At 40.3% G+C, this 124,670-nt stretch overlaps 3 protein-coding genes across 8 annotated transcripts; 1 reads left to right on the top strand and 2 right to left on the bottom strand.

Moving 5' to 3' along the window:
• Positions 1–7,538: 7,538 nt before the first annotated feature.
• Positions 7,539–19,386, bottom strand: tpm1 (tropomyosin 1 (alpha)). 6 transcript variants are annotated; one of them, XM_053319662.1, is made up of 10 exons: positions 19,151–19,386; positions 18,688–18,813; positions 18,391–18,516; positions 14,664–14,797; positions 14,273–14,390; positions 13,872–13,942; positions 13,032–13,107; positions 12,778–12,840; positions 12,596–12,665; positions 7,539–8,376 (listed from the first exon to the last, which is right to left on the bottom strand). In XM_053319662.1, exons 1-10 carry the CDS (start codon positions 19,262–19,264, stop codon positions 8,294–8,296), a joined length of 981 nt encoding a protein of 326 aa, XP_053175637.1. In that variant the 5' UTR covers positions 19,265–19,386; the 3' UTR covers positions 7,539–8,293. The 6 variants fall into 6 exon arrangements, with proteins under 6 accessions (XP_053175637.1, XP_053175639.1, XP_053175638.1 ...); XM_053319659.1 differs by lacking the exons at positions 7,539–8,376; positions 18,688–18,813 and adding exons at positions 9,593–10,424; positions 11,301–11,379 and having other exon boundaries at positions 19,151–19,380; XM_053319661.1 differs by lacking the exon at positions 7,539–8,376 and adding an exon at positions 11,297–11,379 and having other exon boundaries at positions 19,151–19,382.
• Positions 19,387–32,833: 13,447 nt separating this feature from the next.
• Positions 32,834–81,190, bottom strand: tln2b (talin 2b). The gene is made up of 56 exons (XM_053318552.1): positions 81,055–81,190; positions 80,869–80,966; positions 80,544–80,673; positions 79,701–79,856; positions 79,095–79,237; positions 74,444–74,571; positions 74,066–74,129; positions 73,749–73,853; positions 70,865–71,020; positions 69,979–70,080; positions 69,805–69,881; positions 68,485–68,668; positions 67,882–67,995; positions 67,410–67,518; positions 66,658–66,866; positions 66,332–66,430; positions 65,518–65,685; positions 64,913–65,207; positions 63,199–63,365; positions 62,228–62,356; positions 60,855–60,968; positions 60,551–60,664; positions 60,311–60,445; positions 59,943–60,071; positions 59,706–59,808; positions 58,613–58,821; positions 58,080–58,199; positions 57,716–57,913; positions 57,061–57,200; positions 56,427–56,520; positions 55,897–55,986; positions 55,654–55,776; positions 54,924–55,067; positions 54,566–54,727; positions 54,271–54,411; positions 53,395–53,576; positions 52,258–52,390; positions 52,043–52,144; positions 51,750–51,920; positions 50,249–50,395; positions 47,663–47,764; positions 47,416–47,535; positions 46,593–46,739; positions 45,537–45,703; positions 44,944–45,127; positions 44,518–44,643; positions 41,390–41,506; positions 40,616–40,801; positions 39,995–40,102; positions 38,293–38,398; positions 36,898–37,022; positions 34,606–34,731; positions 34,437–34,499; positions 34,146–34,328; positions 33,937–34,062; positions 32,834–33,284 (listed from the first exon to the last, which is right to left on the bottom strand). Exons 1-56 carry the CDS (start codon positions 81,188–81,190, stop codon positions 33,156–33,158), a joined length of 7,635 nt encoding a protein of 2,544 aa, XP_053174527.1. The 3' UTR covers positions 32,834–33,155.
• Positions 81,191–118,958: 37,768 nt separating this feature from the next.
• Positions 118,959–120,682, top strand: c2cd4a (C2 calcium dependent domain containing 4A). Its single transcript, XM_053319381.1, has 2 exons — positions 118,959–119,093; positions 119,215–120,682. Exon 2 carries the CDS (start codon positions 119,234–119,236, stop codon positions 120,584–120,586), a length of 1,353 nt encoding a protein of 450 aa, XP_053175356.1. The 5' UTR covers positions 118,959–119,093; positions 119,215–119,233; the 3' UTR covers positions 120,587–120,682.
• Positions 120,683–124,670: the final 3,988 nt, after the last annotated feature.

Below are 124,670 nucleotides of genomic sequence, written 5' to 3'. Positions count from 1 at the left end.
AGACACTTTGAGTAAATATAGATGTGAAAGGGTCAGAAAGCGTGTCAAATAACCAATTTTGACATGCCAATTCAGGAAATAAATAACAAATGATACTCATAACTCTCAGATTATCAACTCCACAACTCTGTTACCCAGAGTTTGTATTACAGTTTGTCATCTCATCCATTTAAATGACACTGAGCCACATTTCGAAGTGCCTTAATCCTAATGCTAATACTTTATCACTGTATTACCTAATCTCTTAGGCCTTTTGGCTGATACATTTAAGGTTCTCTCATGACTAAAATGTTACTGCATTAGAGGAACTATTTCACTGCCTCTGTTGAGGCTTAGTCACAATGCCTGTCTGATGCAAAAAAAAAAAAAAGAAACCCCAAAAACCCCCCCTCACAACCCTTGAACCCTTTGATCTTTACCAAAACATCATAATTCAATATGAATACAATACTACAACACTTTGACATGCGCATGGTTATTTTCCATCAATACACCATTAATGTGAGGGCATATTGAGGGAAGTTTTCTCTCCATGTTGAGTATCCACTGAGTGGAACTTTAAGAAGCACAGTGCTGGCAGGCTGCTGGTTAAATACCATCTGAAGATTTTTGCAGACATGTCCAGATATATATAGAGAAGACCCCATGGCTCTTTCGGACGATACCCCTGGGATTAGATAGCTCCATGCAGGGGCATAATCATTTAGCATAGCAAAGACGGAAAGGGGGTGCAGGGAGGGTGCAACCCAAGCTGTAACTCAAGCCTGTGACCTACTGCTGCTGGGTTTATTCACAGTAATGTTCCACATATACCGGCAGTTGTAAGACTCAAACTAGTATATTAGCAAGCACAGGTGGGCATCTCACCACAACCAGGGCACAGACACAGTATTTTACATAATGCACAGTTGCAATAAGACTGTGACAATTTGATTTTAACAGTTCCATGTGGTGATAAATCTGTCATAAAAGGTATACATCACACAGAGGTGTCCCTCAGTCTTTTGCAATTCCATTTAAATTTACTGTTTAAATCAAGGACAGTGAGACTACAGTATTAGATGTGAAATTCCAAATAATTACGATACCCATGCTTCATTTTAGGAGTCAAATTATATGATAGTATGCAGGTCAAATATTTCTGCTGCAGGTGCTCCATTGAAGATGGGTAGCATTCCTCTTGTGCCAAATTTGTTGTACAGTAAAAGTAGCTTCTGTTAAATGAAAGGGTCAGTCATCCCTCAGACTTTATTTTCTTGTATGGTTTATTAAAAAAAAACAAATACATGGTGTGTTTTAAAGGTTTTGCTGAGGCTTACTTTAAAGAAAACTGTAAGATGATGTTCATAGTATATTATGATAACTCCTGACTTGAATGTCTAAAGGCATTCAGATTGTGCTTTTGTACAGATACTGTAAGTTTGTCAAAGTAGATGTCACTTCAAAGTACCAAATAGAAGAAAGTTTGCAAAGAAGCCTCAGAGATAGTGTGCAGGCAGCTGTGACGTACTGTGAAAATGAGGTAGAGGAAACAGAGGAGAGGGCTGAGTTGCAGCTTTTTGTGAGGTCCAAAGACTTACTTGCAATTTCTCTTCATTCCACAGGGCTTTAAAATTTTTTGGTATGCACTTCCATGTCTTCCTGTTACAGTCCTGCTTGTCAGAGCCCTCTGGAGCAGAGAAATTAAACAATGGCAAGCAAATGAGGATGCTCACTCATATAAACAAATGAAATCTATATTCTTCATAAGGGACAGTAATCCTCCCTTATGAAGGAGAGGAGATTAAACATATGCAGTGACCACAAAAAAACGTTCACCTATTAATTTGTAAAAGAAAGTGAATGTCTATCTCAAGTTTATTCATCTCAACTCAAACTACAAAAATGACCACAGCTTGGCTGAGGGAAAGTCATAATGTAGAGCGTGTGTGAGAATCTATGGTGATGAGACATTCCAGTGTGGTTTTGAGTGGCTGTTTGAAAGCTTACAGCCTGTGTTCACTGTGACTGGGTCACAGTGGTCTCTCTGCAGTGTGGAATGCCACAGGAACCCACAGCTCTGCGGCACCTGCATTCTTATAACAAAGCCTGTCAGCAGCTCCACTTTTGATCAGACGCTGTGACCACACCCATGCTTCATTTGAAGAGTCGTGCGTCATGCAAAACAGCATCAAGAAAGAACTAAAGCAGAGAGAGAGAAAACATATTTAAAAAGACAGCTGCATTTTGAAAGGCTGACAAAGAAGGTGTCAACATGCTATTGGTTAGATGTGACCAGGTGATGTGAACAGCTGATGTCGTAATTGATGCCCCAGAAATGACAGCAAGGAAATTATGGGCTGTAAAACAGATCAGAATGACTGAGGAATGAGAAATAACACTACAGCATGAGCTTGCAAAAAGATGGTCTTGCTGTCTGAACTTTTGCTAACTTTCAGGTTAATTCTCATGTCAGTAGCCTACCCCTGAGCAAAAAAATGCCACTGACATAGAACTGGAGTTGGTCGCTGGACGCTTCCCACTGCTTCTAATAAATAGGATGGGTTAAATGCAACTGCATGTGTGACAAATAAAGTACAAATTCAGTATCTTGAAGTTGTACTTCTTTGAGGTGGAACTTAAAGGGGACTTATTATGCTTTTTGTAATTTTATGTCATTCATATACTGTTGTGATGTTGAGTATCTATGTTAAATATGGTTAATGTTCCAAAAATGAAGTTTATAGATTTGTAAACAAAATTGGGGACAAAGACCATTCCTTCTACACATCCCACTTTCTCACAATAGAGTATTTAAGGACACCTTATCTGTTCCTCTCCCCTTTCATCTCAGTTTGGAAATCCCTCTCATACTAACCCCTTTTTATTAACAATTTTCTCTCCTTTGTTTAAGAAAGAAGAAGAAGAAGAAAAAAAGAATGGTAGCAGGAACTGGAGTTGTAGCGGAGCAGGATCAGCAATAGGAGCAGGATCAGATTCAGTTTCACAACCACTGACCTTCACAGGAGCTACTACCAACAGTCAACTCAAAAAGAACAGGCTCTATCCAGCTGACGGACCAAAGAGACAGCTCCCCCACTCAGAGTCTCAACCCCCACAGTTCACTCCTACTGTACCTTCCCACCATTAGCTGTCGTCATCTCATTGACCAACTACCATAAGTCTATCATCAACCCTTCCCCTCCCTTCATCTCATCATCTCTCAACCCTCATCCCCTCAACCCTCCTTCCCATGTACCTCTACCTTCATCCCTCATCCCCTCATCCCTTGACCCTCAACCCTTCCTCCATCCTTCTATTCCAAATATCTTCCTCCATTTCCCCATTACATCATCATTCATCTGGGTGGGAAGTGAAGAAGCAGCACTTGCCCCTCCCAATGTACCACCACTGAGGTGCCCTTGAGCAAGGCCATTTACCCCACGTGCTCCAGCGGAGCTGCTCAGTGGCCAACAGATCAGACTGTGACTATACTCGGCAGCTTCCAGGACATTCCTGCAAAAGAGAGCACTGCTCTCAGTGAATTTCCCCTGAATAAATAAAGGTAACCCCCCCCCCCAAAAGAAAAAAGTATTTTAGTCCAATAGTTCCCAGTCTAGGGATTGGGTGCCCTTGAAAATAATAAAAAAAAGAATTTCTGAAACAGAAAATGTTATCCTTTTTTTGACTTTTCCCCAATATTTGCTTTATTTGTGAAAAGTTTAAAATAATATATGCCTGTGGTGGAACTGCAACTGCCGACTACTGACAAGAACTTGGAAGGTTCTCCAATGTGCCCAAACTCTTTTTTGGGATCACAAACCAAAGAGGTCCGTAAAAAGTTTATGTTCTAATAATTGACAGTGTATTGTTTTTTGGAAGTTCATCATATATGTTTTTATGTAAAATGTTAACTGGTAACTAGTAAATAGCAGCTTTCAAAAACAAAAATATAATGGAGTAAAAAGTTCAAATATAAAATTGAAAAACTGAAGAACAAGTACCTCAAACTTGTACTTTATTACACTACTTAAGTAAATGAACAGTGTTACTTTAGGTCTGGTCAACATGAAACCTCTGCAGTGCTGGTTTATCAGCCAGTGAGTCCACCCAGACTGGCTGGCTGAACCTCCTCAGTCTTTAAATAGGTGATTGGATGGGTTCGATTACACTCCATGTGGTAATAAAGACTGATGCCTCCCTATTTGGTTGGGGAGCGGTCTGCGAGGGTCAAACAGTCAGGGGGCCTTGGGGAGAATATGAGAACCATCATATAAGTATTTTAGCAGTTGAGAAAGTCTGATTGGCCCTGAAACATTGTGTCTAGTAGGAGGGAGACATGTCTGATCAGGTCTGACAACACTGCAATGATTGCATATATCAATCTTCAGAGTGGGGTTTCTTCTTACGTCATGCACCAGGACTGTCTATGCCATCATCTGGCTCCACCCAAGCCTGCATTCCCTCTTCTCTATTACATATTATGTATACCAAGATGTCATAGTGTTTAATAACCATTACATTGTGAAGTTTGCAGATGATACAGTTATAGTGAGCCTGATGAACAATGCTGACATTTCTCATGGTTCTGTATTAAACTATCTTTTGAATTGGTGTGATAAAGCCTTTCTAGAATTGAATGTGAGAAAAACTAAAAATATGTGCATTGATTTTAGACATCACCACCCAATTTATAAAACACTAGTTATAACTAACTGATAAGATTAATGTTGAGATTGTTGAGTCTCAATTGTCTCTATTTGGGTATCATTATAATTGACAATAAAATGACCTTTGATTGAAATACAGATATGCTCAGTGAGAAAAAGCTAGCAGTGTCTTGTTTGTCTTGGGAAACTAGCCAAGTTCCAGGTTGATAGATCACTGATGACATTGTTTTATTGAGTCAGTTTTCCTTTTTTCTTTAATTTGCTGGTATGTATCTCTCAACCTCAGACAGAAAAACTCATCAACAAGGGCGAAAAATGTCAGAAGTAAAATAATGGGCAATCAGCAGAAAATACACTATGGTTTTGTCTGTGGACGTATTTTTTTGTTGTAAATCTTATGTGTCTTGCCTTGTGTTGTTGTTTTTATTGCTACTGAGGCAGAACTAATTGCCCCTCTGGGACAAATAAAGGTCTTGAACTTGAACTTAAACCAGGTCTCATCTCGAATTTAACTGTGGGCTCATGGCCGACTGCGAATCCTGTTAGCCTATCACATTCAGGGCAAGTTAAACCTGGTGGCAGACCTGTTTTTGAGGAGCCACTCTTGAATGGCGGACTAGTGTCTCCACCCACAGGCTGTGGAGAGAGTTTATGTATGTTTTCATGTGCACTTTAAGGTATTGCCTCTAATTTTGTTGTACTACCTGTATAATGACAATAAATTTGATTCTGATTCTGATTCTGAAACTGAGTTCATTTGAGACAGGCGGAAGTAGACTTGTTTGTTTCACAAGACACTGCTCACTGTCCACTATGGTTCTCCATTCAGAACAACAACACCCCCTAGGTCATGTGATGGATTTTAGCACCGGCCACCAGCTAAATACCAGTGAATTTGTGAAGTGGCTGGTGAATTTGTTAAACCTGCCGGACCAGTGGGCTGTAATATGGAATGCCAAATGTGTCAATATTCACCTAGGCCTAGGAGCACCAGGTGTTAAACGAGCTCCATCGGGCGTTATAACGTTCTATGATATATAATGTATGGAAAGCCAAAGAAATCATATTTTGTCTCAATTTCCCTTGCATTAAAAATGCCACAAAGCATTTATGAAAGCCATTCTGACTGACACCAGGTGTTCAATATTTGCGTGGTGCTAGGTCACTTTTATCAAGTGCCTGGTGGCGATCAGGATGCCTTAAACAATTTTAAGGCATACGGGTTATATTATTACAGATAAAAAAAAGTTTAGATTTGTAGTCCTGCAGTGAGTGTGTGTGAGTGTGTGGGATGAAGGGGAGGAACATGTTGGGTCACACATCCTGGCAATTTGTCTCACTTTCCCCAGCATTTTCAACACCTGGTGGAGTGGTTCTAATTGCCACCAGGTTTTTAAAACAGGTGTGAGGCCACCTTGCAAATGATCTCCACTGATTTCCTTTGCTGTTTGCTTGGGTAGCCTAAAGCCTTGTATGACATAGTGTGCAAAAATGGATTCCTTGCAACATAAAAAAGGTGTAATTTATAGCATCTATAAATGGCTATATTATTTTAATTAGTCTTGTGATTTTTTAAGAGAATACATACTATTATATAAATGGTCCTCTGCTGCCACCCATAGGAATGTTACAGTAACTTATCCCAGTCATTAAATATAAATGAACAGCTTTTACCTATTTCTACATTCTACTTCACCCATGTGAACATACAGTATGTGTGTATGTATATATGAATAAATAAATAACACCCAAATCCATACTTTCTATCGTTTAAGGCTACTCAAACAAACAGTAAAGGAGATCAGGATTTGATTTGTGTGGTCTGCCCTTCTTTACTGATTGAATGATGAAGTCCCTTTTGTCAGGGAAGCCCTGGCCTCTAACATTGCGCCCCAACCACATATACAATCCAGCCCCTCGAAAATGGAAGCTATTTGCTTGGCCCTTGAGTAGGAATGTTTGTTAGAGAAAGCATCTGTTGTAGAGGTAATCCAAAATGCCCCAGCACCCTCCATCAGGACTCTTCTCATTCAAGTGGAAAGTACTGCTATTTCACTGAAATATTAGTGTTTTTCTGTCCTTCCTTAGTCTACAAAAAATGGCCTTTCACCCTCTACACTTAATGTGTATTTGGCTTTCATCTCGACTTCCCATGTTTGGATAATAATGGTAAGCCACAAGACAGCTATGTTCTGACCTCCTGGTTTATGCAGGGTGTCTGTCGGTTGCACACTCTTAACCACTCTTGAACTCCTTCTTGGCACTTGGTTACAGGCCTGGATACTATGATAAGGCCCCAGCTGAGCCTCTCCAAGATGTGGGACTAAAACGTTACCACTGAAAATGACACTATTTTTATTAGTGACAATAGTTTCAAAGAAACAGGTGGGAAATTTGGCAGCTTTGATTGCAGCTTTGATGATTACACATAATGAAAAGGTATCTTAATTCAGGAGTAGGTATTTACCTTGATAAATACTGTAAACCTAAACTGAAAACATCTGGTCACAACTCAGGTCAGGAGTTTAGAATATTTTCCACCATTGCTTCTTGGTTTGATTATTTTGAAACTGAATTGATATGGTCCAGTGGTGCTTAGTGAGCTCCATTGAACCGAAGAAACACGTGACATGTTGTTTTCCCCCCAGCTGGAAGTCAAGTTAAGGGTCAAGCACAAATGGGTACAGTTGTAGCACATTAGATCTTCATCTGTTTAGTATAATTTACATATTGTACATTTCTCTGGGGGAGAAAAGTCTAGGTAGTTTGCATTGCATCAGGTTTTATTCAATCATCCAAAAATTAGGCTATGTACTTTAGTTCATCTCTGTGATGGACAAAAGGCCACCTATTAACCACAAACAAAGTTAGAAAACTTTCAAAACGTGCTTTTATTTATATTTAATATTTTTTACATTTCAAATATGATAACACTTGGAACATCTACATTAAAACAATGCTAAAACAATGCACAGCCAGATGAATGAAATCATACTTTACAGACAAGATGAAAAAAATTTGAACCATAGTTTTAAGAGAAAACTAAGAATATACTGTAATGTGTTAACATTTTGGTCATTGCTTAACAATACAGTAGCACCAGTATACATACTGACAGGCATAGTCAAAGTATACTTACACTTGTGAGGAAACTTTTTTTTTTTGTTTTCACATAGTTTGTTTTACAGTATGCAAAATGTGCATTATATTGAGTTTTAATTAGGTACAAATTTTCTCCAATTTGTCCTTTGGTATGTGCATAATCAAGGTGGAATGCAAAGTACCAGATCATCTTAAATGCAGATGTAGGAAACAATCTTTGTAACCAATGGCACATGTCATTTCACCAGATGGCTCGACAAAAAAAAAGATTGCAAAGGGCATACATCATTACAAGATAAAAACTGGCTTGCAAAAACAACCATGTTTCTCACTTGAAACTTCAAAGGGAATGGTTAAGCTTTACTTCCCCTTAGCTTTGCTCCTTGGTTGAGTTCCACTGAAAGCAGGACGGTGCGATAAGGAATAGCATCTGGCTATTTGTTCTCCACCATGGGCAAGGTACGAGAAGAGGGGTTTATGTTAAGCAAGGTGCAAGAATAAAAAAGCCAAAACCACAATGTGTGTGGGGTCAGACCGTCCTTTTACAAATTATTCAGTTCCATTAGAGTCTGGTCCAGCATCTGGTGCATATCGAGGTTCTCTTCCTTAGCGTGTGACAGTTTCTCTGTTAGAACATCAAATGAAAAGGTTTTAATCTCACACAAGCGAGCATAAGTCAGCCAGCTGGTTAGCTTGCATTAATAATCAAACTGACTACATTATTCAAATCAGTCATTAAATGTGGGTGCTTTCTAATCAGACCTACTCAGCACTGAGAGAAAACAAGAGAAACACGATGAGTAAACAATCTCATACTATGGATATGCAAGCAACCATGCAAACAGCTGACAACGTTCTTATACACATAAACACAAAACAATCCATAAAAATGCCTTATTGTATAATGTTATAATACTAATACTAGAAAATGATACATGTGAGGTAATCCCTGATTGTCACTATCTTTTTTATCACACTTCCACCAACACCAACACAGATTTCAAGCAGTGCAAGCATCATGTGCGGACAATGCAAATGGAAGTGCTTTGGATCATATACACAGATCAGACATAGTCAGTCATACACACGTTAAAAACAAAACAGATTAAACATTCTGACAATTTAGTCCTGGTTCAAGGCCACACGTAGTTCATTAGTAAGAAGGCGTTTTTTCTCAAGCTGCTGGTAGAGGCCATCTTTGCAGTCAGACAGCGAGTAGGAAAACAGAAAGAGGACAGGAAATCAGGAAAAAATAGTGCTATGCCTATTGACACCTACCTTCTCTAGGGCTGGAGACTTTGTATCATCTTTGTATAAGACATTGAAAATATCTGAATAGCTGTTCAATAACACAATCATATATTTTGATGTTCCTGTTTTGGCAATATACTCTTCATATTTTGATCCGCAACAGGTAAAGCAAAGCAGGGTAGTGTGTGCAGTGAAAACAGAGGGTGAGCAGATTTGAGCGATAGGTAGAAGAAACTAAGGCAGACTCAAAATAAAAACAAAACAAAAATGATGATAATGATAATGATGATAAAAATAATGATCTATAATGAGAATAATGGTCTACTCTTTTCCATTAGGTACACCTTATCATGTGCTAAAATATATCTGTTCAGTACTGGAACTAAAGAAACTGATACTGAGAATTAACCACTGTGTAGCTTCAGTTTGGTTTGACATTATAAAAAGAGTTTAAGGATATGGCTCAACTGCTCTGCAGACTCATGTCTTTTGAATTGTGAAGTCTCAAGCACACCAGAAAACTTCTCACTTCTGCTCATGTTTCTGTCTGAAGTTATGGCAATGACTTTCATAAAAAGACTCAGAATGTATGATTGTATGTTTATTTAAACATATGACAGGATACCGTGTATCATACAAAGCCCCATGTGTCATTATCACTGATGTCTTAATAGAGAGTGAAACAATGCTTCTCAATCACACAGTTTTCCCAGAAACCAGAGGAGTCTCAACATATCTTACATACTGTTCTGTATTCCACTATTTCTCTACTTTACTACATTCTTCCTAACAACAATCCAACACCAGTTTCCTCCAATTCACAAATTTTCCAGATTCAGTTCCTCCTGTCACAGTACTAAATGCTGGAAAGTGCTTGCATGCATCAGTCTCAAAAGACAACTTGGCTCAGCTTTCATCAAGTACCTGTAGTTCTTCTAGGCGCTGTGCATTTAGCACTTACTCTGATATTCCTAATATCTCAGCTTCACAGAACAATATTTAAAGAAAATAAATAAGTACAGCCTTCGAAATCTTTATAACTACACCAAGGAAAGCAGGGTATGGCTCAACAAATGGTTTGTTGAGATGCAGAAATAAAACATAAATACATTACTTAAAATCAAGGCTTCCTGGTTTTATTAGAGCCCCTTGAAAATAAATAGAAATGAAAAAAAAGAAAAAGGACAGAGTAAAGAGATACAGCTTACATAGAAGGAAGGACGTTTATTTTTACACAACGTAGAAAGATTCTAGGATTCTGTACAAGAGATGGGATGCAATTAACTTTGACGTAAGGAGGAAAACATGAGGACAGGAAAGCACAGACAGACAGGGAAGGGAAAATGGAGAGAAGGCTGGAGAAAGATGACAGATGCCACTCAGCCGGAAGGAAACGTCTTTGATGAGGTGTAAACAATTTATCTGTGTGGGAGAGAAGAGGGTACAGTGAACCAGGGGAGGCGGCGCACACCCACAGAAATTTTGCGACCCGTACTACAGAACCACAAGAGCTACGGCACTCACTACAAAAACATCAATGCATGACTGAAATGCATTGTGAGAAACGACAAACCGACAACTTGAACACAAACTCTCCCAGAGACAAAGTTAATTTAGCAAAAGTTGTGATTCAAAAACAGTGATACTAAGTTATGGCAGTTCAACTGGCCTATTGACGGAATAAAAGGGGACTTCACAAACACACAGGGCCTTTCTTCTGAACAGAAGTAGACCATATTAGTAGAAGACAAAGTGAAACACACTTGGAGAAAAAGGAAACAATCAAGGTCACAGTGAGTGAATCTGATTCAATGAAATGCTTTCTTCATGGAGTCCACACTTCAATAGAGAACTAGCATGCATTACTTGTGATCTCAAAATATCATGGAAATTACCATTAATATTTTTAAATAGGGGAAAAAATGGCATTGATCACTTCTCACATAAAAAGTAATACTACACAATTGACGCAGCAAACAACAGCAACAACAAACCCCCCCCATAAAAAACAGATCCATGCTGTTTTTGTTCATGCAGAAGATTACACCAATGATACTGATACAAATCTTGTATACAGTATCATTTACACCAGTCAAGTGTGAAAGGAAACCACTTCGAGTGATATATTTCAGGTTGGCTTCAAGAACACACACATGAAAATCATTTGTGTTTCAAGTTTTAGAATAATTTTTTTAAGACTAGATTTAAAAAATTATAGCAATAGGCCGCTGGTGTATAGAGTGCACAGCAAAAGGAGGTTGACAACAGAACAAGCAGGCTCAGCAAGCTGAAAATTACATGGAAGTCATGTCGTTGAGGGCGTGGTCCAGCTCCTCGCTGATGGCCTTGTACTTCAGTTTCTGAGCATACAACTCATCTATTGGTGGGCCAGAGGTGCAAGGGGGTGTGCAGTGAAAGGGAGGAAAGGTGGAGGAGTACGTGACAAGGTGGTGAAGGGTGAAGCATCCAGACCATTGCCAAGACAATGAGGAAGATGGGAAAAAAATTGGAAAGAGGAAAACAAACTTACATCAGAAAATGATCAGAATGAAAGTGCAACAAAAGTCAGGGAAAAGTTCTCAGTACCATCAAGAAATTGACAATTTAGTTCACTGCTGCATGGCTCTCAGCCATTTATGCCCCTAAAAAGACTAATTGAAGCCAACACCTAGTCACGATATATCCCCCAAAAAGATTCATTTCTATCTTGGATCTCAAAAACATATATTATGAAAAACTCACTTTTCCAGTGCTTGCACATAGTGTATTTGGATCTCTGATGTGCCTACTAACTTACAAACTGTGAAATAAGACCACCCAGTTACTTTGTTGTGTACTCTTGTGATTCAACACGCCATTCAGATTTTATGCCCCTTCCTACATCACGTGGGGTGAAGCTAGGCTAAGCACAAAAAAATGTGCACATAACGTGAGGCTGGACCAGGGGACAGAGTTGCTGCTTGCCAACATAACAGAGAGCCGCCCAGAGTGCAGAGCCAAAGAATCGCTGCTGCAGCTTCTCAACCTGGCCAGAGCTAACCCCTGGGTCACACACCACCTCAGTTGCTCTCATCAATAATAAATATCTTGAATGCTGCTAACTTTATATAATTTTAAACTTACAGGAGTATATACACCTATGTTTATAAACAATAACTTCACTATCATAATTATGCCTTAAGATGATGCTATATTGAGTGTGGATGGAGCAGCTACAATGTTAGCATAGCTCTGATCGATCTGAGGTCCCTTCAAAAAACAAGTATTTTAAAAAGCTGTTTGTTTCAGCCATTTGAACAGGGCTGTTAAGACAGGATGAGAAAACCCCAGGAAACAGTGTTAACTTGTGAACTTAACTTGGGAATATAATATTGCATCTTTAACCAAAGACACTAATAAGAGGACACTACAACAAAAGCATGATGCTGTCTGAAAAGGAGGCATGATGAAATTAAGAGGGAAACAGAATTGAAAAGCACAGTAAAGAATGGCTTGAACAGATTTTTTTAAAAGTACTGTACACTTACCTTCATACCACAACTGAAATAATAAACATTTCAAAATTAACAGAACAGAATTTAGAAAAATCATACCTTCCAGGTCATCAATGGTCTTCTCAAGCTTGGCTACTGATCTCTCAGCGAACTCAGCACGAGTCTCAGCCTGTGGTGGAGAGACAGATTTATGAGTCAGTCCGACACTTGAACTGTAAAACTTCACCTTTGACTTTTAAAAATCAAGCCTGCAACCCCAGATAAGGTCTTGTGAAACTTGCCTCCTTCAGCTTGTCAGTGAGGACCTTGATCTCCTCCTCATATTTGTCCTCCTTCTGTGAGTACTGTGGGACAAAAGCAATGGTAGGAGTCAAACATATGGTCACAGAAGTGATACCATACAATTTGAAAAACATGAATACAGTCAGGTATGATAAAATAAGAGAGAAGTGAAGAGATCCAACGCCCTATCCACAAGTCACCTGGGGAGGTGTGGGGTTTGACAGCATGCAGTTGGCCAGAGGGTTGCACTTACCTTCTCAGCCTGGGCCTCCAGTGACTTCAGGTTGTTGGTCACAGTTTTCAACTCTTCCTCAAGCTCAGCGCACTTGCTGATGTTTTAGACAAGGGGGGGGTGGAGGGTAAAAGTGACAACGAGGGAACCAAGGATGGACAGAACCAGGGGAGGACACGAAATGGGTAGAGTGAAAGTAAAAGAGAGGGGGGAAGGGGAAACAAGATAAATAAGATCTACAGGGATTAAACAAATAGGGAACCTCAAGTACTTTTTAAGTTCCTTAACAAAGCAGGAATGTGGGAATAGCAATGTGACTGTTATAATCACACTAACAGTAGTGGGTTAGTGTTAAATAAATGATTCAAGCAAATACGGTGCTTCCCTTAACAGTGAGGTGTTATTCACGCACAGTCCCTGCCATGTTAGAGTCCTGAAAGAGTCTAATATACTCACAATAAAAGAGGAAAAGAACAAACACAGCAAGCAAAGCAGAAGCTTCATTCAGCAACGTGAATGAAAATGGGAAGAGCCACTCATTGAACAGTATGTGTGTGTGTGTGTGTTTGTTTTGGTTTAGTACCTGTGTGACTGAGTTGTTTAGTGATTTCATGCTTTGCTCCAAAACTCTTAGTTCATCACCCACTCTTCGAGATCGTCTGTTAGTGGGTGTGGGGTATGCGTGCAAGCCAGAAACCATTGAAACCATGGTGTGCATGCAAATAATCAGCACATACAGTAAGAACACAGGGATCACTGGAAACAAGTACTATACTTTATGCTTCAGTGCTTCAAGCTCAAGTTTTAATGCCATCATACATGCATGTGTAAGTGCAGATGAAGGTAAAAGGTGAAACGTACGTTTCTGACAGCTCAGCGCGCTCCTCTGTACGCTCCAGGTCACCCTCAATGATGACCAGCTTACGAGCCACCTTTAGTTGCAGCACAGCAAAGTGTTACAATACAACTAATAACTGATGACTGTGACACAATTAGGAAAAAGTTAAATACTATCTCTAAGATTTTAAGTATACAACTCTAATATGATTGAATCATAATTTTAAAATGTTGCCCCCAATACAGCTACATACAAAAAACAACTGATCAAGATATCATTAAACAAATAATTACATCTTAAAAGTCCACCTATTATCACTAACTGTCTTAGAGTTGTCACAGTTACAGATTTTAGTGCCTGAGCAACTGCATGTTTAGGGTTGAAGAACTATTTTGGGGTAGTTGCCAGTGGCTGAAAAACTCGCCTCCTCATATTTGCGGTCAGCCTCCTCAGCAATGTGCTTGGCCTCCTTCAGTTGGATCTCCTGCAACTCCATCTTCTCCTCATCCTTCATGGCCCTGTTCTCAATGACCTTCATGCCTCTGTGTAGAAATACAAACAGTCAAGGAGTGTTAGGAGTAAGGAACTGACTTGCACACCTTGTCTCCCTGATAGGACACATGTCAGGTGCACAGCAGTGATTGCTAGTAAGTCTTTAATACACTCTTCTAATGTAAATGGATGATTGGTTTCTGACATGACATAGGTAGAAAATAAAGAATTTGGAATGGTATGAAATGACTGCATTATCTGACACAGATCGTGTGACAATGAACTGACAGAGGTGTGAATACCTGCTGCTCTAAAGAACCCACCTCTCACTCTCATCAGCAGCCTTCTCAGCCTCCTCCAGCTTGGTCAGAGCAGTGGCCAGACGCTCCTGAGCACGATCCAACTCCTCCTCAACCAGCTGGATACGTCTGTTAAGGGAAGCGACATCTGCCTCAGCCTAGTGAGAGAAGAGTAGCAACAAGTCAGGAGATGCACATCATCTGTCATACACAAACCAGAACTTACATTATACTGCACACTAACATATCAGCCCAAAGAATGCAAGTAGTGATTGTTATTTTAGGGGTGGTTTCTTTGTGATGCAACCTAACTTCATTTAATGTCTGTAATCACATTGCCCAAAGGTTTCTTTATGTCAGCTGTTGATAAAGGCCCTCCAGGGAGGCTTGCTTGTGCTCCCCATTGACTGTGTATAATGATAACAATGTCCCAAGCTGAATACCCTGTCTCATTATTATTAGGCCCCTGAGAGGACATTATTAAGTCTAAGGTCCTGGTACAATTATACTGCAAATGACTGATCAAATGCTCCACAGACATCCAAAGAGGAGACTCCTGATAACTTGCAATTGTGGGAGACATTTAAGAGGTAATGTTATATATGTCATCAGAGTCGTCTTTTTCTGTTTTTTTTTCTTTTTCTGGTTTTAAATGCTGCATTACTGTCAAATATATAATTTTCTGACTGTTCTAGCTGTTCTATTATTTATCTTTTACTCACTTAATCATTATATCCACATTACTGATGATTATTTACCAAACATTTCATAGTGTAAATATTTTGAGAAAGCATCAAGAATCATCTCTACATTATTGTTGCAATATTGATATCGAGGCATTTGGTCAAAAATATCATGATACTAGATTTTGTCCATATCGCCCCCAGCCCTATTGGTCGGTCAAATCTGGTATCTTAAATAGGTAGGCCTATGTGATTTTTGAAGGAAAAAAGGAGCAGACCTTTTCTATAATTATACAAACCTGTAGCTACTTCTGCTTTTTGGTGTCTGTTCGGCAGGTATGAGACTTGGACTTTCCTGATGCTAAAGTGAAAACAGGATACAACCACCACTAGTTTCACTGACTCAAGAGGTCTTTGCAGGCTGTTTCCACCACAGCTCGTGACACAGTGCAAAGTGCATCTCAATTTGTAAAGCATGACAACAAAGTTTCCTAGAACCTATCAATTCAGGCAGTGGGTTCAACCACATTTACAACACATCATGCTCGGTGAGCAAATAATTGAATCACAAAATGTAAGACTGAGCCAGAGATGAACTCTGACACCTTAAGCTGCAGCTGAAATATTTATTTCCCGTCTAGATAACTGCCGCTATGTTCACATGGGAGGAAATCACTCTTTGTAGTTGTTTCCTTATATGGGCAAGTAAAGAGCATCAGCTCACAGTGCAGTCATGACACCTTAAATGTTACCACAATTTAACTTACTTCCTGGTTGCTGAAAATGATTTATCCAAATGTTTATTATAAAGGGTTACCGGCTTGCCTGCAGAATAGAACAAAGTAAACTTGCAGGAAATCATATTGAAGGGTGCTATTACAGCAAAGTGCATCAAAGGAGATGCAAATGAAACAATTGTGATGAAGCAACACAGTGACACAATGTGCCACGGTTGCTCAACTGTGCTCTGACTTGGGCATCAGCGGCCTAACGTTACCAATTATAAAGAGCTTAGCCAGGAGCAGCAGGCTATCAAAGCCCTCAGCAGAGACTACTCTGTGGTCAAACTGCATTGAACCAAGTAAAACTCAGCCTGCAGCACTGTGGTGCAACTATAAACAGAAATCCCGCTGTTTCACTGCGTTATCAATTCAAACTGTCGCTCTACATGTGCGGAGAACACAGGGGGGAGGCTACCTTGAGGAAGATGTGCGTAATTTGATAAGCAGCTCCTCTCTGGCTGTATACGCTGGGTAAACATGCTTACTTGATCCCTGGCTTTCCTCTCCGCGTGCAAGTCCTTCTGTAATCTCTCGGCTTTCTCTTCAGCATTGTCTGCCTGACCTTGCAAAGATTTGATCTTTCGTTTGACTGCCTCCAGCGATGTTGCTCCGGCCATTGTTTACTCTCAGAAATAAAAAAAGTACTACCCTGTGAGCTGCTGCTGCCGCTGCACAGCTTCCGAGATATTGACAAGGAGCGAGATGACGTCCTTGATTGGGCTGAAAGCTGCGTGAAGACAAGCTTTGTGGAGACGCACTCTGCTGCTGCTTGTCCAGGAAGTGAAGCTGATTTCAAAACCAGGCTTTAAAAAATGCAATATTGCATATGGTTGCGCAAAATACTGCACTATGGATATATGTTGCATCGGCCATAAAATGAAAATATACGACATTTATTTTTTTGATTTGATGTAACAATGCATCATCAATGATAAGAACACATCCATTCATATAGACAGCAATCGTCCTTTTTGCAGCAGACTAACAGAGCGGCAGCGCCCTCTGCGGGTTAACTGGTAGCAGCACACATGATGGCACTAAGATATTTTGAGACTTCATGCCATTCAATAGCCTAAGTCTTCACTGAATACAGTAATTACAGGCTGTGTTTTAAAACGAGAGATTGTAAATATCTCAGTAAATTCCTCTAGAAATATGAAAGGGACACTTAAGGAAAAAACAACGTAATAAAAAGTAAGTAGTAGTTAAAGTCATTTGAGCACCACAGCCGCATTTAAATCGTCCTCTGTATCAACAAAACTTAGGTCGACTATCGCTGGGGATTTGATCAAGGGGCGTTATCATAGCCAATATGATCGGGTAAAACTAACTACACTATGCGCTTAAGTCACATAACAGCATAGCCTGACTCCCTGTTGGAATCCAATTAAAGGATCATTACAACAGGTTTTCCCTCAGAGGCAGTTTATAGGCCCCACTATACAAACTGATTCCGCGGATTGATCCTTGCGAGCAGATGTCTTTTTCTGCTGCACTTTACCCCAACTCGGTCATTGAGACTGTTTGTCTTGAAAAAAAAAAGTTTATAAGGACCTAAAGTGACTTTGTCTCAAGCAGGTCGCGACCTAGCCCTAATCATTTACTTAGTTTTTGCTGACATATATTTAAAGGAGAAAAACAGTATGAGCACGGCGTATATATTTTAAATATTTTAGCTACATTTCATTTTAATAAGCATTTATTGTTAATTATTACTGGGACATTTAATGGGAAACTGTGTTTTTCCCTGTGGTGAGTACAGCGCGCAGCCCGCAGATGTGAGCTCTATCCTGACCATATAAAGTAGTAGGCTATATTTATCCAGGCGCTTGCTCTCTGAGCTCTTGGGAACACTGCACATTAGGCCACATCACTTTTCACTCTGAAAAAGACTTCTTCTGCTTCGACCTACAAGACTGAACACATGGAGGCATGGGAGCATAACATATTAATACATAAAAGACAATGAATAAATTGTATAATAATAATTAGTTATTATCAGTTAAACAGCCGATGTGGCTTTCATTGGGCTGACATGTAAATAAGTGATTATGCATGCGGTCTGTGACAAAATATGGAGCGACAGTTCAACAATAATTAAATAAAAAGTCAGTTTGATGATCCAGGATGGGCAGGTGTGCAAGACCCACACATCCAAGAGATCAGAGAATAGATCAGGACAGTTTGAATGTATTTCTTTGGTGTTGAACTGTCACAAAGTGGTGAGAGAATGAAGGTGTGAGGAAGCATTGTGCAGGAATGGTGCCATTGTGAATCCCTACTTACATCAGTAGCTTGCTTCTCAGCCAGCTCAAGTTTCTCCTGTGCATCTTTAAGAGACTCAGAGTACTTGTCCAACTCATCCTCAGTTCCCTTCAGCTTTTTCTGCAGACTTGCCAATTCGTCCTCAAGCTAGGACGAGTTTCAGTGCGGATAGTTTCAGAGGTGATCAGGAGGGAGACGGAGTGGCGTGAGCGCACAGGCGCAAGAACGCATACAGAGACAGACAAGACAGGAGAGACGAGGACAGGACAGGAAAAAGAGAGAGGAGAAAAGTTAGGGAAGCTCATGCACATCAGGTACCTTGGTGGCGACTTCCTCAGCGGTCAGGAGCTTTTCCTCAGCAGTTTGGAACTCCTCAAACACTTTATCTCTTTCATCTTCAGTAATACGCAATTTCTTTTCCAACTCTCTTATTTCGTCGTCTAACTATACATGCATATAAAAGACATTATAAGGTTAAACAGAATATGAAATAAACATTTATGCAATTTGCTATCAATTAACAATCATTTAACATTTAACATACTAGGCCATATCTACATCACCAACTGACAAAATAGTTGAGAGGAGGATATATAACATCAAAAAAAATCAAGATGTCTTATTCTTAATTTAATCCTCATTTGGAATTATCCTTGAAAACAATTAATCCGTATTTAGGAGGCAGTCCATTTAAAGGGCAGCAGTTTTACATTGCCACTGGTATTCCTTTTTTTTCTATAGATCCACAAAAGAAAAAAAAAGTTTTAAAAACTCAGCCGACCTGTTTGCTTTTATCCTCTGATGCTTTCTTGTCAGACTCAGCCTGCTCAGCTCTGTCCAAGGCATTCTCCTTGTCGAGCTTAAGCATCTGCATCTTCTTCTTGATGGCATCCATGGCTGCTTATTTCTGTTCGGTGGCACCGATAAAACGTCCAAAAGAAAACCAAGGGGAGACTGGGAGAGGGGCTGGGGCGTCTGTGCCTAACTGAACGCTAAGCTGGAGTGCGAGCTCTGCTTCACTGTGCCCTGTCAAATATGTACTTTCAAGAGGGGGGTGACTAGATTCCTTTGCACATCCAATACTTTTTTGGAGGAGGCGTGTGTGGGTGCCCCGACGTTTCTAAAGGATGTCCTCTGCGATTCGTTGCTGCGAAACATTTGACTTTTGGTACGCCTTTATATGGGGTGCAATAGACAAGGCAGCAGATTCCATGGAAAGGCTTCCTAATGGTCATGTAATATAAGCCACTGAATGTACAGAAGAGAAGGAGAAGACCAGGCTGGATGAGCACAGCATTAAATCTCTGCATAAGATCTCAGTACAGTTTGTTTCACTATGAAAACAACTCATTTATAAGTTGTCTCTTTATTTGGTGTCTCTTCTGTATGTTCATTCTCTAGCATCAGTGAAATCTTGGACATGTTTACATTTTTTTAATTAATGGTCTTTTCTGATTCCACAGTGACAGTGTCCTCCTATTCATCAATGACAGACTGGGATTTGGACCACAATAACAATGTCATCAGGCTTTGTGCACCCACTGATGTCTCTGTGTGAGTGTGTTTGGGTGGGTGGGTGTAATATAATATGAGTTGTATTACCTCAAGTTAATTGTGCTGCCTGAGATGAGATGTTTTTGATGTAGCAAAGCAAGCCCTATAGGCATTGTTCACAATTTGAGGGAAGTGTTTACCTGATAATGTATTGGGAATCCTCCCTGTAAACTGTTGATGTGCCATTTGACTGCGGTAGAGCAGCAGCAGCAGTGCAGGAGAGGTTTTATAAAGAATAACAGCTGCTGAGCCTCTGACTGACTTGGCATTCAAGAAATGTTAACTGCTTTACATACTAGTAAAGAAGAATGTTTCAGGTTAGTAATTTTAAACTTGAAGGAGGTTAAAGCTACTTTTAGCCCATACATTTCTATGAGAAATTAGACCTATTTCAGTTGATTATTTGACCAACCAATACCCCTAATTGAGATTTTAAAAATGTTAATATTATATATGCAATGAGCTGGAATGAAACATTTAAATACACAAGGGTGGTTACTGAGGACACACCAAGTGTGTCTTGGTCTTCATAAAGATCCTCAAGGATATATTTAGGATCGCCTTCTCTTTCACGCACCTGCCTTGGTCTGTAATAAGGAGCCAAGACACTGGCAGGAGTCCAAGGTCCAATGTCATTAGATATGGTTCCAAAATAATACTTGTCTTGCCGAGGCTTTTAGTGTGTTTTATAGATAATTGTTGCTATGACTGGCAGACTTGCTCATACTTGTAGAATTAAATAAGCTGCCCCTTCTTCAGACTTTACCTAATCAGTAATGAAATATGGCAGAGACAACATTAGGAATGGTGTTCAGGTGTAATTTCCTTATCATGTTGTTTTGTAATAATTTGAGGTTTTGCTCTGTCTCCAGTTTCTGTCTGCTTTTCTCCTAAAGTGGATCAGAACCAGTCTTAGGTGACACATGTGTCACATTTCATTTCGATTTTTTTTTTGCAGACAAATGACAATGATTCATCCCAGTAAATAAATTATGTAAGTAAAGCTTGAAGTATGCTGTTGCACAGTCTTCCAAGATACTGTATTACTTTACTGAATCAAGTAACAGTATAGTAGTTATATATAGTTTGCAAATTAATGTTATTCATGTTTGGAAATGAGATATATTGCAGTATATAAATACTGTTTGATTATAAATGCACTTCTAAATGCTTCTTGATGTAGTACTGTTCACATACTACATGTTTATTCATTTTTGTCCTATTTAATATTCACTTATCTTCATAATATCATATCCTTACCATCCTTTCAGTAAAGCACTGTTAATTAAAAAAAAAAGTCAGTTGCAATTTGATCTTAATTACCTCAAACAGCATTTTCAGTTAATGGACTCAGGGGAGGTTTGTGATGGCAGGCTGGATTTGCTGTGGCATTCTGGGAATGAAAATACGCTCCATTATGATGTTTTCCTTTAACATACTGGCACCGTAAAAATAGCCCAGGGCCCAATGGGCTTGCTTTGATTAAAGTGGCCACAAATCTCCCCTTCTGTCCAGATGTTATTGAAAAGCTGCTGCCTTCCAACTCACATCCAACCGGAAAATTAAAGGTAATGCAGACTTACTGCACACACACATTAGAACAGAGCTGAAGTACATAAAGCATAATTATATCTTCATTATTTCTCCATTTTATAGGTATTGTGGGAAATGCAATGACAGACAAATCTGCTCAATATTCCAGGCAGTTTTTTTGGCGATGGTTGCTTTCTGAAGCCACCACATATCTAGAAAAAGTTTCTTTTTCACGGCTGTGAAGTGAAAAAAAAACTCCAGACATATAATTTTGTGTTCTTTGGAAAAATTCTGCTTCTCAAAGTCTCTTAAGCCTCCTACCAGGACAGCTGATGAAAGCATTTATAGAAACGTTCAGGACTATTCCCCACCATTTATATTTAGTAGTATTTAAAACATGAATACTCATCATATCTTAACAAGTCATCACATAACCGTGTAAACAATCACTTCTGTGAATTATTTTATTGTCTGTTTAAAAAGGCTCTGACTATAGAGTGAATGCATGAACTTACTTAAGAGCCAATATTCTTCCTCATTGGCAGCAGACTTTCCTGAATGAGGAATTCGCTCCTCACAACATACAGTTTGTTTGGTACTGAAAACATGCCATCAGACAACTGTTTTCATTTTCTGGACAGATCTGACATACTCCGACATGTTGGAATCCTGATTCAGTTGTCTACATGAGGCGACAGCTGAGTGAGACAGGTTCAGAATTCATGCTCATAATCACTACTCTATTATTATCTTTACTTTCTGGTCATGAGATATGTTTATAGCAGCCATGACTATGAACAAACAAACAAACAAACAAAAAAAATCAGTATACGGAACCACATTAAGGTAACTTTTCAGGGCCTGCAAATATTTACAGTGATATTTTGAGTAAATCCTGATGTAAAAGATGCAAAAAAGGGGCCAGGCTGTCCAACAACTAATTTTCACAATCCAAACAATAACAAAAAACATCCATAACTCTCAGATTTTCATCACTACAACTCTGTTGCCCAGAGTTTGTAGTATAGTTTGTCATCGCATCCATTTGGATGACACACTGCCACATTTCCAAGGACTTTGATCCTAATGATAATACTTCATCGCTGTATTAGTTAATCCCCTAGGCCTACAGTGACAACCCACCATGTATGTGGAATGTCCGGTTCTCCCGAGCCACCACTCAAGGAGGAGCTTACTTGTACTTGGCTGTTGTGGCTGATGTTTGTATAAGAGGACCCTTGGGAGAGACATTTAAGGTTCTCTCATGGCTAAAATGATTCTGCATTAGAGGAACTATTTCACTGCCTCTGTTGAGGCTTAGTTACATTGCCTGTCTCGTTAAAAAAGTGCAAATAAATTGTCTCAAACTCTTTGCTCTTTACCAAAATGATATCATTAGATGTGAAGCTACAATATTCTGACATGTATCTTGTTATTTTCCAACAATACACCACCTAATTGCAACTGACACAGAGCAGTAAGGGAATATTGAGGGTAGCTCTCCCTCCATGTTGAGTGCACAGCCACTGAGTTTAACTTTAAGAAGCACAGTGCTGGCAGGCTCCTGGTCAAATATCACCAGAAGATTTCTGCAGACATGTCCGGATATATATAGAGAGGACTCCTTGGCTCTGTCGGACGAGACCCCTGGGATTAGACAGCTCCATGCAGGGGCATAATCATTTAGCATAGCAAAGATGGAGAGGGGGTGAAGGGAGGGTGCAACCCAAGCTGTAACCTAAGCCTGGTCTATGCTGTACTGCCATTGGGCTTATTCACAATAATGTTCCACTGACATATACTGGCAGTTGATTCAAACTGGTGTATTCCAGAGCACAGGTGTACAGTTTACCACAACCAGCGCACAGCCACAGTATTTTATTAAAAGGATAGTTGCAATAAGGCTGTGACACTTTGATTTGCAGAGTTTTGTGTGGTGATAAATCTGTCATTAAAGGTGTAAATCACACAGAAGTGTCCCTCGGTTGGTTAAACTTACTCTTTCAGTGGAAGTACAACTGTTTTAAGGAAAGTGAGAGAACAGTATAAAACTTTCAATGTTCCCAATCATTACCACGCCCATGCTTCATTTGTGGAGACAAATTCCTGGGGTATGAAGGTCAAATATTTCAGCTGCAGGTGCTCTATTGAAGATGGGTGGCATTCCTCTTGTGCCAAGTTATTACTACAGTAAAACTATCTGCTGTTAAATGAAAGGATCAGTCATCTCTCAGACTGTGTACCTGTAATAAGACTCTAGTTTTGTATGGTTTACAGAAATACATGGTGTATTTTGTTTCTTTTTACAGTGTGTTGACTAAAGGAAACAGTCAGATTATGTTCATGGTATATTTTGATAACTCCTGATTTGAATATCTAAAAGCATTTTTGAAGTTCAGATTGTGCTATTGTACAGACATTGTATGTTGGTCAAAATAGATGTAATTTGAATGTACTTAAAATAAGAAAGTTTGCAGTTTGCAAAGAAGCCTCGGGGATACTGTGCAGGCAGCTATGACTTACTGAGAGAAAACAAGCTGAGCTATGGAATAAAAATACCAAAAGTGAAGGCTTCCAGCGCTGCAAATACAAATGTGGGTAGAAGCCCTAATGGAGGAATATTTGTGGCCTCTGTTGGGCTCCTCCCAGACTGTTTGTTTGTGCAACCTCTTTACAGATGGGGACACACAGAGAGGCAAGAATGTCGGCCATATCTGATGCTGCTCATTCAGCCTAGACAAAAAGGGGAGGAGGAGCATTCGGGGGGAACTGTCACGACTCATTTAAAACTCATGCAGGACTCACAAAATCCCAGTGTAAGATTTAATTTTCAGAAATGCCAGACATGTCATTGCATGAATACTGGCACAAAATTTCAATTCATCAGACATTTATCTATACAGTAAAACAAGGCTTTTTGCACATTCATCATTCAAGAAAGGGAAGGGGTTAATGAATGTTTACAGGCATGTTGAATTTCTCCCAGTTTGAGATAAGAGATGCAATACACAGCATAAATACCACCATCCTTAGAGATCCTTCTTTGAAAGATCTTCTTAAATTGTTGACCGAAACACTTACTGACCTTTGCTTTGTGTTTGTTGATATCTCCTTACAGCCTGATTATTGTGGCTTGGCGTTTTTTTTCTTTCTTTTCTTTTTTTCTATTTCAGTTCACAGCCTTCAAGCATCTTATTGATAGCCGTCTTTAAATATTTGTCTTAAATTGTTTGCCCCTCATGTCACAGGGCAAGAAGTTTCCGTGTTTGCACACAGAGGGAGAATCTTTCATATATGTGTCCATATATGGGCTCTCTGGTGTAAGCGAGGTAGAGGAGACAGAGGAGAGGGCTGAGTTGCGGGGGCTTTTTGTGAGGTCCAAAGACGTACTCGATATTTCTTTCCATTCCACAGGGCTATAAAACTTCTTGGTATGCACTTCTAGCTCTGCCACTGTTCTCCTTGTTACAGTCCTGCTTGTCAGAGCCCTCTGGAGCAGAGAAATAAAACAATGGCAGGCAGAGGAGGATGCTGGACTTCTATGGTAGTGTTTCCCATACCATACAAACTTCTCTTTATACACTCATAACAACAAAATTAACCTAAGCTCTTCTTAAAGTAGAGTAATACAATTTTAGTAAACAAGAACTTTCACTTCTCCAAATTTGAAGAAAGTGAATGTCTATCTCAAGTTTATTCATCTCAACTCAAACTACAAAAATGACCACAGCTTGGCTGAGGGAAAGTCATAATGTAGAGCGTGTGTGAGAATCTATGGTGATGAGACATTCCAGTGTGGTTTTGAGTGGCTGTTTGAAAGCTTACAGCCTGTGTTCAGTGTGACTGGGTCACAGTGGTCTCTCTGCAGTGTGGAATGCCACAGGAACCCACAGCTCTGCGGCACCTGCATTCTTATAACAAAGCCTGTCAGCAGCTCCACTTTTGATCAGATGGCGTGACCATTTTCCAGTCAAGCTTAGACTCACTGCACAGTTAGTAAGTTAGATAAAGCAGTTGTGCAAAGTCAGTTGTAAAACAACTCTGAGTGCATAGACATGAGAATAAATAGACATTCATCTGCTGCGGTTTAGTAAGTTCCTGCCCTGAGGCCTTAGCTGTCTGACATAACAATATACAGTATGATAAGCGGTAATTAAGCTACGTGGCTGCCTAAAGAATGCATCATTCCCATCTGGAGAAGACCAGAAGTATTAAGATCCTACTTGTCTCACCGAAATATGGCCCCTGTAAAAAAATGTTTTTTTTTTCTGTATCTTACATTATCATATTATTATACATAGATTAGATTATAGTACTTATGCACCAGTGTACATTTAGCATCTTGATGTTGTATCTCTTTGAGATGGAACTCATTTTTAAGGGGCCATATTATGCCTTTTGTGGTTTTCTGTTATGTATATACTGTGATGATGTTTGATTTATATATACTAAACATGGTCAGTGTTCCAAAACTTGAGGTTAATGTATGTAGAATTGGTTTTGACCTGCCTCAAATGTTTTTTAGCTTGCAGCCAAGCTGATGTCTGCTCGATGCGCATGCCCATAAACGGCTGTCCGTTCCATAGCCTTTGATGAAGACTTTGTTGCATGGAGTGTTGACGTAGTCTCCTGATCCGGTTGATTTTTCCTGAGGGAGGGGAGCCTTAAATTTCCTTTAACTCCTCTATATAGTTTAACCATTTTAGTCCAATTGCTGCCAGTCTAGGGATTGGGTGCCAACAACAAAGCTCTGATACACAAGATGTAATAATTTTCTTTAAGTTTTCCTTGATGTTTGCTTTCTTTATGAAAAGTTAAAAAATATGTCTGTGGGTTTTAAGGGAATAACACTTTTTGGTGGAATTGCCAACAAACAATAGATACTGGGGGGGGGGGGGGGGGGTTCCCCAATGGACTCAAACTAGATTATGTTTTTTTGTAAGGGGCCACCTCCCAAAGCAGTTGGGAACTGCTATTTTTATAATTAACAGTGTATTGTTGTAAGCTCCTCATATAATATATTTTACGTAAAATATCAAGTAGCAACTAGTAAATAGCAGCTGTCAAATAAAACTATAGTGGAGTAAAAAGTTTACTTTGTCCCTCCGTCCAAAATGTATTGAAATATGGAGTTACATAAAATAGAACAACTCAAGTAAAAGTACCTCAAAATTGTACTTCAGTTAAGTAAAGGAACCTGGTTACTTTCCACCACAATGACTGTGAAGGAAGTTGTGGATCACTCCCTCTCTTGATCCATCAGAGCAATAAGGTGAGTAAATACAGCAGAACAGAGCAGAACTGTCCATGTAAGACACAGTGGTAAAGTCCCACTGATTAATCATTTTGGACTTTCCCACACCAAATCCCCTCATGAAAATTGGCATCAGTGTGGAGAAAAATCTGCTGAGCATTGAATGGAGTTGCTGTTTATTCAGCTTGAATTCAGGGCGGGGAGGCCGCAGGATTGAGAGAAGAAAAGGAGCCAAGGAATTTTTTTCTCTGTAGAAATGTGGCCTGTCATCTAACGGGTGTTGAGAAAGTTTCCTTATTAAGACTGAGGGGTTTGGATGGATGAGTGTTACATTTCACTCTAGACAGCTTAAATCCCAGGAGACACTGCAGATCAGTTCCAGTCGGCAGCACAGTCTGAGACAGACGGTTCCCCCTGTTCCACAGCTCGCTCTCAACACTGTTCCAGGCATGAACAAAACTAAGAGGAAAAATCACTGTAAATCTTGACTTTGGAAGTCAGGGAAAGAAGAGAGGGTGTTGGTGTCAGATGATAACATTTAATAGTTATTCCTTGTGTTACTTATGGTGCTGTCCAAAATTAGCACCCAAGTTTTATGTCTCAGCGCCGTCCTAATATAGTCCTGCTGTCATTGCTGACTGAGAAATACTGTTCCTTCCTTACATGATGGCTAAAGTAGCTACTGTGACGTCATAGACAGCAAGTACTGTAACTCATCAGAAGATGGACGCTCTGTCGGTGACTGCAACTAATTCACATAAAAGGACCACCCAGCTGATAGCTGATATACCATGAAAATGGATGAATTCTATCTACTATGTAAGGAACACTTCCTGCAATTTGATACTCAAAAATGTCACTTATGATATTTGACTGGGCAGTTAAAGCCTTGAACATGAGACCAGCTTTCTTAGTAAGTATGGTTTTCATTTCATCTCACTCTCTCCACTTACTTCTTCCATCTAAATGATGACAGTTGGGTTTGAAATTAGACATGGCGAAATCAACCACCATATGTTACTGTAACCTGTTACTGTAACCTCTTCATTTTTAACTTGTGGCATTACAGCACACAGACAATAACCAGTTCCAGGTCCTGGAAGGACAGGGGTGATTACTTTACAGTCTCTGTTTACTATTCTCATTAAATCAGAGGCTGTACAGTGGATACATTATGGAGCCAACATTTTGGGAGAACCCCGCTGATGACCTAAAATAGTCATGTGTTCCAGACCTGAGTAAAAGGCTCTTATAGATCCACCAGCTCCTGTCTCCCTGGTTTATGTTAGAGCACTGCTTCTCAGAACAGGTATGTGAAAATGAGTAAACAACAGGCATCCCTTTAACACAATGACCTCACTCACTTTGGTGAAACTATATTGTAAGTCACTACCATATTACAAGGTGTTCTTTCTTCAGCAGTTACAGACAACTTTCCATGAATACCATACATACTGTAAGTACACTTTATGTTGGCAGCATCTTTAGCGCATGAGGTGCTTGAGGAATTTTGTAAATCTCTGGGAAGTTTGGTGATTCTTTCTTATGAGTTTTTGAAAGTACTGTCTCTCTGCCATACCATCTTTGAGTCTGAACTATGTGAAACTTCCTGACAAAATGGACTGAAGCCAGACCTAAACTACAAGCATTCAACACATGAACAATGCTGGTTTCCACTCCTTTATCAGCTTGGACAAGCTGGAAAATTCTTGGCTTGCTGTGGCACGTGCTGCTTGTAATATTGATAAAAACCTTCCTCAGTCTGGACTCTGTATATCACAATTTCAATATATTTATAAACACAACATTTGGACTTCTGTAAACTTTAAAAAAAAATCTGGAAAGATTAGTGTGCAAGCAAGCAGCTATGAAGAATAGAGGAGGAGAGGATCTTGCACATCGCCTACAGTTTAACAAAACCTTTTGTTCAAAGATATTTTTATTTGTCATGCTCTCGACAGACTGCCCAGCCCAAAACCAAACAGCCTGTCCTAATGTGCATTTTTTCCAAACCTCGCTTCCTCTTTCTCCACATTTCTACAAGTGGAGAGAAGTGGAGAGAATTGGCATAAGGCAGACTATGATACCCTCTCAGTCTGTTTATTATTTAAGCCTGACCTAAAGCGGGTACAGGTAAGGCTAAAATGACCAAACGCTATCCCCAATAGACCAATTACCACACTGTTATATAGACATTTCAGAGAGTATCATTAACATGCTATAACAGGCTACATGGTTTTAGAGTGTGACAACTTGATTTCACTGAAGATGTTATAGCGCAATTCTTGACTCCATTTCTACACAATGACACTTCTAAACATAAAGTAAATTTCCTGTTAACCAAGCTCGAAAATATATAAACTTATGGATTTAAGAAACCAATACATGCTGAGTTTGTTTGCTGTGCCTCAATCATGGCTTAAACATACTGCACATTGGTGCTGCTGAATGATGAAAGTGGAGAGGTGACCCAATGTCATTTGGCATAGACAGGGGTTGAAATGGCTTCGTTTTGAGAACTTGAGTGTGGAACAAAGTATGATCTAAATAGCTGCCAGGCTGTTGGGATTAGGCATGGCACAAGCTGTGGTGACTGCAAAACCAACCTTCAAACTCACATTTAGGATGCCTGAGACAACACTAAGGATTATTGTATGTTTCATGACTGTATGCCTTTTGAAATGAAATTTAATGTCATCAGGTTCCAGTGATTTATTACATGTTGAGTGAAATAAAAAATAATGCACCACTATTATAAATAGAAAATTCAAGATGTCTTGTCTCCTTGAAATTCAGTCTGACATATCTGGTGTCTTTGGAAAAGTTGAGATCTTGACAAAGTTTCAAAGCTTTGAAACTTGCTGCACACAACATAACTTTGTAACGATACACCTGCCAAAAGTCTGTGAGGTTGAGGAGGTTAATGACATACGCCACGGTGAAACAGATCAGGCTTTAAAACTAGTGCCGACAAGGTGCATCTGGAACCCATACCTACAGTACATCCACAAGCAGGAAACAGAGAGAGCTTACGAAATATACTCGATAAAGAAGCGTACAGAGGGGTGGTTAAGTACAAGATAAACCCCAAAATATTTGTTACCATGCTGGAGTGCTTTGTCATTTTTACAGTAAGTTGTAAATGCATGGCCCTGATGAAGTTCATTCACAAACCAAAGTTAACCAGAAAAACTTCGACAAGAGAGGAGAGAGAGAGAGAGAGAGAGAGAGAGAGAGAGAGAGAGAGAGAGAGAGAGAGAGAGAGAGAGAGAGAGAGAGAGAGAGAGAGAGAGAGAGAGAGAGAGAGAGAGAGAGAGAGAGAGAGAGAGAGAGAGTAGATGGGCACTCCCAGTTAAACACATGGCTTCAGTTTCCCTCTCCACTGTGTGGTGTGGCCTTGCATGAGACCAAAACACTCAAACAACCAAATATGGTGTTCATTATGAAGACTGAGTGTATTGTGATGACTACCTCTAACCATCTTTTACTTGCTCTTCCACCATATCCTCCTGATACAAAGAGAGGATCAGCTTCAGAGTGACGAAAGTATTGTATCACCTGAATGAAAAAAGAGGATGATCAAGCCTGCCTTGTTGCCAGTAGAAAACCAACAAAAGTACTTATTACTAATTTTCAACTGCACTATAATGCTGTTTGTGTTCACTGTGAGACTGTAACCCAGAGTAGAAGATTTTGAACTCTCATTCTTGACCAGAACATCTAAATGGGAATCACTGCATACTTCAAGGTCTGGTCTGTGAACAAAGAGGGGAAAAAAAGCACATCCAGTATGTCCATATTTGGTTTGACTAACTTTGCCAAACCTTCTACTAGAACATATTTCTCCAAACCTCCACTGACTCAGCTACGAAGGACAATACTGACTTCTGCTGGAAAGAATGCTGAATGACTTCATTTTAGAGGAGGCATCTCTTTTGTCAACTAGATGCATGAAAAGGACAAAATAATCTTCTAATGTACTGGTTGTTTGAAATTCTTTATTTTTGGTGAATACAAAAAATACTTTTGTGACCAGATAAATATTATACATACAGCATCAAATCATAAAACTAATGCAGTCTGTTAAAGAAAGCACAACACCTATTCATAACAGAGCTACTGTAGTAACTTTTTCTATTTCCGTTAATACTTAGACAAATCAGTTAGACAATATATCTCAGGGTAATTCTTACATTTATCGATAAAAACTTAATTTTATAGTGGTTAAACAATGAAACAAAGAAGTAATTCAGTCCAACGTTGAAGAGGGACTTGGTATAATGAATTTCTCGACTTCAGACAAATTGCCACATGCACATGGAATGCAGTCTAGTGTTAGTCTTCGATTATGGTCGCTAAATCCTAAGGTATCCACAGATGCCCTTTTTGTATCAGCATTATAGCATTGTAGGCAGATAGGCCACCAGCAAAGGCATTGTATTGTATGGCAAAGGACTAGGTGACAGTTTATTAAGACCCCGGTGGGGAATAGACTGGCATAATGTTCTGATCCAGAGAGGACAAGGCTCAGGCTCCCACCCAACCTGATCATCAGCTGCTCGCAGGGCAGACTCAAGTAAGGCACTAGTACACAATGCAGAACAGACACTGGCATGGACAGACTGAGGAGATGACCTGTTAAAAAATTCCAATATATTATACATTTATATCCTAAAAAAACAAAAACCCGGCACTGAACCAGTTTCCTTGATAAGAGCTTGAAGCTATTTCCTTTTCATTTGTTGGGAGAGTGTCCTACATTTAATATAATGGAAGCTTTAAATTTCCTTCTTCAGTGCGTTAAGTTATGAGCATCGCCAGTGCATCCAGTGTGCTCGTTTCATTCACGAGCCTAAAGTGAAATATCATTGCACACAACCAATCTTAGAGCCAATAACAGCGCAGACTCTCATTATCACCTCGCTAGAATATTCAGTGTAACATATTGCTATAGACAGTCAGTCTGAAATTAAAATGCCTTCACCAAAACAGGGCAGTAATGAGTGGAGAATAAACTAAATGCATGTGTGTGTACAATACAGGGGCACCTGAAAAAAGAAATGTGGCTAGTGTTAATGGGAGAGGAATTAAAACATCAAGACAAGGAAGAACAAACATGGCAAATAATGTAAACATAATCACAATTACACAGCTGTGTATGCCAGGGAATGAGAAGAAGCTCTTGTGGGGATTACATAGAATGATGTGATGTACAAGCAGCATGACATATTTGGTCACATTTAGTCCAGATTCTACTGAATAACACAAAGTACACCTCTCTGCTCTTTAAAGGATCAGTGTGTAAGATTTAGTGACATCTAGCGGTGAAGTTGCAGATTACAACCAAATGAATACATCTCCCCTCATCCTCCCCTTCCATTGCAATAGGATCTTTCTAGAGCCAGTGTTTGCTTTGTCCATTCTGGGCTACTGTAGAAACGGCGGTGCAACATGGAGTGCTCCATGGAAGAGGACCTGCTCCCTATGCAGATATAAAGGGCTCAGTCTAAGACAATGAAAACATAATTCTTATTTTCAGGTGATTATACACTAATTAAAACATACTTATATTACATTTCTGCCAAGTCTGTTCTGCTAGATGCTACTAAATCTTACACACTGGTCCTTTAAAAAATACTATTTTCTTTATTTAAAAAAAAAAGTCAAGAATAAATAACTTCATGTGGTCTTAATTTTGTACTTTGTCATTTACTCCAATCAGAACCTCTTACCGTTTGGCGTTAAGCTGAACTACATCGTTTCATCCTTAATTTCTAAAGATTTACTAGTTTACCAGCAAACCCCAAGTTCACATTTTAATTAGTAAAATACAAGTGCCTTTCCACTACACTACTCTATTGGTTAGTAGCTTCATTGATATGTATAGACGTTATGGTGCATGCAAGCCAGTGGTGGATTGAGCCATTTCTTTCTGCATTTTATTGAACCTTTGAGGTTTTTTAACTCTATAACAGAAGCTATGGACCCTTAGGTTTATCATCAGTTCACTTCTATTTGCTTTAAACCTTCAATAATTATAGAACATTCAATGACGATTATAGAGGATTTCTGCATTCATAACATCTTTGATTCATGATTGTAACAGTCAGTAATGCTCATGATGCAGTAACACTCACAAAGCAATGATACATTTATCATACAACTTTATCGAACTGTCTTGACTTGCTTATAGTGACAACTGTAACAACCTTCTTCATATGTCAATGCCATTCACTGACAAATACATACGCACATCACACATACATACACGCACACAAATACACTACAGAGCACAGGCACTTGTTTTTCTCATCAAACAGGCCTGTTTCAAGTGCTGTATATTCCTCAGTTACATGAGAGGAAAGCAGCTGACTGTACATCGGCAGCATCTCCCCTTGATAAGAAGATCTCATCTGCGTGGCGCACATCCTGCACAGTCAGCCAATCAGCCCTCATCCTCCCTCAGTTCGCTGGGCAAGAACTTGTACTGCTGCTGTCGGATCTGAGCCAGCTTCTTCCGGGCTTCCTCCAACTCTCGCTCTTTTCTTAGCATCTCCTCCTGAGCTGCAATGATCTGAGGAGAAGGGAAACAGCTGACAGCCTTCCACTCATCATAATCCCATTCCTGTGGATAGCTTGATATGAAAAACTAATCGCTGCACTGTACTCAGCTCAAACTGTTATCTCCTAAACAAGAACAACATAACAGAACATACACAGAATAGTATCTTGTAGGAAGAAAGTGTGGCTGTGTAAAAAATCATTCAAATGTTCCACAAATATTTGTATAGTAGACGTTTAGTGACATACGGAGAAAGTGGCATTAAACCAATTTTTGCATGATACATATGCTTTATTCTTCTTGGTCAATGCAGTATTTTACAGGAGTGAGACAGGTACTCAATCAATCAAAATGAACAAAAAAAAAGCTGGAAAAAAAAGCATCTCGTTTGGTAGATATTGAATTTTTGCAGAAATGGAAAGAAAGCAAGTTCTCTGCTGTAGCAGAAAGATGCTAGAACTTGTCAAGAAATGTGATTTTTTGAAGCTGTAGGTTTCTAGTAAAACTGGCAAACAGCTTTGAAATGAAGACGATGGGTTGTTTATCCACAGCGGCTCATCACAATTTCAGAAAAACAACCGTGGCATTTTGGCATATCGGCGAGGGGTGCAAACATTCAGTGAAAAGGGCAAACCACACAATGGGAATGATTACTTTGTCTCACCTGAGCTATGCCTCCAACGAATTTGGTTTTCACCACCACACTGTCATCTTCAGACTTGTCAAATGCTGCTTTCTGAGCTGCCTTCACCAGGTTGTCTGAAGCTCTCTTCACTGCATTGCCAGCAGCCTTTAGGGAGGTAATCTCAAACTTAGTACAGAGCACACTAGATGCATTTATATGAAGAAATGGAAATTGTGTTTGATTGTTACCTGTAGTCTCCTCATAGCTTCAGAATCCTGGTCAGCTTTCACTTTGCATGCCACCAGGAGCTGAGCAGTAGAGGCTGCAACCTGTTTGGCTGAAGAGATGAGCTTCTCCTCGCTGGCATGGCCCTGCACTGAGGCGTTCGCTGCCTCACACAGGTTACTGGTGGCCGCGGCTACCATACGAGCCTACAGCGGGCAACAAATGTAGGCATGCCCATGGTTGGATTTACACTTTGTTGTTATAAATCTGTGCAATAATTTGAACGTTAGGCAGTAATATTGAAAAGGACTTACGGCTGATATAAGACCCTGTGACCACTGGCCGTCATCCACTGCATTGGCTAAATTGGATCCAACCTGAGATTGACATAAATCTCATGGGTAAAAAATAAGGATGCAACTGTTGTATTACAGAATTAGTAACAGCAGTCTTGTATCTTTTTGATTGGGTGCTTAGACTGACCTTGCCTTGTGCCACCAGTTCTCTTTGAGCTGCTGATGCTGATTTAACAAGAGCGCTAGTTGCTGCAGCAATGGATTTTGCTGCCTCTAAAATCTGCTCCTCAAAATCCAGCGTCTCATCTGCCTGCTGGAAGTAAAAGCACATATCAACTTGAAAGTTAAAAGCGTTGTAGTCTACAGTAAGAAAAAACTGCAGTACTATAACCAGGCCCGTAGCCAGGATTTTAGTCCTACATCTCGAAAATTCCTGCCAGACATTAAAAATAAAGACTCAAGTGTTAAAAAATATTTTAACAGTGAACTGATCAGCTGTATTACATTCAATTTTATTCCTGAACAAATGCTGTTTAGCCTTTTCTACACTGACAGAAACAACATTCTGATACAATGTGTAATAATGCAATGATGCAAATAGATCATATTAATAAGCTAAAAAGTAATTGTAGAATTTACAAATAGATAGTGTAAAAATACTGAAATCAGCCTATAAGATATCTATCAAGTGTTTTTAATTTTAGTATGAAACCCCTCCTCACACTACAGGCCCCAAATTCCCAGAGAGCTACTCAGTATAACCTTTAATGTTCAACTTTTGCATTAGGCCCAGTCACAAAAAATAATTTTCAACATACTGCGACATCTAGAAATGATGCCCCATTCATCAAACCTGAACTAAATACAGGCATGAAGATCACTTCGCATCAGTTCAGGGACAGTGAACAAAATGGCCGTCACTGCCTGGGCAGTCAACAACATGAAATTGACCACAGACCTCCATAAACACATAAGGCACACGTGGCTGGAGACAGGGCGGGACACTGTAGGAATATGTTTGATATATAGTTGGACTGAATAACAACCTAATATATCAAACATATCAGACAGAGCCCTGCAGAGAAGGCTTCCAGGTCTACAACGGCTCAGAGAGGGCGGGAGGCAGGGAAGCATGCTGGGGCAGGAGAGAGCACGCCCCCCCCCCTTCAGGATGGGAGGGATGAAGGAGCAGAGAGGAGAGGGAATGAAGAGGATAAAAAATTAAAAAAAAATTTAATTGGTGCAAAAACAGATTTTATGGTGGCTTGACTACAAATTATACAGTATGTGGTAGCTCTGTAACAGTAAAAATCATCCTGTAAATAATAGTAAAAAAATAATAATAATAAAAAAAAAGTTTTTTAACTAGTCTCTAAATGTAGGGGACAGTCAGGCAGTTGCGATTATATAAATCTAACTGCTGTTTAATAAGGATAACAGCTCATAATATTGAGCAGTATTCCCCCTTTAAATACTATTTGGTGAGGTTTGCATCCCACCAGGTCACTAGAGGGAGACACTGACATCTAAAAAGCCTTTCACTCACTAATCCCCTTTCATAAACACAAAGGTTAATAATATATATATATAATAAATGCAATCTATAGCTGTGGAATTATAGTATAAGACTGAGCGTTATATGACTTATATGGTCTTTATTAAAACTGGGGTAACCTAAATATCAATTCCTTTGTACCACACAGACAGAGGGGTTGAACTGAATCATGTTATGTAAAGGGAGAGGTATAGAAACGGAAGGGTGGGGGGTGGGGGTCACTACAAGCACAGAAGGAAGAGCACCGGGATCCAACTATCCAGTCTCCAGAGACAGATAAGCAAGCAACACAATCATGCAGTTGTACACCACAAACACAACCTTATATTGTATGTAGCTATGTCACTTTTTAAAAGCACTATCACTACCATCTCTCAGCTTTTGCCTGCTTTCTCTGCGTATTGTGCGGGAAAGTTGTTTTGTTTTTAAAGGCAATGGCGCAGCATGGGGGAGATGGATAACAGGTTGAAAAAGCCTCCCTGAGTTTAGTTTAGAAATGAGGAACACTGCAATAAAACAAAGGAAATCAGTTCAATAAGACAGAGGCCCTCTCTTTCAGAAAAGGGTCACAGCAGTTCATTGCACATTTGAACACTTTCCAACATAAGCTTGAGCAACCAGCAGTGTAATTGCGTCTCCTGGCAACGTAACTCAAAATAATGTCCGAAAGAGCCTTTGAAGAAAGTTTTCTGAGCATCATATGTTATATGCTCACAGGACCAGCTGTCTGAGTCAACATGGTGTGTGTGTGTGTAATAAAGAAACTATCGAGATAGCGGCTTCGTCACAGAAGAAGATGACTCCACTTCAAAGACAGTGTCACCTTTTCCTAACTTCGGCCCACATAGTCTCCCCTGCTGAGTAATGGCAAAAATCTGTGTGTAGGTTTGTGTGGGTGGAGAGAGTTGAGAGGGGCACATATACCTTGGGCTTGGCTCTGGGTTTCAGCTGCTCTAGTTTCTTGGCTGCAGCTTCAATGGATGCTGCTGCTCCGAGAAGCTCTGTCTCTGCGATGACAGTGGGGTCCTCTGGGTCCACACACTCTGATCCTGAAAGGCATGATCATGTTTTATTTTGCGGGAGGGGGGTTTGGCATGGACTCACAAAAGAAACACCAGAACAGTATTTCTGGTGATAACATTTTATTTTACAGCATATCTCTGCTATAACAGGTGAACATCATGCTTCAACTAATATTCACAGACTTTTACACAGGCGTCACAGAGATGCTAAATCTACACTTCAAGACTCTATACACTCCAACAAATTGTATGCAGTATGACTGCAATTCCTCAAAGTTTAAGAAAGATGCACTCAAAGTTAGAGGAAATGCATATTTGGTGGATCATTATCTTTTTATAGGTTTTTAAGTGTCTATAAAACTTAGCAGTTTGGGACCAGCTTGGTGAAACAGATGGAAAAATGTATTCATAGATTACGTTGAGCTCTGGGGAAATCTGTTCTTCACCCCCACCCCCAAGCCATCTACTCCTCTGCCCTCTGCTGACTCTATGAAAGGTGATATGGAGGAACAAAACACACCATATCCCACTTACCTCCATCTGAGGCAGCAATGAAAGAGAGGGAGAGAGGGGGAAAAAGCACATGTGACATCAGAGAGTTGAAGTAGATAGCCCCACTGGGTCTTGGGCTATACGCTGAAATCTAATTCTCATCCAAACACAATCTATTACTCCTGTCAGATGCAGCAGTGCGGCTTCTACAGGAAGCACTCCAGGTTGTTTGTGTCATAACCACCCGACTGAGCTTCATTTGGAGCAATTTGCACAGCAGTCACTCAATGGTGCGATTTCAATGTTCTTAAGTGATTTTCATGACTTATCTTTATTAGGGACGCAGACAGGTTTGGTCGCTTGACTCAGTGACACTATGATATTATTCATGCACAAGAGGATTAGGGTTTCGACTAATCTCTAACATCTTCACAATCCTGTCATGGTTTTTCACATTTTATTAAATTGAGTTAGCTCTTGATGGGAATCCCTGTACTTCAAGTTCTCTGTATTCAGCAAATTCAGCTTTGCCAGTTTTACACTACAGTGTCTACAATGTCTCAAAGCCATTTTATAATTAAAATCTCCTTCTAACAATTTTTTTTGACAGTGTGGAAGCTCTTGTAAAAGACTCCACTTCAAAAACAAGCAACTGTTTCACAGAGTACCATAAACACTACAACTTCCAAATGTTATCCATAAAATCGGTTAGAATAGGGGCACAGGTAACTAAAGATTGTCAAGTCTAACTCTAGTTTGTGTGCAAGTGTGTGACAGTGTACATCAGCGGTGTGTGTGGTCTCACCTTTCATGGCTTCAGCTATCTGGACGAGCTCTGTCACATATACCGCCACATGCTTGGAATGTATGGCCAGCTGCTGCTTCTGGTCCGGCATGGGCTTCTGCAGCACCTGAAAACACAATGTGTACACACACACACACACACACACACACACACACACACACACACACACACACACACACACACACACACACACACACACACACACACACACACACACACACACACACAGACAGACAAATGTACAGGAAACACAGGTTAACACAATATAAAAGATTAATCAGAGAGCAAAGAAAAAAAAGCATCTTCATCGGTTCTACCATCTTTAGAACCTCTTTTTTTTAATGTATATTTTTTGGGGGTTTTTGCCTTTATTGTACAGGCTAGTAGAGAAAGAGAGGAAATGGGAGGCAGAGAGGGGGGCAACGACCGCTCAGTGCAGGATTTGAACTGGGGTCGCCTGCAGTGGGGACTGTACCTCAACACAGGGGACGGGTGCTCTACCCACTGAGCTAAACACTGCCACCAGAACCTCTTTTTTAATGTTCGGTCCTTTTGTTACTTGGAAAAACTAGTTGACAAGCACAGTAGCGACAGAACATTCTTGCTAATTAACCACAGACGATAAAACACGGTACTTCAGTGGCCTGATGTCCTCCCGCAATCAACATGATGTATCCATAACTAATTATGCAAATTACAATCACAAATTAAGAAACTTAATGCATTAATTAACAAATTGTTACATGTCAACACCTGTGTCCTAACACATGGGGAGCACAAACTAAGCATTAAGGAATTTCATGAAAATAAGTTAAGCTGATTAATATGCAAATGTATGCAACAAGGTGCTCAGTAATTAAATCAGATGGGGTAGACTGTGCTGGAAGATGTTACATTTCCATGAAGTATTATTATTAAAGACATACTATGCAGGATTTGTCAGTTGCTGTATGTAAACACACAGCTCTCAAAGTTGTCCCCTCCTCCCTGGCTCAACAAGCAAGAGGGAGAGAGAGTGAGAGTCAAGCAAGCTGGAGAATGACTAAAGAGCACTGGCAAGAACAAAGTCATGAATCAGAGAAATAAAATGTTTTCTGATTGTTTCGTGGTGGTTATGTCCTAAAGCAGAAACAAACATGCCCACTCCTCCGCACAGCCTTGCAGGGAGGTGCCGCATTGCTGGATGTTGTATGAATGCAGAGCTTAATCCTGTACGCTGTGGCCTCTCTGTTCTGTGTGTGCGTAGCTCAGCCCTGCCGTCAGTAAAGTAGATACACAGACCTGCAGCTCTTTATATATCCATGACACAGAGACAGAGAGCAGAGAGGAGCAGGGGAGAGAAACAGCGATGTAACCTAGTCGCCGTGCTATGAGTCTCGACCTTTCACCCACTGTTCAGTCGTGGCTGACAGTCAGTCTGTGAACGTAAACCATTTAATGTCTTTATTTCTATCATTTATTGCTGACAAGTAATCGTTCATGATACCTTCTTTTGTTTATCAGTTGATGGTGATGCTAATGTTAATGCAGCATCACAAGTTGCAGAGGCAAGTGAGCATGAGGAAGCCAGCAAGGATTGATCAAGTGTCAGAAGCTTTAATCCTGTAGATAAGACCTGTGATGAAACCTCACAAGGTAAAGGCAAAGATTATGATCCACACACATGCTTCCTTCATAAAGCATGTGATGGTCTAATTCTAACCTGCAGCACTTGCTCCAGAAGGTTGATATATCCAGTGGTACACTCAGAGCTGTACTGCAGGGCCTTCCACCTCAATTCCTCGCCCACTTCAGGATGGTGTGCTGCTTGCTGGAGGGGAGAGAAAACAATGTTGTACGTAAAATCTATAAAGTAGGAAAAAAATTCTCCCATTGGGATGTAAAGGATAAACACAGGTTACAACATTGAAGTGAAAATGTGCGACTGTACTGTGTGAGGGCTCTGAAGCACCCTTCATATATAGTTCTAATTGTGAATATGTATATTATCTTGTTCTCATTACAAATCAAGTAGCATATAAAAACTCTCATTCTCATGGATTTGTTTGGAATGCCATCATTTTCAAAAGCATAGCCTACAATGCTTTGTCTTCTGTCTATTTTTGTCTCGTTATCAGTGCTCTCCGGTCACTGAAGGACATCCTGACTGATGTTCTGCTGTACGACTTTGAAAAGTGACTGAGTCACTACCAGCGGGGGCAGCCATAAAGCAGACTAGACTCTAATGTCCAATCTGCACTCAGCGGGCTGGGCTCACATGTTCCCTGGCAGCCTTGTGCTGTCCGTGTGAGGCCTGTTCTGGCAGGGCAGTGTGGATTAGCACCTTGCAGGTAGTCAGCATATCGGAGATGGCTTTGCGGCTCAAGTTGGCAGTGGCTATCACATCCTCCTGCTGAGCCGAGTTGCCTGCAGCTACTGCCTTGGCCGTTGCTACGGTGATGCCCTTTGTCATGCGGATGAACTCTTCGGGTGTGGTGGACTTGTCTGGGATGTCCTTGGACTGGAACACCTGGGATGATGATTACCCATAGACATAGGCAGTTAATAAAAGCGTGACAGTAGTACATTACAGTAGTACGATACATTAATCCTGATTCAAACATTCTCAGACAACAATGAGGAAGTGCACATGAACTCTGTAAAAAAGAAAATGTAAACAAGTAAGTTGGACAGAACATCTTCCTGATATATATATAGCATTATTATTGAGAGTCAGGTAGACTGTGTTGAGTTTGGCTTTGGCTTCAGCTCTTGCTAAAGCCTATTCCCAGGCTGGGGGTCCTCCGATAAGGATTAGCAGTAATTTACAAAAAAAACAAGCTCTTGAAATCTTTTTCCTCTCTCACTCGGTCTGTGGCTGCTACTCATACCCTGATAAGAGCTGTGAGAAAGCTGCAGGGGCTGAAAAGAAAGGAGGCGCAGAGGAGTTGGAAGAATAATAAAGGAAAAAGAACAAAAAGCCCCCCTGTTTTGTTAAGAATAATAGACAGAGATATCCCTGACCCTCATTGAGCCAGTTAGGCAGAGAGGTTGTGTCTCATCCGTTGACTCCCAATAGACCATAGAGAAGAGTTTTCAGCCTGTCAGGCACTCTTACTGTCAGCTCCTGTTTGATGCACTCAATGGTGGCCTCCAGTGCCCTCGTCCCGCGAGTGGCTTCATCCTCCACCGCCTTCACTGTTTTTAGAAGAGACGTCACATTGGTGACCATGACCTGTCAAGGAAAAGGGAGTAATGATGATGCTCACAGTCAAACCAACCAGGAGGTGGTGCTCTTTCTCCTCAGCTGTAAAACAACACATATTCTTTTTGTATTCTCCTTCACAGATTCCATTACAGTGATAATTGGTGCTTACTGTAACAAATGAAAATTTAAAAACATCAGCTGCTAAAAAGCCACTGAAGGATGTTTCAAAATTAAAACAGGCCAATTTAGTACTAGTAATAAAGTCTTTTCATTGACACCCAGGATGGCAAAAAAAAAAACCTCATAGCGACACATTCTGCTCTGCCTGTGCTGCATTCAGCAAAGTGTAAATTATTAGGTAAGTAATTTGAGCAATGTGCACACTGGGAGTTTGAGAGGGTCACATTTGGAGGTCACCATATGCTGGAGGAACAGAAACAATCTGTCAACGTGACTGGGTCCATGGGTGGCCCTCATTCCATTCAGATGAGAAAACATAAGGAACCCTAAGCAACAGTTAGAGTCATACACTTCGGGTGGTATGATAGCTCTCAGAAAAAGAAATAAATAAATCAAGAAAGTTTGCAGAAGGATTTTTAAGATGGCAAATCTCCGGTTGAGAAGCATCTGTCACTGATCTGAAACTCTTTGATCTTGGGCTGTTCGTTGCACTGACCACAGCTGCGCCGAGTTTAGATGTAAAAGGTCTCATGATCTCCTTTTTATCCACCAACAGCAACTCACAGCTGTTACAGTGGCCCTGAGGATTGTGAGTTAAATGACAATTCTCACCTCTCTGTGTACATGTGCTCCAGATTCTTGCAGCTCGATATCTTTCCTCTGATCCAAACCTTACTCCAAATACATGCACTTTGTATGAGACTCTTAAATTTAGGACACTTAATATTATACTTCATGAACTTTATATTACTGCTGCTTCTGTTTACAGCATATGCCACATATATTGCATGTGTGTGCCTTCCACAAGAGAAGTCCCACCTCTTCTTCTGATTATGGTAAAGTTTTTCCTAATTAGACAAAGAAATCTCATAGTATAGTAGATTTTCTCTCCTGTACAGATGGTAAAAAGCCCTTTGAGATATACGTTGGGCTGATTTTGGTGTATATAAATAAAATTGACCTGGTTTGAAGAATGCAATGGTTAGACTGGGCTGTGACTGAAGCCTCAGTTACATTGTAGTTGAGGATATAGAAAACATACTGTTCTCAATGGAACACACCAACCCTATCTCTCACCCACAAATAAGCATGCATGATCTTCTCTCATGTAGAATATAGTTTCACAAACTGGACTTTCACAAGTACAACCATTCATACAAAGGAGAACTTAAAATATTTGATAAAAAAACGCATTGTCATATACTTCAGAAACATAACCTCCTCAGTTTTGATCATTTTAAAAAGTTTAGGTATGCCTGCTCAATATATAAAATATTAAAAGGACCACCTCCATTAAGTGACTACATTAAACAGAAAGAAAACAATCTATTAGGGCAACCACAAGACGGGACTGTATAATACCGTTCAGACGCACCACTTTTGGTCAGTCAGCACTCTTAGTCAAGGGCAGTCACATTTGGAATAGTTTACCACTAACAATACGGAAATGCAATTCATATGCCATATTCAAAACACATCTGAAGAACTGGCTCAAGAGTAATCAATTCTGCACTCACTGTTGATTTGCAATGCACTGATTTAATACACTGGTTCGATGTGAATCTTGTATGTGTGTTATTGTGTTAATGTATTGCACTATATGAATATAGGTATGTATGTATATATGAAATCTGTAGGTTCATATGAACTTGGCACTTCTGATATGCATTTTACATCATCACACATTTATAGTTGTCTTATGATTGTGGAATGTTTTTTTGTCTTGTCAATTGATAAGAAGCTTAGCGAAAGTTCAGACAGGAAGACCACCTTTTTGTATGCTCACATCATAGTCTCATGTCTCATTCTTTAGTCATCCTGATCCTTCTCACAGCTCATACTGATCTCGGTCAAAGCTCATATTTTCCTTGCTGTTATTTCTGGAGTATCAATTGACACATCAGCTGTTCACATCACCTGGTCAAGTCTAACCAATAGCACAGTGACACACCTTCATTGTCAGCCTATCATATTGCAGCTCTCTTTTTAAATGTTCTCCCTCTCTGCTAAGGTGCTTTCTTGATGCTGTTTTGCGCGACCCATCACCTCCCCATCACCACCCAGTCTTCAGATTCCTCAATGCAACACTTCAACTTCATCAGCCCCATCAGTTTCAGCCTTAAGATGACTCTGTTGTGATTTGGCCCTAGATTGATTGATCGATGTCATCAGCCACCACCACCAGTGTCTGGACTCCAGGGGGGATCTATCATGCTGATGCTCAGGACTTACGTCCTTCGATTCAAAAATTCTCCCAGCAAAGTCCAAGCACCAAAGACTTTGACAATACCTAATCATTAATATCATCTGCATAATAAATATTCTTTTGCTTCATTCTCTGGTCTCTCCTGATTGAAATGCACCTTACATCATCATGCACTTTATACTTGTTTTACGTGTTATGTATTCTTGTCTTGTTTTGTTTGTGTGTGTGTGTGACCTGCCAGGGGACAACAGATGCAAATTAGCAGTTGTGCTAACTCTGGTGCATTTACATATGTACTTATTGATACATGTGTCCATTAATGTGCAATGTCCCTTTTAAATAAATAAATAAACATATTTGTGATAGGTCTAGCCACACATACTGACACTGACAGTGAACGTCAATAGAATACACAGCCTGATAAGGACTGTCATATCCCTCTTGCAATAAATGAATCACTTTGTGCTACCAGATACAACAGACTCCACATAGCAGTAATACAAAGACAGCATTTCTGGAATACATATTCACATCCCATATCCTCTCACTGAGGCAGCATCAGCTGAATAATAAATTGCAGAATCACATTGCTTAAATCAATACACAGCTACACTATATGACAGTGACTTGCTTGAGTGGCCTGCTCCTTTACCTTGGCAGCACTCTTCAGCTGATACATGGATGGGTCATCAGCAGGCTTCCCTGCTGCACATTTGGTGGCGCTGATGAGCTCTGCCAGAGCCTTGGCCACATCCCGCACCGCGTTTATCAGAACGACCTGAGGAGATAGAGCTAGGATCAATACAACACAATGGTCAGAGTATAGGTTTATCAGTGGAACCCTGGGGAGAGGATTTAACACTGCTGCTCTTATCACTCCAACCTAGTCATGATACTTCAGACTTAGCGGATGGCAGAGATAGAGGCATACACACGGTGGAAAGAGGACACACATTGTATATCAGATGAAACTGTAATTTAAATGCTGAATCTAACCTTGGGTGTACAATAAGATAGATCTAGATACATCTGTGCTTGTATTAGTCATTCTTTAGTGAAAATGTGCGATTATTATCACCTGTGTCTCGGGGTCCTCCGAGCCCATGCTGGTTGCTCCCAGTTTGACCACCTCAGTGAGCTGGGTGATGGTCTTGGCTGAGGATTGGGCAGCCTGAGCCAGTTTCTCCTGGCTGGAGGCGGCTCCAGCCACCAACAGCTTGGTGTCCTCCACCAGCGTCTTGGCTGTCTTCAAGATGCTCTCCCTGAGGGACGGGACACATTGTGTCACAATCTGCATTACAGTCACACTCAAGTACCAGCAATATGAAAGGAAGCTGTTATTTCTCTAAACAGAATGTGTGTTTGGTAAGGACAATTTTCAATTTGCATTCATTATGTGAAGTCAGTCAGTCTCAGTAGTCAGCTTTATTGGCAAACTGCACTTCTCCTGAGTGAGTCATCAAAAGAAAAAGGAGCACTGGTGTTGCAGTGTAAAAACCTAGCAACTGAAGAATCTTTGTAATAGTGCATTTTACATTCCATTGCCTCTCTGTTCTTGAAACCTTTAAATTTATTTTTAACATTATCAAATGCTGCTCCTTTTTGGTGATTAGTTGTTTTGATTTAACACCATGTCCTCTGTGTGTCTTGTTTGTGGCAAGGACATTGCACCTGTGGTCAGCAAAAGACTCTTCATTCTCAGGGTTCAGTGTTCCAGCTGAGGCGAACATGATGGTGGTGTCCAAGTCAGCGATGATGCCAGAAACAGCACTGGCTGCCGTGATACAGGCCTGGGTGCCTTTGTTACCCGCTTGCAATGCTGACAGTACCAAGGACACCTGCAAAATGTGAAGCATAGCATAAGATATGCAGAGCGACCTTTCAAACTATTTTTAGAGGTGTAAAATATCTATATATAGAGTGTATCGTGTTTCATGATACAAAGAGCAGTTTTTCATCTTAATAGGATGATGGTTTATAAAGAGATCTGGACGAGCTGGATTATAGGAGGAAGCCAGGAGTAAGAGAAGAGGGCAGGTCTAAACATGCATTAAATCAGAGTCTGCTCCACAATCACATCAAATCAATGAGCTTGACTCTGCAAATCAAACAACTCCCTTGGAGACGGCTGTCTGCCCGTCCCTCATAAACAAATGGGAAGCACTGAAAGAGAGATACATTTCAACAAGGCACAAGTTTCACATATCAGCAAGTGTGTGACCACAAATTATTCAAGTTTGCTATGAGCTCTGAATCAAATCATCAGCAGCCTTGGAGTGGAGGGAAATACTCATGTGTGAGCAGCAAGGCAAGCTGCCACCGGGGTCACAGCAGGAAAACTCAAGTATTATTATTAACTGCACAGTGTGAGTGGGGTCAGGAGAACATGCTTTCATGACCTGCTGGTATCTGGCTGGTACAATACCACAGTAAAAGATCTAAAACAACACACGAATCTACATTCTCATAGCCTATGATAGGTCAAGGGGAAAGCTAAACCTAAATACAAAGCATACCTGTCAGCTACAGTATAGCAAGTATTAACACTTGAACTGCTTATTCTTAAAGCTTGCAGCTATATATATATATATATATATGAGTAATGCATTTTCATACAAATGCCAATGCTGAGTTGTTGGTGATCACAAACTTCAAGCAAGAAATATGACATATTATGACAGCAAAAAATGGCTTACCTTAAAAGTTAAAGAATTTCACATAGCTTACCTTCTCTGTGACTGCACGGGCACACTCAATCAGTTCCCTTTTGGAGAAGCTGTCAGTGGGGCTGAGCTGCAGGGCTCCAGCTTTCTGGACCAGGTAGATGCAGCCATGGCCCAGCTCTTGCACCCGTGTTCTTATTTGAAAACCAACCTGAAAGCATAACCAGGCATCAACTTACACATCATCCATCTTCTCATTTGTGTCACTCTACTACACAATCACAATCATGAAATAAACCAGCATGTCTCTTATCCAGTGGGTGGATGACAAATGATTTCAAGCACACTCAGAGAGGGATTGCTGGCACTACACCTTTAATTTCCAGACTGAGATTCAGGGGTGGGTGGTACTTCATTATAAGCATCACTATAGGCTTTTAGACTTGTAGAGGCACAATGTCGCTATGGTAACCAGCAGGGTTTCCAGCAGCCTGTTATACACAAGATATTGATAAGGGCTGTGTGCTTATTAGTCCAATGTCTCCACACATTGCTGTGCAATGGACAGCACATGGAAGCTTTAAGAAAAGACTATGTGGGTATTAAGAGTGATGGATGCTGCAAGGATATCTTTCTGTTTGATCTCACACTGTCAGGAGCGGATTTGAGGAAGGGGCATCATATAAAAGAACAGCAAACATCTGCTGTGATCAGTGTGGGAGTGAATACATCCGACAGCATTTTTAGAATAAAATGCAGACTTTAGCTCATCTTTCAATCTGACATTTCAGGGGCACAATTGCAAAGAGATATACGGTGTTAAATCTTTCATAAGAATGTGTAATTTCCTCACATCCTCTGTAGGAAAAAGAGCGTGCCTTTCTCACCTCTTCTGGCTCTGCGGTGGCTGCAGCAAGACGTCCTTGGTGTGATAACTGTCCATAGTCCACTGTCACCTGAGAGGCAAGGCCACCGAGCTCTTCAGGGCAGGTTACTGACTTAGTCATCTAGCAAGAGAGAGAACATACATCATCAGTAGAGAGAGATTAATGTTTCTCCAGCCCTACTGACAAATATTGTCATTGTAAATTGTATGAGTATGGCATGGATATCCTGGTGAATTAGTGTTCTCACCATCTCCTGTGCCGTGATGGCAATGGCCTTGGAGAACTTCACCATTGTGGTCTGGTAGTCTACAAAGGAGCCCTCGGGTTCAGGAGGTGTTCCTTCATCCAGCTGCAAAAATCAACCCTTTTTAGCTCTTTTTTATTTGTTTAGCACATGCACATTTATCCTACAGGCACTCTAATTAACTTTGACACTTTTATATTTCATACACACTTTATGATAAGATGTAGCCACTTACAAGCTGTGGATACCTGTATAATATCAATATTATGTGACAATCTAGACACAGTTATATTATTATTGTAATTTATTGAAGCTTGGTTAACCACTTAACACACGCCCCTGTTTTTTATGCTGTTAGCCTAAACGACATGCCCAAGTTGTGAGCAGCACAGATCCCACATAGTTTGAGACTCAGAGATGTGTCTGGTATCATTGGAAAGGAAACACTCTCAGGATTCTTGTAAAAGTCTGTGTGATTCTGTGACTTACTGACAAAGAGTGGCAGAGGTTACAATGATGGGGTTTTTTACTCGCCCATAGGTTTGCCTTTACAATGACATGTGTACAGACATTCAGGGACCTCTCAGCAGGATATAGACACAATGAGGCCACAGCCACATGTCTTGGCTTCATGCAGTCCAAATTTGGAGTCAAAAGACCAAAAGATGAATTTTTCAGAATTATTTTTCAACAGGTATGTCCATGCGTTTTCCTCAGGTCCTTTTTGGAGACTCCAAATGGACACTTGGTTACCAAAGCTGTATAACCGCAATCAAACACATATAACTTCACATCCCCTTTGCCTACAATCAAAATCTTGGTCTCTAATGAAAGCTGACGCCATATTATTATTATTATTAATATTATTATTACATATAACCATATTTTTTTGTTTGGCCATATCTATCTATATATCTATCTATCTGTTTATTTTGGTATAAGTCATATGTTAAGTCGAAGAAGAACCAACCGTGTACCAAAATGCCGAGTGCGTAATGATATATGGTTCAACTCTTTTACGCACAGGGCGCACGCCGGTTACGCTTGGAGTTTGTTTATGGACAGCCAAACTTAATAGCTGTCATACACCGTTGGAAACCTCTGACTATTGGCTAAAAGGTTATCAACTTCATTTCACCGAATATTTCCATAGGCTAGAACAGCAGTCAATCAAAACCATGTCGTCATTGTTGTCGGTCACATGTCCTCATTGGCTTTGGAGACATGTACTGCCTAATCCTAAACACCGATTGGCTTGTGTGTGGTGTCGTCAGAAGCAGAAGATGCTCACGGTCGTAAACATCTAGTCACGTGTACTCTGAGATGGACGTGCAGGTCAGGAAATGACGTAAACGGACCATATATGGTTTGTTATTTGTGTTATTACGTTACGTGTTGGACTAAATACATGGACATATTGAGGAAAGTATTTCGGTTTTATGGAAACGGATTTCATATTTCACAAGAATGGATATTTGGCGAGCTGTACAGAAAGTGCTGAGTCATAAGATGATCGTTGTGGATAAAGGGAAGTCTTTGAAGGTATGTAGGCATTATAGCTTTTCTTACTTAGCTCAGGGGCTAGCCGAGCTAATCGCTAATACTATTACGGCTGTGAGCAACCATATAAGTCGTGAGTGGTCTTGAATGAATCAGGACAATCTAAGCTTTCCAACGATGTACGGCATGAATAAATATGTTTAAGGGTTGGGTTGGTGTTTAAAACATCCAGAAGAACTTGTGGCTACCTCCTAACATCCGTCCCGTTCCGTAGACGGAACAGCGTGCGTTAAGTGGTTAAACAACAATAACTTCAACTAATGTCAAAATGCATAAATGCCTGCCCATACAGCCTTATTTGTCTTCATACTGTAGGTCACATAAGTTAATATTTATTAACTGAAAAACTTCATACTTTAATACATCAATGGATGCTTGGCTGTCTAGTAGAGGGTAGGTAGGAAGTCAGGCAGTTCCAGCCTTGGCTGATTCATTTAAGAAGCAGTTACAAAGATAAATTGAGCTATGCCAGTAGCACCAATATTGGATACACACCATTTGGCAACTCAAGTTCTTTTTATCTTACAGTATGACTTGCTAATTGATGTATATTTTCTTAACAATTAAAAAGCCATTAGTGAGAACATTAAACCCTTTTTTATGTATGCATTCTTGTAAAGTGGTTCCACTTTATATATGCTAATGGTGGTTTAATCATGGTTGCTATCCTACAGTATATTTAAGCTGAGGGGTAAAATAATGAGGACAAATATAAGTGAAGGATAAGATCTTAGCATTTATGTCTGAGTATGTGCAGATCATCTTCAATTATTAACTGTGCTGTCAACCCAGTGACATGTCCCCCAGCAGGATGAGTGACAGCACACTGGGCTGAGGATTTAAAACTTGTCATCTACTGGACTAATGAGAATCACTGACAAGGACACATTCTGAGAACACCCACTATTACAGGTAAAGCTCAATTTGCCTTCGGACAAATAACATATGAAGTAAGATATATGGTACGATATTGAAATCCATTTCAATCACCTGAGTGGACATCTCACAGACAAACACACTCTTACTCACCCTGCCCATGGATTCAGCAATTGACTCTACCATGCCCCCGACCATGCCCCCCTCACTGGCCGCCTCATTCAAAGTCACCATGATGTCATCCACAGCTTCCTTCATCAGCTGGGCTGCTTCAGAGATGGCATCATGGGTATGGGATGCCTGGGGATATAGTCAGCTGATTAGTCTCTGACACTGTCTTGGTCTACGCAGAGGGAAACTCATTTGCTTGGCAAAAGCTTCAGTGTCCCTGCTGCTAAGTACTCTTTAACAGTGTGGATTCTGACTGTTATGAACTTGTACCACTCCTGTTCACAATCATTTAAACTCAAAGTTCAAAACAATAATAAATGAAATAATAGAATGTAGCAAAAGAGAATAATAGGACACAGGGATAAATAGCTAATATGAAGACACAAGTCCCGAACAAGGTCATCTAACGATCGTCAGTAGTACAAAGCTGAGGCTGAATAACAGCAAAATCACCTGAAAATAAAAAGGTTGCACAAGTGGTGTCAGCCAGATATTTTACCCTTCTCACCTCAAGACTCATGCATAATCATGCAAACACACATATATAGATGTGTTTGTGTATAAACACACAGTATTATAAACAACTTTTTATAGGTCAGGCATTCACATTACCATTTTTATGCACATGCTGTCTCTGTAAGACATGAGCTCTTGTTTGTTTCTCAGTGGATTGGCCATGTGTGTGAGTCTGCACGATTTGAATGTTGTAAATTCAGGCGCACCCCGGTAGCCTACTGGTTAAGATGCATACCACATAATGGTAACATCCGTTTTGTTGCATGTCACTCCCCCATTGCTCTCTCTCCTCTTTGTTTCCTGTCTACTCTCTCTTGTCACTATTCTGAATACAAATATTTTCAGCTGCTTCATAAAGATATCATAGGGGTCTGGGGATTTCAGCAATAAGGGGATTCCATAACTTGGGTGCAATACCTTGAAAAGCATGGAGACAGCTAATCATTTTTCTTCAGCAGAGAGACCAATAGGGTGTATAAGAGAGGAAGAGGTCCACAATATACTGGGGTGTTTGACAATGCAAGGGTCTATAGGTCAGCACTGGTATTTTAAAATGGATGTGCAGAGAGCATAATAAAGGTATCTTAATAAATTATAAATACAGTTATCAACCAAAATGAATTAAATTCCTAATTTATCTAGAAAAACCTTGAGGTAGATAAAAGTGTTAATAGTATTTTAACAATTATAAGACTATTTAAAAAAAATCTTAATGGGGCTGCAGGACCAATACAAACATCACTCACTCACTCACTCACTCACTCACTCACTCACTCACTCACTCACTCACTCACTCACTCACTCACTCACTCACTCACTCACTCACTCACTCACTCACTCACTCACTCACTCACTCACTCACTCACTCACTCACTCACTCACTTTTAATACATAGATGTTACAAGTAGCATGTTTCACAGTAAAAAAATACATATTAGGCAAGCACTGATAATGATCTTCTTGGTACCTTTGGGTTTCCACCACCTTCCTTGGCAGCATAGAGCATCTGCAGGGCAGATTCAGACAGGGTCTTGGTCTGGTCTAAAATGTTCATCTGTTGTTGGTGGTCCTGTAGCTTAGATGCAAGGCCTACTGATGCCACAATGAGTGGATCAAAGTAACCGGACAGCTGGGTTACCTGGGAAAATAAGTTTTTAGAGAGTCATCTGAGGAAGGATTTGATCACGAGATAGAAAGCAGAGAGTGGGTTTTTCTTTCTAAATCCAGAAGGAATTAAAGGATACATTGTCAGACCAGCACCTTGTGTCCTAGTTGAGCAGCTTCACCTCGGGCTGCTGTTGAGACAGGGTCAATCAGATGACCAATCTCCTGCACAGAGGATGTCAGCTGCTCCTGGAGTGCCTGGTGAGTTATAGTGGCAGAAAATTACGGTATAAGTCAAAACAGAAAGACTGCAGATCCCATTAAGTTCTTTCTCTAAGACAAGATAGAGCTGATGGGGTACTTGAACTCACTTCCATGGAGATATCATCTCTGCAGGGCAGGGTCTGCCCAACTGCAGCTAGGGAAGCTTGCTCAATATCCCGGATACACTTATTGATGTTATCAATGGAGTAATCACACTCCCTCTGTCCTGGTGCCTTGTCCCTATCATTAGACATATTGAAAAAACAGATACATTTATGCCTTTCTTGATACAAATGAACACAAAATAATTTTAGAAATATAAATAATAAAAAAAAATACAAATGCATAATTAAAATTCACATTTCACTTAAAGGAATAACTCCACATTTTTGGAAATGTATTTGATTTCTTGACCAGAGTGAGATTAGAAGATTGATACCACATCACACATCTGTATGCTAAATACTGTATGAAGCTACAGCAGAATACCTGAGCTTAGCATAAAGAGTGGAGGCACCTCTAAAAGGTAAAATAAATCCACCTATCAGCAACTCTTAAGATCACTAATTAACACATTAAAACATGTTTGTTGAATCCATTCAATAATTGAAGTGTAATGATGGCAAAATTCTGTATTTATGAAGACTTATGTGTGGGACTTCATCTTGGCTGTTACCCTGACTCCCTGGTCACCATGTGGTTGCTTGGCAAGCAGCAAGGACCTCAGTCTTAATGCTAAGATAAGATAATTAGTTGCTGGCTTTAGCATCATATGTGGCATAAAGAAAGAGTGAGAAGAGCAAGCTTCTCATTTAATTATCGGCAAGAAAGCAGATAAATGTATTTTCCAAAGTGTCTAACTACCCCTGTAAAGATAACTGTCAGCAGGGGTATAATCAAATGTGGTCTATTCTACATCTTAGCTGCTAAGAGAATAGTGTATGCATGTGACTAGAGGATGTTAATGAAGATAGCAACCTTTTATGACAAATTTTTTTACCGTTGGTAAGTCTCATTATCTAAACACTGCTATACAGTATTCACTCATCTATTAAAAGGCAGTGGGAAGCTCAGTACCTATAAACTAATGTGGATGTTTATTGCTTAGGTGAACATATACCACAAAATAAGCTTTTTGATTTCAGAAACAATTTTGTCTTCTAACTGTGATAAAACCTTTAAGAATTTCGCTTGGGGATAATCCTATGGAGACAGAAATGGTTACAGGTGGGATTAAAACCGACCTGATGGAAGTGATGAGGCTCTTGATGGAGTCAGAAACAGTTCGGGAGTGTCCAGCTAGTATAGACCAGGTAGGAGGATCTTTGGGGTTTAGGACCAGTGAGCGGGCTGTTTCTAAGAGGTAAGTGGAGCTATCGAGCATGGAGCGGGCTGAACGCACAATAGGCTCCTGGGCTGCTGAACCCTGAGAAAAACAAGAGAATACTGCAGGTGAAACAATAGCACAGATAACAGCTCAACAGTAAAGAGCTAGTCACACTAGCATGATAGAGTTAAAATTCCTTGACTACCTTGGTGAGATCAAAAGTGCAATCAAAGGGAGGGATGAGATTAAAAAGGCAGCTTTACAGAGACGCAGGAAGAAACACCTTCAGTCTTTATGATCCGAGCCAAAGCCTCCCTCGACAATTAGATTAACAAGCTGAAGATTAGAGCAGCTGTGAGTATGAGAGTGCCGTTAAATACTGCCCTCCAACAGATTACAGCCATAAAGCTTTTAGAGGACTGCACAAGGATTGTTACATTCAGATTGAAAAATAAAAATCCATCTTTTACATTGAGTCTTTTCTTTACATTCAAGGAAATTTGACCTCAATTCAATTCCTCCCATGTATAAACATTTCTGAGTCGGTTCATATAAGAGTGTTTGTTTCAAGGGGATTGAATTCAGGAGTCACAAACGTATTCATTAAATCTCTCTTCAAGTTCAAGATGTAGGATGACTGGAAACATTTACAAATTGGGTGTTTCTGAGAAAAGAAGTCCTCATAAAACATTGCTATTTTTTTTAAAAGTCAGAAGTATGTGTGATGTGGCAAAAAAGAAAAAATAACATTATAAACCAGGCATTCAAAACAGGCACTAAAACAAATGATTACCTCATTGCTAATCTGAGCTGGGATACTCGCAAACTCAGGGTTGTTGGCAAAGGTTGACAGGTTTTCTACAGCCTCAAGGAGTGGGGTCGTAGCAACACGGCATCTGTTCCTGTTCTCTTCCGAAAAATCTCCATCTAAGGCCTAAATCAAGACAATGCTATATGATTATCTGTCCATCTTCTTATATGCAACTGATTGTGTCATATCAAACTGATACAAACATCCACAGCTTCTCACTTGATGAAAAAAATGTAACAAATTTACACTCAACGTTTTGATCACTTGGGGAGTTGACCTTGATGGTTTTGACGAGGTTGGCTGTGGTGTTGGCCACCTCTTTGGCAGACTGAACAAACTGTCGCCTAGCCACAGGGTTGGAGGTTTTAGAGGAGGCAAGGCGACAGGCATTGCACAGAGCTGAGGTGTGCTTGGCTACAATTGTTGCCGCAGACAAGACCTGACAAATTAAGAAACACCAGCAAAAAGGAAGGAGAGTTGTATAAAATAAGAGATTTTGGTGACATTCAGGTATATTTTAATGTTTTCAGACTTCATGAGACATTTAATTCAAGTCACAAGGGATCTATTTACATTCCTGTCCCAAGTGCATTCTCTATATGCCAGGATTTGCTACCATGGATGGACATTGTTACCTGGGAGGGACTGCTGGCTGGGTCCACTAAGTTCTGACAAGCCATCTGTATAGCCTGGTTGGCCCGTGCAAACTGGATGGGATCCACAAGCCCCTCATGGCCTGATTGGCTATTGGGATCAGACACACCTACAAGGTAAGAGGCCTACAGGGCAGAAAATAAAAGCAGAGTTAGACCAGTGTATCAGTTCGCCAGTAGACAGGCTCTTTATTGTCTGCCGAGATCAGTTTTGTTGTCACAGTCAAGCTAAAGATACCTGCAATTCAGTCCACATTCTCTAACATTCATGAGTCCATGAATACATGAATAGATACATACATAGATTCATATTGTATACATGGTGCATAGCAGGGGAGCTTTTTGAGTACAGATAAGCAGAGGGAACAAATAATATGTCAAGGTGTGCCCTATTCCAGATGAGACAACTGTATCTTGCATGGAGGGGAGGATGTTGTTTTGCAGCTTTAGGGGTGGGAGTCTATACTATCTCAGATGAAACCTCGTTGTCATGGTTTCCAATGAAAACTTTTCTGCTAGGGTCTAAATGCCATTTATGGTCTTTTCAAGCTCAAATTTTTCTCATGCATTGTTTAGAGGGCTCTATCAGCCTGAAAAATAAATCCTTTACTAAATCTTTTTCTCCTAATTGAAACGCAACGTCAACATTTTTAGATGCATTTATAATTTTTTGAATGCGAGCTGAGGCAGCAGCACCAGGCTGTGATCTCACCTGTCCTGCAGCCTCCGTCAGCCCACACAAGGCCTTGGATGCCACACCCACACTCTCCCCAAATGCTACCACATCTCCTGTCTTACAGTGCTGAGAGATGCCTGCCATTGACTCTCCAAGGACCTGAGGCATATGGAAATGGAGAAAACATCAACAAATTTGATCTTCAGCTGCATGCTATGTAAAAATGATCTCTGACAGTTATAGTACAGCAATGTGCTCAATTATTTTGAAAGCCTGTACCTTTGAGTTCTCCATGACGCTCTCAATGCAGTCAAAGTAGGAAAGCTCATTGACAGGCTCGTTGGGATTTTCTAAGAGCCCTCTGACAGCCTGTACACAGACAGAGGTAGAAATAACTTAAACTACAATAGATGGACAACTTAACATTTCTGCTTTAATGCCTCTTACAATTTCAGCAGATTCAGATATGAAAAAGCAAACACTATAAATATAATCAAGCTAATCAGACACTAACGTTATTCGAGGCTTTTAAATGTACAGCATTATTGTCATTTTTGGTTAGGTAAATGAATGTTTCAATATGCAAAATGCTCTTGTTCTACCAGTGTTACTAATGCAGCCACTGTAGTTCTGAATGCAATGTCCATCTACAATGAATGGCTCTAAGGGACTAGTCAGATGTGAAATAGGTGGTGAATAAAAATCCACTTGGCTTCCTTCAGAAATACATATGGGCATGTACAGGCAACAGAAAACAGGCATGAAGAGAAGGAGGTTTGTGTGTGGCATGGTGTATGTGAGGACAGTACCTCCAACTCCCTCAAGGCATTGTCACACTCCTTTTGTCCAGCTGCTTGCTGGGTACAGAGCGTGATCAGCTGGTTAATACTCTCTGTCACTGCCCTGAAACACACACAGGCAGCCACACAATCGTTTTAGCTCTCACATGTATCCTCTGCATGCACGCACAGCCTCGCTTCACTCACAAATGCTTTCAGCTCCCCTATTCAAGCAGGGCACTGCTGGTCTCTGCTGTGATAGGCTAACACAGTGCACAGAAGTGTCGATATTGTCTTGCATTTGTGTTCAGCCTTGCTCAGCACAGACAGGCACTAGCCAAGGCTTCCATCTTCCTAATTAGACAGAGAGAAGTCAGTCAGGCCCAAACCCCCAAGGGACCAGCTGCTTGGCTTCTCTCCACTAGGGGGAAGATACTTCCTCCAGCAATGGTGAACAGAAACAGTTTAGGAGTGGCATACAGATGTAGCAGAGAGACGTTTTGTGAAATTTAAGAACAAATTAAGAATTTTTCACAATGTGCTACAGGCTTGAATCTGGGCCAGGAATCATATTTAGGACAAATGGTTCTGTTTACTGGAAAATACTAACAAATGAAGACGATATATATGATATATATCTGGTGCTATCCGCATCGTACCGCACCTTGCTGCCACAGCTAGAAGATTCTTAGCATTGGCTGCGCCTGGATCCACAGACAGAGACTTGGCAGCCAGCAGCAGCTTGCTGGACGCCATAGAGATGTTCTTCAGATTACCAATGACTTGGATTTGGTCATCCTTGCTCTGCACAGGAAAGGAAAAACGAAGGATGGATTAAGAGCTGTATCAGATAGTCAAAATGTGTACAAAGTCTCTACTGCATCAGCTGTCAAAGGATTAAGAATTGTAAAGGATATATTTAATTTGTCCCTACCACCTGTATCCTTTTTTCTCACTCAGCAGGATTCTTTGAGCCTGATTACAGCTCGAGTGTCATGCTACATCAACTCCAATCCCAGACGATCATTGCAAATTAATGAACAAAATAACCAGAACAAGAACATAACAAGATCTCATTACATCTGACTGTGTTAGTGCTCTTGGGGACAATCAAGCATCTAAGTGAATCAGATAAAGGATCTAATTAACGAATGACTTAAATAGCTTAGGTGCTAAAGTGACGCACAAATATGAGATTTAAGGCATTTAAGGTTTGGATGCTGCTCTCCGAATGTAAAATACTCATAGACTAGTGGCAGTGGAATTACCATTGAACTTTTCAGTGAAGTATGGAGGGGTTGTATGATCATGAAACCTACTTGGGTGTGTCCTGCCATCTCAATGCCAGCATCCAGGAACTCATCAAAGTCCTGGCTGAACTTTCCTGAGGCTGCAGCCAGCTGGCTGCTTGTTCCACGAGAGGAGTGGACGACCTCGCCTGCAGAGTGGTTGAGTTCAGCTGCTGTGTGGTTCAGATCAGTCTGGGCTTCCTGGAATGTCTTACTGCAGGGGGGAAGCTTCAAAGACAAGACACACATCAATTAAGCCATGCTGTAGTACTCAGAATATCAAAAATCAAGTCAAATGGAAATACCCTGTTAAGTTATGGGATGATATCTCAATGATGGTACAGATGTTAATAAGCAATTTAAATATCCAAGTAAAAGCCTGTGCAGGACTCACAATGTCCACCAGCAGCTTCTTGCTGGCTTCCCCAATGCTCCTTAGGGCCATGTCAACATCTTTCTGGCCTGGCAGGCAATTCACACAATTATTCAGGGAGTGAGACACTGCTTTGGCCACCTGCAACACAGGACAACACTCTGTCAAGACTACCATTAGTCATTCTAACAATGCGCTATACAATACAAAATCCCAGAGAGGAAAAACATCTCAAATGCAAATTGGGCTCACAGCAGTGCACAGTAATCCCTGCCACTAATTTATGCTGCTGTCACAGATATATACCAAACAATATGTTTATCCCCTGAAGGGCTGCAGGAGAATGAGCAGTTTTACTCTGACACTCCTGAGAGTGGAATACTAGGCGAGAGACAGTGCAGAGAGAAAATAGCAATGCTTAGAGGGGATGATTGTTGTGGAAAGGAGAAATGTTTACAAATCAGTAGAGGAGAGAGAGGGGCCTTAGAGGAACAATGCGATCGCTACACCAATATTACTTCCTCAGGGGTATATATTACTGGGAGCTACGCTACCTGTGCTAGTCTTTGCTGACTCTCAGCATCTCCTGGATGAACCAGGGCCTGATGAGCTTCATGGATCAGCATGGCCGAGCCCTCCATGACACACTGGGCAGAGTCCAGCATTGCAGCTGCAGCCTGAGGCTCCTTGGTGCTGGCTGCCACACCTCTGGCTGCTTGCGCCAATGTTCTTAAAGCCTGTGCTGTTTCTCGGGCTGCCACACCTGCAAACAACCAGTCACATGTTGAAATGACAATAACCAAATTCAAATCATAGGTATAGCCCCAAGAAAAGCTCCTCCTGCAAAAATGACATCAGTATAGCATAATAATAGCATCAGTAAATAAAATAAACTAAAGCTACAGCATGCCTCTTGTACCACACATATCTGGAGTGATTATGGATGTTTTACAGGTGTAATGTTCTACATATAGAGAGTAGTAGATATTGGAACTGACATTTAACTAAACACATCAATTTCAATCTCATTAGTTTTGCTTAGCAGTGGTCATGTTTAAGCAAAAAAGAGAGAGGCACAATATGTGTATTACTTGTCATTCCTATAATACATATGGCCCTGCATGGATGTGCCCATGCAGGACCATATTATGCCCTTTTATTATACAAAGAACAGGGAAGAAAATCATCAAATTGCATCAAATTGCATTAACCAGCCAAGTGGAGCCATTTGTTGATGGAATGTTAAATCTAGTGAAAATAAGATTAATGAGTAGCTAGCAGCACCCTGGCCCGCAGCTTGAAGTGCTGCCTGGGAACATTCATTGTTAGAACTGCTATTCTCTATCTGTCTTCATCTCTCCTCCCCTAAGGTCCTCAATTGAGCCAGAATTGACGGCAAAAGAGCCCAGCCTGGCTGGATTCAAAGAGTTCAGTTTAAGGCAATGGTGATGGCACAAATAAAGGGGTCATAATTTTCCCTGCTTGCTTGGCTACTTACTTTTTTCAATAAAAATTACAGTCAGCAATCCATGTATGTTTATTTTATTTAACCCACTCCGGCAAATTGAAAAAAAGTGGATTATTTAACTATATGAGACTTCATAAGCTCTTAAGACTTGCTCTCTGTGTAGAACACACTTTTCTCACCTGTATAATGTTCATTGCCCTGTGCAGCACATGTCAGCAGCTGAGCCATAGAGGAGCCCACAGCCTTAGATGTACTTCCCAAATCCTGAGCACACTTCTCCAGCTGTGTGAGCAGCAGAACACACACATTTCAATTTCAATTAAAGCTGTGAGCAATAACTTTGTCATTTAAACACTTGGAGATCTACAGTATGATATTTCAATTCAGCTTGACAGTAGATATTCTTATGTACTGACCGTTTCCCCAGGAAGAGGTTTGAGTTGGTTGTCAATGACAGACATCTTGGCATCCTGAAGTTCACTCTTAAGTGTCTGTACTGTTTTGAGGGCTGAGTCAATTTCTAGAGGACCACATGCTTCATGGGCCTTCAAACAACACACAGACAAGACATAAATGTTACTAAAATGCATCCCATCCATTATGGTGAGCACACAGGATAACATCCTATATGCTGGGCCTACTATCTCTAAATGAGATCAAAGAGTTAGGCTTACCCAAGTGAAGCCTTGCAATAATAGAACATTTCACAAGAGATAGCAACAAATTTCCTGCACCGGTGAGATGAATCTTGTTATCTCTTGTGTATTGTGTTGTGTATTGATACCTTCTGGGTGGCAGTCCTGAGCTCTGCCAGGCAGGTAGCCAGGTTCTTGGCACACTGGCCCAATTGCATAGCAGCAGCCTGATCAGTCACCGTCGGAACTGCTGACTTTGCAGAGGTCACCATCTTACTTCCAGGCTGAAGGATAGTGACAGTACAACAACAACAACAGCAAATTCATCAGCACTAAAGGAGCAGTTTTTTTTCTGTGTGTCTGATGACTGAGAGTTTGATAGTTCTAACCTGTAAGAAGCTCTGGCTGGCCATGATGAGGGCAAGCTGGGCACCCAGCTCCTCAGGTTGGGCCTGACTGCTCCTCATGCCCTGCACCAACTGAGGAATGCTATCTGCTACTGCCTGCATTTGCACACAGAGGATGTTTAATATCTGCAGAATCATAACTGAAAGAGAAGCCTGACAAAGCTACTAAGGATCTTATATGACAACATACAGGCTATTGTAAGGATTGAGGTTTTCTGTGTAATATTTCAAAGTATGCTTTCACACAACAGTAAAATAATAGACGAAAAAGAATACATGACCATACCTTGCAGCTGTGTACTAGCTGTTGGTGTGAGACTGTATTTTTGTTGGAAGCAGCAGCATTTTGGGCAGCTGCGATGGTCTGAGTAGCAGCAGCCGCCGCCTGCTTAGCAGCTATCTGCTCAGGAGATGCAAATAGAAATCATTTAGGCTCAAGTAAAACAGAGTGACACCTGCTTAAGATTAACATCTGCTTTTGCTCTGTACAGTACTATGCTGCCATGTTCTGTTTTCAGACAATTGTTCTAATTAAACTAAAAGGGGTCACAAACCAAAATGTTTTGTGAGAAGTGGGATTGCACTGTTCAATCTTTATTTCATAAGACCGTCAGCATGGCTTTCCCACTGCTATGTTTCCAAAAGTAAAGCACTAAAAATATACTGCTCAAGTTACAGTATTGCATAGACACAAGACTAGCTTTGAAGCAAAGACAAGATTGAAAACAGAAGAGAAGACATTCCTTGTTGAATGGATGAGGAGGCAAGGATGAAAAGAGAAACCCGGAATACATGATATTGTTATTCTGAGAGAAAAAAAACAGACTGCATGCAGAGTTGACATGAGAGGTAGAAGAGGCATTCTCTATATTTCATACTGTATATGGAGTATTGTATTTACTTCTAAAGGAAAGCATGTACACATCTGTACTGCGACTGAAGGGGGGACCCAGGTGAACAGGTCAGGAGACAACAAATAAAATTAAGGGAGTCTTCGGTGGCCTAAATTAGTCTGTGATCATTTTGTTGACATGCACACTTGCAGATCTATAACCATTAGCACCATTACTGTGACCATCTGATGTAAGGAGTCAGCCGGAGATATAAGCCTGATAGCTGGTTGATCCCAGCCCTGGGTAATGCATAGTTTATGTGCTTGGGAAATTGAACATTGGGTGCTTTGGAGCAGAAAGGGGCCAGTCATTAGAGGCAAACTGATACTAGGGGCTAAACACAGATCTTTACACTCAGATAGCACATTCACAGCACTAATGGGATTTATAGCTCACTGCTATGGGAAAGATAAATAACACAGACAAATATACTAAATGGGCCATATTTGTACAAATGACTGCTGAGGCATTTCATGATTTGCATCCAGGTATGTATTTCCTTTAGCTGAATGTCTAAACTAACCATTTATTTCTACAACATGTATACTATGCTTATACTACAGGAAAGGCAGAATGTTGGAAAGTTATGTTTGTGTGACATCTTGCACCACGGGAGGATTTTGTTTATGTGAAGCACACTGAGTTGCCATTGTGTATGAAATGCGCTATATAAATAAAGCTGCCTTGCCTTGCCTTGCCTTGCCTTGCCTTGATCAAGGTCAGACCACTACACAAAGACGAAAACATGTTGACCTTTATGACTCACCTCCAGCCTGTTGACCAATTTCTTCTTTATTGCGTTCTGAGCTGCAGCATTAGTGGCTACACGTAGCCCCTCAGCTGCTTCTCTGAGCCTCTGCTGCTGGTCCTCATTCTCTGGGTAGGCAGCCGCCCCCTGAGGGTGCACACACACATAAACACACACACAATATCAAACATGCAGGCACAGATGTGCACATACAGACACATGTAATCATGACGCACATATACAGTATATAACAATAGCAATCAGACCTCTGTGATGAACGTCAAACCACTCTAGTTATACACGTTGTACAATAGATGGTGGGAGGCATTTAGCTCTGTCTGCTTTCTGTAAGTTTCCAAGGAAACCGTCAGTGCAAAATTCCCACCTCCTCTTTGATAATGGCAGTGATGTGGTGATTAACGTGTCACAGATCAAAAACATCTAACAAGCTATAAACAGAGTTTCACTTGCCTGGGTGTTTCACACTGATAATATCCTCGACAGTGCCAGGGGCCTATTAAGACCCACTGATGCTGCACCCTTTTATTTCAGATGTGAAATGATGGCGCTGGCTGGCGCAAACAGTAATGCCAAAAAAAAAGTGTATTCTATCAAATTAAATCAGTACAGTAATTTGCTTCAGTTAATTTTTTAACACTGCATTCAACACAACATTACAACATTAGAACAGCATGGCAGTGACGCAGCTGACAGAAGACAAAAAAACTGAATAAAATGCACAATACCAACAGTTATCGATCAAACTGATTGCATGTAATGAGGTTAAACTGATGAGAAATGTAACCACTGCATTAATTTAGAATACTAATTAAGCTATAGCAAAGTAATGTAATTATGATGGAAAACTATTTGATTATGTTCTTAAAGTGAAGAATGTCAGTAGATTACATTACTAGCTACATGTTTAAGCAAAAAATCAATCATATTTATTGCATAACTCTGTGAAAGTAAAGCTGTTGTACTCTTACCTTAGCAGCCTCCACCATACGAGCCGTGGCATCAGCCAGGAGTTTGGCTGCAGCCAGCAGTTTCTTGGAATTGTCAACATCCACTTCTGCCTCTGCATCAGATCTCATGGCATTGACCAAGTCAGAGGTGGCTTGGGCTAGAACCCGTGCCTGACGCACCATCTCACCTATTCACACATACAAAATACAGACAAAGGCAGATGTCACACAAACGTAATTCCACTAGACTCGTGGCACAGAGATGAGGCCACGTTACAGGTGGAATTTAGTTTGTGCTGCAGAGCTAATGTCTGTTTGAAGTAAAGATTGTTGTAGATTTGTATCTATTTTGATAAAGAGGAGCTTTTTGAAAGAGACGGCTATGTTTTAGAGTGGTCATCATCCATCTGTGTTTCTTGTGACACAGAAATTTCCTCGACAAACAACTTTCACGACTTTCAGAGTCAGATTTGTGTCAGTGATGGATTAGCGTGGCCACATTTTGACATGCATATTTTAACTGCTGACAGCCCCCGATTAGTACTGATGTGAATAAGGGTGGGTGATATGGATAAAATATTTTTATCAAAGTATACCTATCAATATATGCTGTGATGTAGTACATTTCTCTAATACTCAACCAAGAAATTGTAGATAAAATAAGCACATTGTAATTTTGTTTATGGGTAATCCTGTTAGTTTTCTAGTTCTAGTCTAATGCCTGACAAATCAACACACTTCATTACAAACAATCCTGTAAATCCAATACAGAGGGGAAGCAGTCCTGTTCACTGATTTGAAAAATTGGACTAACACAAACATAGATATTAAAGGTAAGATTATGTCAGTAGAAACTGCCTGATAAAATCATGATTATCATCTCTAATTGAATATCATCATCCAACCCTGGTGCACCAGTAGGAAAAGTCGGTTAATGTCCTCAACTTATGAAGTCACATCATTATTTTCACGTTCATGCGCTCATATAGCTGAAGGTTTCTAGTGAGTCATCCTTGCTCACACAAACGAAAGTCTTTGGAATACATGTAACATCTCCCCACACACCTGCTATAAAAAGCTGTTTCCAAAACACCCACCTCCAGCTGGAAATAACTTACCCAGAGAAGTCTATGAACGACAAGACATTCAGGTGCTTTACAACCTACATCTTATGGCCTTGGGAACCAACCAATACTCTATCTGTAGAATGAACTTTAATCACTGGATGCTGATCTACGGCTACAGATTTTCTTTTTTTGTGTTGATTTATAGAAGAAAAAAAAGTTTGTCTTTCCAAATATGCCCATGTCATGTGTTTCCTTTTAAAATTCAAAGCCTCCCTGATGCTGATTAAGACCAGATTGGGAACTCTGTAGTGGTTTTGGATGTCATGTTTCCTACAAACCCTTGAGAATTGGCCAGGTTTGGGAATTCTTCAACCTAATGGCTTGAACCATAACAAATAGCCTGAATGTTTCAACAAGGTTTTCAAAGATCACTTAACATGGACACAAACATAGACAATATCTTAAGGCCCTCAGCGCAGACAAAACACACTAGAACAAGTCCAGTGATAGCAGGTATTCATAACAGATTATTTTTACAGTTTAGTCCTAGTGGTCAGTAAACCAATTTGGACAAACATTCTAAAGATACCAAACAACTTTAATTGAAATAATTTTTAATTAGACTTCACCCAATCCTTCTTTAGCCTTAACTGCTTCTTTATACTCACCAGCATCACCCATGGAAGTGAAAATGTTCTCCGTCACGTTCATGATTGTATCTGTGGCCTGGTCATAACGTCCAATGGGCTCTCCACAGCTGGCATAGTGGCGAACATGCTGCAGCAGGTCGCTGAGGGCCTGGCTCACCACGCCAGCTGCTGCCCCGACTTGCTTCAGCAGCTCACCATCGTCGCTGGCCGAGCGGCAAGCTTTGACGCAGGTTTCCACCGACCGGTCCACCAGCTTCCCAGCCTCGACAAGCTGCTCCTGACACACTGGAGAGCTAATAGTTGGGCTCACCACCTGCAAGTAATTGGCAGAAACTCAGATGAATCATAAGACTTCAAGACTATTTGACTACAACTACAGTTACACTTTTTTGTGACTATACAACTGTTAGTCATTAGTTAATAATAATAATAATAAAACATTATTTCATTCAAGATATGACACTAATAAACTATCAAAATGTTTTTGAATAAACAGGGTCAATATTTCACATTTCCATAGCATACTGCATCCAGTGTAATACACTTTGCTTGGATGATTTCATGCCTGGTGGTATGTCCTCTACCTGCTTGGCTGCTGAGATGAACAAGTTTTAGATCAGTACCTTGGTGCAGGCTACCAGCTGTGAGGTGGACAGGGCACACTGAGTGGCAGCTGCGATCACCCGGTTCTGCAATATGGTGTCCTCAGCCACCTGGGCCACATTCTTGGCCTTCAGGACTAACATAGCAGCTGCATTGGCCACTGCTTTGGCCAGATTCATCAGGGTGTCCTGCAACATATTAATCAATGTCCTTCACTGAAACACACCACAGCTGCGCACATGTGACTGTAGGGAGCAGGAGAGTAAATGTTTTCAACTCATTCATTTGATATACTGGACATCTAATGCATTAGGAACAACCGTAGTACAACAGTATAAATACCTCAAGCAAGAGGCAGATGGTGAATATGAAGTTAAGAGCGTTAAGAAATAAATTATATCTGTGTTATTATGTTGCAATAGTGTTACAAATTACACTGATCTGCATGCAGGAGAGCACTTTTGGCTCTAGGTCCATGAGACTGAGAGTGTGGATGATATATCCGCCCTCCTCTCCACTCTCACTTAAGAGACAAGCAAGATGGTACCAAGGATGTAAGAGGACATCAAGGAAATAAAAAGATGTATATGTGGCATGTAAATTAATTCATTGGATAAGAAGAAAAAAGGGTAGATAGTGAAGGTTACAGATAAGGTTGTGTAAATGAATGTCTGGACACTATGTCATAAAATCCATATAAAGTAACATTCTAATAATAAAAGCTGAGGCCATTACATAACTATGTATTGACATTTTTAGAGGATGGCTAAGAAAATGTGTATCTTCCTGTTTGGCCGGCAGTGTCATAGGAACAGTGAGTGGGTGGTGTCCAACCTGGAACTTCTCATCGGTCTCGCCCTCCCCCATGTGACGGAGCAGATCCCCACTGGCTTGCCCTATGCTTCCTGCCGCAGTCAGCACCGTCTGTCTGGGCTGTATGGAGATGACATCACCACATTCATTACAATGTCCTGGCCTGTTCTCACAGAGACCTCCATGATTTATCTAAAACAGACTTCTGGATCAAAAATCATCCCAGAAAACAACTTCTGTAATACAGCTTCACTGGGATAACCATACAAAGATAAACATGGAAGTTCAATACTGCATGTGTTTTTGTGGCTACTGGGATTACCATGGATAATCAGTTGGCGTCTCACCTCAGCGGCTGCAGGCTCCACAGATCTGAGCAGATCTGACACAGCTCCTGCCAACATCCTGGCAGCACCCATAAGCTTGTGTCCACTGCCCACCTCATCGTCCATTAATGCAGCAAGCAGCTTGACACCCTTGGACATTTCAGTGAGGTTTGAGGAGATGGTGGTGATGGCACAGCCTACCGCCGTGTAGTCGGTTTCTGTGGGCTCACCTGCGGAGGATGGTTTGCTATCATTACAAAGTGCATCTCTACTCTGCATCTTAATTTGTTATGCTGCTGTCACATTGATTCAGCAGGGGCAGCTTGTGTGTCATATGTTGTAACACACACATCAGTGTCATAATTAGATCCTATTTGAAATGGTTGCACAGAGATAAGCATGTTGATGGAGCAACTGGCCATGAGGAGGAAAAACTTTGTATTGGAGTGAAAGTGTAACCAAACAGATGGCGAGGTGAGATTAAAACCCTGCAAAAGGCAGGCAGGAACTTGGCTGGAATTGTGCCAAACAGCATGGAGAGCAAAGAGAGGCACTGCCAGTAACAACAAGAGTGATTTTTCAGTAGCAATATTTATCAGAGAAATGAGAATTGCTCCCTTGTTTGAAAGAAACTACAACAATGTAAAGATAAACAATATTTCAGAACAATTTCCTTTCGAGATTTGTACATCACAGACTTCATAAACCTCAAATTCTAGTGCAGAAGTAAAGTTAAACTGAAAATGATGTTTTGTACTCTCCTGGGCACTCACCTGCAGTGAGATTGACCACAGATGCTGTTCCAGCGGTGATGGCATCAACTTGAGAGTGGATTTCATGTTTGGATTCGTCTACTTTGTTCTGAACCCAAACCCTGGATGCCTTTCGGTGGAGGAGGAAAAGGAGAGCTATTGGCTTTCATCACAGAGGGTGATTCTCAGGTCATACAAACTTTCTTGTGCAGGATTAAAGGACTAGGGCTGTACAACACCTACGGATTTGGAAACACTCAAGCATTAAATACAGCCTTTATATTTACAGTCAGTTCTATAACCTAATTATATTTGAGAGAAAAAATGAACTTTGGTGTGATGAGAACGCTTGATTCTCTCTAAGCTGTCTCTGCTTTGCAAAATCAGAGGCTGTACTATCAGAAAGCACACCTTCCTAAGTGTCAGAAAAATGGAACATGAGCAGTTGCTGTAAATGAATGGGTGTGGAGGGGGAAGAGGAGAGGAGACGCACCAAGTCATGGCCGAGTGGAGGCAGATTATCTACATGTCCCAGGTCAGCCTGGGCCTGCTGCACAGCCTGCATACTGCTGTTGATGGTCCCCATCAGGGCCTGCTGGGCTAGACTCTGAAAACAACAAACACCAGAGAGATGCTGTGCAAATGACTGAACAAAAGCAATCTAAATACAGTACGTATTGTATGTGAATGCAAAATAGTGATATGTATGCAATCTTTTGTGTATAAACCACAGAAAACAGATGGGATTATAGTATCACTCTACTTTGGGCTCCCTTTCTCTCTTACAGCTCTCTTTATTTTGTTCATTGTGGTTCATTGTCGACAGCAGGGATCACAAACAATTTTCCACATACAAGTGAGAAAAATGTACCTCAAAACTGCGCTCTGTGATATTTCAAAAATCAGAGCGTTGAGCACAGCAGCGGTGCTTCATTGTTTTCTCATCCCCTCGTGTTTTATTTTATTTTTGTATTTGAAATTGCACAGATTGTCTGGTTGGATGCTGCAATTTTATATTAAAATGCAGCATAGAACATTTGTCTGAGATACCATGTTTGCTGTTGGTTTGCTTGCAACTGAAAATGCTTGTACTCACCAGTGGGGGCATGTGTCCTCTGTGCATCTGTCCTGTGGTGATTTGCTGCTGGGCAGAGGGCATCGTACCCATATTGAAGGTGTCAGGGCCACCGATGGACCCTGAGCGAATGATACCTGGAAGTGCTACTGACCCATGCTCCACGCGACCCACTCTGTTGAACTGCTGCTGCAGGATTGTTGACCTATAACAGAAGAAAAGGGTATGGGAAATGAATGAGAGAACAGTATATGTGCATGTGTATTCATGCACAGGCTGCATGGAAGGACTGAATCTGCTACCTTCTGGTTGAAGTGTCCAGTCTTTAAAAGCCAAACGAAGGGAGCTAAATCAAATCAGGAGATCTGAACATATCCTATGTTTGGATAATTGTCTGGATGTCTAGACAGCTCTGCAAACTGATTTATAGAAGTGTGTTAGAGATGACAATTTTCTTTTGTATTACTTGTGAGTGCATGTCTAAATTATGATGGCTTTTCCAGATGATAATGCCACTAATTTAGATGGCGAAAATTACAAAATTGTAATTAAAAAAATTATCGAGCTAACAAATGTTCACAAAGGGAGTAGGCAATGTCAGGGAGAAAAACAAAAATTGTACAGAAAACTGTCTGTTTTCCTGCCCAGCTCAACAGATCCCCCTGACTGCATTGGTTAATTATGGCTTGTTTTGAGAGGCAGCAATTATGTTTTTGTGTTGAGAACCACAACATGAGTCAATTGGTCCGTAAGCAGCGGGAATATGATGCCCCATTCTGCCAGAGAGTGGTTTCACTAAGAGCCATGTGGATTTTCAGTGACAACACATTTCTAAGCTCTGTGTGATAGAGTCCCCCACTCAACAGCAATAACTTAATTTCCATCAGTCCCTAAGCTACATGGGAAAATCAGGAGAGATGGTCACCAACTGGGAGATAAAACATTATGGAACAGAGCAGCTTCCAAAAAATGATAGCCTAACCTGCGTGATATCTTAACTTCCAAATGATGCAGCTTTCTTTCATGAAATAATATCATTTAGTAGCTCTATCCCAAGGTGGGTTTTGTGTCTTCGTTTACAAAAAACAAAAATCATACAAGGAAGCATTTTAACAAATAAGAATGGTGTGAGCTCCAAGTTATTGTGTTTAATTACATTATTCCTCTTAGGGGTTCTATGCTGGGCAGGCTGAAATGTAATTACATGCACAATTACACAGTGAGGTCTAAACTTATGAAGAATAACTAGTGTACTGTTTTCACTGAATCAGAATGGTCAGCACTATCCTACACTTAATAGTGCACAGAGAGCAGAGTAGATAATACATGAGCACTACTCACTTCTTTGGGGAAACCGATTCCTCCAGCATGGTGGACTCCTCATCTCCTTCAAGGCCAAAACGATCCTTACTCTGCTTCTATAGAGAGAAGAGCAACAAACAGTGAAGGCTAAATTTATAAAGAAGTATTTGTATGCTGCACTCATTCAAAATAATTGAATTTTCAATTACTTGCCTTCTTAAGAATGATGTCAATATATCCAGCAATCAGTTGTGATATCTGCTCTCCTTCTGTAGTCTGAACAGAGTAGTAACTCTCCTGATACTCTCCGAAATCCTTTGTAAAGAATTAAGGCAAAGCTGAGATATAGATTCAGGGAAAACCAAGTGTCCTTTAAGTATTCAAACATCTATCTATCATTGAAAACCCTTTCTACACCTGATAAGAGCCATAAAGGCTGATTGAGATGAAAAAAAAGCCTAACTTGGGGTAAAATTATAAATAAACTTGGAAACACCTCTGTCATTTCTACATTTCATGAAAATAAAAATTGACTGGGTCCTATGGTACATCCCATTTCTCCGAAGAGTTGATAAAAAAAGGAGAGGTAGTGGATCTCGAAACTGCTCACTTCAAAGCATTCTACAGAAAACACAAGAGTGAATATTTTTTTAGTTTAAATCAGTGTTGGCAAACATACCTCAGAGTATTTTTTTAACATTTGCATAATATATTAATTTTTAAATGTCGTACTCCTTTCCAATATGGTAAGAAAACAGACAGTACTGTTGCCAACAGCTGGTAAAAAAAATGGAAAAGCTTACAAATTAATAATACACCCAAAGTCTGCAATTCTTCCCAAGGGATCTGTTGTCAACTCAGATAAAATAGCTGGCTAGTATGCTAAAAAAAATCCCTACTGTAGTCTGAGGTCTCAACAGTTTTTAGGATGCTGTTTGTGCTGGAAACTGTAAACTGGAATAAAGACTGAATATGTGACGCAGAGTTGTGTAAATCATACCAAGTACAGAATAACTGCCTATGTACACAGGATCAGGAGTGTATAACATCTGACTCTCTAAGCAATGCTGAGGACTTGATGCATAGAATCACATAGTACCAGAGTGAAGCTCTTGGGAGAGGCAGCCCATCTCTTGACTGTTGTCAGTGGCCACTCCTGCACCACATCCTTCGTCTTCTCATCTACTCGCATCACTGACTCCTTGGTTATCCCCAGGAGCCGCGGGACCAGCTTATTTTTACCCTTCATCTTTTCCTGTCAGATAGGAAAACATCAGACAGCATTTATGTGGGTGCTAAACACCTACACAGATGATTCATTCAAGGCACGGATGCAAAAAATCATTGTGCCATTCTGCTGCTAGTGCTTTTGTAATACACATGCTGTGCCTGTGGCTTGAGGCCCTAAATGGAGGAGGAGAGGGGCAGCTGTGAACTGACCCAGCAGAGTTCAGCCTTGTTTAACTGCTGCTTTATTGAACAGGGTCTCCACAGGCTCTAGTCATTATCAGCACACCAGCATGGTGCTTCCACCGGCTCTTTGCCTGACCAGCTCTAGTGGCCTCCACTCTCTGCCCACTGAAAATCTATTACAGCTCACTTCAGAGGCCGAGCCTACACTCGGCGCCCCTCCAGGGGAGCAGAGGACGCCACAAAAATTAGCAGTTTGTAGAGACGGGGGAGTTAAAAATGTACGTTTCATGTCTCCGGGCTATTGTTTTGTATCACTGGGTCAAAATGGAGAGCTCTGAGAATTACACAAAGTCCAATACGTGGAACAGCTTCTAGGCTCAGGACTCTTAAATACAAGGACAGATAACATTATCCCAGTGATCTTGATAGGGACACACGAAGGTTTATTAAAAACTTCCATTGTTTTGGGTTAAATTACTTGAACGTCATAATTATCCATGTTGAATTCAAGCAGGATGTTAGATTTTCTAATCTTAAGTGGTTGACGGGCTATGATATTATTTTAAATTGTTTAACCTTGGTTAAGGTTTGGGAAAATCTGCTTGTGGAAGAAATCACAACACATCTGCGTGCATGCCTGCAGGCACACACAAGGTTCTTGACTCCCCATATACTGTACAATATTTCCATGTTTGTGAAGAGCTGTGAAAACTCTTGGCAACCTGAAACCTGCAGTGATTAAAGACTGACAGATGAGAAATGAGGGCTTACAATAAACTCTCAGACTTTGCTTCAACAAACAGAGGCTTGTGCTTTTGCCTCTGCTAGCAACAACAGCAGAGTGCAGCTGCAGTGAATTATTTAACAGTCTTGAAATCTCCATCACTACATTTCCTCATCGAACACGGACAGCGCTGGCATATGTAGGTGCACATGTACTCTTGCATACACATATTTGTGCAGAAAGATAATCTGAACCCTGCAGTCTACTTTAACTACAGGGCCAAACATCCCATTTATCATCCATTAAGAGCCCAGCACATAAATGCACTCTTCCTCTTTTGCCGTCTTTCCTGAAATCTTGTATCCAAATGAACTGCTGTCAGAGAGCTTTTACACTACCTGCTGGTGCGACATCACATTCATATCCTGCTCTTCAATTCCACAAGCCAGAGCAAAACAGAATTGCTATTGCCAAAAGTATTTCACAGCACTGAGTGTGCTATTGAAGGGCAAATGTGCAAGCTTCCACTCTGAAGGTCCTAATTTTTTATAATAATGGGCTTTTGGTATTTTCAATTTCAACAAGCGTTCATACCTGTTTAACAGCATAGTGTATTTCAGATCAGGTTTCTGTCACGTCTGTTTGCTACAACCAGGTGTATCATTAAACTGATATTGCTCAGTAATTATTAGGAAATGTTTGGTTCTTATTTTCGTAGCTTTGGCCACCATTTCTATCAGTTATGAGAACATCGTCCTCACCAAGTTTACAGCCAAGATCTTCAAACACTGCAACATTACTACAACCTAGTCAGACAGGCTACAGACATACAAGAAGTCATACAATCAAAAGTTTAGCCAGATTATATAACATTTTATTTGAAGGTTAGACCAAAAGAGAGCCTCCCTGAATTTTCAGTAATAACCCTTTACTGCATTGCATTATTCTGGCTTAGTTATTAAAAGTTAAAGTTGAACCAAGAAGGTCTGTAAATTATGATGGACTTTGACAACAGGCAGTTTGGTTTTACCATTAGCCATTAGCCATTAGCCTTTGTTTTTCTTGCACATAAATTAACCTTGAGGGTTATTTATAACATATGTGATTATCTGAATGCTAGTGTTTTTTGCTGCATATGACACCCCTTTTTTGCTATCTTACTACAGTACATTCCCAAGCACAGAAGTAAACTTGTGTTTCCATAACTGAAAGAGACGATGGTCTAAATTACGAAAAAATAAGACTAGGTCAAAACCTAGTATATGGCTGGACCATGTGCAAAATTGTGGCTAATGTGTCACAGGGAACCCCATTACTGCCTGGTTACCACAGTTACAGTATAATCAGGTTCATTTCAGAGCAGTTGCCCCGCACTAAACTGATAGAACAACCTATGAGTCGCATGTTTTACCTTGTGTTTTAAGACTCATGTTTTAATGCTGTTTTTCATCATTCGTGATGTGAAAACATCAGAGAAATAAAAGTTTGACAGCGCTGTTAGCCAAAGAGTTGATCACACTAGACAGTAGAATAGGAGATGGTAGAGATGCTGGTACGCGTCAATTTAACAGCTGACTTTTGTGGATATAACACCTGAGTTGAGAGCGTGCTTCAGGAAACAGTCACTGTGCACCACACAGCTATCCTCTACTTCCATCATCTCGTGCCAATTCATTTTGACAGAGGGACTCTCCAGCCAAAACAATAGTGAAATCATTAAATGGCTAAAATATATTTTTAATGCATGTATGCAATTAGGTTATTGCAATAAACTGGTGATATTTTTCTTCTTTTTTACTTATTTACCTTTTATATGGGTGTAAATTATCATTGCTTTAGCTCTTACCTTCACCAGGAAGAAGGACACTCCATATGTCTGCAAGGACCTGGCGAGCTTCACATACTTCACTTTTGCTTCAATCTCTGTCATCTCTCCACAATTCTTATGATCCTGGACACAAAACAACAATGACATCTCCAGCTCCAGCTCCAGCTCCAGAATGATCATTACATTTTGTTATATACTTGAAGGGCTGTGATCTACAGAACATGGTTTCTATTATGTCAATTTATGCCTCAACAGAGACCAAATGACTATAATTCCCATGAGTCTCAAAGACACTATTTTTTAAATGAAACATTTCAGCCATGTAATGTACATACTTGGAATATTTTCTTCTCAGACCCTCGCTGCTTGATGTACTCCTTAGGTAGGAACTCCTTCAGGCTATGGAGATAAATTACATTTTTACATGGTTACTCTTTTGAGCTACAGGCATTTCCTTTTCTATTAACATACCTCAGCATATGAGGTCATTCTTGCCCTGCTGCCTACATATCAGACAACAGTGGTAACAGCTGATATCACCCCTGAGCTTTCCAGTTGAGGAAATCCATGAAGTAACAGCCTGTACTGAAGCAGAGGGAGATAACCACTGCACATGCATGACTGTGAAGAACAGCCAACAATTGAAAGCACAACAGAGAGTGATTATAAAAGTTGGAGTTAATGAATCTTTTTGATAAAAAAAGAAAGCTTACTCCAGGAATCCGGGCTTGTGTTTGTGCTCAACGTGGGGTCCAAACTGGATCTGAGCCTGGATCCCTGCAAACTCACAGGCTTTATCAAAGGAGACAGGGTGGGATCCATTCAATATATCGTCCCTAGCCTGTAAGAGAAACAAGTTGGTCAGAATGACTGAAAGGGAGAAACACACAACTAGGAAAAAGAATAGAACTAAAAAGGCAGAATTATCTAAAATGCACCCAACACATCTCTGTAAATGAGCGCTTGATTGCGTGCTTTGATGATGTCTTCTGAGTGAATGACTGTGTATTTCTAGAGCAGGGACATCATAACTGAAACTTATCCACACAGGGGTGCCAAATAAGATTTGTTTGACAATAAAAGCCATTCTGCCGGCTTTCAAATGTAACCGCTTCAACAGTTGGTCATAACAGTCCATTGTGTGTTATTAAAAAAGGCAAACAAATACAGAAATGCATCTCATTCACAATACCCCATCTGCAACACAGACTGGCCTCCAATATGTTGTTAAGAAATCTAATGACTGAATGTATTTTTTTGCTCAGCAGAAAAAAACAAAAAAAAGGCTTGCTTGGTGCTGCTGAGACATTACTTACATTTCAATGCCTTTTCAGCCAGGCTATCTACATTATCTTTATCATTTAGGCAGATGAGACAAGAAAAGCTTTTGTTGACATCTTTCAAATGGTTGTCAGTGTGTGCTGTTTTCTCCAGGGGGCAGTCAGTTCTGCCTCTCACTCTCCCTCTCTGTCATCTCTCACTCTCTTCTCTTTCTAGTTCACTGCTGCAAAATTAATGGCTCCAAAAGCTGAGAGGCCTTGCTGACAGTGAGAAAGGCTCCATCAGTGCTTTTAGCATTAGCATATCAGCACACTGCATGGACTTGACTCATTCTTACGTCCCATTACATCAATGAAAAACTAAGCAGCAGCTTACTGCTGTAATGAGGACAACAATCTCCTCCACTCACAATCAAGTCCTTCCCCCAGTGCAATTCACAGTGGAGTACATAAGCTCTTAGTGAATACAAGAAGACACTCTAAAATTAGCCCTCACACATGCCATTCACTCTGGTGCACTCTGCTCACTAGACTGTAGTAGTAGACTGTAGTATTAGACCAAATCTGGATAGTGTCACATAAATTGAGTCATTAGTGGAGGGTTGAATAACCAGGTTTCTCTATGATGCATATAAACAATATCTTGAATCAAAGCCAGGATAAGACTCTAAACTGGGATACTACTCAATGCTTTGCTATGTGAGTGTTACCTGCAGTGTTTAATAGCAGAGCCACTTAACCCTAAAAACAACCACCTCCATTGAAATCATATAAAACAAATACTGTTCTGAAATATGAGGAAGATGAGGCACTATTTAACTCTGCAAAATGTATGTATATTCAGTTGGTATTATATGCTATATTCATACAGGTACAGTATCTCTTTTAGCCAGATGACTGACATGAGTATAATCCAACTATGTTTGTTAACAGACGAGACAGTGAGACCAAACCCTGATTTTTTCTTAGCAAACATGGCAAGTGATAAAGGCGCTGGTTCTAGGACATTTCAATAGAATTGCATGAGTGGACGGGTAGCACAAGACATCAGAAGCTGTGACACATACAGCCTGAGGCTACAATGAGGTCAACCAGTCCACCATGGCTTGAGCAAAGCACTGAGTATAATACAGCCATAAATATAAATGCTGACATAGGAATACGGAGGGTTCGATCAGGATGCTCGCTAGTAAGTCAGTGCATAAAGGGATACTAAACAGCTTCATGGCCTGCATAGCATAGTTTTATTCTGAAGCCTAATCCTAAATTTTCTGAATAAATATCCTAAAAAAGAAAATAACAGAAAATTGCAAATTACTGAGATTTTTTTTTTATCATCAACTCTTACAGAATTATTGTTGGTACAAACATAATAAATGATGCTACTTTGGATAACATGTTCTGGGTTAATAAAGCAGCGCAAATTCCTCATCTGGCACTGCTTTGGGATATGCCATCTCCTGGTACAAGTAGTGTATAAGTGAGCATAAATGGAAGCAATAGAGCAGTACACATGAGGGTGATGCTATTGCTCCAGAGGTTTATCCCGTTCTAAATACAAATACATGACAGATAGGGAGTGGCCCAGTAGAGAAAGAGATTAGTCTGTTACTGGCAGAGCCTCCAATATGTGATTGTGAGTGTGTGGGTGTGTGTATGTGTGTGTGTGGGGGGGTTGTTAGTTTGAAATCATGGAAGCTTTAAATCATTAATACACATTTGAGCTCACTGCAAGGATGCTCTATCAAAAAGAAAAAGGAAAGAAAAGACAGCCAACTATAAAATCCTCATCTGCACAGTTGTTTTTGAAAGTAATAAGAAATGTGAATGATGTGAATAGGAAGCTGTGTGATTATTACAAACTTGAAAATGGATGAAGAAAAAAGAGCCTAGGGTATGCTCCACTCTGCTAAAGATTTGGCCTTTTTTAACACAGTGACAAATTCAAGCTACTGCCATGTGAAGAGGCTCTGTGATCTGCCTGTGTAACAATCTGATTCTGTTCGAGAGAGAGAGAGAAAGAGGAAAAGATGGATGGGGAAGGGCAATGGAGAAGCATAAGGAGGCGGGCTGGAGGCGGGGTTGTTATTGTGAAAGGAAATATGAGTCTGTGTTTTGAGAGGAGCATGATATGCACTGCGCTGTAATGTGTGCCAGAGTAAGAGGGTGTGGATGTGTGTGATTATGTCAGAATGTGTAGGAGATGGAGAGGGAGTGGACACAGATGAACTGGAGGGGAAGGAAACTGAGGGAAAGAAAAATAGAGACCAAAACAGGAATGGACAGATAGAAGGGAGGAGAGCAGCAGGAACAGACAGAGAGGGTGGATGACTAGATGGCTTTTGTGAACATATTCAGGAACTCCCAAGACAGCAGGGATTGAAAAGATGGAGAGAGACAAACAACTATACATATTTTACAACACTATATGTTTCTAAGTGAGTGCTCATTTTGCAGAGATTTTGTATTTTTGTGTGTCTTTGTGTATTTCTTCAAATAAATATACCCTATATATACCCTCTATCTCACCGGGTATGTCATGTTAATGCTACTTTTGGGCACAAATTTCAGACAGGACTAGTTAATTAAGACAGTTTGCCCAATTGTGGACAAAAGCAGATTTTTGGGTCAGTGGTTAAGGTAAGGGTTAAGGTAAGGGTAGGGTAAGGTTTAGGTTTTAGGAAAGTAGTGGTGATGGTTAAAGTTAAGGTAAACCTCATGTGTCTGTGTAAGTATGACTTAAGTTTCTTTCTGGGACACAAACTAGACTTACGATGACTTAATCAAAGATGGCTTCTGCAACTGGGGACAAAAGCTGTGTCCCCCATTGGTAACATGCTGATTTTTGGGTCAGTGATTAAGGTTAGAGCAAGGGTTAAGTTTAGGTGATTAGCGGTTATGGTTTGGATAGGTCTCCAGAAAATGAATTGAAGTCTATGCAATTACCCCAAAAGTGACTCTCTCTGTGTGTGTCTGTGTCTGTGTGTGTGTGTGTGTGTGTGTGTGTGTGTATGCCAGCAGGGCACTGGTAAAACCAGCAATCCCAAATACACACACCCTAACAGGATTAAACAAATTAACAAAAAACACACCACCTCATCCAGACATATCCTTCCAAAACCTAACTACATCTCTCCAGTTAGTCCATAAAACATCCACCCACCAGATACATACTTCATATCTGACCCATCGACTCACTGCCTCACTGACTCCTACATCTTCTGACTATTATTTCTTACATCTTCAATGCCAGTGATTCCAGCCCCTCATCATTTATAATGTATATACTTTTTTACTTTATTTACTTTAGTGCTTTATTTAAGGTAGTAGTGGAGATTCCAAAGTTTACACAGATACTAAAGATGTCAGGCTGAATTGAATGATATTTCATTCAGTGTAAACAATGTCTTCAATAAAGCATTGAAACCAGCTGATAAATAATATGAAGTACAATAAGATAACTGTTACCTTAGAGGTACTTACAGGGGAATATAAGAGGACATGTTTCAGCAACTGGAAAGCTTTGCAATGTTTAAGTTACAACAAAAAACCCATTTCCATGGGTAACTTAGCAGAGGCTTAACATTTCTAAAATGGCTGCCATCTTTTTCCATGTTGAAAATAGGGCACAAACACATTTTTACTGAGTTTGCCAGACCACTAAGAACAGTAGTATGGTGTTACAGCTGTGTGCATCCTCAAGGCATCCTGTGAGGGACCAAGTGATACTCATCTTAAGGTTAGAGCCCACCCAAGGCACAGCAATGGGGTTGATTAACAAATAAATGTATGTAGATGAAAAACATTAAAAAACATAGTGTGTGATGGTGGGAATCATAGAAGAGCTTTGAGATCTCATGTAAGAATTTACATCACTGTGCCATTGTATGACCAAAGAAACAAGTCCAACTAGAGCCAAATTCATTGGCCAAAAATTGGATAACACTTCTTCATAGAGTAGTTTCTGAGTCAAATTACACTGTCTCCTGTCATAAAAGTCATATGCACTGTAACAGCAAATACATTCTGATGCTCTCTACTGTTTTTTTGATACACTAGTAAAAGGAGTGTGTTATAGGTATACCTGAACATAGAGCAGGTTCAGCTGGACAGGGTCCCGCGAGTCCACGTTCTGGTCCGAATAGAAGAACTTGCGTCTGAGCAGCAAAGTCTCACTTTCCTCCACTCCCTGCTCTCTGAAGGTCCTGCTGTGGTCCAGCCAGTTCACTGTTCAATCAATACACACTCTATCATCAAATGCAATTAAATGAATAGACACTGACTTAACAAAAATGTTTTTAGAGGAGGATGGTGAAACTAACCAGGCAAATGTGCAGACAGATCAGTTTAGACAGACAATCTACCAAATTAATCACATGGAAGTGAAAATCTTGACAGGGCACGAAAAGTGTCAAATGTATTATTTTTTGCTGAAGATGGAAACTAGTTTTCAGCTACAGTTGGAGGGTGATTTATATATTCACATGTTTCAAAATTTAATTGGTGTCCTCCGGGCAAAAGATAACAGTGGTAATTCCATTAAACTTTGATATGTCCATGCAATAAATTAGACTTGAGTGATAAAGCACATGTCCACATGGTGGCGTTGAGTCAGATTCATTAATGTAAAAATAAGAAGCCATCAAGATATCACCGACACTTCAAGAGGCTATTGCAAGCTTGCACGTACAATCATCATCTGTGTGGAGTTTGGCTTTGAGCTTTTCCATCTTCCTCCCGTCTCGCAGCAGCAGCGTTTTGTCTTTCTTCAGCGTCCCCATTCCATCCTCCTTCTTTTCCTCCGTCGTCTCCTGGATGAGGGAGTACTCTTCATAGTTGGTGATTCCTGAAAAGGCGAGCAAGTTAGCCAGGGGATTCTCAGAGGTGGAGAAAACTTGTGTTGTGATAGAAAAAAAAGGCATCTCTTTTGCAATTCTCTTTTTTCATCTCTCTCTCTCTCTCTCTCTCTCTCTCTCTCTCTCTCTCTCTCTCTCTCTCTGCTTTGAAACAGAAGTGTAGGGAAGCTGGTACGGAGCCAGCAAACTAAAATGGGAGTCAAAGGAGGAAAAGAAGCCAAGCAGAAAAAGATACTCTAAACAAACATTTTCCAATAAAGTTATCTGCCAGACACACACCTCTTTTCTCCTCACCCAAATGAGCGTGATAGCGACCCATTATAATTGAAAACAGCTTAGGGAACACCTCAGTGACAGGCAAAGGTTGGCATCGTCTGGGCCTTAGGAGCAACACTTCATCATTTATTGGAAATAAGCTTGTTTGAGCTTGATAAATCATGCCCATGGTGCTCTAAACAAAAACATGATTAGGACTTTATCAGGCATACATGAATGCTCCTAAGTATTTAACAAATACTGCTGTTCAAATACAAATTCAATAGCACATAATAACACAGTAACAATGCAATTCAGCAAGAAGTCTACTGACTAAAAATAAAATGGAGGATGAATAATTCAAGCCGTGGACGACGGGTTGACAAGATTCATATTAGCAGTACAGGGAGACTATCACTTACCTATTCTGCTGCATATGGTGACAAGCAACTCCCCGACTGTTTTCGAGTCATCTACCATGATGGTTTTGACGGCACCGTCCAGCATTTTGATCTTTTGCGGCCTCTGTTTCTTCTTGTACTCTAAAACATCCTGAAAGAAAAGAGAGAAAGCAATATGACACCCCCTCCCAAAAATGGCTGATCATTCTCGTCAGTAGGATGCAGTTGCTCCCAGCAAGCAGTGAGGCATAAATATCTCAGTTCCCACTAGTAAATGTAAATCACTTTAAGAGATGATAAGTGATGCTGACAGTTCTCCACCCCAGACTTTATGACTTATTCTTACTCCATTTCGCAGCATGTAGTAATCCAGGGTTCTTCCAGACTCTAGCCAGATTCCTTTCCTGGGATCATCGTCAGACAGGAAGAGGCCATAATCTGAGGCTAAAACACAGAGTGAAACAGTGTATGCAAATATAAGCGCCTATAGATTTACATTATGCAAATGAGATGTTCTGAGTCATTTACCAACCTTGTCCTGACTGGGCTTCTGGGACTCGTTCTCTGATGATTCTGCAGGCGTCATACACAGGTGTGGATGGTTCAAACTGCATTGTCTTCACCACATTGCACTGGCGCACACAGATCTTTAATGACAAGGCCACCATCTTGGAGGGTATAATGGCCTCACCGACCTACCTGAAAAACACCAGAGCAGAACTATTACTGTATGCAAGCTTCAGAGTGTGTAAAATCATACTGCTGGCCAATATCTGGAGTAGATGGTCTGTGTTACGACTGGCATCAACAGGTCAGTATTAAATGTCCTCTCATAGAATAATCACAGCTGAAAGTGTAAAGCGGGAAATTTCAGAGGCAGAATATAATTCCATGAAGCAAAGAAGAAATCATCACAATTATCTCCTATGGGACAATTTTTACCTGTGAAATTGAAAGTGTGTTACAGCGTACCCCCTTGCCTCAGCAGCTCCTCATTCTTCCCCACTGGTCTGATATTAAAGGGTTATGTGTGTGGACATTTTCTGCCTGATTGCAGTGTATGTAGAATTAGCCCAACTACAGCACGCAACATAACCTTTGAGCAAAAAAAGGGGGGAAAAAATTCACTCTAATCGGCACGAATAAGAGGAGCGGAGTCAAAACACAGAAAATGACATTCCACCGCTGCATCATTATTCGCACTTTTCCAGGCTTGCAGTCCCCCCCCAGAAGCAGACTTCATTGTGAGATGAATCAGTGGGTGTTTTGTCACGTACCGCAATTAGGGTGAATCAATTCAAATATTCTCATACTTGCAGAAAAAAAGAGAAGACACTGATACTGCAGAGGGTTTCTCCTCTTCCTTGACCTTGGCTTCCACAGGGAGAGGAATGAGCATAATAAATAGGGTCATCTATACTAGGGTGGCTTCTTACTTACACACTTTATAGATGTTCAGTCTAGGTATTCCTTTTTTTTTGCTCCCCTGTGGGTAGAAATATATCTATGTAAATATAGCACTCATGTTACTATAATACTACATCAAAATATCTAAAAGAATTTGAGTATTTTTAACCATAGTTGGATATAAAGTTAAAGGCACAAGTTCAAATCTTCACCCTGACATGATTCAGATCTCAGCCATATAACAAAGAGGTTTTTTTTTTTTATAGCTCAGGATTCACTATTCATCCACAGCACCTTTTGAGGCAGAGCAGTGACAGTCTGCGAAGTAAATTTTCTATAATGCTGGAGTTGTGAATGAGCCCGCCTTTGACTGCAGCTCTGTCATGGCCATGGATTCCTCTCCAATAGCCCCTGTCCTTCTCTGAGTTTTTCTTCATACAAAATGGGAAAGACAAGCACAAAGAAGAAGGGGTAATGGCACCGCATGAGCTCTCCTCTATACAGGCTGGCAGAGAAGCCCCACTGAGTTTTTGTCATCCAGCATACTCTCCTTTTGACAAGCAACTTGAGATCCCAGGATGACAAGATGGCAATATAGGCTGTCTATTGTGCAGATAAAATGTTTGCATCTTTGTGGGACTTTCTCAAGGATTTCAGCGACATCCGTCTCCAAGACAAAGTTACCTGTGATGGCTGATGTTAGTTTAAGATTACAGTAATGTAGGTCTGCTGCTAAAGCAACAGTCACTTTAGGAGCTGTTGTGAGTAGCATCAGTCACTTCAGAGAGTAAGCACTGCAGAAACCACATGATGAAACCCAGGAGGATAATGATAATCCCTGAGCTTACAGTAGTGTGAGAGCACATTTTTCACTGGGATCCTCGTGCAAACACTCCAGTGCAGCCAGCTCCTCATTAGCTCTGCTTTCAAGCATGGATGGATCTCTGTCTAAGAGAGGAGCATTGAGAAAGAGATCCTGTTGAATTGTATATTTTATGACCCTTTCTAGATCCCCAGGTGTACCTAAAAATGTCATTTCAAAGCACTATCTCCTGTCATAATCATTAATCTGTCAGAAAAGAGTCTTGCATTGAATTAGGCTTTTTTTCTTACTTCTCTAAATGTTAAGTCATGAAAATGGCCAAAGAGCAGCTTGCTGGGGAGTCTAAACATGGACAATTCAATAGAGACCAGGGAAGGCAGAAGCCATCTGGTGAGGATACAGCTCTAATGATTGACTGTAATACCAGCAGCAGCAGTGCAGAGCTGCTGGAGAGCAACAACTGCTGTACCAGTCTGTCACACAACAACCTAGGAGGCAACAGGACAGGAAACCTAAACTGTAATGAATTTATTTAGACCAAATGCTTCAAAAAGAACAACAAATATGAAGATGAATGACCCTTGAAAGCATAGCAGGGTGTGGATGAAAATGAACAACATTCCTTCAAGGACACAGAGCAACAATGCTGTACAGAGGTGCTTCAATTTTTGTGTTTTTTATTCAATCAATAAAGTAAACCCCTGCCAGCACATGCAAAGTGCAACAAAAGCCAGCATGAGTTCTTCTTTTTGAAAGAGATATTCCTGGGCTACCTTAAGTTATCTCTCCATGATTTCCAACTGTGAAGAGCACACAAGCACTTTACAGCTGCTTTGAACATGTTCAATGCAGCAATCACACAGCAATTACTGCACTGTACAATACGTGTCACCCATACTGCATAAGACTGTCCCCTTACAGTTTACATCACATGGCAGGACACTGTTGTATGTTGAGATCATTTCATGCATTACACTGTGTGAAACAAGATACGTTTTCTAAACAAACTCTCCTACTCTGAAGTAATTACCCATTAATTAGGATGACAGAACCTTCCTGACCCATTGTGAAGAAGTGGGGGGAAAAAACACAATAGAATGAAAACAACTGCAATAAAAAGAGAGCAGGAAATAATCGTATTTACAGTGAATATAATTGTCTTGTTTTAAAGCACCAAACTCTAAACCATCCCCCCGCTTTGCAACAGGCTTTTCAAGGTCAGCCCATTAGACTGAGATCACAAGAGAAACAGTAATGATTCGGTGGTAAACAAGACATTTTAGCTTTCATCAGATTCAGCGGCATTTGTGAATAGAAAGAGAAATACTGTAGTGATGCAGATGCAAACATCTCTTGCCTTATTTACACTGTCAGGCAGCCATTTCTGCGAGTATAAAAAGAGCCACTCTGGGATGAAAAATAGATGAGTAGAAAAGTGAGTGTGGCAACTCTGTAAATGATGACAGTACAATTTTAACAAGCTGTGATACATTTGACAATGACCCCAAAGCTTAAATGAAACAGGCAGTAAAGGAGCAGTGAAACACAATGACATCATCCTTCACTAACCTCACAAATACACTAAAAAGGGCTTTTACTATACCTTATTATCCCCAGCCTTGTGAACTATTATTATTATTGTGTAATTTAAGCATGCAACATGTCAGTAGCATTGAATGGAGGGGCTAGCAAGTAAAACCCGACCTCAGCAGTTCTCAGGACTGTTGAGAACAGTAGGATTAGAGTATGTGTGCATTGATAATATGTTAATAGGCTGAACTGCGCCACACCTCCTTTTCTCTCCTTTTGACATCGTGCACTGATACTCTGAGCACAACAACAGTCTTTTATCCCCATTTGATTGAACGCAAGGTCAGTTTCTCGTACGCCGGTTGCATGTCTCTGGAGACCCAACAAGAGCTTACTGGCAACAAAGACAGCTAATGGTGGAACACAGCAAAGAGGGGTTTGCAAAATATTTGTCATTGTTTTCCTGTATGTATTCAATGCCAATATTTTTGCAAATCTGGAACTTAATTACTGTTCCAATCTGCAGCAGGGAGATATCTCAAGGTCGGGTGTGTTATTTCCACCAGATGTGAATGCTGAATCATTTTGAGTGGTTCTCCTAATTTGGATTATCTAAAGCAGAGTCCTAACAGTATTCTGTACAGGCATAAATAAATATTTATCATGAGGCATACATGATTTGCAGCAAATATAGCAAATCATTATAGGTCTATTTGATAGCTCAGGGCTGTAATCTACATAAGTAGCACACGGGGCCACTGAGACATCATTCTGTCAGCTTGCCTTCACCACATTAATAACATCAGGGGAATATGATTATGGAACACTGATGCAGAAAGTGAAACATTTGTATGCCGCTGAAGGAAATGATGGATGAAGCAGGTTTATTCTTTTAGAAGCTTTAGTGAGTGTAACAATGCAATTACTGTTCATTACACATCTTCTTTTCAATTAGTGAGTGTAAAATTACTGTAATATGCACCACTTCCAAATGTCCACTTTCTTATATCCTTGTGCTAATTTCCTTGCAAAGAATACCCATTGAATCAGGAGTATGACTGAATGCAATTCATGCAATTAGGTTTTCACCTCCATCCTTATCATATCCTCTGTATGTTTCATAAATGCATTAATCATTTCTACAGCAGGAACCACAGCAATCACTGAACAGCATTGTGAAGCAGAGCTGACACTTACTATTTAAATTTCACCAGGATGACTATGAACAAGCTGTCCTAGGGCTTGCACAGTATTATTTTACTTAACAAAGTGTTAGTCAAGCAGCAATTTCAATTCAGATAAAAAAAGGCACTGAACCCACACTCTGACTTTAAACCTGCTATATTCTGAGTTACACTGACTTATTTTTGCAGCTACATTTAAAAATGAACCGTACTTCTACAGTATGACCCACTCTTTGGACTACAGGCTCTGCTTCTGGGCTACACATTCTGCTGTAATGCAATTTAAGGGCACAGATGCTGACAGAAATTATGAATCTTGCCCTTGTCGCAGGGAAGGAGAGAGCAGCTCCTCTCGCACTAAAAATATCCAGCAAAGAGTGTCCTCCAGCAGCACCAGGATGAGCGTAATAAAATGTGACTGTTTCTTCCTGATGTTAAAAGACAACGGTGCCTAAGGTCTGAAAAAAGATTCAAATGAATTGTTTGTAATTCTTGAATTATAATTAGAAAATAATGGACAGAAAATCTTAGAGTAAACTGAAGGGCGTGGATAGGATAAGAGGTGCTTAGCTCAGTTAGGGTGCTATTGGTTTAAGTCTAACAGTCTTTGGAGTCAATACAGTGAGTCTTCCAACACACAGAATGATTCAATATGTACCATCCCTCCTCTCATTGAGATGTGAAGAATGAGCTTCCTAATAAATGGAGACAGAAACAGCTACTAGAGGATGAGAGCTCCACCCAGCAGCTGCAGTCACTCAACCAATGAGCTTGTTCTTTAGTCATTCAGCCAGCACTTACATACACTAGTGGATACAGATCAGCCCAAAACAATAAAGAACTCTGTGCATGATTATTGTATTATCATTACCAACAACATTTCTACCCATAAATCTCTTGTAGGTCATTTTTACAATATGTGGCCCTTGTTTCATGTATGTTAGACTGATAACAATGGGAGACTGAAGTAATGATTAGGCTTTACACAATCAGGACTTTTGGGGCAGATCACCGGTTAGTGAGTTTAAATAAACCGATCACCGATCCGATCACGTTATTTAAATACACATATTGCTATATGTGTATTTAAATAACTTTTAGCATTTTTGCCAATGTTTAACAATCAAGGTAGCGTGTGCCAGGTTCTCCACAATATTAAATGGCAGGTCGGCCAGCACGATAAACTTCATGAGTTTCCTTGTGCCACCCCTTGCCTTCTCACTGTCACGGCTATACGGACGGTACTGTCTAAAGTCGTTTGCTTTAGCATCCGTTTCAGTGTTCGTTTTTCTTTGTCCACGCTCTGTTTCTTAAACACGGCATACTCCTCCTTGTGGTCCTTATCCAAGTGCCTGCTTAAATTTGTGGTGTAGAAACATTTTGCAGATGCTCCCCCACGAGGTACTTTAGTGTTGCACAGATTGCAAATAGCTTGTGTTTTATCTGTCTCATTTACTCCGAAGAAGTCCCAGACATGTTTGTTTGAATTTGACAGCTAATGATTCAAGATTCAAAAAACTTTATATGCATCTGCAAAAAGTCACGACATTGATCGGATCGGAAGCCGATCTTACAAATTGCATAAAATGCAAAATATCGGCTGATCAGATATAGCCGATCCGATCGGCGGAAAGCCTAGTAATGATACTGAACATATGTAGTCAATAGTTTAGTGATTTTGAATATAAAAATGATCCGAGTACAAAGAATAGTTTGCTAAAGAAAAATGATGATGCATTTCAATTAAGTAAAATATCACAGGAAATATAACTTAACAGATTTGTTTCTATAAAAACAGTTAAATTTAAAATCCATCATCGGCTGCTCTCTCTACTAATCCAAAGCTTCTCTAAATTGAGGGAGAAATTCAACCCTTTCATGGTGAGTGAATTCTTTTTTCTTTTTTGAAGATTGTGAACTAAAGCTGCAATAATTAGTGGATTTATTGGTTAGTTAATCAGCAACTATTGTAAAAATCGAACAATTATTACAATTTTTTTAAGCAAAAAGTCTAAACACTTCATCATGAAATTAAAATGGGCATTTTTCACTATTTACCTGATAGTTTAAAAACCAAAATGATTCATCAAGTAAATAACTGTGACTTTAACTGATAATGAAAATAATAATTAGTTGCAGCCCATTTCAGAGCACCACATTTTCACTGCATACTTTCCTGACATATTTATTTCATGACAGTTATGTAATGCTGTATTTAAGATTTAATTAGTTCTTCAAGTGGCTTCAACCACCCAATCCACACAGGTTAGCCTACTACAATGTGGGTTGTTCACTATGTACCAAATGGAGAGTATGTACAGTGTGTTCATTATGGAAAACATTTTCTTCCCACAATCACATCAAGGGTTTTGCTTTTAGATAATTAACATCTCACATTTAATACCCATATATACAAAATACCCATATAAAAGACCACATCACATTTGTCAAATTAGGCTAACAATGAACCCAATGTGAACCAAAACTGATACAAGCTTGTTTATTATATGTTAGTATCACTGCAGCTCAACCAACACATATTTGCATCTTGTGTTATTTTTTAAAGAAATGCCACTGTTGCCTCTCAGTTCTTACACCAGCTGTACAACATCAACCCCGTAGAGACATAAGCTGCACACAGTGTATCTGAACTAAATAGTGTGAGTGTACCATATTGTAACTGATGGTACGAGAGGCTCAGAATCCCCAGAATGTGCGTGTTAATGACATCATGCAGAATGGACTGTTGCTCAAACTGCAGTGGGTTTGAAAAGCAAACCTCAACATAAGAACCACAGTGTACAATTTATGACGCCTTGTACAATCTAAAGTTGGCGCATTGGTGGCATCAAGTCTTCTCTACCTCCTCTCAGATGCATTTTTGCACCTATGGAAATGCAACTTGTTTATCAAACAACCTGGAAGCGCTGCTCGCCTGTCATCTGTGAAGCAACCTATGTGCAATCAGCGAAGTGTACTCAGCTCCTTTATGTGTGTGGCTGGATCACGCAAATGAGACGAGGAGATATGATGAAGTGTGGTGATTGCACAATCTGCTGTATTTACTGAGCTTCACTCCATTTGTAAGGGTCACTTTAGCATGAAAATTGAACTACCTCTCAAAAGCAGATGCAGATGTGTGAATGAGAAATGCTTAAGAAATGCTGAGGTGGTGAAAGAAAACTTTTAAGCTTATGACCTCATGAATGTTGGTTACCTACCAGTTGGCAGTCATAGTGAATGTTAATTCATTATTTCATTCGGTAACTATTTAATCATCTCATCTTGATCCTGAAAATGCATGCAAATTGTGAGTGCACTACACACTGAATAAAATGGATAGAGCAAATTTACACTGACACTTTCATGCACTAGAATGTATGATTTCTCGAAAACAATAGAATTCAAAAACAGTGTCCTCTGACAGATTCTTTCAGCCATGTCGCTCAAACCAGTTGGGAGACTTACATTAAATCAGCCTTTCGCTTCTTCTCTCTCCTGCACTCCACAGTGATTGTAGGACTATGTGCCAGAAATACAGTATGACATAATTGAAATGCTATTTTATGAAAAGTAGACAGGACACGCACGGGGAGATTAAGAAGCATCAAGAAAAGACTCCACAGATGTGACAGTAATTAGTGCAAGAATATGTAAGTACAAGGCTCGTGAAATCACTGCGTCACACACAAAGGTCACACTTAAGATGTCAAACCCACTCCTTGTATATCTGTCTCAATTTTTCCTCCACTGTACAACTAAATCAAACTGGTGTTGGTACAGCATTTCCTACAGAAGACAAACCATGTGCTAAAATAAACAACACAATCTTTTATTAACTGTGTAATGAATCATGTGACAATGACACTGGAGCATAAGCAAATACAGTACGATAGGTAGACACAACACACACACCCACAGCCTCCAAACACAAACTAATCAGACTTTGTTGACATAAATATTCAAAATGGAACATCCACACCTTGGTCTCCCACAAACAGTATATTCATGTCCTGTAAAACCAGGTGACTTCAATCCCCCTCCTGCGCTGCCTCCCTAGCACCGAGTCTCTCTCATACTTTAGGAGCTGACTGCCTACTACCACTTGCATGCTGATTACAGTATCAAGAGCAGTGGAATGGAACATATGCTGGCTTCGCTCCAAAGTGTGATACAGCAAGGGACTTTATCAGCATTTTATATCCTCTGGCATTGTGTAATGGAAGAAACCTGACACACAGTGGCAGAGAACCACTGTTCTGGCTCTTTAAGCAAAACTAAACATTTAGTTAAGGACATATCAGGTGTGAAGTGCATTTGCTATTAGTCCCTCCTGCACAAGACATTTTGTTATTTTCGATACTCTCAGTAGGCTTAGTAGTGCATTATACAAGGAAACACTTATCAACATGGTAATCTATAACTGAATCAAAATGGTCTTTGTAACAATATAATCCATTGTTAATGATGAGTGAAACCATGTTGTTGTATGAGAGGTTCAGGGAGAGGCCATGTTGTCAGCCCATTGTTTCCAGATCAGCGACTCTGCCCGCAGTTGCCATGGCTGCTGCTGTGCCCACCTTTTCCTGGACATATAAGGCTGGACAGCAGCAGCAGCCACATCCACTCTACCCTCAGGTCCACAGCTGCAACCGCTTCCAGGGTCATCTGGATGTACAACACACTCTGCAGTGATTTACGGATTTCAACTTTTAAGTTTCGAGCTGACAAGGTCGGACAATATTATAGGATCCTTTATCTGTGTAGATGACTACACAATCCCTATGTCACCCAGAGGGCCTCTCAGCTATCCTGTAACAAGTACATGGAAAATGTTGAGCAGAAAAAAAGAGATTGAGGCAGGTGGCATTGATTCATTTTGATAAAGCGTGTCTGAAAAATGAAAATACCTTTTCTGTAAAAGTGTCACTTCAGTTTCAGAAACATAGTGTCACATTTTATGTGGAGAGTTGCACTGAGAGAATGAGAAGCTGTCTGTTATATCATGTAGTGGTACATTGATCTCCACGGTGTAGTGCAGAAGATGTAGAGTACATGTGGAGAGACAGGCACTTTAGCAAGACCCGTTTCCTTAACTAACAAAAGAGCTAGAGTCTATTCCCTCCCAAAAATGATGAATGAATGGTCAACAATAAAAAGTTAAAAGCAAACTGTACAAGGCCAAGGCAAACGAAAACCCCCATTATTCATTTAACTTGGGAGTACATTCCAAGCACAGTATCATTGTGTGCCTCGCAGCTTTGTTTTTTCTCTCAGCGAGGACTAAAAACACTGGAGAATCAAATGTTTAAATTGGCTGGAGACAGCGTATACAACAACTTTCCCTCAGACAAATACTGTACACTTCAGAAAGTTCTTCAAGCAGATACTGTATACAGGAGGCCAAACAACAAATTGGACAAGTCTTTCCTAAAGAATGTTTCAAAGACATACATGCTTTTAACAAGGTAGTTTTTCTTGTATATTCTATTGCTCCAATCCCTGGGTGAGGAGACGTGCTACTTAAAACAGATACACTTCTAGTTTTTGTTTGCCTGTTTATGAAGTAATATAACCTATGATAAACATTCAATAACAAAAACATGACAGTGGTGATAATCTCTTTCATGAAAGAGAAAGAGAAAGTTTTCTAAAATGCTGCGTGGAAGAGTCAAATTCCAGAAATGCATCCTGCTGATTTTGCCATGACAGCATAACAGCACACTACTGTTATTCTTACTGTTCCATAAGTAGTAGAGAGAAGAACCTCAATAAATATTTATTTAATTTAAAGTATAATTCCTAGTTTCAGAATACACTTAGAATAGTACAGTACATGAAAAAGTAGAATTACAGGGACAACAGCCCTTGTAATCAGTTACATTTCACCCCTGGCATGTAGTTAGGACATGTATAGTTAAACATGCAATACAGTGTGAAGTGAGAGACAATGTCAAAACAAGGACACATACATTATTTTGGGAGTCTTCTGACATCATTTATACTGCCGTTTTCTGCCCTTCTCACTGGATTTCCACCCCTAAAAAATGTCCAAGTGTTCCTGATTATAAGAAACAAACATCTCTGGCTTAAATCCACCTCATAAACATCTGGTCAACTAACCACCCACCCACACTCAGCACGGATCCCCTTTTTATATTGTGTAACAGGGTCAACTGACAAGAACCTGCTGATTACTTTAAATTCTTCCATTGCATGCTACCAGCTGAGCATGAGGACAGAGGGGGAAACACAGCGATACACCTCTGGCCACATGTTGTAGCTGAATCTGTACTGAGATAGAGGAGCCACACACAACTGAGTGGAGCATGTAAGGGATGCTGCCATGCTTAGTTAAGGACTCAGAGGCTCACTATTTCATGCTCCACATCTGCTGGTTGCCATGGCAACCCTGGTTTTGGGCAGTTCCCAGGTCAGGTGATTTCTGTCAGCTGCAAAGCAGAAAAAAGGGGAAAAAAGGCCTTTTCTGTGCAGTGCAGTTAGCAGGAGAAACCAATGAATGATAAAAGGCTCTGACTTTCATTAGTGGTCCTTAAGATGGTCACTGAAGCTTCTTCAATGGCTAAACACACTCAGTGTTTAAAGAGACAAGCTGTCACTATTACACATCAACTGAAGTGTGTCTGCCTCACTGTTACTGAACAGTTGATTTTTGTCTGATAGTTTCTCACAAGGCTAGATAAAAAAAAAGACTCAGGAATAAGGGTTCAAGGATTTCAGTAGATAGTCTACAACTGAAAATACAAAATAAAAACAAAGCACAAACAGGAGTGGCAGTATGCAAGACCAACACTATTCTTACTGCTGAATCACAGCTTTTGTGACTCACAGACGTCTCTCCTCAGTTTCTCCTCATTTCACACAGTTTAACTGCATTCAGACAAACTGAAATAAAGACTCATCTGTGCTTCATTGTTTATTTGTCATCTATTCAAAAACACGACAAATTGCAGAAAGCAGGACTTTCTATTTAGTAAATGTGCTAGTGTGAACCACAATAAGTGGATCAGAAACTCAGAAAAGAATAGCTGTATATCAGAAGAGCTTTACAATTACAAGCTGGTCATTATGACAGCATGGGTGAAGTTGAATACCCCAGTGTGGGTTTCATACAAACAGAAGCAGCGGGAACCGATCATTAGGAGCAGGCGTCTGCAGGACCGGGTCCCAGTAGCTCAGTTGGAGCCTGTGTGAGAGGTTCTCCGTCTCACTGGGGAAGTCCAGAAGAAACATGCTGTAGGCCAAGCACTCCCCAGTTCCCCTCTCTTTAACCTGATTACTGTAATGAGCTTAGAGACTGTTGGATGAACAACATCTAAAGCGGATGCAGACAAACACACTACACTCACTCACTCGTTGACTCTCACTCGCTGCTGAATGCAAAGCGCATCATCAAGCTCGGACCCAGCCTAGCTAGATGGCTCATTGGCCACAGCAATCGTTACAGGAATGGACAAGAACAAAAAATTCAAGTTGTTCAAAGGTTTAAGGGGTAGCTCAAAACAAAGCTGTCAAAATGCTGCCAGACAAAAAAAAAAGAAATGCCCTCAGGTGGAATTAGTACCTGAAGAAGCCCATAGTCACTTACCACTACTTATGTAAACGTTTGACCTTCAGACCTTGATTTAAGCACTACACACCCCATTCACAATATTCAGTTCATGCTGTACCTCCTGCAAACAGATTCTGACTGTGTGTTACTAATAAATGCTAAGGATATCTTGTTGAACTCAAGAGCAATGATTTCACCAGTGCAACTCTATCCACTGGCCCAAGAATGCTGATCGCCATTTAAATATGATAAACCTCCACAACAAGACAACAACATGTGCCTAACCACTCATGTTCTTAGGATTCTACAGTAAGTGATTATCTACAGAGGAAAAGTTTACTTGTGCAATTATGGCTGGTTTAGAGAGATTTTGTTTAAATTCACTTTGTTGAGTGAGCATCTGAAATTTAAACATGAACATGACTTTGATAATAAGAAACCACACATCACTATCTGTCTGATATGATCTTCCTGTTAACTTCAGTACCATGCAGCCACTGAGGTTTGATACATTTCCAAAACATCTATGGAAACCATGTCAGACCTGTTGCACCTGTTTCTAATATCAAGAGGTGCATGTTACCTGGAGTATCGTGGGAGTAACTCTGCTACATATGGTATGTGAGATAATTTTTGGAATAGCCAGGTGCAATTCTACATTATCATAAATAAACTAATGAAAGTACATTGTACAAAATTGTATTTCTTTGCTGAACACCAGTATACAAACAATAAGGGATGTCAGAGTTCACACAACTACTTTAATGAAAAAAACTACTCCATCAAACTGTGGTGTGTGATGCAAATGTGGAAAAGTATGCAAAGTTTAAACATATTAAGCCACACAACTGAATAAATGGCTTTCTCACCGGTTAGTTGGAAGCCAATGAACGTTAAACCTGCATCCTTTCAAATGGCTAGTGGGGGCAACTCCACTGTTTGCAAAAAAGAAGTCCAATTGTATGGAGGTCTATAAGATAATGGCCCTACTTCTAATGAGTTTATGGTCTGGTCTCAATTGCTAGTTTCAAGTCTTCTTCAATAGCACAATATTCATTTAGCAAATTATGATCCAATTTAGAGAAAAATAAATGTTAAAGCAGCAATGTTGCTAATGTAAAATAACCATGGCATAACAGATTCAGAATAGGCATAGCTGCCACTATTTCATGAACTGTGTTTTCAGTTCATGAACGTTAATTGTAACATTATGGTCATCTGAAAAAGTCTCCTATTCAGTTTTTCTGGTTAGTATATCTTTTCCATTAGCATTATCACAGTTAACCACAGACTGTAAATGCACTGTGCTAACCAAGCTAGCAGCTAGTGCTAGGGTCAGCTCCAATCTCTTGTCAAAATATGGTCACTTCTGGCTCCAGAAATCAAAGATGGCAGCATTCAAATCCAAGATGGCAACTGTCAAATCGTAACTCAAGGTTTCAAAACAGCAGGCTACAAAGCAAGTCTATGATTGGAAACAATGGACTCATTATTTGCTCAGAAACTAGTTTTTATATCAAATAAATATTTGGTGATTTCTTAGGGGCAAAAATGGAGGACGAACTCAATTGTTCCAAATGTTGAGTATGTTAATGTATTTGTATAGTTATTATGCATGAAACCATTTTGATATTCATAAAGACATTCCAAGAAAATGAATTAAAATGCACATATTTAATGGCAATAAGGGACACCACATGTAAATGCCATCTGAAGGAAGTATGAAGACTGTAAGCATACAGTACAACACTTGTTCTTGCTCACATTTCATAACATACAGTATAGGATTTGCACAATACTGTACATATTCCACCAAGTACCAAGGGTTTAACCAAATTTGTTTAGAATTTCAACATAAACAGCCTTAATAATCCTCCAGGATTATGGGTAATGTAATAGTTTAGTGACCCAGGTGTACTTTATGTACTTACTTTATGAGGGCAGTTATTTTCCACCCTGCAATCAGAGTGTAATTATGTCTATTACCTTGCCATACAAAGACAGAGCATCATGATGAAGGACAACTGTAAAAAATGTCCTGTTCTGAAATCGACAGAAACTGAGAGATTATTCTGTCCTTGAAGAAAATAGTTTTTATGGCATTGTGTTGATTAAAAATCCATGAAACTGGTACAGTATAAGTCAGTGTTGGTGTGGGCTACATAAAGATACTCTTTATTTTAAAATATTTCCTGAGGGAGCTATCAGATGCTAACAAACAACAAAGAGAATTTTTTACTAGCTGACTCCCATTTGGAAGCTGTGATACTGATGAGAAATTATACAAATTTCTGTCATCAGTGTCACAGCATACTGCATCCTTTGAATTACCATTTCCCATCTAACATTTCTGTGGGTTTATCTTACTTTATCCTCAAAAAAGAAGCAGCACGACTCTGCCACAGTGGCATAAAACACTATACATTTAAGGGTTGTATGTTGGGGATGCCCAATGTATATACTGTGCATGTGACACTGCATCTCAAGGTTGGTGAAACTCAAGCATATTGGTTTACCTAAGGTCCACTCAGTCTTTGGTAAACAACACATATCCTGAGGTTGATGAAAAGGATCCCTGCTGCGTGGTGTGTACTCCACAAAGCAATGAAGTTTGCAGAAAAAAGACATTCTACCTCTGAGATCAAGGCTACAGTAGGTGTCAAAGAAACATTATTGGCTTATCTGCAGTCAAATCACACGTATCACAATTCCCACTTCTACTATGGTGTTTCGTTAATAATCAGAGTTGCATATACTTTGATTGCAGGATAAGCTTGCAAGTCAAAGATCTGTAGCCGTATCCATTCTGTATCCAAGACCAACCCCGATGAGAGCACAAAAATTACTAATTAATTACTATTAATTACTAATTAATCTACCTGCCACAATTGTCATCCTGAGCTTCTATACAGGAAAGCTCATTTGTAAAACACTGCAGCTTTGGAAAATTGAAGCCTGGTGTCATTCTGAACACTGTAGTTAGTTTTGCCTGGCTACTGCTATTCATCCAAAGAAATGGAATTGAAGGCGAGACCATCTTATCACTTCTGTCTCTGTACATATTGTACAGAAAATATGCTAAATAAGGGAAATATGTTATTTTAAATGGACAAATTATGTTCATAATGTACAGGGCTCCATTGCAACATGGGTTTGTTGGTTGGTCAGTCCACCACTTTGGTCCAGACTGATATATCTTAACTACTTTTGAGTGGATTGCGATGAAACATCACAGACAGTTGTGGTCCCCAGAGAACGGATTCTCATCTTCTTTGGTAAACCTTCACATATCTTCATAGCTATTGGGGGAATTGCCATTGGAATTAAGTTCAGACATTCTAATCCATACTGTAGGTCATCTTGCTGAGGTCAAAGTATGTAGACAAACTATGATGTGAGATGCAATCTGGAGCACATTTCAGGACGCGGCTGTCAACGTCACAGATGGCATTAACTTAACTGATTAACTAAAACCATAGAAGCAACTGTATCTAAGGGTGTATTCACACCTGCCTTGTTTGGTTCGGACCAAACCAAAAAAATCGCTGGTGCGGACCTTTTGGGCTGGTGTGAACACAAACCATCGAGCTCTGGAGCGGACCAAACAGTCAGACCGAGACCCAGTCGGAGAGGTGGTCTCGCTTCGCTTCCAAACGGACCCTGGAACGGTTCGCTTGATATGTGAATGCGACCGCGCTCGGTCCGACCCAGTTATAAATAATCACATGCCTTTTTGGACGCAACAGGGCTCTCAGGACGCAATGGCTCTCCTTCTCAGCATCGCAGCACTTCTCTGTCGATATTGCAACATACGGTACAGCACATCGTAGAACTGACGTTGCACCAGAAGCTGGTGTTGCTCCAAATGCGCCTGAAACGTTTGCAACTGAAAGACACAAATTAACATCAGCACAACGAGTGCAGCGCGCTGCTGGACGTCCATGATTGTTTACTTTAACTGGCGCTTTCCCCCCTTTTTTCCCTTACCGCTTTACCCCGACCCCAGAGCTTTTTGTCCAATGATTGAACGATCTTTGCACACATGTGGGTTTGTTGACAAATTCTGGTCCACTTGCGAAAAGCGCAATGTGAACAGGAACTGCACCAAACCAAAAAAGAAACATTGTATTTTGGTCCGGACTAAATAAGCGGACCAAAGGACTTTCCTGGTGTGAATACGCCCTAAGACTAAAGTAAAATCATCAAAGTGGGTGGTGGTAAAATAAATCTTGGTTTTATTGAATCACAAAACTATATTTTGGAATATGAAAAACACTGAACTATTAAGTAGGGCTGGGCAATATATTGAAATTATAGCGATATCGTGATATGAGACAAGATATCGTCTTAGATTTTGGATAATATCGCAATATGTCATCAGAGTTGTCTTTTCCTGGTTTTAAATGCTGCATTACAGTAATATATGTAATTTTCTGAACTTACCAGACTGTTCTGGCTGTTCTGTTATTTACTTTTTATCAATTATTTCATTATATCCACATTACTGATGGTTATTTATCAAAGATTTCATAGTGTAAATATTTTGTGAAAGCATCGACAGTCATCTCTATTTTCTTCAATATTGTTGTAATATCGATATCGAGGTATTTGGTCTAAAATATGATGATATTTGATTTTGTCCAATTCGACCAGCCCTACTATTAAGGTAGATTAAGCTCATACTGTACATTTAACACATAAATATACAAAGTAAACAAAAATACATTAAGAGACCTTTATTTATAATTCCCTCTGTCTGATAAGTATATTTGTTCATGTTTAAGTATGAAGCCTCTTTGGTTTCTGCATTACAGGTTATCACGGTAATCCACACTAGAGACTTCCACCTGCTGAGATGACTAGTTAGCTCTTTGCTAACTTGAAGAGGAATAAATCAATTTAACCAAACTAATCAATTTAGTGAAATTAGTCATTTCAAAGGGGTTGTGTTAGTTTTGTCACATTTGTCACGTTACAGGCTGTTCCTGCTGCAATGGCAAACAGTCATGGAAGATGGAACAGTGTTGCGTGAACATGGACCACTTCAGGACCATTACACCCTTCGTGGAGAGGGTGGCTAACTTCAAGCACCTTTGTGTCCACATCACTGAAGATTGTTTCAATTCAGACTCTTGAAGGAAATTCCGACTATCCCCTCAAATACTGAGGAATTTCAAGTTCTTCACCATTACATCTTGACAGGGAACATCACTACCTGGTACTGAAACAGCATTGAACAAGACCACAAGGCCCTGAAAAGAGTGGTTTATTTGGCACATAACATAACATATAATAGGCAGTACTTTACCCTGACTAAAGGGTATTTACACCAGGTGCTGAGGGGGCAGGAGGGACTTACTGCCCCAGGGTCTTGTTCACGAATGAGGGTAGGGTGGAACGTGAGATCGACAGGTGGATTGGTGCGGCATCAGCAGTGATGCAGGCGTTGCACTGGACTGTCCTGGTAAAGAAGGAGCTGAGCCTGAAGGCAAAGCTCTCAATTTACCGGTTGGTCTACGTTCCAAGCCTCACCTATGGTCACAAGCTTTGGGTAGTGACCGAAAGAATAAGATTGCGGATACAAGCGGCTGAAATGAGTTTCCTCCGGAGAGTATCTGGGCTCAGCCTTAGAGATAGGGTTGGCAGCTCAGAGACCAAGGGGAGGCTCGGAGTAGAGCTGCGGCTCCTCTGCATCGTAAGGAGCCAGCTGAGGTGGTTCGGGCATCTGATGAGGATGCCTCCTGGACGCCTCCCTTTGGAGGCTGGGAGGAGACCCCGGGGTAAACCCAGAATACGCTGGAGGGATTATATATCCCGTCTGGTCTGGGGATGCCTCGGAATCCCCCTCTGACGAACGTTGCTGGGGAGAAGGATGTCTGGGTTACATTGCTTAGCCTGATGCCACCGCAATGAAAATGGATGGATGGATGGATGGATGGTGCTGAAAGAATAAGACTAGGAGAATCATTAAGGCTCCCAACCCCCCAGATAGCAACCTTTACTATGTGCTGCAGTCAGGAAGAGGGTATTGGACACAACTATACCTCTATTGATTACTTGATTGATTGACATTCCAATCAGCCTCAGCTTTACTTTGTGGTAAGTTAGCAAATCTCAGGAGGCTCTGACACTCGACTAAGATGTTGAAGTTGGTAAACATTATACCTGCTAAATATGTAAGCAATGCCATTGTGAACATGTTAGCATTCTGATATGAGCAGTAGGGAAAGAGCTAGCATTTTCACCGGTGACTCTTTTATATGGCTTTTTGTAGAATATGTTTTCAACAGCTCAGTCAGAGTAAACAACTTTGGTCTAAATATTTCAGATAACTGAGTTCGACTTTGATGTTGAGGTTTACAAACATCTCTTTCATAGCCTATTCTCATCATCTGCTCCTGATTTCTGGCTAAGGCAAGTTAATTGCACCACTCAGCTGAACAAATTTTCCCACCACACACACGACAAAACAAGCTCTAAACATAATAATATAATTTCATACAGCACGACAACACAATGTATCAGCATAATGGTAAATTTAACATTTTCATGTGGGTAATGATCACAATCAGTGGACCAAGGGTCATCTCATGGCTGCGTATAGCTGACTGCTCTCAGTTATGAGTGACCCAACTACAGTATAGCTCAGCAGTTTGCTGTGGGGTGTCATGCTTTCTGAGATCCACTAATTGCCTGAATGAATTCTGCCACCATAGCACACAACTCATTAATGCTGAGACAGACTAATTAGTTAAGTGGGGGGCCTGAGCCAGCTAATAACCTGAATAGTTATTATTTCTGCTTTCTGAGTAAGTATGATAGCATTTCATTACTACACTAAACACAACATCTACACACATTTTTATGATCAACAGCCTACTTAGAATACATGTAATTTTCACTGACAGCTTTTGGCAATTTATCATTAATTGTGGCAATCATCTGACACAGAGCGGACTGAATTTGAATTACAAGTAACTATAGCTTATGAAAACAAAGACTCAGGACATCAAACACAATGAATAAAAACACAAACCCAGCACATCAAAGAGGTGATTATCTACCTGAGCTGAATATCAACTTCTCTATACCTGCTATTTATCTTCATATTAGTTAGCATCTTTATTAAAACCGCTAGAATCTGCTTCTCTCTGGGTCTATTTTGAAGAACAACTGGGCATTATCAATCTATTAATCATTAAAGGTGGTGATTAATAAAATTAACTAGACTCCAGCTGATTTTAATGGACTCTTTTGTCTGAAAAAAAATATGTATATATATACAGCATTCACACACACACACACATATGTGTATATAGTAAATACTGTACTGTATGCTCAAAAATATGCTGAAATCATAATATGACTAACTACTTGTTGGCCAAGTATACAGCTAACAGAGAGCCCCCCTCCCGCTCACCAAAGGCAGACCACATAAGATAGTTCTCAACAGAGACGCATGAACAAATCTACAAGCAACAAACTGCCATAGCTTCATTGGTGGCTACAGCATGCAGGCCGGTTAACATTGTGGTGGACAAAGGTCTGCCTTTGGTAAGCGTGAGGAGGGCTATATGTATCAGCTGTATGCTTGGTCCCAGGTGGTATTTGAGACTCAACGTACTCTGGTAGTAATTCAATTCACATCCACAATAAATGCAAATAACTTTGGTCTTGTGGATAGAGCATCTGGCAGGGCTTTGAAGCTTAATTTGCCATTCATAAGACCCTTATCTTTATCCATTTCTGCTTGATATCCAAAACATTACTGCTGCATCATTTTCTTATTTACCAAACTACTGGCCGGGCCAAGGGTCAAACAGAAAGTTAATCACATGTCAAAAAAAAACCTTGACAACCCTAATATATTAGGACCGTCAATCGATTAAAATATATACGCTGAGGGTCGACCGATACATCGGCCGGTTGCTATATCGGGACGATATTTGCGTTTTTTTCTGGTATCGGCCGATGCGCGGGTGCGTTCACCGATATATATATATATATAAATATATATATATATATATATATATATATATATATATATTTTTTTTTTTCGGCCTGAGTTACAGACAGGCCCATCCACAGGCAGCCCTGTGTTGTTGGGGGCACCGGAGAGCACGTGCAGCGCATGCATTGTCCCTCCCTCGCTGGCAGCTGGAAGTTTTGGAAGCCTGCCAACAACAATACAGCTCCCAGAGTCCCGTGAGAGAACGGTAAGTTTTCACTCTGACTGAGACCAGGACGGAGCAGCCATCACAGCGGTGTGTGTGTGTGTGTTCGTCTCTCTCTCTTACTCTGACTGAGAGTAGGACGGAGCAGCCATCACAGCGGTGTGTGTGTGTGTGTTCGTCTCTCTCTCTTACTCTGACTGAGAGTGGGACGGAGCAGCCATCACAGCAGTGTGTTTGTGTGAGCGCTGCTCTTCGTCTGGAGGGAGAAAAAGCAATATGGCTCCAAATATCGGCTCAAAAAAATCGGCAGCACGTCGGCCATTGGCTAAGGCTGATGTAAAAAAAATCTGTATCAGTATCGGCCATAAAAAATCTGTATCGGTCGACCTCTAATATACGCTATGTTAGATTTGAAATTGAGAAAAATGTTCAAATACCGGAAAGAGCTAAATATTACAACTAAATACAAAAATCATAAGTGGGGAGGTAAAGTGCACTGTCACCCCTATCTATTACAAGTTCTGTGGTGAATTAGACTATTGTTACTCTCCTCACTGGCACATAATGAAGAAAATAGTGTGCTGTACCATGCTGAATGAATTAGGTATTGTAACAGAAGTAAATGCTAAAAAGTAAGCATTTTGGATTCTACAGGACTGAAAATAAAACAGGGTTAAGGCTGTTATCTGAGTTTGCCACACAGTGCTAACATGGCGGTAATAACAGGCAAAATGATAATGGAAATATTATGCTGAAGCTTTTTGAATTACTTGAGAGCAGTGAACAACCCTGTATCTACCAGGTCTGAAGTGACATATGCAGGTATGTTTAGATGTTGTTCAATGTGCTGCAACTGAGCAGTTTATTAGCTATCAAGCAACTAACTGATGTTAATGGTACACTTATTGAATGTCTGTTTGGTGGCTCATTTAACAAGATAATGTGCACGACAGGTTTTCATATTCATGTTTTTTGATGATGTGGGCTAATTTTTCACTCACTAGCATGCCCTAACCCTAACCAAAGTGAAGAAGGTAGGGTAATACCAAATATTACACATTAATTGAACAAATGAGTATTGAATATTTTATATATATTAAGATTTTATCTAAATAGTAGACATTTTGAATGGTTGAGACCATAGACAAACATTCCTTGCTTTAAGTGTTTTCAGAATAAATGAATTTTATCGCGAGTATATTCCAATCAAATTATTGAGGGGCTGGCTAACTTGTCAACAGGAAGCAGCTTGTACATTTCAACCAATAAGAAGTGTTTAGGGGCAGGACACGGCCGTGACAGAGCGAGCGATTTTTTGAGGGGTGGGTGTCATCGCTGGACAGGGCAATGTCGCTCGCGGCATGTCAGGAAAGGCTGATTGAAAACTTGTTTTAATCACTTTTTCTCACTCGCATGCTCGCGTCGCTGTATGACAGGATGCAGTGTTATACATGACTGCTAAAGGTATCTTAAAATGTCAGAGATAAAGGATGAATGGAGATTTAACAGCTTTAAACAGTTTTGTTGCTCAATTGTAACACACTGCACTCCTTAAACAACACCCCAAAATCTTCATCAGCTGAGAATAAGGTTAAAGTGGTCTAATATGGCACAGTTAACAACAGTGGTATTTTACATTCTTTTTAGCCTTATTTTGTCATCCTATCAATGATAGGAGAGGCAGGCACACAGACTGTGCGCACTGAGTGAGCACATGGGTACGAAGGCAGGCAAGCAGGCAGGCAGGCAGTGAATTGTGCCCTCCTCTGTTCTATAATAACTGGACAACCCATCCATTTCATCGTTGCCTCTCCACAGATCTCTGACAGGGGTAGTATCATCCGTCTCACTGGCAGACCTGCCAGCCTCCACATCCTGCCTGGGTTAACAAGACGAAAAGTTACACTCCAAAGATCTGTAGGAAAAGAGAGAAAGCCCATAGTACTGAGCGCCATCACTGCTCTCTCTTAAACTCCTGCAACTAATTGTCAGGCAGAGCACACAGCTGTGACACTCCAGCTGGATACAGATTCTTTAATCTCTCCCTTTATATGACATCGACATGTAATCTCCATCTACCTACCCCGGGAGCAGCCAGAGAGGCAGGAAATGAAATCAATGCTGTGTCTCTTCAGTGGGTGTTACTTCATTAGCATGGGCAGTAGAGATGTAGCATTAAATCTGTTTTATGAAAGGGCGACAACGAAAGCACCTCCGACAGATGGGGGCATTCATAATAGTAGTTGATAGTGACGCCCAATGTCCGATGTTTCACCATAGCTTTACCAATTTTTGATAGAAGGCAAAGAAATGGGGAACAATTTCCTCTAACATACAGCATACTTTCCCATGTGCAGCAATTTAGCATTCAGATCCAAAGCTATGTAGTATGAAACAGTGCTAGCATCCCGCTTGCTATGCTTATTACTGTAAGGCAGGTACAGTACTGTATGAACTCTTGATAATCACAAGGCGTCAATTACACAAAAAACAACAATAACTTGCATTCATTTTCACTGCACTATAGTCAGGTGTCTTTTTCATCACCTAACACCCCACACCCAACAAACCACTGACTGTCACTACACGCAAACTAGGCTACATGACTTTTCTTCCGAAGTCGGACGAACCAAGGTGGAGACGTTGAACCCGCTGTGACCAGCATTACAAGGCTTGTATTAAGATTAACGTGCCATCAGGATTTTACTTTAAGTTATTAAGTGCAAACATTTATTTATTTTAATTGCATTTTTTGTATTAAAACATTGGTGTTGAACAGTACTTCAAGAGTGGCGCTTTTGTGAGACTATAGTTGGTACTTAATTATTGTCAATAAATGTCGTATAATAACACATTGATTATTATAGTAATTTTTTCAAATTTCCAGTCAACTTTTAACATTGAGTTAATGCAATGCAGTATGGAATCACACCCTCTAAATTCTACCACGTCATGAATCTGTTACCTATAGGACACTGCTATCAGTCAGTTGCTGGCCTGGCCCTGTCACAAAAAAAAACATGCTTCGCCGCCCGTGGGCCGCCCTTCCGGTCTACCACCAGGCTTAGCAAGTTTTCTGGGGGAAACCCTGTATACTGTAAGTATATCTTAAAATATAAAATAAAATATATTCAGACCATTCAAGTAACAAAAATCAAAGACACGGAGTCATTCACCACTCAGTAACACACAAACAGCAATTAACACGGCTTGAAGCTGAAGCCAATGTGGAAGTGCCTTAAAGATCAATGTCATTAAATTCTGGCTTCAATTGACTCCCCTTCAAAAAACATCAACTTCTATCCACAAATGCTGACTTTTTTTTTCAATGATTCACTGTGGTCGTAATTGCTAAATTCAAACCCTATAATAAGGGTTCTGATGGTCAAAGTTTTGTATAGTAGACATTGTTGTTTACCGTATGGGTGTTGACTGACAGCTGTGATTGAAAGTTTGCTCTCCTGCTGCTCCGGGACAGACAGTTGTCACAATATTATGAGAAATTTAATGTTACTTGATTACGATACTTACTGTGTTAGCACAATTTATGCTAAATTAGGCTAACGTTGGCCCAAATGTGAACCACTTGGTGTTCATAGTAAGGTAGCATTTGCTTTGGCCCGATGTAGCAGGGCATGTTTCCAGAGTGTGAAAAACAACACCCCACATTCCTTATTTGGAAGGTTCTGGCTCCAGATGGAAAAGATGGCGACAACTCTGGGCTTCAAACTGGCTCAGATGACTAGTGGGTGATATCAGACCTCACTATGTCCATCATTATATATAGTTTACAGTAGACCCTTGGTTTTGTTTTAAAATACGTGAGCAAACTTGGAAAGATACAATAGGGTATTTTGCAGGGAAGGTGTGTGTGTGTGTGTGTGTGGGGGGGGGGGGGGGAGGGGGGGGGTCCTCCCCCGGATTGTGATTTAAAACGGATTTCCTGCATTTCTTCACCACCTCACTTCTTAGATAAAGTCAAGAAACAGCCACCTGCAGTAGTCTAGATTAGTTAGATTGAGAATACTCCAAAAAAACACAGTATATAATCAGGTAGATCAGGAAATGATTATCAGAAGAATGGCTATTCCATATTTGAAATTATATGCATAAAAACATTATGAAGCCTAAAATGGTAGAAAGTTGCAGGATACCATCTTCAAGGTCAGACAAGGACATACAGTTTATATAAATGAAGCCTTACAACACATCAAAATATGATTTGGACATTTAAACCTGGTTAAACAATGGAAAACCTGAGGGTTGGTATTTTCAGTACTCACAAGGTCATCTTCTGGTGGTAGCTATTCTCAATAGCACCACTAGCTGATGTAGTTGTAATGTTATACAGGAATAGAAAAATCATAAACTCAAAAGCAGATAATTTTACCTGCATTATCTTAAATCAAGGACTATCTTAATGCACAACTCAAGGTGATTTTTGTCCTTGACTTAAAAGGGTTGTTTTAGTTGAGGACTAGACCTTACTGGGAAACCACCCCTTAGAGTAAACTTACGCCTCTCATTTACCCTGTATGACAAAATAAGAGAATAATCATAATAGTGAAAGCACAGCGGAGAACGATTGGAAAACAGGAGAGATCATTACATGGAGTGATGCATCCTCATAATTTAAAAATAACTCCATCCAAAGTCTGACTAAAACAAAACTGAAACAAAGTAGTCTGTAGAAGTCCAAATACGGCGCTTTCCACCACTGAACATTTGACTGTTTGTTAATTGACACTTTTGCACTGTGTGGAAAAGCTCCACTCTGTCTGTCAGTCTGCTCCGATCGATCAGTGATGGGCTTGACTGAACCAACTCAAAGGGTGGTCCAAAAATGTGTGATTCTTTTATTACTTGTATTTTTCAGTTGCTGAAAACAGTAAAATGATGACTGATAGGCTGCTTAAACATAATCACCCGATTGCGGGGACTGTATGATGATATGTTTATTTTGAAAAAGACAAAAAGTGGGGTTGCAAAACTATACCTTTGTCTCCAATAAGTGTAATAATGGGGATGCATTTGCAAGTCTAGTAAAGCACGTGTGGAGTGAGGTCTTTGCATTGTTGTACATTAAATATTGGGCGAGTGATGAGCCATCTTCCTAGATTTCATTATTTTTTCATCAGTGAATACTGTTTAGTTTGTGGGGTGCATCTGGGCACCAGCTGTGGCTGCACCACAGCCTTAAGAGGTCAATAGGTTAAGAGCCTTCTGGAGTGATGACAGCGAATCCTATGGTAGCTATGGAGATGTTAAGGAAAAGTAAACAACAGAGGCTATACAGTTGGTTGCTCACAGGACAACCATTGATATACCCAACCCTCCCCATTTCAGAAAAACAGAGATTCCAAATGATTAGTTGTGCACTCCCATGGGACTGAGAAGCTACGGAGGGGGTTGTGTAATTCAATTAGTCCCACAGTTCTGCACCAAGGCAAGGCAGACAGATCCATCTCATTGAGACATCCAGGATGTGCAGGCCTGGTGTATGCTCAAAAGAAATTGGCAACACATCATTAGTGCTGTTGGTTTGAATTAAAGATAGCCTCACTCACTAAAAGACTGTTGGGAATAAATAAATTTAGGAATCTCAGTGTTAGCAATGCCGAGGAGTTCTTCCTAAAATACCCTTAGTGATCTTGAAAGACACACAAACAGTGACTGAATGAGGAGGGCTCGCAGGCTGAGGCTAACAGAGAGCAAAGCAAGCCGCCTTACATGAAAAGCCAGCCACAATTTAAGCAATGCCTCTGAGCTTGTGCCATGTGTCGAGGATGCCATCTCCCACAGAAGTTGCATACAGATCGCCCTGTCAGAGCACAGCCTCCTCCGCTGTCTCTTTGTCCCTCCTCCCAGTGGGGAATTTATAAAGCTTCACAGTGCCTCACTCCATGAGATTCCTGTAATTTATGACAGCCTTTTCCCAGGCACAGAGAAATCAAATCAAACTGTAAATATAGTGCATGTTTCCCAGTATGAGCTCTTCACATAGACCGTAGATCATAAATAAATGCCAGAGATCCTGACAGTCATTAAATAACAGCACCAATAATCCCACATGTGGCAGCACTACATTTGATTTTGGATTACGAAAAGGGCAGAAAGCATGGATAATGAATGAGACACACCAGAGACAAATCAGAGGAAATGAAAAATTACCAGAGGCACCATGCTGCACATCAGCCACCTCACACTGTTTTCAAAAGGAGTATCACCAGTCCTAGTCATTAGTACTCGAGTGACCCTTGACCCCAGGCTGGCACACACACCTGGCTCTGTTACGTGACACCATCCCGGCCAGACTGGCGGGAGAGGGTGTCATCTCGTGGGTATAGCCTAGCAGGGGTAGCATGTCCACTGTGGGTGGGCAGACCCTTTCCACTGGCACTTGTTGTTCCATCAATATCCTTGTCTGAGGAAACTGAAGACTTAACAGAGAGAGAAGCAAGCAGCTGCCATATAGTGGACTGCACAGATGGTAATGGTAGCAAGAAATGAACACTGTATCATTCTAAACTTACACACAGCATTTTTGGTAGAGGAAAAGATATGATATGACTTTCCATGATTAGATCACATGAAGTGCAATTCTCTGGTCAGGTTTTGTGTTGATTGTTTTTTTTCCCGATTTTTTAGCATTATACATTCCCTGCAAAATATCTGGAATAGCACATGATACTATCAGTTTGTGTTTTCTTGATGAAAGCATATGCGTATTGTGTAGGAGCCTTGTAGTGATGACAAGGATGAGTGCCATAACATGCTCAGATGTGATCATTGTAATTCAGTGATGCAGATTTGGCTGGACTGTAGCATTTCTGCAGGACTGTAGCATTTCTTATTCAAAAACAGGTAGTGCTTGCAAATTGTATTCACGAAAATACGCTGTAGAGAAAATAGAAAGACAGTGTGCTTCCTGTATGTTTGTTCGTGTGACAGAAAAATAGATGAAATGCTCTGATCCATGTCTGCTAGGCCTGCAAGTCATCTTCAAATGCCATGGAATTAGGTTCTATGTGAGCGCACAGTGTCTTCATTAATCCAAATCAACAGCATGCTCTTCACTTATCACAACCTCATTGACAAAAATATGACAGATGCTTCAGATTTTCATGGGAATGTTAACAAATCCATTAATGGCAGCAATACTTCAGCTACTGTGATCACAACTGAACATTTATTAACCTGAAGAACATGATGATGAGTTTTATGGTGCCTTGAGATGTCCACATTATACATAGTGCCAAATTTCATGGTATGCTTGTATATTTAAATGTCATGATTAACCTTTAATATGCCTGTTCCAATGGGGCCAGAATATTCCTGTTAGATTTTACATCTAACTAAGCCGTTACTTACCAAGAAGTCACTGCTTCATCCAATTATTATTGAATACAGTTAATAAACAGTCACACACTGAGGCTTTCATTAAATGAAAAGGAGTTCTATGACTATCTATGACAACATGTGAACACATGCATAGCAATGTAATAGATGGTCTATTCAGGGCATTCTCTAGATAATGTCTCATCTTACATAGAACCCTCTCCAGTGATGTGCTGTATTGAAGAAACACAGCATCATCAAAGCAATGAACTCTGACTTTGAGCACATGATCCCGAACTGCAGATTCAATTTGAACAATACCTCTATAAATAACATGAATGACTGTTTTTCTCTAGCACATGTGTTCTCTAGCAGGTAGAACCAATGTCACAACAGAATAGCCAAGGGGGTGAAATTAGAGAGGATAATGGAAGGGAAACAATCAAATATGTAGTAAACATGATACGATTGGCTATTTTTGTTGACTGTACCAGCAGCTATTATGCTGGAGTCTCTTTCTCTCCTTGCCTGTACAGGTCAGATGATGTGATAAGTCCTATGTTATACTTTACTGTACATGAGCTGACTGCATGCTAACTTTTGCTTATTACTGCACTTAAAATGTTTTACTTATTCTTTTCAGTGTCATTACAGACAAAATCACAGAGAGAGAGATTTAGATGTTGTGAAATGGAACAGGTAAAAAAAATAAAAACAAAAACATACAAAGAGACAAGAGGTTATATTAAAATCTGCTTCAAGATGATGCTGATTTCTCCCCCGCTTTAGTGGCTGCTGAAATGGTAACAGGAAATTGAACACACTCAATCAGCTCATCGCTTCAGATTTGTCAGACAATGCAGATTCTGAAGAACGTCAACATTTATATTCAGCTCTCGTCCAGCTCTAAGAGCGACAGAGCACCGATAAACAAGGTTACAGTATGAAACATCAGGATTCTGTATAATTAACGCCTGACTTGAATTAAAATCTCCTCTTCTGCTAATGATTTTGTGCCATCACACCAGGTGACCTTATTCCCACAGCAACCGTTTAGAATATATGTGGCACTTGACCTAGAGGATCAGCATAACAACTAAGGTTATGGTCAACACATTTTCGAGGTGAGATGAATCTTACAAAATTAACAGATATTACAAAAATGTACCTATGAGCTAAGGTATAATGCACAAGTCTAGCAAAAATGTTCTCAGTGATTTAGACTACATCTTAGTAGAGTTGCTAAATTAAAAAACAAAACAATTTAAATCTTCTTTTTTTTTGCATGGAAGGAACACACCATATTATCATATTACACAGTGTTGCATTATTCACTCTAATTCTAGGTCCGTTGAGTTCAGGCCTACTCTTTGGTACAAAAAAGTGAGATGAATATGGGATGTACTAGCTCTCAAATGGTCACTCTCAGAAAAAATAGTAGCAGTATAAATTATCTATCAACTCCTTCATAAATTATATTTATCATTCAATCTCCAAAAACAGAGCAAAGATTTTGATTATAGATATTGCCATCTACTGACAGTAACCAGAGAGTCCCTTTGCCCTTAACACAAGGTCACTGCACTGCTGATGAGCTGAATATACAAGGATAAAGTAACACAATCACATCTACAGTACAGCTTTCAGCTGCTAAAAGCACTTCCGCTGGGCCAATATGAAATCATTTTGACGAGAGTATGTCAGGGCAGTCCACAGTTCTTTGAGACTCAAGGTGCTGACACTACATAGCCCTGAGCCAGGAGAGAGTGAGAAAGAGAGAGTAAGAGACACACACAGAGGGTTCTTGCTCGGTCAGCAACCCTCACAGCCTGCAGAGGATCAGAGCAGAGGATAGCAGTAAGTTCAGTGCTACGTACTCTTCAGACAGGAGAGTCCTTTCCCCTGGGCAGAAATGAAAACAGCCTGACAGTTGCTGTACACACAAAATGCCTGACGGCCCTCAATTAACCTGTAAGACCACTGCCTTGTCGACTCCTCCTAAAACAAGATCAATGGTGCCATCAACAGCAACATCATTGTGTTTACTTTATCTCTAGGATTTTCCATCTTGCCTCTGTCCCATTGCAGCTAGCCTTTGCTAATTTTGTCTGAAAAATGTTTAAGCCTCTCAACCTCAAGCGCAATTTACTCTTCAAATGCTGCTCTTTGATTTTTGTATGTGAGTTAAACAGTTGACTCATAGGTATAATATATTAACAGTGTAACATATTCTTTATGTCAAGAGAGCAAGAGATTTTCTAAACTGCACTATGTTGGAGGACCCATACCACTCAGCTGTATTTGGCTGTGATGTTTCATTGATGCGAATCGATCGCAAGTTGCTCGATCACTAGGATCTCTGCCCCACTGTCATTGACCTCTGACTCCTGTGGCGCCCCTGGGAGACTCCCTGCTAGAAAACACTCAGCACACTGATGAAAGGGGCAAAACCATCAGAGCCTTTGAGTGAGTGCCTCTAATGTGCTTCCTTTGTGAGTGTGGGCACAAAAAGACTCCCAAAAGGATAGCACAAATAATAACTGAATAGTACATTAAAGCTCTAAACATTACTTACAGTGTATTGTCTCACATACAGTGGTATATGGTATGTCTGTATAATAGTAATTGCAGTTCTTACAATGGATCATAATACAACAATTCAAGATTTTTTAATTCCTCAATCCTTTCAGTGTAACCTTAAATACACTATTTAATAAATGGATGCTCTGGGCTATAGTACCTACAGTAGCATAAAAAAGAAGCTGGGCAGGTTACAACAAGGTGTGTATTCAGTGAGCACAAGCAGCCATTATAAATGAACAAAGACCACCAGGTAGATTAAATGGTTTCTATAGATTCTGTGACTATTAAGACCCATGGCAGCAGTTTGCAAAGTAAGAATAGAGGGGAAGATACTGACAAAATAGCACCAGCCCCAAATGCAATCCACCACCTAAATGAATTCTTAACAGTTTTTATTCAGACTCGTAAAAAAGCAAACAGACAAATCAGATACAAAAGGCCATTAGTTCAGCCACCCCTTTTCAAATAGGCTCACATGATCTTTAGCACAGGTATCACATGATCTTTACCACTGATAATCGGTTTGCTTCAGGCAGAGTGGCTCATGTTCCTGATGGTTCCAGTGTTGTTGTTTTTTTCCATGGCACCAAAACAGAGATGTTTTATTCAATCTACAAAGAATCCCATGTTTCTACAGCAGTAACACCTTCCTTAATGATAGAGGTGATAGAGCAATTTACGCGATTTGAACAAGAGCGTGCTATTTAAAACTCCAGCAGCACAGATACTGACGCTTTCATCAGATGCTCGCTCACTGCTAAATTAAACTTCAACAAAACAGCCTTCCCTCAAAACACACACACACACACACACACATACAAAAAAGTAAGGAAAAAAAAACAACTCAATTAAATTAACCACAATTGACGAAATATGCTTAAATTAACTAAATATATGTATCCAAAAGCAGCCAGGCAGTTAAAGGTAAGCAGACAGCTATTTACTTTAGCTGGAAGCTAATGCTCAGTGAACCCTCTGAGTCTGATCAACGTTTTTCTCATATGCCTCTAACACACTTTGGGGACCATGTTCTGTGTGCATGACAGTGAAGTTAAACCTGTCGTCTGCTAGCTGAAACTGGCATCTCATTTGACCTGCTGATGAGAAGTGCCACAGGCTGTGCCACTGCCATTGACCTGAACCACACCATGCCTGCATCTACTGACCTATTTCTGGAGTCTGCTTATATGCATCACTAGCACAGCCGCGTATTTACAGTAAATAGTCAAAAAGATAAATAAATAAATGTGTGCTGCATACATGTAGCAATCATTTGTATTAAAAAATGTGTAATATATGAAGCAGACACACATTTCAGGATCAACAACTGAGTGACCTGTGGACACTGAGTGCATTGATGTAATGACCAACAACTATTAATCAAAGCGTGCAGCCAATTGAATCTGATCTGAGTTTAATTATGATCAAAGTGCGATTTAAGTGCGATCAACCACTCTTCACATCTGAAGGTATTTTGGGAACATGGTCAAGTATTAAGTATTGCTCTAATATATCGACTGCCTGCACCATTCATCTGTTGGGAAATACAGAGGAAACTATGAATTCAGATTGATGTAATGGGGCAGGAGTGAGAATGACATCCAGCTTACTAACTCTTGTTCTATAGAGAAGGAGTTGGAGTTGAGCCAGAGCCTAAAGAGGCTGTGATCACAGAGGCAGCAGCGTGAAAATACATAGGAGAGATCTATTTCACTGGTAAACATGAAACACAAAGGCTGAGTCACAGCAACAGCATGGGGTGTGTTTTAGTTTCCCCCTCCTACACACTTGTGCATTAAATATGGTTCAACAATCACACTCTCCACTGACCCTAAAAACTCTTACTTCCCACCCTCCAACCTCACATTTCCTGGGGAATTCCGACCAGGAATTTATTCCTAATGACGGAACAACTGCAACAGCTGAGAGGAAAATCACTTTCTAATGAACAGCACGGAAATACAGTTGAGGCCTTGTCCAAAACAATTGCTTGTACTCAACACTTAACAAGTTGTGGATCAAAATACTTGCGTACTTGTTATTTATGGAAACAGCTTGAGGATTGCAAGATTTGCATGAGCGCTGACTAAAAGCCCTTCACAACAAGACCATGTTTGAGTCTTGTGACTCCCAGTAAATGAGACAGTGAGTTGAGAGTGTGAACTAAAGTTGTAACAGTAGAGATACCCTTAATAGCTTTCCGTAATTCACAATAACTGTGGTAATAGCCTCTTCAGTAGTTGGCAATGAGTGGGAAAAAGGCACCATTTAAAAAGCGCTTGGTTTTAATTACCACTGCAAGCTGAAATTGCAGTATTGAATGTTTCCCAAATTTAAACAAGAGGTAATGCTGAAAGCTGATGGTAACCACACATTTATGCTACTTTATATGTTGTAAGTTTAAAGCTGTTCTTATTTCTTTAGTCAGAGGCTTACAAATTGGCTAACACTGCTCTTACTGTATAACCTTGGGTCTTGTGAATAGCATCTAGTGTTTTGTTTGGTAGAACAGAAAGCCTTTATCAATTGCCGCTGGCAGATGCATGCTGCATGTGAGCTTGTGACATTGCTGGTTCTGTGATCTAATTATATCTGTTTGCTGTGTTGTTGAAAAGTGTACAGTGTTCACCGTAGATGCTCAAACTTAAAAGGTCTCTTACTCTGTTTAAAGCCTGGGTAGGCAAACAGCTCATATGGTGAAACCAACAGGTGCAAGGTACCACTGCTGAGATTTTACATAGCTTCAATACTTTCACAAAATGAGATTTCTAAATGTGCAATGTTATTTGGTCTTACTAGTGTAAACACTTTGACCACACATAGACAAAAAAAAAACACCACATACAGTACATGCACAGTCAATGAGCAAATCTGTCATGGGTAGTCTAAACATAAATACGTTAATCCTACAGACAATCCAGCTCAATTCCATAATGAGAAAAAAGTAATTACTATTCCTAAAACCTTTCTAGCACTAAGTAATCTCGAGATTATTCTCTATTGGCAAATTCCGGCTATCTGCCAAGTCTATTGCTTACCCTCTTTGAAAATATGCTGACATAAGTAGAAATTGTAAAAATGTGCAAGTTTTCATCTTGGTTATTATACAGATTGTTGATAAAGCGATGAAGATAAATGAAAACATTAGCATTAAGGTTTGTCAGACGCATTTCATGGTTTAGGTATTTCTATGAGGGTTTTGCAATGCATGATGTGTACACTGAACATGTCAAGCCAGAAAGCAGTACAGAAAGATCTTTCGTAGAAATTAATTTTGCAACATGAAACATGCAAAATGGAAAAAATGGTTCTGCATCAGATCTACCTTGAATATGCTACTGAGGAGCACACATACCATTTCCACAGCGTGGGTGGAGAATGCTTTTATAGTGTACTCACACTTGTGCCTTACAGTACCACCAGGGAGTGCATTTTTAGAATGGGTACTCCCAGATGGGATCTGGCCGCCAGCTCCATCAGAGGTTTACTGTATAAAGCTATCCAGAATCACAGCTGTCTGCATCATGCTGATACAGTTAGACTTTTCTGGTTACATCACTCAGGTAAAACATGTCACTCTCTCCAGTATTAGTTCTAAATCCCCCTTTGCAGAGTATCCTTGAATTGACCCTTGGTATCCAAGATGTCTCTCATAGGCTCAGCTGCTCTATACTGTAAAAGGTGGGGGAGACATTTTTCTTAAGCAGCTGGCCACAGCAGACAAAAGTCTTCGTCAAAAGAAGTGGATGCACAGTACATGTAGCTAAAATGATTCGGCATAGCAAGTAAGCCCAACACATCTGTTCTGCTAACAACAATGGATCTAAAACTAAACATGAAAAGAAAATGTGGGGGTTTTACTGTGTGGCCCCTTCACCCCACAGTCACTCTAACATTTATTGCCCTTTGCGTGTGTGAAACCACCACATGCACAGCTCATTAAACATTTCACCAGTGCAGCACATAAGCATCTGTATAAGGTAGCAGTTCGGCCTAGTGGTTAAGAACACATGCCTTTCAATCAGAAGATACCCATCCTCTCTGTTGGTGTCTTGGGGAAAGACTAAGCATCGCAACCAGGTAAGCGTGCACCCCTGACCTCTGCGGGCGGGCAGGTATCAGGTAAAAATAATATTTTTTTTAAGAATTTCCCGAATGGGATTAATAAAATATAGCACATTTTTATCACTAGAGAGAAGGATTAGTGGGCTTGCAAGCTCAAACTGTCTTAACAAACTTGAGCAAACAGAACATTATAGCCATATACCATCCTCTGCTTGTTCTGCCCACATTCTTTTCGACCTACAGTACTGTGAGTCACCAGAGGTTGCATCCATGCACAGCCTCGCACTGTCAATGTCAGCTTTGATGTTGAGCCGATCCAGATAACATTCAGGTCAAGTCCATGTTACTGTACAGCACATTTCTTTGCAGGGCAGGAAGGATGCTGGAGCTGGGCAGCATTAGTTGCCTATATAGCCTTGTTAAGAGCACGAAATTCGGCAAATCTACACATTTAACATCGCCAAACAAGTAGGTCAGTGAAATACTCTCATCTCATCACTCCTTATCTGTCAATGTCAAAAGCAGCCATAGTCACATATTAGGCGAAGACATAGATTTCATATGCTTATAATAGGTTATCAAATGAATGAATCAAATCGACTGATGTTACATCCAAAGAAGGACAGAGAGATGGTGATGGTGAAAACACATCAAACAAAATCATGTGAATAGGTTGTCTGCAGGCAGTTAATATGAAATGTTTCCAGGGCTTCTGCTGAGCCAACATCGAGCGGTCCGCCACCCCTATAGTGTGATCCCGTTTTGGGAGGAACAGCACCTTGAACAACCGCGCCAGGCTCTGAGACACACAGGAAAACATGCAATAAAAAACGAAGGTGGAATCCTACCTGATGTCTGTCACTCGTTAATGCATGCGAGCTGACTTGGATGTAGGCTAGGCGACACACACCGCAAGCGGGTCAGCTCAGCCTGCCTGCCTGCCTGCCTGGCTGCCTCCTCCACGGCATCAAGCCCCTCCTCGTTTATCGTACAGTGGAGAGAGATGGAGAAAAAAAAAAAAAAAAAGCGACTACATATCTATGCGCCGAAAAAAGGAAGCAGCGTCACACTCACCCATGGCTCACTGATAATCATAGACATTGTAGCCAGATCAGGATAGATTGAAAGGCTCGAGAATACTGATTTACATGACCGATCCTGCGAGATTACACAGACTGACAGTCATGTAATGCATAAGTCATAGAGATTTTAATAAATTGGTTTTCTTACTTTTTACATGTGGTTAGTGAAGTGCATCTGCCAGCAGACCAGCCACCAGCGAGGAGCAGTCAGCCCTTATCTGTGCTTTGCTAGCACATGGAAAATGATAGTGAAACCAGCAAATATAACCATGTAATTCATTTCACATGGATGCCATCAGGACACAATATATGATTTATATATATCTAAAATATATAATGTAGCCTATACTTCATATTCATGGCTGTTATATGTTTTTGTTTGTTTGTTTGTTTGTGTGTTTGTTTGTTTTTGCAAACTAAATAATTCATTCCAAAAGATTCACCCTAATTCAGTAATTACCCCCCCCCCCCCCCCCCCCTCCCAAAAAAAGAGAGATAATTCTGGTAGCATTAACAGTTTTACAATTCTAGAGAATAATTAGGCTACATTATATTTAATGTTTCAGTTAAATGAACACCTCTCTCTTTCATCTCTGTTGTGTTGTAAACTGAACATATACTGCCCCCCAATGGAGATATACAGGCATCCATGCAAATACTGAGCCACGTTAAAACAGAGGACAGGAGCTTGGGTGGATAGCATGTAGTGTTGTCATTATTTATCAATATACATCATTGACAGAAGATTTGTGTTCCTGTGCTGCGCTTGGAAAACAATTCTGAGAAGTTCCCCCTTAAGGACACTTTCCTGGTATACTATCTCATTCTGTCCTCACATCTGTCTGCACATCATTCTGTCCTTTTAGCGCCTGGTTACAAATAGTAACCAAGTTACTCCACTTGAACCTTGGCCTGACTTAAATTTTCCCCTCACTAGTTTTGCAAATTGAGAATCAAAGAAAGCCAAAGGTCCAACCTATCAAAGGGACACAAGCATTTTTAAACTTACAAAATTGTCAAAAAACACATTTATGTCAGTATCACTGCTTGGGTCTTTCATTTCAATTCAGTTGATTTGATTTATATCTTCTCTTTTTTTTTTTTGAGGGAAGGGTTGGAGTGTTCCAAGGGGGGCCGGGGGGGGGGGGGGGGGTTCCTGTGTACATTATACAGTGTACAGTCCATACACAGGGCATACCACAAATTCCAAAATTCCACTTGTCATGCATTTGTCACCCATGCATAGGGCTGCTTCTTATCTCGCCACAAGAGGGTGACATACCATTTCAGCTGTATGACCTACTACGCCATATTCAGTGGAACCACAGTACAAATAAAACACTGTTCTCATTGTTCTTCTTTTAACACGGATGTTGACTTTTCAGAGAGCTCATCTGTGATAAAGACACTTTATGTTCTGCTCTACTAATACAGTTCTTCACTAAGGGAAAAGTACTTGTTGATGAACAGATACACTTTTCAGTTTAGGTGTGTTTGTATTGGGGTGTATAGCTACATATACAGGAATATGATGTCAAAACTGTAATTGTGAAAAGTTACTATCAAGACAGAAGCCAGAAAGCTCAGGTCTGCATGTAAAGGGTTTCATCTAAACATTCAAGGATCTTTCTTGAAAAAGACAAGGCTTAAATAAATGCATTCCAAGGATTTATGTGTGAGTAAAAGGTAAACTATATTATGACTAGCATGTACATTGTAGCACATTTATATATCATGCACTCCCAGTTTATTTTCATTGATTATAAATTTCCTTCAGGATTAATGAAGTATTCATTTATCTATTAATCTATCTATCTACTGCAGCAATAAAGAACACATTCCCTCAGAGCCACACAATCTTTCATCAGTATACATCCAAAATCACTTGGTCACCCCAACAGAGTGTAATTTAAAATGTCATTAAAAAAGGATTCTAGAGAGAGCAAATATAGCAGGCTAAATTATATATAGGCCATATTCTAAAGTATGTCTGGGATTTTCCAGATAATTTAATAATGCAACAAAAACATTACAATATTGTCTTCTAAGAGTAGATTTAAATATTTTACTCAATATGAGTGCAATAATGCATCATATGGATTAAGGATATACTGAATGTATGCAACTATATATAATTCACAATATTATTGTACAGTGTTGAGGCTAACTAATGAGACATTGTGAGGAAACTTGATAACCTCAATAAGTGAACAAATTCCACCTGGATGTTGTCATCAATAAGGATTTCAATTGCAAGGTATTAGCATTGTTTGCATTGAAATTGACCTGTAGTTTTTATAAACTTAGGAAAGCTAACAGAGGCCAGCCACTAAAGGTCAGGGTTCTAAAAGTTCAGAATGAATCTTATCAGATCGCCTTGTTTATTCTCACAGAACAAGGACACACCATTTAATTTAAATTAATGGAAAAACAAACATGTGAATTAAAAGCCTGCCAGCTGTTTTAAAACAACTGTTCACTTTTCAAAGTAGTAAGCTTATCTTGCTACTACAGGGGCATTGAGCTCTGATGTGGTTTGGATATTTCCATGGGAACAAGTGACCAAGGAGAAAGGGAGGATCCAGTTAAAGCAGCACGGGGGCGTGTTTTAGAGTCATTGGTTTCCTTCTTAATTTACACTGCCTGCGTCTCTCAAACAGCCACAGATGTTCCTGTCTTGACAAGAGAGAACCTGCATTTACTGTCAAGACTATCTCAGGATTTCTCACAACACCCTGATCTTTTAGTTGGAGCTTCCAGTCTTTCCTGTCCAGGAAAATCTTGTGGATTATCCATATCTTGATAATATAAGGTAAGCAAAGTTATTGATTTTAGATATTATGAAACAAAGCTTTTTATAGACTTTTGCATATGTGTGTTAGATTTCAAGAGACAGTGCAGCAATTTACAAGTATATCTTTTTGATTTTACAGAGTTTCCAAATTCCTACCTATGTGGGTGGTGGAGAAGATCCTTGTGTCAATGGAGAGCTCTAACCTGCCTATCCCATCAGCAGAATTCAGCTTTAAAATTGGTGATTTAATCTTTGGAGAAAAAGCTGACAAATCTAAAAGAATTTCACTATGTCCGAATGTCATCACCCCTGACAACATCCCAGAGTTCTGTATCCCCCCCACAATCCCGTCCCTGCAAGACACTAAGAATACGGAGCACAGCCGAGCTGCCCGCGCTATCAAAGTGTCTCCCTGTGAGAGGCCTAGCCCTGAAACAGAGGTGATACGCCACGAGCCACTCAACCCACACATTATCCAGGTGGAGAGTGTGGATGAGAGCCCCTATGATGGCTGCAGCGATGAGGAGACGACCAATGCAGACCCCCAGAGCCAAGCTGCCTTGTCCCTTCCACACCTGGCCAAAGCCCAGACCTGCTACGGCTTTTGCACCTTACTGGAGAGCCCCCACACCAGGAGGAAGGAGTCTCTTTTTCACTCTGATCCTGGCTGCTCTCCGCTACTGCTGCCCAGGAGTCGATCCAGCATGTGCTCCAAAGCCTCCCTTTCTACCTCCCCCTCATCCTCCCCTTCATCCTTCAGCCTTAATACCCTGACCTCCAGGCTTTCCCCGAGAGGCTACACCCTGAACTGGCAGGCCGCTCTGGACAGCGATACGACTTCCTCTACTGAATCTTCTCCTTTCAGCTCGCCCCTGCTGACCAGGTGCCCTGCCAAGTCTTCCCTCTTCAAAGCACTGAGCCATGAACTGCTGTTGTCAAGGAACATGAGGAAGGCAATGGTGTCCAGGAACAATTCCCTGTCCACAGATGAAGGCAGCTCCACAGACAACAGCCCAAATGTCATGAGGAGGGCATCAGAGGGGTTAGCTGAGGGCCTGCCCAACAATTACAGCTTGGCGCCACCCACCATCTTCCCAACGGACTTGACTCTGCACAGAGAGAGGGTAATGAAGGAGAGAATGGTACCCATAGGGAAAGATGGCAGCCTGAGACTCTCAGCAGAGTACTGCCCGGATAACCAAAGACTACGGGTTCGCCTGATCAGTGCTGAGGGCCTGTATCCTCTCTCTGTAGACCCCAAGATTATCAACTGCAGTGTCAGCCTATCTCTGGTTCCTGGGAAAGTCCAGAAGCAACGCAGCACAGTCATCAGAAAGAGCCGTAATCCGATCTTCAATGAGGATTTCTTCTTCGACAGTATCTCCGAGGAAGACCTCAGCCAGCGGTCCCTTCGCTTTAAAGTGGTGAACAAAATGTCCACCCTGAAAAGAGACTATCTCCTAGGTGATTGTGATTTGCCTCTTTCTAGCATTGTGACATTAGAAACCTGAGTACTTCCTTATCCATTTATTTATCTATTAAATTATTTATTTTCATTTTTGTTTTGTAAAATGAGATTTTATAATGAATTAAATTATGGAAAATACTGATGTTGTCTGTCTTTATTATATTTCAGCTTCAGATTTAATGTTTATATGGTTCTCAATATTCATTTTTAGAATTTAATTCTAATGGAAATTAATATCAGAAAAAAACAGATGCACAGCCAACAAAATCCTCACCTCATAATTGCATAAAAACAGGCACAAAAATTAACATGATTTACAGCCATTTTGTTCCTTGGTGTGTTAATGTGGCTGCAGCATCAGCTGGCGTGAGACAACTACTGTCTCGTATTTCTCCTAAGCCTGTTGTTTTCTTCCTGACCTTTCCAGTGATTAAAAATATCACTAGAAACCAGAAACCTTAGAGGGTTTTTCTTACCATTGAGTATGCATAATTTTAATCAGTGCACAAATGGAGCTTTATATGCTTTTTCTTTACTATGATACAGAACATTTACATTTTATACACTTATATTTCATGAAAACTGAATTACAAATAATGCTGTTAGAGTAACCCACTTTCTACAAATTAAATTGTGTGTACTTTTTATACAAGACAGTGCTGTAGATAATATTTATCAGCAATACCTCCAAATAGTTTGCAAAGACGATCAAGAACTTAAATTACAAGACTTAAACTAGGCATAATAATAACTCTTAATGAAATAAATAGCTCTTAATGAAAATATCACTTAGGTGTGGAGTTTGAAAATAAATAAGGCAGACAATAAAATGAATAGCAGATTGAACTGCTCAGCCTTTAAAGTATGAACTCTGACAGTTTGACCTCTTTTCAAACAGAGCCTGACATATATTTACAGTACAATAAAGAAGAAAGCATTACAATATGCAATATACATATAAGTATGTTTACTCAACTGAACAGAGCAGCAGGTCTTATTGTAGCACCGGGTATATCCTGCTGCTTTCAGCTATACAGATCAGCCATAAAAGCACCGGCTGCCACTATAGGTCCTAGTTAAAGATTGATAGGTTTCTCAGGGCTCAGAAATACTCTGACAGGGGACTGACAGCTATGTTTTACAGTACATGAAAAACAATGTATAGTAATGTGAAGTGTTAGGAAGCATTTGCACAGTATAAACAGTATATTACTGCATCAGCTATAGTAATAATAATCTGTAGGGAGAGGTTTTAAAGTTGAATGGCTGTAATGACGTATGCTCTATAATGCAAATATTTTACTAGATTTACAGTTTGTATGGCACTTCCGAGAAAAGCCTTTGGACAAATGCAGCCCCGTGATCCACTTTCAGGTTGAAGTACAGAATCAGCATAGCCACAAAGACCTGTAATCTCTCTGCAAACTCTCTCAGTTGTTTTGATGTAAGGGTTTTTGTGTTCCTACAATGTGTGGCCTTATACATGGGCTTGTGTGCCTCTGTAATAGATAGATGCATCTCATTTCTGACAAAGAAAGCTATAAATATCCCACACAGACAACCTACATTTTTCAACAATAGCACTTTGCACAGGATGTGTTACCAGATCCTGTGAGGAGGCTGATATTGTTGGACACCATTGTATGCAGTGTTGACTCAGCTGTGAAATACCCTGTAATAAATGTGAATTACCCATGATTGTCCTTGCTGGTCAACCACTGATAGGATTTGACGAGATTTCTACTGATCTATCTTCATTCAGAAGAGCAGAAGCATTGGTTTTATATAGGATGTTGGTTATAGCTGCATTAGGATCTACCCATATCCATCTCCACCCATACAAAACTACTCGCTTTCTATGAGCACCAAATAAAAGTGACAATAGTACATTTTAAACATAAAATAACTCATAGCAACACTAGAAATGGGACTACAAAGTCTTTTTACAAGATTTGTACTTCTATCTGATTACTAGAAGTGATTTCATATTATCTGTAGGAAACATCTGTCTCCCTGAGAGCTGTGCATCATGAATGTAAATGCACAACAGCGGAAGTACACTGGCTTAATCTTGAGTGTCTGAAAACAGTTGCCTGGTTACCTTCATTCACCTGGATGCCTTTGCCCGGCTAATGCACGTTTACAATTTTAAAGTAATGAGCTGGAATCAACAACATCTACATTTAGACATTTTATAGCCATACTTCCAATATTTTGAATGCACTTCCCCCACTCAGCTCCCTATTTGCTGCAAGACCTATTACATACTGTTCTCTGGTTTCTTGACATAATGTTTTCATACCAAGAAATGGAAACTATCCCTCTCCTCTACTATATCTCACCAGTCTGTTTTGGTTTCCAACATGAATCGCTCTGTTTGGATCTGTTTCCTTATCTCATCTTCTGTTTTACCAGACTCTTAAATTGTGCCAAAACACATAAAATACAGCTTAAAATACCACTATTAAGATGTTTAACCAATGTAGTCACCAGGTCCTTTTACTCCACCTTCGTATGTTCTCAGGGTAAGAACTGATTTAGACTCTAAGTGACGAAGGTTTGTGGACCTCTGTTGTATGGTAATTTGTTATCCTCCACTGCATCCATCCATGTTCCATAAAAATGGCCATCAGCTGTTGGTCAGATGCCATGATGTTGTTAAGACAAAGCAATCTGATACCTGTCTAACATTAAGAACAGTGAAAAGTTGATAACAAAAGGGGTTTACTTAATAATTAATAATATCACGGGGTCAGTAGCATACACATTATATAATCTTGCTCAAAGATCAAGCTGTTCAAAAGCCACATCAGATCTTCAATAACAGTGCTACTCAAATTACTTAATTAAGAGGGGTCAAAATATTCCATGATGTCATTAGTGCTGCCCAGAGTGATTGCTGTCTCGGGGACATGACATCACTTTTTATGGCTCACTCTTCAAATTGGTAAACACAGCCACCAGATTAGTGGAAGTACTGTAACAAGCAGGCTATACAACATATTTCAAGTGCGTCATTAGTTTATGTGAGGACACGTCACAGAAGATGACACCAGATCTGACTGAGACAGACACACAAACACACACTTCAGACGCTTGATGATGTTCCAAACTCACCGGAGTCACACATTGTGAAATACATCTGAAAATTAGATTTGTTTGCTGGAAATGTACTTTTCAACAAAATTATCTGCTTTGTGTGTTGAGACTATTGGTAGAACCGGGAAAAAAGACGACTTTATGGTTTGATTGCTCAGAGTATTTGATTTGACTAAATATACCCTGCTTTATTGACATTTCCAGTATCACAGTGACCAGGTCATTCATTTTGATTCTGTCTTGTCAGTTGCAGCCTCTATTTGACAATGGCACAAAATCAACTTGATGTAACTGCCTAACATATTGTTATCTGTATAGACATTCACAGTTTACGATAAGGCCGAGAACAAATCATGCTGTATCTGCACGTAGCAGACTCATCACTTAGCCTGTGCACCTGCTTTGTGTTACACCACCCACTCAATCACCTCAGGCACTGTATGGAACTGAGTCCAAGCGTGACCTGTTTGGTACATAACAACCAAACAAAATGTAGGTGGGACTTCCTCACATTTGATCACTTACATAAACAGAATCAAGGTTTTTGAACTCATTCAACCCTGCTCTATTTTGTAGGTCCTGAAACTCAATGAGGCCTTCTGAGCAACGCAGTGGTTTGGCTTGTGTAAGCAATTACATGAGGATTGGTTTCTTCAACATCAGTAAAAAAAAAAGGAGGCTAATAATATCTCACCCTGATTCCTTGTGTACCAGAGTGTCTGTTTGTTTCACAGTTGCCCTCTGTGCTACTCTCTGAGTGTGATCACACTCAGGAACAGGCACATGCTGATGGGATGGGTAATTGCATTAAAACAATCAGGACAGGGCTTACACAATATTGCCTGAATAACCATTACACAGTTAGGCAAACAGTATGTCATGACATAGGTCATATGACTGGTAGGGTTTGCTTAGTGTTATGGACGACTTAAACTCAAGGCAAAATAAACTGTGCAAGATTACACGGAAAGATGATACACTCTTCCTGCCTGTCTTTCTGTGTTTTTCCTCTTCTAATAGCGCCTTCC

This window comes from Scomber japonicus, chromosome 5 (genome assembly GCF_027409825.1).
Source record: "Scomber japonicus isolate fScoJap1 chromosome 5, fScoJap1.pri, whole genome shotgun sequence".
Taxonomy (NCBI): domain Eukaryota; kingdom Metazoa; phylum Chordata; class Actinopteri; order Scombriformes; family Scombridae; genus Scomber; species Scomber japonicus.
Note: the sequence above shows the minus strand (reverse complement) of the source record. Positions and strands in the feature narration are given on the sequence as shown.

What these genes read in the sequence shown, in the direction of transcription:
- tpm1 (XM_053319662.1), bottom strand. Translation starts at nt 19,264, where the DNA reads ATGGATGCCATCAAGAAGAAGATGCAGATGCTTAAGCTCGACAAGGAG. An exon ending in CTGACCGCAAATATGAGGAG is followed by an intron (nt 13,943 to 14,272) that starts GCGAGTTTTTCA and finishes CTGCAACTAAAG; the next exon opens with GTGGCTCGTAAGCTGGTCAT. An exon ending in CGCGCTGAGCTGTCAGAAAC is followed by an intron (nt 13,108 to 13,871) that starts GTACGTTTCACC and finishes CTAAAACATCAG; the next exon opens with CAAGTGCGCTGAGCTTGAGG.
- tln2b (XM_053318552.1), bottom strand. Translation starts at nt 81,190, where the DNA reads ATGGTGGCCTTGTCATTAAAGATCTGTGTGCGCCAGTGCAATGTGGTG. An exon ending in GTATGGTGGAGGCTGCTAAG is followed by an intron (nt 62,357 to 63,198) that starts GTAAGAGTACAA and finishes GTGCACCCTCAG; the next exon opens with GGGGCGGCTGCCTACCCAGA. An exon ending in CAGCTCAGATTAGCAATGAG is followed by an intron (nt 53,577 to 54,270) that starts GTAATCATTTGT and finishes TGTTTTTCTCAG; the next exon opens with GGTTCAGCAGCCCAGGAGCC.
- c2cd4a (XM_053319381.1), top strand. Translation starts at nt 119,234, where the DNA reads ATGTGGGTGGTGGAGAAGATCCTTGTGTCAATGGAGAGCTCTAACCTG.